We start from the raw sequence: 144,179 nt of genomic DNA, 5'->3' as shown, positions 1-144,179 counted from the left end.
CTTATGTTTGACCCGAGATTCAGACAAAATCACGGTTGTTTGAATAGCAAGTTACCTATTCTCCTGTTGAGAACATTTTCCCCTTTGAAAGCAATTTAGGACAAATGGATTTTACCTCTGGTTTTAAAGTGCGGGGTAAAATTTTCTGTGCAGATTGCTGTAACAGTCTTGAATGGCGCACTTTACTAATTTTCTTTTTCATGTGTCATTGCCCTAGTCCACTGTATAAAGCCATTGAGCCACATCTTAGGAACAAAGTCATTGGCATTGCGTACGGTTGTGATGTCTGACATTAGATGGAATGGGAATGTAGACTAAACTTGCTTTTATAGACCGAAAAGGATCTCCTTTTCAAAATGTATGTGGAATTGCTGCCATCTTCAAGGGTGTTAATTTTCTCGCTCTCTTAGTTTAATCAATGATCATGTTTTCCCTTTTCGCTCTTGATAATTTGTTTTTCTTGGTAAGATGAAATGTTCGCTTGATAATTGGTATTTAGGGGTTAGAACACTGTTTAGTATAAACATATGTTGTGAAGTTGTGAGATGAGACACGAATTACACAACAATGTAGTGAATTAGAGGGATAATGAAGACTATAGAAAAGTACAAAACTATCAAAACTCACCGATGCAAGAATATGCACAAAAAACTCCAATTTCATGACGAAGACAGTCACAATAACATAGGGCAGTATAGATGGCTGAAATACACACCAGCGATTGGTTTGAATAGTGAAATGATACCAAATGTTCTTTGCTATATATGCCATTATATTACCATGCCCTGCCTGTCGCATTTTGATTGGTCGAGCTAAACCACGTGACTGACCACAAATACAGAGTAATGGTCTGTTTATATATTTAAAAACTATCTACTGTGATTGACCAATCAGAGTGCTCAATTCAGGGTGTTTTATTTACTCATAAAGCCTTGGTCACCAAATTCCAGAAACGAATGACAGCGCCGTAGTAAAGTACTGTCCAATCAAAAGTGAACATGTCATATTCTGTAGACATCTGGTACGTTTTAATATTCAAATTTGGTAACACAGCCGAAACCAGCTGCAACAAAAATCTTCTGTGCCCAAGGGCATTTATACAATGTGCCCTAGGGCATTTATAGGATGTTCCATTACATTGGGAGGCTATTTCACAAATAAAAGTTTTAATTCATATCCTAAACATGTTACATTGACAAAGGGGACGGTTGACGTAAACACATTGAAAACGAAAATATATCAGTTAGGGGTGATAGTTTTAAGTCGGATAAAACCCTCGTACTCGGGCTCTTCTGGTATATAAAGTCCAACCCTACGATAAAATGTCTCGGCCTGCGGCCTCGACATTTTATTGTTGGGTTGGACTTTATATACCAGAAGAGCCCTCGTACTCGGGCTTATCCTATACATATATGCCGTGAATATGAATAATATGATTAACAACTCAAAGTATCGTAACTTTACAGCTCAAACGTAAATCATAATCGATTACAAAATAAAATGGAGCACTTGTGGGCCAAGTTGAGATACTTTTTTCTGAAAATATTTTCAGATTTGCCAATATTTTACAGCGCGCGTGACAGTGCGTCGCGTATTGCTCAGTTCTGGGGCCCAGTTGTCGTTCGCTCCGAAACTTTTCGCAAATTTGACGGTTTTCTCCGGTTCGTTGATAATATAATGGAAATAACAGACTCCGCGCTGACCATTAACATTTATTTATGGGCGCGGGCGAGGGGAAAGCCAAATTAATGGGCTCGGCACGCCTCGCCCGTTAATTTTGGCTTTCTATAATGGACAACTTGAATGTAGATTATATTTTAACCAGCACTGCAAAATATTAAAGTACATCAAAAGATAACTGAAACTATTCCTGGCCGCTCGTTTGATAAAGTTCACGTCAAATATAGAAAACAGACTGTGCATTATATCGTGATCAAAGGCGGCATTATGTATGGAATTAACATGCCTATATTCCAATGCATTTATCATGTCAAATATAATCTTTTCTATGCAAGCACTCGAAAAAACAAGTGATAACAATCTACTGTGAATCACTTTGCATTAACTGCATGCTTTTTGGATTTTCATTGCAATCAGCGAGTTTTTAATTTAGCAAAAAAGACATCTTGATCATAGTAAGCTTAAATATGGGGAAAAGTTTCAATTAGCGGCATCTTAAATTAGCGAATTTCAACAGGGATGGTTGAGGGATAGTTAAGTTGCCTGGCGACGAGTCTCCTGTTAAAATAACCAAGCGAAGTAGTGTGATAGATTGTGTCATATTTATCGACGGTACTGCCATATCTGACACCCGTGTGGTTCTATATTCGATGGCAAATGAATATATTGGCTTCATTTATATTTCCCCAGGGGATGACAGTCCAGAAATTTGTTCTCCGTCTTCCTTCCGACGATGTCAGTATCATGTTGTCGCGTTTCTTGGAGAACTTATCTCTACTTGACATTCAACAGTCACCGCAAATACTAGGGATATACATGAAATATCCTTTGAAATCCCCTCTAGGCGAGAAGAAAAGAGAATAATCCACAAAACTACTTTAACAATTGACCATACCAAAAAGAGACCTTTCCAGTGCCGACGAGTTGAAATTCGCATTGTCACAGAGCATTTTATGCTCGGACATTAGACATCTAAACAGGTTCAATAGACGGTATCATGCAAGGTAAGTAAATTTATTTTAAAAGCTAAAGGAACAAAGCTGCAAGCAGCATTCCCGGGGTCCAACCGGTTGATCAAATGGTATTAAAGTTCTTGTAAAGAAGAATTTTGAAAGTGATCTCATGGTTATTGCAGGTTTTTTGCGAAAAAACAATATGGCCGTCAAATCGTGTGACCGATCCAAGCGTGCTTTGAACATTGATAGTGCTGACACTAAGGATGATATGAATAAAATTGCAGTTCAAAGGGTGCGTTGGTTCCGGTTAAGAAGATTTTTAAAGATTAAAATGGTATTTTTTGGAAATCCAATATGGCCGCCATACCAAATGACCAAACCATATGCCTTTCGCAAACTTGAAAGTACCCACATTAAGGATGATACGAGGTGGGAAATTTCAGTTCAAACTGTGCTTTGGTTCTGGAGAAGAAAATTTTGAATATTATTCGCTGGAAATCGTAGGATTTTCGCAAAACCCAATTTGGCTGCCAAACGAAATTACGGATACAAATACTTTTCACAAACTTAAAAGTACTCACACTAAGGATGATACGAGTACAATTCCAAATTAAATGGTATGTTATTTCTGGAGAAGGAGATATTTACAGGTTAAATCGAAATGCCCTTGGCATTTTTGAAAGTGCTGACACAAAGGATGATACCAGTAAAAATTTCAGTACAATCGCTGTGTCGGTTCTGGAGCAGAAGATTTTGAAATAATAAATGGTATTTTCGGGGAAAACAATATGGCCACAAAATCATTTGACCAATCCATAAGTCATTTGCAAACTTGACTGCCATGAATACATGTGCAATACCTGGTAGCTGAAACCCAAGCAACATATGACATACTTTTGTATATGGAATTTTATCTTGTAAGTAAATACTGACCAACAAGACCTAATTACACATTAAAAGATATCAGGGTAGTTGAAATATTAGTCACACGTCAAAGAGAGTGACCTCTATACCACTGATCTAGAGGCACTCGGTGATACAACAGAGAAGAGCACAGCCACACGAAGTTTATAGCCGTTGAACTACATGCCTCGTTCTGAGCTTAATTACGAACACGCATAAACCGCGTACATTTATAATCTTTAATTGACAATCCTTCGTTTTTTATTGTTTTTGTGTTTCATTTCAAGAACGTTGGATGCCAAACAACGGACTCATGTTGTTCCGGATGGCTGTGAAAACAAACGTCGACAAAATTCTTTATCTCAGCCACGATGCACGTTTGTTCCTTTAATCTCTGGCATTTTCAAGAACTAATTGACAATCCAGTAAAGTTGTTGATCCTTCGTTAATTAATTCACAATTACTAAAGGTTCGATTAACTCACAATGCATGTCCGACCAAGTTTAGCTATTCACCTACAGTGAAATAATTTTCGATGACAAGATACATCAAACGATTAAATCTGTCTAGGTATATGTCACCAAATACCAGACACGAGGACGCATACATATTTCTGTCATCACTTTATCAACTCAGGGTTGTTTGTATCAGGTTACAGTACACTGCCTCTTACACTCTAGTTGTATATTGTTAAAGATTGATAAAACTTCTTTGCATGGCAAAGTGTTAATGTAGAACAGACCTAAATAGACTTATTTGCAATTCAATGCTGGTAGTCGAAAGATGTATTACCACAGAAGTGAGCGTTTCGTTGACGTGAGCTAGAACTATATTGCAACCCGTGTCCACTTCCAGTTCTTTACAGGGGAAAATATTGATGTAATTCTAAATGTACATTCTCATGTCACGAAAACGGTTCGTTGCTCTCAAGGTACTTTGATACTTTGGATTCCATTTATAATGAAAAAAAGAAAAAGCTAAGGGATACAAGAGGAAAGACAGAAAAATTGGTCGACATACTCTAAATCACAAATATACCTAAAAAAAAGTGCTCACACACTTCAAGACAGGTGAGTTTTTTTAGTTCAACAATGGTTAATATTCGATACTGACTTACACTTTTTAAATAAAATATTGCTGACTAGTTTTAGCTTCTCTGTCTCATTCAAGATAAGTCAAACATACAAAGCGGACAACAGGATCCGGTTTTATATCAGTTAACAATCGACTCAACATTTGGATTAAAAACTCATGGCTATTGAAGTGTATATATATATATATATATATATATATATATATATATATATATATATATATATATATATATATATATATATATATGTGTGTGTGTGTGTGTGTTGTGTATGTATATATATATATATATATATATATATATATATATATATATATATATATATATATATATATATATATATATAATATATATATATATATATATATATATATATATATATATATATATATACCCCACTTTGACCATTCCACTTCTGGGTTCGAAGGAAAGTGGGACAGTTTCCTGCTCGCCTTTTTATTGTTTTAACCTTGATAAAGTGGGATTACTCCCACGAGACGTCGGTGTAATAAATTTTATAAATGAAGAGCTTGGTGTCCTGAGTTGGTGCGTCTTGACCTGCTTTGTTTTACATTATATATATATATATATATATATATATATATATATATAATATATATATATATATATATATATATATATATATATATATATATATTATATATATTATATATACAGTTTAATTAGTTCAGTTCAGATTTCTCTAGAAGGTCATATTTACTTCAAGCAAAGATATTATTAGAACAGTAATTATTACATCAATAGAAATTATAGAATTCTCCATTAATGACGTTACTAAGTTCCTTTTGGTATAAATACGGGACGGTACAGAGTTACAGTTGGACTGTTATATTGGGACCTTCACTTTCACGCTGGACTTGCTCTGTGAATTCTGCATGGTTTGGATCAACTCAAGCCTGCAAGCTAAAGAAGGACTTCCTCACTCACCTGTGCCTGTCTACACTAAACTCTCTGGAGATTAGAAGTTTTGTGCCCTCCAAGCTGAGATAAGTAGCCTGTAAACATCGGCAAAAATGTTCGCCATTCACAAGCAGCAGTGATGTTCTACATTAATCAGTTTTTCTTATTATTAGAAAAATTACATGGTGAGATAACAGAGTACAGGCGCATGATGCAAATAATCCCTTTAACAACATACTCCATTGCTGAGCTTAATCACGAATACAAATAAACCATGTACATGTTAGTCTTCAACATATCATCGTTCAATTTATTTTATTTTAAAAAAATTTATTTTCATGAAGACTGCGGCAGCAAGCAGCGGACTCATACTGTTCGGGTGGTTGTGAAAAACAGATGTTGACAAAATGGCTTCGCCCTAAAAGCGTTTCTTTCCTAGTCTCCAGGATTTGCAAGAACTAGAGCTTAATTAATCAGCCTATTAAGAGCGTTGGCCCCTTGTTAATACCTGATACACAGACACGTACATCGTTCTCTGAGGGTGATCAGTCAGTCTTTAACATGTCGGTATAAAAGCCAAATTGTTTGTCATGAGTAGTACTGTTGCATCAAGGTACACCTGATATCAAATCAACCAACTCAACTGCATAAAGCTAGATAACATTTTGCCCACAAGTGATAGTCTTATCAACTTAGAGCTGTTTGTGTCAACGGTGTAAACAACTAGTCTACCTGGCATTCTGATGTCGCTCTGAGTGAGTAAAATACTTGACAAACACCTATGGTTTAATATCGAAATAATTCCTGCTCATGGTGACTGTTGAACATAGAACCAGTCAAACCAGACTGATCTGTAGCGTAGCAGAAAGGAAATGCTGGTCATCGCAAGTTGTAAGCCCTGCGAATTATAAATGAAGTTTATCGATGACATGTCGAATTTTAGTTCCTCTTCGACAAACCATCAAAATGACAACTTTCGGCTCTCGGGACACTATCCTATCTTAGCATACAAAAGACGCAGGGGAGGCAAGACAGGTGACAGGAAAGTCTTTTGACAAACACCAACCCCTACAGATCATTCAGAAATCGTCATGAAATTTAAGAGACGTGTATCATTTTTTTGCAAGCACAGTCGGACGTACGACACAGAAACATAAAACCATTTGATATGAGTTCATTACGCACACAAACTCGGGATTCGAAACTAAAAGATCTGACTATATAAGGCTGCGTTGACGATTCCATTTGTCACAGGTTTTACGATCTCAAAAATGTCTTTTTATTTCTCAACCATTTCCTATGTTTCTAACTTATTCGTTTCTTTTTTGTAGATGTTTACGATTTTGATGAGGCTAATTTTCACAGACATACATAATCTTTGCTCGTCATGGCTTTAAGGCCAGTCGCCCATAACTATCAAACATGGAACGCGTTCAGTGAAGGCCACAAATATAAATTGCAAAACAGTGTAGGTAGGTCGGTAGGATTTTTTTTCTAAAATATTGTTATTTTTAAATATGCATTTGTCAGGGGTTTAGTATGGAAATCCGGTCACGACATGCGACATGCGACCTGCGACTTCAAAACTGCGACCTGCGTCCTGCGTGTTTGTCAAACTGCAACCTGCGACTTCCGGGTGCTCTGGCCTAGCTGCCACCTGCGAGTTTGAAACTGCGACCTGCGAGATCACGACCTGATCCATGATTTTAGGTATTTGGTGTTTATTGAGAGTATGAAAAGCAGTCACAAGTAATATCAGTGATAGGTGGTGTCATTTAGGAAAGAGATGAGCTTCGATGACACAGCTGTGTTGGCCTACGTGTTGTTCGGTTGCTTTCAAAGTCCGGTTTAATATAAAGGAAAATGAGGGCAACTCCACACATCGGCTCTACCAAGATTGTTTAATATTACGATATGGTGAATAAAAGGATCATTGCATTTATTTTGTGTGGAATACATGGCGAGACACCGGTGAATCGATAGTGCTTTGACCCTAGTCATGTGATCTGGGTCCCCGGTAAACTGGTTTGTTGATTGAGTGATTCGTCTTAACGGTGTTTCGGAACCAAAAATGGGGTTCCTTCATCAGTCGCTCTCTTGTTTTGTATCCCCTCCGCTTGGTTGTGTGATGAAGTCATCTTCGTCCTCGAGGAGGAGAAGCCAGATTCGTTATTGAGAGAGTTAGCCACTATTGACTGACTCTATAGTGTGCGATCCGGTGTGTGGTGTCATATTATAATTAACATGACCCAGCATCGACCGGAGTTTCTGGACGCTTATAAGGATTTTTGTTTTAGGGCATATTTTGAGCGTTGCTAGTGCTCGTTATGTTAACAGTAAATGTTGTACTAATCTGACAACGATTAGTTTGTTTTAGGCATTTAAATCGATTATCCGAACTTTTCCTTTATATTGACAAACACGCAGGTCGCATGTCGCAGTTGTGAAGTCGCAGGTCGCAGTTTGACAAACACGCAGGACGCAGGTCGCTGTTGTGAAGTCGCAGGTTACACCTAGGTCTAAATGCCGAAGTCGCGGGTCGCACGTTTCAAACTCGCAGGACGCAGGTCGCAGTTTTGAAGTCGCAGGTCCGCATGTCACATGTCGTGACCGGATTTCCATAGTTCAGGGCGGTCAAACACTGGCCACAACATTTCCAGTAAAATGTATCATACATATAAAAGGAAAAACAAATAAAAGACATCTTCCTTCAAGCAAAATTCAAATGCCAAGTAACGAAAGCGTGATTTTACAGACTTTTTCTTTCTTTTTTTTACTTCCGTGTTTACGTAGTAGCTCTAAAAAGTTTAGGATCGGCAGGTAAAAATAGGTCGGGTTATCGGAACAGCGCATTTTTTTGTTTAGCCTAGTTGTCCATTGGATTTAATCTATCCTTGCTAAGTTAAATGAAATAAATGAATAAAAGAAAAGCAAACCTACAAGGAAAAAAAGGAAAAAAAACTGTGCCTCCAAACAAATCTGATGACAGTCTGCTGATAACTGCTACGTCAATTAAAGCGTTGTTTTTTCTTTATAATTTCTTCACTCATCGGTCACAAGGTGAAAGGTAACTAGTAAAGTGGGGGATGAAGACCTCATAGCGCATTAAATTATAACGAGGAGGGTAGTTGGCATACGGTCACATGTGAAAGTCAATAATCTCTGTTACACTGCTCTAGAAAATAACATTATGCGTCCACTAAAGACATATGGCTGCCTGACAGTAACTAATTTATAATCATGAGTACAGTCATAATGATATTCCCTCGTATCAATAACATTTACATTTTAACTTTCCCGAAACAAAACCTGGCCAGGGTGGATGACTTACACCATTCACTTATCCTTTTGTTTTACATGTTTTTCCCGTAAATCCATCTATTTCACAAGCCAAAAACCTTTCCCGAATGCTGAAATGGGATTTGGAAAAATTAGTTGTTATGATAATTTTGATTTTTCAACGATAAATATAAGGAGAGCGGAAGATTTCTGATGAAGAATTTGCTTTCACCGGCAGTTTCAAAAACTACAAGAATAAACAAGTTTCAACGGTATTGAAAGCACACAAAATGTGACTCTTATGGACTCTAATGGTGAACACGGGGTTAAGAATTCAGGAAAACTGCGTCTTTTTATGCACTTGCGCGGAAATAAAATTCAGGATAAGGTGTGAAGCTAGTTTGACTAGTTAATTTCTTCTCACTTGGTGGTAGGAAGGCAAAGTCTTGCATTCCAAACCTCATTGTTTCGCTTACACAATTTAATAATCCAGGTAAAGTGCGACAAAAGTACATGAAACTCCAGCTTTAGCACCATACACAGATCACTTGCCATGGTCAATGACATATATTGAAAGGCCAGGATGGTCCGAAAAAGTTTTAGTTCTCATCGTTGTTCTAAATATAGACTGAAAGATCTGTCGCTCGAGGACGCTCCCTACGCTCCCGTCCGCTTAGGGGGGGGGGCGTAGAAAGCGCCGTCGAGCGACGGATATTCCAATCTACTCTAAATATAGATGCCACGCCGGGCGATTAAGCATCGCATAATTGTTTGACGCGAATTCTAAATCCTGTATTTCGATATTTATCTCACCGCTCATTCAAAGCTCTAGCATATAAGATATGTTCTGAATAATTTTCGAAAAAACTGTTTAATGCATTGAGGTAGAGAGCCATCCTTGGTTCGTTCCCCCTCCCTCCCCACCTCTCTCTCTCTCTCTCTCTCTCTCTCTCTCTCTCTCTCTCTCTCTCTCTCTCTCTCTCTCTTCTCTCTCTCTCTCTCTGACTGAACTCAATTAGCGTAGGGGTCACAGTCAAAATTGTAATAACTCCGTCATTAAACTATTGAACTATCATTTCAGAGATTGGGATAGGAATAGCCGAGTGTTTCCGATCACTATCTTCTTTGCCAGGTGACTAGGCCGTTTCAGGGCCTCAGAAATACCCTTCACATACGGTAGAACAATCTGTCCTTTGCGAACGACTTTCAACTCCTACGGCATAATGGTCTGTTTCAAACCTACTCAAACACTACGCCAGTTACTGGTTGCACCCAAGGACAAAACTGCCAAGAAAGACATCACTGGTCCCGTTTATATGATTCCGTGTCAAGGTCAGACCGATAAGGGCCCCTGCACACAATTTTACATCGGTGATGAAACGGAGAGATCTCTAAAAACCAGATTTCTTGAACACCGGCGTCCCAGCTCTACAACATCGGAAGTTTCCCAACATATCCACATTGAATCACCAGACCATTTTGTGAACTTGGAAAATGTAGAAATTCTTGATAGGGATCCACGATACTTCGAAAGGGGTGTCAAGGAGGCGATATTTATCCGAGTTAGAGAGAAAAACGAGCAGAGTTAATGTGCGTGCAGGAGGAAGAAGATGGTCTTGTCCAAAAGAATAAAGAATTAAACGAACAAGTGACTCTCTCTTCAGAGGGAATGAGACAGTGGAAGGTATAAATTACCAAAAGTCTATGACCCGATTTTGATGTCACGTGTCCGAAAGGTCACGACACTGAGATCGGGTTATTCTGCTGACGAAGATTGTAGTGCTGCAACCGAAAATTTCAGTGACTAAAATCTAGCGTGTTGAGATCAAAAGTTCAATTGACTGTAAAACAATTATAATAGTATCATTGTACAGCACCCCAAATTAAAATGACATGGGTACAGAAAATTATCGGTTTTGTTAGACATAATGATGAGCACAATGGTATGTCGTCCCATTGAATGGGAAGAGTGAGCTATCTTCAGATGTGCATCCTGCTATGGTATGTAGATCTCGTCTACATATTGGTGTCTGTTTTTACGGAAATAACCTTCGAGATGTTTACGTAACTGACTGCCTATTTCCTCAAGGTTATTGTCCTTGGTGTCATCATAAAGGATTAGAGTCAAAACAAGCACTCGGTTCACAAATTCGTCACCTTCAAGAGGTGCCTTTTAAAGATTGGAGCTTGATGAAGCATACTGGCACTGCAGCTACTTTAATCACACGGCAATTAAATTAAGTTAAAGACGCATCGTTAATCGGATGGACTTTGTTGCGATCTTTGATGCATTTCTTGTTACTACAGACATCATGATTTCACTTTGTTTTGTGGAAAATGCCCTTAATCATCGTCATCATAAAAAATCTCCAAATTATCATAAAATGCAAAACGAAACTATGTTTTAAAAGTTTGGTCATTTTCAGCCATTTCCTAAAGCTCCAATTCGTACCCTAAATTGGTGAGTAAGAGTACCATATCATGTCAGGATTTTTTTCTCTAGATGGAAACCCGTCTGCGTTCGAACCACTTTATATCGCGAATATAACATCATCAAAAGAATTTGCACCGTAAATATTCCTTTATGATAATATAGTTTTTCACAAACAAAAGTAGCCTGAGTTACAAGTGATGTCATTAAGGTAAGGTAACGGCATAATAGTTTAGTAATAAACCACAGCCAACGACGGTATACTACGAGATTTTGACCAGTTCAAAACAAATATGCACGAGTGATAGCGAGTGCATATATAGAGTGAACTTGTCAAAACCGATCGGTATACTAAATGCCGAGGTGGTGTATAGCAGATCCCGTAGTATCATAACAGAACATTGAAATTCCGGCGTTGGATTTTTATCTAGCTGTAACGCGTTCCAACCATGTTATATTGCAAATGCAGCATACTTTTACGTCTTTACCTATCAGAATGCTGCATTTGCGCCATCAATATACTGGTATGGTATAATTTCAGTTTTGCATGGCAGTGCATCTGATGATGGTATACGCTCGCGCTGCGATGGAAGTAAATATATGTATTAATACTTATATTTTGAACGGTTAACTCAGAAGTTTTATCAAGCATACGTCGATGCGGCATAGCTGTGGGTCGATTACTTTGAAGGAGGTTTTCATGAGCGTTTTCATATGTTACGCTGCCATAACCACAGCCATTGACAAGCAACCGAATCTGCGTGCAAGCTGCTAATGCGCACAATTTTTCGACTAATTCAAACCAAATTTGCAATATGGCTACCATCATCGATAGCCTGGTTATTACTAGGAACTTACCATGACAAAAATACCGCCAACATTCACCTAAATACTACTTTTTGCTATCTTTTTCCAACAAGGCTTGCCGGAAATCACATAATGTACCGTTTAAGGTTCAAAGACAAGAAATTGACCTCTTTAATCTAACAATTCACTGGTGATTAATAAGCTCAGACCCCGTACATTATACAGTTTCTGAAAGCCTAGATATAGGGAAAGATTTTGGTAATCACATTTTGTCTCAATACTTCAAAATATCTGACTCAAACTTGCTGGAATGCAAGCTGTCACAACGCTCTTCTAATTACTGTCTCAGACTTTTAATATCTTGCTTAGTTTTTTATTTGGGCACAATTTTAAAGAAATAAACTAGGGTTAAATTCACCGACCTTGAAGTTTTCTGGCATAAAAATTATTTAAGAAGGTTTCAAAAAATTCTGAGCCACACTTTGGAAGATCCGTAAAACACCTTGCATTCACGCAAATTTCAGCCACATATCTAAAAGCATTGAAACAAAACATAGGGAAAACCGATTTTGAAGGGTTATGCGAATTACTTGTCATGTGATAGCTGTGTAAACAATGGTGGCACTATGGTAACCAAAATGGTCCCCTATATCTAGGATTTCTGAAAACGTATAATTTACGGGGGTTCTGAGCTTATTAATGGACGACCATGCAAAAATAATCAAGGTTGCTTTATAATTCCCGCAAAGTACCATATGCACTCCGCCAATATAGTGATCCATCGAATCCATGCTGCTAAAGAATTACTTGGGATAATTCCAAGCAAAGGTGCATTCTACCGTCGCCCACTACCCGAGAAGACAACTACCGATGCTATAAAGTTCTCTTCCCAGAAAATTGGGATTAACACAATGTGACAGTATACAAAGAAAATGTGTGAGATTGCTGGCATAGATGGATACCATACTGGGCATTCTGGCAAGGTAAATTTCTGTATTTAATTGCAAGTGTCTGCAGATTTTTCAACATAAATGTTTTATTCAACAATGCTCAACGTATGATAGCCATAAATTGATTTCTCTATTTATGGCTATCATTTTCATTTTCAAATATATAAGCTTATACACTGAGACATCCCTTTCATTATATTATTCAGGTTACAGCAGCAACTTCTCTATACAAGCAGGGGTTTGATGAACAACTGATAAAAGAAAGAACTGGTCATAATCAGACGACGGTCTCCGCGCCTACAAACGCACTTGCAGCTCCCTACAGAAGAATGTATCTGGTGGATTACAACCACCAAAGCCCCCTGACGCCGACGCGGATGACGAAGATGCTGCCACCACCACCACCAACGCCGCCGCTGCCGCCACAAAAGTGGCCGTAATATCTCACCAACCGAAAGATACAGCCCCAATAGAAGCTTAAGTATCGGGAGACTGTAACAAATGTGCATCCGATAGTATTTGTATATCAATACCGAATGGTTTAAAAACCAGTGACCATAACTATGTGATGCACTAGCCACTCCATATAGCACCTATGCTACGTTGCGGGGAAAGATAAGGGGTATAAATATTTGCTATATCTGGTTCCGACTGAAACAAAAAGGGGTTGCTTGCCAAGTTGTCTTCATGCTGGCCGAGTCTACATCTTCCAGCTCAGTCAGGGTTGCCGGCAGATATTCATACTGCTGTACTTCAGCTGGGATTAAGACGAACTATTTTCAGTCTGATTATATTATAATATGAAATCCTTGCTATTGTTCCCGCCAATCTTTGTGCCTAGATTAATTTTCACTTCTTGAATTTTTGCTCCAGTTGCAAAGCTGCTCCAAGTCCGAAATCGCTTCCCACCTTTATATATTCTTACGCGTGTGTTTACAGTTGATATTTCCGTTTTACGTCTCTGTCTGAATGCATGATGAATATTCAAATGTGAGGTCTCTTACGTAGTTTGTAAAATGCTGGTCAGGGTATATTATAACTCGGTCATTACCCTCTTCTACCACCCTTTCCTTGTTTCAAATCAGCATTCATATCATTTGGTCCATATCAAACACTGATTGTCATTTCGTCTTTGGCCCCTACAAATTCATATCTCGAACCCTCAAAAATCCGTCCAAAGTGAATATAAGCAGATACCCAGTGTATTGCTTAATTATGTCTGTGCCATCTATATCTCAATATTTTAGACACGCCCGACGTGAAAGTTACTGAGATGTAGTTTTTGTAGTGGCTAAACCTCGCTGGTTGTCGGTTTAGGTTGACATAATGATGAAGTTATCACGTGAATAGTTTGTCATAAATTATGAATTAGGGATAAGTGTTAATAATCTGTTATGCACGTATTTGTAAGAAGGAGCTTGACATCACATCGAAATACACACAAAAAAGTTGGGCCACACTCGACTGGGTAGTAGTCAAACATCTATATAGTAACAGTGTGTCAAAGCCAACAACAACAAAAAATTTAGGTTAATTCAGAGAACATCACCAAAGAATGTACTATGTACAAATGAATGACATTTATGACTTTGCTCAACTTCTTTTGTTCCACCTATAATATACAAAATTACGGTACATTGCTCACTAGTAGTACTTGGGTGCCAAGTGTATTATTTTGTGTGTACATTGGTACACATATAAGAGCCACATACAAAGCTCTCGGTGTCAAATTCCAAGTTAATTTTATTAACATTTTTTACCATGTGACTCTTTAGGGTCGATAAAGCTGAGCAGGCTATCACCTGACAAAGTAGAAATAACGTAACAATTTTTCAAATGGTCTAGTATTGTGTTGAATCCGCCGAATATAATGTGAAAGGCGAAGAGAAAGCAGGTACTATAAAATATGTAACTCAAAAACATTGCTATTGAAAAAGAAGTCAAATAATACAAATGCTTTCCTGGTTACTTTTGAAGAATTAATATCGATAAAACTGGGCAGGCTATACCACCTGACAAAGTGTTAATACCACGCCTGTGTCTCAAATGGTTTAGTATTCCATAAAGTCCATCTACTGAGTATAATGTGCAAGACGGAGAAATATGAGAGCAAAAAAAATCGATTGACATATCCTCATATAATTGATATAAATTCTGATTTGCTGACAAAAACCTATCACATCTAGTATTGATACTTATTAAACAGGCATAATAAAGCTATTAGGAATAGAAGCTACAGGAAAGAAGATGGTCGAAACGTATAAACCAATCACGTAGCAAAGGATGTCACAATTCGATGTTCCGTAATTACTGAGAAATTCGATCAATGATGAAAACCATGATGCCGACAATTACCAAATACGGTAATCCACTGTGTGGTTGGATGGTGGAGGCTACACCTGAAAGAATCGGATAACGAAAACAATAATGAGTTTCATTTAAAAAACTAAAAAATTAAAGTTTAACCATTATGATATTTCCATTAATGCGATCACTTCATTTTGATTTGGCCTTCTTGGTGGCTACGGTGAATTTTATGTCAGATATTTGTTCTGTTCATGATGATGTTTGACTGAAAGTAAAGCTAGATGATACCCGACGCTAAAATCAGACGCTCATGGTACCATAAGGGGTCTCAGTGTGATGCAAATGTGTGCGACTAATAGGTGAAACATAAATGAAAGAATTTCGAGATTTTTACACTTCTGGTCATCTATGTATAAATTTAGCCCATTTGATGCAGTAAACATTCTGTCCGTACAATAACAAAACTGATCCTATAATACTTAAAATTTAACCCTGCCAATGAATGATCGGGCATTAAACAAGGTATAGAGTGGACCTTTGAGAGCCTAAGATTTCAGAGCCCTCCGAGATCAGATATTAGAGGGCCTTGAGGCAGATACTCTCAGAGCTCAAAGCAGGCAGCCTCAAATTTCCATACAAGTACATGTGGCTGACACTAAAACTGTATCTTGAGTGAAGAAGGATATGAACTGTCCATGCTGGACTTGATTGTGACCTTTGAAATTTTCACTAGGTGTCGACCAACAATTGAAGGGTGAAATGCCGTGGACAGGAAGAGCAAGAGGTATCTATAAAGAAGAAAATTTTATTCTTAGAAATGGCTAATGTATTGTGGCCTTACATTCGGTTAATCTTAATCACAATCAGCCTTGCAATATGTGAGAAAAAGTCAGCATGTTCCTTGCTTGTGGAATTTTAAGACACAAGTATGCAAAATTTATACGGAACACGAGATGGGGCAATGCTGTGTCTTATTCATGCTCAGCCCCATTAACATAGCTCTGCTCATATCTCTAGTGGAGTTGAGGTAGTTCCCCTGCAACATAATTAAGCTCTAACGGCTGTGGTATCATGTACCTCAAGTTTGGACGTAGGATGGCAAACATAAACTGTTAGTTAATACTCTTCGCATGGTCAGTTTTCCCCCGTTCAAACATAATTTCTGACTGCATCAAATTGGCTAAATCAAAACATCAACTAATGTGAAAGTATAACAATTTACGACCGAATGTTACATATTGAGCTTAATGATCATATAATCTCTCACATACTCCCTCAAATTTTCTTGATGTCAATCAACCGAGAGGGCGATAGTACAGATCTTACATGGAAAAAAGATCGTACCTCCTACAGGGGCTTCCTTTGTCATCGTCGATGATTGCTGTGTTGGTTCTGCTGAAATTACATGGATAAAACAGATTCAATTATATATCACTTAAAAAATAAACATCAAGTACTCGCCTGTTTAGTTTTGAGCTAAAAATATCATACCTATGTCTATACGTATGCAGGTATGTGCGTCTGTCTGTGTCTGTCTTTTAGCGGGATATCTCAAGACCACCTCATCGAATTTCGATCAAATCTAGTACATATATTTTTTTTGGGAATGGCAAGAACCGCGTACTTTTTTGGTTGTTATGGCTTACATAATGTTTATTACTTTGCATAATTATTTGCTAGGAAATCAGACATTTTTTCAGAATTACACTATTATATTGTATGTATCTTGTTACAGATTTTCATCAAGGTATCATCTACTTAAGGTTCCAAGACAAGAAATTGACCTTTTCAAGCTAACAGGTTTAATTAAGCCCATTTGATGCAGTAAATATTCTCTTTGTGCAATGGCAATACTGGCTCTATAATAGTTGAAGGGACCCTGCTAATGACGGGTATTAAACTTGGTAGAGTGGACTTTTGAGAGCCTATGATTTCAGAGCCCTCTGAGTTCAAGATATTAGGGGCTTTGAGACAGATTCTCTCAGAGCTCAAAGTAGACAGCCTCAAAACAGCATATTTCAGCCCCACATAACCAGTATGGTTAAATATATATATAAAAGTAAATGAGACTGACACTAAAACTATATACTGAGTAAGAGAGAAATAAATTGTACATGCTGGCCTTCATTGTGATCTTTGAAATTTTCACTGGGTATCGACCAACAATTTAGGGGCGAAATGCCGAGGACAGGAAGAGCCAGCGGTACCTCTAAAGAAGATAACTTTATTCTTCGAAATGGCTAATTTATTGTGGTCTTACATTCGGTTAATCTTAATCACAATCAGCCTTGCAATATGTGAGAAAAAGTCAGCATGTTCCTTGCTTGTGGAATTTTAAAGAGGCACTCCCACTTTGTAACATTTTTAAAACACATTTTTTTAATGCCAGCGGTCGATATTTGACTTGGCGACTGCACGCGGATCGAGAGATATCGATAAAAACATGTCATTTCCCGAGCGTATTTTTCACATCCCGAAGTTTTACGATCGTTCTAATTTGACTCGAAATCCCCCGAAGGTTTGTTGTTGTGCTGACTGACGATATTCTAGGGAGTCTACAATAAGTTCGAACGACGCAATTAATTTACTTCCCACTGCAAAGACTTTATATACAGCATTATGCCTTTACCTCAGGTAAGTTATTAAAAACTTCTCCTTAGTTTTTGTTGTTTTCATTATTCTAAATCGGTTGTATTATATTTTTAACCAATACCACATAAACGTCTGTTTTTACATGTCAAATATTAGCCGCCTCCGATGACTACATTTTGTCGTCTGCCACACAGTACGCCGCGCACGTGGTATGCGCGCGTGCCATGCGTCTATGTATATCACGCGGCGGCCGCTATGTATCAATCGCACGTAACTGTGCTAGTTCTGGTGGAATCAGCCAAAATTGTTTTTCGTTTATATTATACGCCAAGTCAGTAGGACTCAGCTTTCTCCCACAGGCCATGACCGATCACCGACGCCAGTGGTACTGTGGCGTACAGCAGCGTCAGCGTAGACTCGTACTCCATAGTTTAGTTGACAATGGCCCCAGTGCCGAACGTTCGATGTTCGGAAGCTGAATTTAGTGGGCCACCGGAATTCAAACTTTTACTTATTTGAAGACATGTTTGTATCGATATCTCGCGATCCGCGCGCAGTTGAATCGTCAAATATCGACCGTTGGCATTAAAAACACGTGCTTTAAAAATGTTACCAAGTTTGAGTGCCACTTTAAGTACACAAATATGCAAATACTGAACACGAGATGGGGCAGTGCTATGTCTTATTCATGCTCAGCCACATTAACATAGCTCTGCTCATATCTCTAGTGGAGTTGAGGTAGTTCCCTGCAACATAATTAAGCTCTAACGGCTGTGGTATCATGTACCTCAAGTTTGGACGTAGGATGGCAAACATAAACTGTTAGTTAATACTCTTCGCATGGTCAGTTTCCCCCTGTTCAAACAGAATTTCTGACTGCATCAAATTGGCTAAATCAAAACACCAACTAATGTGAAAGTATAACAATTTATGAACGAATGTTACATATTTAGCTTAATGATCATATAATCTCTCACATACTCCCTCAAATTTTCTTGATGTCAATCAACCGAGAGGGGCGATAGTACAGATCTTACATGGAAAAAAGATCGTACCTTCTACAGGGGCTTCCGTTGTCATCGTCGATGATTGCTGTGTTGGTTCTGCTGAAATTACATGGATAAAACAGATTCAATTATATATCACTTAAAAATAAACATCAAGTACTCGTCTGTTTAGTTTGTATATCATACCTATGTCTATACGTATGCAGGTATGTGCGTCTGTCTGTGTCTGTCTTTTGGCGGGATATCTCAAGACCATCTCATCGAATTTCGATCAAATCTAGTACATACATTTGTTTGGGAATGGCAAGAACCGCGTACTTTTTTGGTTGTTATGGCTTACATAATGTTTATTACTTTGCATAATTATTTGCTAGGAAATCAGACATTTTTTCAGAATTACACTATTATATTGTATGTATCTTGTTAGAGATTTTCATCAAGGTATCATCTACTTAAGCTTATGGAAAGCGCAGAAATATGCTTTTGGCAGCTCACGCGTGGATGCAAGATGCCAGGTGTCTCTCGATACTTACCTACAGGGCAGTCTGTCGCACTGTTATCGCCCAGTTCAATCAACATGTTTGCCGCTGCCTTTGTTGTTCTCGCGAGAAAAAATCAGATTCTCGTCGGTGATCATGCTGTTGTTGTCACATGATTTGTGATAACAGTTTACCATGGGAATGCGAAATTTTGCTGGCAAAAGGTAACGAAGTAATTGTAAATTAATTTCATAATTAATTCAGTAAATTCTTGATAAGATTCGAACTCATAAAGGTATGGCTTCTAGTCTCTAGCGAAGATATCACAATCAAATAAACGTTTCTTCGACAAGTCGATGACAGGAGAAATTTGAAGGAATATCGAAGTACTCCTGTGACATAGATTATGTAAATCTAAATTAGAATAATGCCATTCATACTCAGCTATCACAATGACGAAGAGTGTAAATATCTGTCTTTAAGAGCTGTAGATTACGAATACATGATGACAAGGATCTCCAACTCTCATTTTAAAGACTTCTTGAATATCGAGACTTACCTGTGTCCGTAATGAAAAGAGCCCTCAGGTATGGTGATTCTTTCTGCCAAAAGCGAATGTGAGCACTTGCAGCAAAAAAATAATATTGACTCATTTGTTGCTCCGTCGGAACACCTACAATGAATAAATTTATCTCAGTAATCGATAGTGGTTCATTGAATGCGTTGAAAATTTTATATGTTTGTTATCCTTTAGTTGAGTATGACGTCCAAGCAAAGATAGTCATCTTTACCGCATATTGAAATCAATTCTGTGGAAACAAGTCATTCGGAAAATTAAAGCAAACGAATTGAAAACGTAAGATGCGTATTTGCGTGTAAAATGAGTTTGTCACTCAAAGAATCAATGAATGTACGAGTTGGCCAGCTTCAGATTAAAAAAAAGGAAACAGGCTGTCATCAGTGACTCAATACGTGACCAGTAAAATCTCTTGAGATCGGACAAAGTCGCTTAGCGAGAAACACGGTTACTCCGTTCAGTCAGCCATCGATCAATCAATCGGTCAGTCAACTAATCAGCACTTTTGCGATTTCTGATAGTAAGTAGTCGGTATTCTTTCTGATGAACCACGGAAACGAAGAGATAAACATTACCGTCAAGGGGCAGACGAAAGACTTCGGTGTGGGTGTCCGCTACCTTAACTTCCGAGAGATGGGAAGTAAACTTCGCTGAAAATTCGGCATCAGTATGTCTCCCGATTACTGTGACAAAATCACCTCGATGGTTTCGACTGATTAGGTGTCCCTTAACTTCTGGGAAATACTAACAAATAATAATAACAATACTAACAAATAATAATAACAATAAAAATCATCATCACCATAGTGGTGGTGGTAGGAATGATGTTGATGACGATGACGACGATAGTTGTAGCGATGATGCTTGTAATGATAATTCTGACGATACTGCAGCTACTGCTGTTGTTGCTTATTATTGTTATTGTTGTTGTTTTTGATGTTGTTGTTGTTGTTATTAGTAAGACTACTAGTACGGTATTATTGATATATCATCTTCATCTTCACCAAGTAATTATTGCTATTGTCATTGTTTCATAGAAATCTAAATTGCAGAACACGATATAATTTTTATCAGAGCTCATAGCAAATTTTAAAAAAAAATCATGCGATAAAAATAAGCAAAACTAGACACAATATTAAATTTCATGCATTTGAGAACAAGAAATATTGATACATCTCGAATTGCACGGAGAATGACATTAGGGTAAAGGAAATGTACAAATTTAGAGAAGTGCTATAGTTTAATGCGGTGAAAACTGCGTAAATGATTTTGAATTATGCCTGCGATTATTGAAATAATATTTGTACACGTCTTTCTTTTTAGTGACTCGGCGTTTGTAGTGCAGTTAATCGTTAAATATCAGTGGTAGGAAGTAACGACAATATGAAATCTAATTAAGCCACAAGTGGTCGAAAATTCATAAAACTTATCATTACTGTAGTCACAGGCAGTGGACCTCAGTGGAATTCAAAAACTAAACTGTTTTAATTTTCAAAAACAACATACACAAACAACACCATACCCAGACTCGCTACCAGTGCAATATGAATACAATATATGATTCAATTAAAGCTTGCCCAGGTTGGATTTTGACTTGCATCTAAAAGCTACACAGGTTGAGTATGACTTACTGTGAGAAGATCGTCGGGATAACTTTGGGTGTCGATTGCGTTGTTGTAATTCATAATTGTGTCCATTATCAAAGCTCCCTGAAAGTGACTTCGTGCATTACTGTCTGCGTTCAAAAAATCCTGGAGCCATTCGTCCACAAATGTTTGCTTCCCATAAAACCACTTTCTACATCTGTTTATAGATGTATTTAGTATAGGTAATTGTTCGGGTTCGAGTGGGTTTACAATTCTAAACCTTACGGCTTTAGCTGGCATGTTGTAAACCGCACGAGGCCGAAGGCCGAGTGCGGTTTACAACTTGCCAGCTGAAGCCGTGAGGTTTAGAATTGTAAACACAGGAGAACCTTTACAATTACCTACTTATACCATGAAAAAAGAGAAAATTTGAAAAATATAAAGGCCTAGTTGTACGGTGCTATCAGAATGATCGATTAGCATTGCGCCTTAAAACACCTGGTGTCATTAGGGATTGAAATTCTGACATTATAGCATATCATAATACAGCTTTCTCATTGGCTAACAAAATGACTGCACTGATCCAGGTGCACATCAATTTGCCACGTGGTATGCTGCATGTGCATGTCACTGTGTATCGGTCAGGCCACCAGTATGGACGCATACTCATATATCTCCGACACAATGTATTCAAGCGAAGTGGAAAGGTTTTGCTCGCAGGTTGACAAAGCGATACCACTGGATGACGGAGAGTATTTAACCTGACGGCAAAACAGGAACGTGACAGATTTCCTGCTCCCCGCGAACAGTGCACAATTGACTGAAATACAAGAATCTCGCGTACTTCAAAATACACGCAAGTCTACCTGGTCAGGCGTGTCAGTGTCGGATGTATGGGGACGTACCAGAAGCGAAAAACTTAAAACAACTGAAGTTAAAAGCAGCGAAGTATTCAGGAACCGACCACATTTGTGGATGTGTGGAATATCTGGATATCATACCGGCCATTAGGGCAGGTTAGTTTCATTTATTTTCTCATATTTTCCCGGCGTGACCGTTATCGTTATTGTTTCTTCCATCGTGTTTTTGAAAGGCCAGTTTAATATGACATGATAATATTTGAAACGTTCGATGCAATGGGTCTATCCCGCCCGCTGAGTGTTGTCCTTTGAACGGAGTTTCAAGTGTAGGATTCCATTACTTCCCTTTCAAATGTCATTCCTTTTCGACGGCAATATTTTCAATTATTGATTATTTTCATTAAATTCAGATTGCTGCAGCAACTTCTTTGAATAAGGGCTTCGATGAACAAGTATTTAAAGAATGCACTAGTCATCGTCTTGGTGAAGAATTTCGCACGTTCACTGCGTATCAGCAATTTCCTGCAGAAAACCGTGTCTAACGCTTTACAATCCCACAACCTGTGACAAAAGTTGATTTAAAAGTTGAAAAGTTCCATTCTCCGTGCTGCTCGTCAGATACTATTACGTTTAATAACCTGGTGCACAAGTTCATCAGACCATATTTTCATATATTCAATACAACACGGTGATAAGTTGTCATTGGAATGTAATTCGCTAGTTCATTAAAAGTTGCCATGTGTACAATCTGCCATATGTTTGATTTTCGTTTGTATGTAGATAAGTAAACCTTTACGCGTGCATTGATATGGAAAGTAGTAAACCTTACTACTGTATTCATATGATAATGAAGTCTATTCATTAAACTGTAAGGTTTACTAATTTCCATATCAATGGACCGTAATGGTTTACTTATTTGCATAAGAACAATTGGTGTTGCGATAATAACGTACGGTAAGAACAATGTGTCACATGACCATGAGTGATATAATATGCAAAATCGTTCGTCAATATACACACACGTTACTTTTTTCCATAGGATGTAGACTATGAAGTCCATAATAACCACCTTGATATCTTTTTGTTTATTTAACATGTCTAATGTACCAGTATTTTCTTTAAGATTTATGATAATTATTGTAGCAATTGCCATCATTCATAATATCAGAGGTAATCTGTAAAAGACACCGCGTAAACGTCGTTTACATATCAAATGGAAATGACTATTTAGGCTGCTCTAAAAGAACACTGTGATGATGAGAAAAAAAACGTTTCTCTCATTACGATCTTTAGAGACTAGCGCACTTGCCTCTTTCATCTTCCATCTCCTCAACGTCAAATGCAACAAACAATATGGTGTTCTTCGGTTTACAGGCCCCACTTGTCACCATACGAGCAGCTTCTAGGAGGGCGGAGACCCCTGATCCGTTGTCGTCGACGCCAGGAGTGTTTTTTGTTGTGTCATAGTGCGCCCCCATGAGAGTAATCTTGTCAATAGCGGTCCCGTTCCTTTCCCCGGCTAATATACCAATAATGTTTTCTCCTTTAAAACACTGGCAAAATATGGAAATTGTGTTATCGAGGATAATCTTTGAAACTCGATTTTTATCGAGAATCCGAAATTTTCCTCTTCAATGTGATTTGAAATTATATAAGGTTCAAGGCTGATATGGTTTACAAAAGTACTTTTCGTGCTGCAGTTGTTCTCATGCACGTATTCTTCGATTAACGTTTCTAAACGGGCGACAATTACATTTTCAGAACTGAGTTAGGCAGAACACAGGCGAAATGGACATGAATAGTCTAACATTATGATATTATCTTGGTACTTATAAAAATAATAAATCATAAATATGAAATATTGATATCACTAAAACACAGTACTATTTCATCCGGGTTGAAGTTCCTTTCTACGGAACAGCACTCGATAAAATCGCTGTACGTGAATGAGTTATGAGTGACATAGGCGGTGGGGCGTCTGGTATCTACTGGAACCAGTTTTCAGACTGTTTTATGTTCTATACACCGGCGTTTTACAGAAGAAATGCGTGTTTTGTTGATAAGACTGTCAATAAAAAAGAGACTTGAAATAAAGTAAACAAGTAAAGGTCGCAGAGACTATGTACATTATCTGCCGTGTTCTGTTATTTGTGAAACGAGTTTTTCATTGGTAGCCTCAATTGCAATGTTTTTATTTTTCATCAACTGAACATGTGCCTTATCTACAGAACATGTACATATCGAAAGTAAAATACGAGCATAACGTGATGTCAGACAGTGGTTATAGGTATTCTTTATCAACGCCACGCCATTAAATCTATGACACATGGCATCAACGCCGGACACGAGAGAGTTTCCTAACTGCATTTTAAAATCAGCAAAATTCACTAAGTGGACTATTTTTAGGATTTCTTGTCCTGTAATTCTGATAAACGTAATGATAAAACGTACTTGGGAAACAGAAACTGCCATCGTAGTGAGAACAAAGCCGTGTTTCTTTAACACGGCTATTGACGGAATCTTTGCTGTGCATCCACCGCAATTTTTGAATCGTAAAGTCCCTGTGTCATATATCTCGGCCGATCATTAGCGATAAAAGACTGTGAAAGCAAATAGTTCCTAAATTATGAAACTAAAAGACGTCGCATGTGTTATATAAGTTTCCCAAAAAAGAGTTCCTTACGTTCCCATTGTATCCAGAAAAAGAATCTGTTTTGACCTGCAGTTTGTAATTTTCAAACGCGTTGGTGATGTACCGTCTAACTTTGACCTTGTTGCTTTCGTTGTCTTGGTGTCTGTTTTCACAGAAAGCATCATCAAGATGTTGGCGTAGACCAGTGCTGATCTTCTGAAGTTCTTCAGTATTGGCATCAACAGACCAGATTTTAGTCAAGGCGATAACTGTTCGAAAAACACATTAAATGTGGAGATGCGTGTTGCAATTCATTAATGAATAGAAAATCAGGATAAAATGACATGCATTGATTACAGCATCATCTCATAGATGTGAACATGCGCACTTTTAGACAATATTTCTTTTTAAGACTGGCAAGAAAACATCGCTTCAAATGCCAAACTTGTATGAGTCAGATTGAACTATTTCAGGTTGTACGCGCTTTGAAACTGTAGGTTTTAATACCCTAACGAAACCGTTAAACTGTTCTCTTTCACAATCAAGAATAAAAAACAGGTGCAAAGTTTGGAATTAGAGTAACAAATTACCCGATGTTAACATATTTAAATTGAAAAACGGCCGCGTTATCTCTTATTTTCTTCATTTGGAAGTTCTGAATGTTCGAATTTCACGAGAAAAAAAGATTAAAGATTACACTGTGAAAACTCTACAGGCTTCAAAGTGATTCAAAATTAAATGAGCGGAAGATTGGAAAGGTACTGTAAACGTTTGAATGGATGAAAACCTGTCCCTATGTCGCATTTTATGTTGAAGTGAACTTTAAACGAAAATATTGCTTGTAGGAGACAGAGCGAAGTACAAATTACAAAAAAGTGTTTAATTTTTCTTTCTATTTTAAAAGTCAATATTCAGTTATCATAATTCGAGGGAGTCACAATATACAGTCTATTTACATAGACTCCTTCGTGTCGCATGTCCGTTTAAAAGACTAGTATCTTTTCCTAGATTAGCTCTAATACATATTCCAATTCCACAGCGAAATATTGGAAATGACGCGCGCAAGTTTTATGTTAAATTTTGCAAAACTCCCATCTCGTTCAAGCGGAAATGATGAACTTTCAAAGATATGAAAAGATTTTGAAAATCTCGTCATGGAATACGGTGTACTGTATAGATTTGCCACACAAGACAGGATTCGATCCCAAAGTACATGTATACAAATCCGACTGAATCGTGGGGTATTTCACACATACAGCTGCTTTAGTTTCGTGGCGGGTAATCTGAACCTTCAAATTCGGAACAAGTCAATACCTGTTCAATGTGACTCCAGACCAAATGGTAAAAGCCCACCAGTTTCAAACCCTTTACTTCGTCCCATTTGAATCACAGAGAACAAAGAGCAGCGAATATAAACTAAGTTTCCTGGAATCAAGTAATTATGTAATGTGAGTACCCCTTGGCGCTACGGGCCGAGAAAAATATTCCGGTGCACGTGAACTTTTCTTGAGTATTGGATTGTAACTTCCGTTGTCAGGTGTTCTCTTTCAGAACTTCAAATACTTCAGTCTTCAGAAAGAAATCTGTGGCTCGGGCAGCCTCTGCAAACTATCATTCAGCGACATTGTGAAATAACTACATTGTGTCACCAAAATTTCTGAGAAATTCAAATCGTCTCTTTTTTGTACTCGATTATGCCGTAAGTTAATTCGTTAGATTGATTTGCAAACAACTTTTAACACGATTGGAACTAATTTGGGATAATTAGACGGTGAAGTAATGTCGATATAATCTGTAAATGTAAGCTAATCTGCTTTTCTTTTTAAGTTACAAACTTGTTTTTATGAGTAATTTGTAATATTGCAACATTCAGCTATAAGGCACCTAACACTTTTGAGAAATTTGGAAAATATCAAGATCCGATTATTCCAAATTAGTTCCAATAGTGTTTTTTTACTTCCCCCTTTTTGCATTTCTGTTCTTTACATTTGCAGTTGTATTTTCTAGCGAACTCGACAAAAATAAAATTACGATTAGTGGGTAATCCTCATGAAATTTTGCATGATCTCGTATGGTACAGTGTATTTGAACTATCAAAAACTACATGGGGGTCAAAGTTTTTTCACTATTTTCATTTATAAGAAGAAAAAATAAGAACACCTGTACCTACCAATGCACAGACAAAAACATAAATCCCGCGTAGTCTTCATGGCGTTGGAAACGCTCAAAATGGAGAAACAGTTATTCACCGTACGGTTGAACAAAATTGTAAAAGTAAGCAGCTAACCTAAACTTCAGGCTTTTTATCAAAGGGAAGAAGATTCAGAGCCAGTGCTGACCGGTATTTGCAGTAACGCCTTGTAATTTAGTATTCTGTCGTCATTAAATTAAGCAACAACCCCCGACTCAGGCGGGTATACATGAGATTTTGTATAATGTGAGACATATAGTACCAGCCGATAGGCGAGTACATATATTGAGCGAATTATACCAAAATCGAGTTGAATGAGCTCTCGTCCAATCAGAATTTACTCTTCTGATATTCACGTAAATCATAAAGGTATATTTTTTTATGATTCTATGATTAATAGTTTGTCAAAATGATAAACGATACAAATCGAATACATAAGATATCACGTTCGAACTACGTGGACAAAAAAGTGAAACATAGCTAGAGCAATTCAAGATTTTGAATATTTTATCGGCCGAGACAGTTCCTTTCGTCGGTAGAAGTAAAAGTTGACGACAACGAAAGAGTGTGTGGCCTTTACTTGACTATTCCTTCAGAAAGGGAATGCAGTTAGGGAGCATTCGTTATTTACGGGAAGGGGGCGGTGGAAATCAGGGGGGTTGACTTTTACAAAACCGCTTTTTAGGGGGGGTCAATTTTACAATCAATGATTGAAGGGGGGGTCAAATTTTACAAAGGTCTTTATTGAGTTATGGAAAACAAAATGACTTTGGAATTTCACCGAAATGTTGCTTGTGTAATCGATGTTTCGAGACGGCAGAATAATAACTGACCGAAGCTCAGCCAAATTTATTTCTCTAGCAGGGCCAACAAGTCTGAGACTGGCGTTAACCTCTCTAGAGCAGCAACAGAGCATGTAGCCCTGAGTACAGGTCTGTGTGTTCCTGGCGTTATACGGCCTCCACCACAGCCCTGCAACGGTCTGTGGAGATAACTGGGGTCTCTGCAGCGAGATTCAAAATGGGGATCTCCATGGGTAAACAACTTGTTGAGTATGTTATGTTTCAGAAAATGAGCGGTTTTGGACGTTAGGAGAAGTCAATCGCATCTTTTCTGGGATTGGTTAGGAGGTAAAGGTAGGCAGGGAAAGGATTTTGCCCCAATAGAGCAGAATTTCGGCCAAAAAAAACGGTTTAGTCTTCATTGCGGTCCAGATCCAGGCCGCAGAGACCTCAAGTCTCTTCAAAGACCATTGCAGGGCTGTGGTAGAGGCCATATAATGCTGGGAACACACGTGCACACACCTGTACGCAGGGCTACACAGCATGGGGTATGAAATGAAGAACCAACACACAGTCATATAATGTAACAAACATCTGTATATTACTATATTGTGTCAAATTCGGGGTCTACATATAATGTTTGATTGTTTTGCTATACCGCACTTCCCGAAGTGTGTTGTTATGCAATAAAGTATTAGGCCTATTATTATTATAAAATAGTAAAACCGTACTTCAAAACTATAAATATTACTCCATGGTAACAATAACCGTACTGATCGACCTCCCGACGGCAGGAGTCGAACACACTTTCAGAACAAAAACTCTGTTCAAACCCTTTCTAAATGCTTAACAATTCTATGGAAAACTTAACATTACCGCAGGGGTACCTCAGACTTGACCACGCGGTGGGAAACACAAATAGTTCACACGCGACTTTAACTAATGTTCGATGATGAGCACAATTGTAAGTCCCGTGTAATGTCTGCACATGAAAGTCGGCGACAACACACGCAATTCACTGCTAAGGGACTGGTCAGTTTCTTCGACCTGGGGGGCCGGTGGATTATTTTTTGCCGACGTCAAAAAGTGGCTGACCCCCCCCTTCCAAATTTTGAAAACAGGGTGACCCCCCTATTCCAAATTTTTAAAACAGGGTGAACCCCCCCCCCCCGGCGCGCGACATAGGTAAACCAAAAGGTGGACATAAATTATATATATATATTATATATATATATATATATATATAATATATATATATATATATATATATATATATATATATATATAACATATATATATTACATTTTACATTTATATTTTAAATAGTCATTCTATGTTTTAATGAAATGGTTAACATGTCAGTTGTAAGATAGGAATTTCAAAGTGTCAATCTTAAAGTTTGAATACAGTACATTTTGAATGAGCTGTATTCTGAATGAGCTGTGAATGTATTTCACACTTTCTATGCTTAACCAGATGTCCTGAACTGTTGTACAGAAATGGATGTCAATCTTTAATATCAAAGAGGAAAAAGCAGTGAATCAAAAACTTTGATGGGTGTTAAAACTTGCCAACCATCCAATTAAATCTCCTGAGGAGCCATAGAGAGCTTTTTTAGCCAAATCTGATGTGTACAGTGTCTGAGAGGACCTTTTCTTGTAACATTGAAACCATAAAAGCACAGCTAGTAATGACAAAAACTGCCTTTTTTAACTGTTATTTTGGTCATAAAAAAGCATCTTTCTACAGAAAACCTGTGACTCAAAGGAAAATAATTGCATCAGTGAGAAGGAAAGATATTTTGTCATTTTTCTATCTCTAAAATAAGTCACTGTATCAAATATATGTTGTGAAATATTGTGCATGTTGCTTCTCATACTGAATTCTCATAGAGAGAACAGAAAAGTATCAGGAATTTGTCATCCTTTTCATATGAAATGCAGATTTCATAATGTACACTTTCACTTTGCAAACATCAAGATATCTCTGATTTATTAAAGTATGACGCCCGAAGGGCGCCGAAAAATATGAAACATCCTGATATCTCTGATATATATGCCTTGTATATTAAAATCATGCACCTGAAGGGCATGCTGAAAAATGTCTAATATATTAAAGTGATGAGCTTGAAGAGCACGCTGAAAAATATTGAACATACAGATATCTCGATGTATGTATGCTTGATATGTTAAAGTTTGGCGTGCTGAAAAATATGACTGATTATTAAAGTTACGCGCCCGAAGGGCGCGCCGAAAAATACAACTGAATGATGAAATTTGTGGCTGACACTAGCATTTTAGGCAATGATGAGCCTGTGTCAAAATTCAAAAACACACTGACCCCCCTATTGGGTATTTCAAAAACATGGTGACCCCCCCCCCTATCACCAAAGTCAAAAACAGGGTGACCCCCCCCCATGAATCCACCGCCCCCCCCCCCAGGCTGAAGAAACTGACCAGTCCCTAAGCATGAGTGTCCAGTTCAGCTACCACGGTATGGGGTGAGAACACCGCCAAAATTATCTTGAAAACTTTATTTAAACTTATCTCATTATTATTATTCCATTGTTTGGTTTTTAATGATAATTATATCAGTATTTGGCCATTATTTTGCAATTATTTGATCATTATATGGATATTATTTTGACATGATTATGAACTTATTTGGTAATTCGGTTGTTTTGACATTATTCAGCATTGATGTCTTGATTTGGAACTTATTTCATCATTATTATGCCATTATTTGGTGATTTGGTCATTTTTATGTCATTATTTGGTCTTTATTATGCGATTATTTGGTCATGATTATGACATTGTCTTGATATTATCTTGATATTGTCTTGACATTATTATGTTAATTCGGTTCTTTTGCCATTATTCGGCATTGATGTCTTGATTTAGAACTTATCTTATCATTATTTTTCCATTATTTGGTGATTTGGTCATTTTTATGTCATTATTTGCTCTTTCTTATGCAATTATTTGGTCATGATTACGACATTGTCTTGATATTCTCTTGATATTGTCTTGACATTATTATGTTAATTCGGTTCTTTTGCCATTATTCGGCATTGATGTCTTGATTTAGAACTTATCTTATCATTATTATTCCATTATTTGGTGATTTGGTCATTTTTATGTCATTATTTGGTCTTTCTTATGCGATTATTTGGTCATGATTACGACATTGTCTTGACATTCTCTTGATATTGTCTTGACATTATTATGTTAATTCGGTTCTTTTGCCATTATTCGGCATTGATGTCTTGATTTAGAACTTATCTTATCATTATTATTCCATTATTTGGTGATTTTGTCATTTTTATGTCATTATTTGGTCTTTCTTATGCAATTATTTGGTCATGATTACGACATTGTCTTGATATTATCTTGATATTGTCTTGACATTATTATGTTAATTCGGTTCTTTTGCCATTATTCGGCATTGATGTCTTGATTTAGAACTTATCTTATCATTATTATTCCATTATTTGGTGATTTGGTCATTTTTATGTCATTATTTGGTCTTTCTTATGCGATTATTTGGTCATGATTACGACATTGTCTTGACATTCTCTTGATATTGTCTTGACATTATTATGTTAATTCGGGCCTTTTGCCATTATTCGGCATTTATGTCTTGATTTAGAACTTATCTTATCATTATTATTCCATTATTTGGTGATTTGGTCATTTTTATGTCATTATTTGGTCTTTCTTATGCGATTATTTGGTCATGATTACGACATTGTCTTGACATTCTCTTGGCTTTCAATTATCTGACCTCCTTTATTATCTGAACTCATTATTTGACCTGCATTTGAACCCTACCCAGAAATCATTGCACATTCACAATGGCGCAGTTGATACGGTCTGTTCCCTCGCATAGGGATAGAAAAGCGGGCTTTGCGTAAGTTTTAAAGCGCAGCTCAGCACATCGCGTATCTAGAATAGTTGGGCGTGCTCGAAAACTGAGATCGACCACAATTTTGGATTAAAAATCGATTATTTTCGGCGGCGGAACTTGGCTGTGTTGGGTAGCCTTTGGTGGCCTGTAGTATTAGCTATTACACCTAGCCGAGCGTACAGGTCTGTGTACCGTGTGTTCTCGGCGTTATATGGTACAGGCCCACGGCACGTTTCGTAGATCGTCGTCGGATGGGAAGTGACTAAGACCGAGGTTCGGTCTTCGGCCTCACAGTGTCAGTCACTTCCCATCCGACGACGATCTACGAAACGTTCCGTGGGCCTGCTATGTTATATGGTGGAGGCCGTATAACACCGGAAACACACAAGACCTGTACGTACGCACGGCTAGGTTACACCCAGCCTGCCACACAGAGATCAGTAAAGGGAGCAGCCATCTTAAATCTTTAATTGTTACTTCCGGTCGGGACATGCCGAACTAATCTGAAGTCTTCCTCTGCTAACTCCACGCATCGACAAAAGTTCAGTGGAACAATCATAAATTATGTTCTCATGACAATCTCAGACATCTGACTGAACTCATAAACGGAATAAAGTTCGCAGTTAACACACAATTTGCTGCAGAAAGATCAGCTTCCACTTGTGGTGATATTATCATCTCAGCGTGCAGTGCGTATATTGCAAATATACGGAACGGCTTTCACTTGTCTTGTGTGAGCAATGTTCGTTCCATTGACTAAAGTAGAGGATGGCGTAGGGTTTAAATAAACAGTCCGATCCGCATAAAGTTCGATCTCTGCCACTCACCGGTTTCTTTAAATATCTGCTGACTTGAGTAAAACTCAAAATAGAGAAATATCTGACTTAAAAAGCACACGCTGACACTCAAACCTTCCAGTGCCAGTGTCACCATGCAACGTAAAAGACTCTCTGGAAAGTTCCCGTCTTGGACTCCCTAGGTATACAGTGATAACACACAAGAACTCCCAGGCAAAATAGAAAATACACAGATCCTCCATACATAATCTATGAGAAGCTATGAATAATTTCTTTTAAATACAAAACTAGCTAAATCTGTGTATTTATAGACTCTTGATTATTGATATTAATGTACTTGATCAAACTAGGGTAGTTACCAGTGCATGTGTGAGCAAGAAATTTGATTTTGGAATTTCACCGAATTGTTAATTCACTATCTTGTCAGAGGAAACTATGAATAATTTTTTTCCATTACAAAACTAGTTAAATCTGTGTATTTATGTACGCTTGATTATTGATATTAATGTACTTGATTAGACTAGGGTGGTTACAAGTGGATGTTTGTGCAAGAAATTTGATTTTGGAATGTCACCGAAATGTTGATTCACTATCTTGTCTATGAGGAAACTATGAATAATTTTTTTCCGATATAAAACTAGGTAAATCTGTGTATTTATGTACTCTTGATTATTGATATTAGTGTACTTGATTAGACTAGAGCGATTACAAGTTCATGTGTGTGCAAAAAATTTGATTTTGGCATTTCACCAAAAATGTTGATTCTCTAGTATGTGAGGAAACTTTTTCAGCCCGGGGCCACAGGGTGCGAAGGGTTAATGAATCAAATCTGATAATTTTATTATTTCATTGGGGGGTCACATTTTACAATTGATGAATTGAGGGGGGGGTCAAATTTTAGAAATTTGATTTGGAGGGGGGGTCGCTTTTTACGTTTCATTTGTCGCTCAAATTCCACCCCCCCCCCCCCCCCCACTCCCCGTAAATAACGAATGCTTCCTAACTATGCTAACCTGTACTGTAACCATGCTGGAATCCTAGCAAAGATGTCAGAGTTCTCATTACTTATCATGGATTACGTTATGTCTACTTTAGATATCGTCAAGGACAGTGCCAAATCAATTATGGCATCCAGTTCAACTTATCAGGTTTCTTGAAAAAGCATAACTATAAACACCTCTTAAAATTGGAGTGGACTCCCATCGAAACCAGTTTCGATGGTCTTGTTTTTGTGAAAAGGAAATATTTTACGGTTTCCTCCGGGAAACTATAAAAAGAGATTACAGCTTGCAGTTTACCGATGCGTATTACCTTCCTTAGCTTGCAAAATTGATGACAGCTACTGACCCTGGCTAACAAATAGTCTCCTTGAGGTCTTGAATAAATTCAGTAATTTGTGTATCAGATTCAAATTCACAACCTATAATAACCTATATAGTAAAGAAGTCAGGATCAAAACTTCTCGGATACTCGGATCGCAACCTCTCAGAGTGGTTCAATGATGGATCCTTTTGGAATTTTGACTGCAACCCTTCTTGAGATACTCTCTCTCTCTTCTCTCTCTCTCTCTCTCTCTCTCTCTCTCTCTCTCTCTCTCTCTCTCTCTCTCTCTCTCTCTCTCTCTCTCTCTCTCTCTCACAGAGACTCATATATACACAGGCCAGAGCGTATCGCACACAAACTAGACCAAAGCAATAGGTGCACTTCTACACTGGCTTTCAGATATAGCCACGTGCACATGAACAAAATTGCCCTACAGTCACCCACAGATCATATGAGAAACAGATGTGCCATATTTCGACTCCACATCTCAGTGTCTACCGTATAGAATGTCTACCGTATAGAATGATCCCTATCTAATTACCTTTTGTGCTCTTAAGCTGTGTTTCACTCGAAAGTCGACGTCCTGATATTAGCTTTAAGGTAATATGCACCTCGAAAGTGAAAGACTTAATCTTTTGCTCTAACTTTCCCCAAGGAATCTTTTTTTAATCATTCTTTTTCAAAATCAAGAATAAAAATAGGGGGTCACCGTACAAACTTTGGTACAAAAGAAACAAATTAGGCCTACCCAAGATTTACCGATATTAGAAATTCAAAATGGCCGCCATCCCTGTGTTAACTCTATGGAGAAAAATAAAAATTTTCGAATTTCGAAAAACTATGCTGGTGATAAGTTTTCTTTCACCAAGAGCTTTAAAATGAACCCCCACATGTGGTATATCAGAAGAGAATTGTAAAAGTTTGAGAGTCCGAATGTCTGTCCCCGAGGTGCGTTCTACCTTAAAGGAACATAGACAGTCTATGTTTCTCTGTGGCTCTACCACATCTCAGGAGTTATGAAATGTATACGTCATAAGATACAGTTAGTGGTATATCACTTTGACAAGGGTGAAATCGTCCCTTTTGTCACCCAGCTTAGCATAAACTGTATTTTGTGTATTTGAGAAGTATACCACAGTATGATACTGCGCTCATACTTTCAGCTGTTCTTTAATTTCCAAGTCATCTGGATGTGTGTTGTGGAGGTCATTGTACTCACTAGGATTGTCTAACTTATCTATGAGTGTTATTAAAAGAATGAAATCCAGATTTGTAGATTTAGTTTAATTTACTTTATTTTCACAATAAATAGTGAAAATATAACAACAACAACAACAACAATAACAACATCAACAACAAAACACTATACATACAGTGAAAACTACAATAAACAGCAAAGTATTTGGGTAAGAGTTTGGAAAATAGTTGTGATCCAACTAATCGAGTCCAACCTCGCCAGTAATAATTTTCATGAAATAGAAATATACAGCTGCTGACGAACTTTGGGTGTCAATGAATGGAATTCTTACAAAGCAGAAAAATTGAACACAATACACTGAAGGCAAAACAAAAAAAAGAAAATTCAATATTCGTATCGTGACAGAAGAAGATTTCCGTATGTTATTTTGAACCTGTGTCTAACATGTATATCTCTTATCTGCTTTGGGATATTATTCCAAATTTTTGAACGAACAAATTTAATGGAGGATTGATCAAATCTACTGCTGTACCTAGGGACATAAAGGTCACATTTACTTTTCAAATAGTTTTTGAAATTAGTGGGAAGCCTAGCTGCCATGAAATGCATTCCAAACAAAGATTCCAATTTGATACTCATACAGTTTGAAAATTTTAACTGATCGAGCTGAACAACGTGATGGTGACCGTTGGCTTTCGCGTGGGAAGTTTTTGTAAAATTTGACGGTTTTCTAGGATTCCTTGATAATAGAATAGAAACAAGTCATCGTCGATGACAAAGTCCCCACTTGTTAATGTGTACTTTGACCACAAGTCCTCAAAGAGGACAGAGTCCTGTTCATTAATTAGGATACAGATGGGGTTTAATGGCCGAAAATGAGTTTATAGTACAGTTATGGTTCAACTGTTGAATTGAACAAGTGATATCTGAAGACAGTATTGATGGCAAATAGCAAAAGTAATGGCAGTGACAGCCGTACAAAATGAAATACCTCGGCGGACTTTGGTTATTCAACGTGCCACATGCAATCGTGTATGAAAGTCGTTTTTAAAATTATGACCACAGTAAAAGCAGCGTTCGATAACTTGCTGTTAATTTACAAAGAAAATATTTTCACCTTTGGGGTCTAATAAAAGACTCTGCCCTGACCATTAACGTTTATTAATGGGCTCGGGCGAGAGAAAGTCAAATTAACGAGCTCGGCAAGCCTTGACCGTTAATTTTACGCTTTCCTCTCGCCCTTGCTCACAAATAAACGCAAGCCTTGCCCGTTAAATTTTGTAAATTACGGCGGAACCACTCTGCGTTGAGCTTGCAGATGAAGAGTAAATCAAGGGCAAGGGATATCATTGCTGTACGGGAAAGACAGTCCTGGGTGTGTCAAGACACTAAGGGAGTTAATTTTTTTGGACGTAAATATACAGAATAAATACTGAATTCGACAGTTATCAGAGCTTTTCATTACGAACAGTTTAGTGTCAACCTTACTTACTCAATTTTTCAGAGGACAAACTTGGCTGGGCATGAACTGACACTGTATATCGAAGAAACTTTGTATTCAGAACTGCCAAAAACTATATCGTAGTTTGCCTGCGAATCAAACCCGGAACTGTATAAAGATTTGCACGTTTTGGGGCCGTATATGTCAATCCCGGACACGTTCTGCCCTAGTTGACACATCTACGTCACCACCTCTGTGAAGACTGATCACGTTACCGAACTGATTTTGTTAAAGGCAAGTATCAGGGACAGCCTTAAGAGTTTGGTTGTTTTCCGTTTTTTTCCAAAGCTTACAATAAAATTAACAACATCACAGTGTCGTGATATTATTATATTGGTGGACAATGCATGGTGATAGATATGTGAACTCTCTCATTTTTTACAATAATTATTCTTTATCACTTGTGGACATTCTTTTAAAGCTACTGGAGTAAAAAAAAATCACTTAGTTTTTTTAAACTCAAATATTTTATTTTTCCTTATGGAGTTAACACAAATATGGCGTCCAAATGTTTGGTAATTTGATTCTTAAAGCAGTACGCTGCTCGAAAGTGAAAAACTTAAACTTTTGCTCCAGGTTTTCTCAATCAAACTTTCAACAATTCTCTTACTAAATCGAAACAAAATTAGGGGTCACTGTGCAAAGTTTGCTACTAGAGACACAAATTACCTAACATTTACCTATATTTGAAATTCAAAATCAGTGACCGCCATCGCCGTGTTTACACCATGTGTGATTTAGAAACTCAAAGACGGTGGTAAACTTCTACTCCAAGAACTTCAAAATGAGCCACACAAGAGGCAGATCAGCAAAGAATTGTAAAAGTTAGAATGAGTGGTGTATTGGTGAATGAGTGGTGTATTGGAAGAAACAAATCGACTTTATTACATGCATCGGTGTGAGTGTAAATCAATGCATTGATTTGAATGAGAACATCCGGGCAGTTAGCGGACCGTGTGCACGATGAACTGACCGGTTTCCACAGTTACCCGGTCCGTTGAAGCCTTTCGACGTTTTCGAGGTCAAAGTAGACGTAGATGTAAAATATCCGTGCGCGCACAGCTATTTTGACTTTCGTTAAAATCTGGTTGATGCTGGAAGATAATGGTAACATTGAATGCCCTGCATGTAACTAAATTATCATATAGCGTAAACTGTGAAGAGGCATGTAATAAAAATATTATTGCCGAATACATGGGTTTATGTGCCCTCGCAGCAGGAGACAATTTGCCCCCTAGTCTATAGTTACAATAATCAGATGCCTTTAAGGTTGGACGACGAAATCAGTCACTGCATGGGGTGTCCAGTCGGGGACAAACCTTGCTCTATTGAGCTTGGTGGCCGGCGTCCATCGGTATATTGGTACCTGTCATTTGATCCGCAGCAGAGGAACACAAGAAGATCACCAGCTCAGCCACCTGTAGGATATATTTGGTCGAGTTAAGTTGAGGAAAATAGGTTCAACGAACGATGAAGCATAAGTTTGCTGAGTTCGAGTGAAGGAACGATTGATCGCAAGAATAACAAGGCAGTATTGCTGAAGGCAATGAGTACTTGGGCCGAGATAGAGTAATTTGAGGACAATATATACTACTATTCAAATATGGTCTTGAATTTCCTCCTGTCAATTAGGCATTTGATTAACTGGTTATTAAACGAAGCAATCGCATGACAACGGCAAAATATGTCTAGCAACTTTTGTGGAGTTTGAGGCAGGGGTTCTTTATCTATAGTGAAATTGCTTAAACTCCTTAAATATTCAAATTACAGCAAATTTCTTTTGTTCTCGATGGTAGATGTCTAATATTTAGATGGGCATATTTAGATTTCTACCCTATAGTTATCCCTATATACCAAAAATCGGACATCTAGCTCTATTGGCTTGCTCAGAATTAGATATGCGAATAATTAATGAGGTACAATATGTGGTGTCATAAGGTGTCCCATCATACCAAATATGAAGGGTGTAGCACTTGTGGTTACTGAGTTGTGGACAAATATATATATTTGAGGTCAAAGGTCATTGAGGTCACGTCACATTTTGTCATAATAATTGTATTGCCTAAGTTATTCCTATATACCAAAAATCAGACCTCTAGCTCTATTGGCTCGCTCAAAATAAGATATGCGCATAATTAATGAGGTACAATATATGGTGTCATAAGGTGTCCTATCATACCAAATATGAAGGGTGTAGCACTTGTGGTTACTGAGTTGTGGACAAATATGTATATTTGAGGTCAAAGGTCATTGAGGTCACGTGACGTTTTGTCAAACAAATTATATTGTTAACTTATCCTATATACCAAAAATCAGACCTCTAGCTCTATTGGCTCGCTCAAAATAAGATATGCGCATAATAATGAGGTACAATATGTGGCGTCATAAGGTGTCCAATTATACCAAATATGAAAGGTTTAGCACTTGTGGTTACTGAGTTATGGACAATAATGTATATTGAGGTCAAAGGTCACCAAGGTCACATGATATTTTGTCAAAATGTCTGAGATATCTGCGTGAACCGATGGACTCACTGATGGACTCACGGACGGATATGACCCAATCTATAAGCCCCCTGGACTTTATCCGTGGGGACAAAAAACTGTGTCACTGCATCCTTTAGGCAATATGAATACGATGAGAAACTAAATTTTTATTTTTCTTGGCCTATACATGAAAGTCTATGGAGAACTGCCTTATACATGGGAGTCTATGGAGGTGTAAACTAAAAAGTCCTCTAACACGGCCTAAATTCGATCACATTGTGAAACAAATCGACGTGCATCTGTATGGGGTTGGGTACTATTCTTGTGCAAAGTTTGAAAGAAATTGACCAGGGCATGTCTGAGATATCTGCGTGAACGGACGGACGGACGGACGGACTGACATGACCAAACCTATAACTCCCCCAGGACTTCGTCCGTGGGCACTAAAAACAACGCAACAGTTATTACAGCTACACCGGCGGTAGGTTCATATCCAGAGCCCCGTACGGTCTGCCGCCGTCGCTTGAAAACAATCTCATAAACCTGGCCATATGGGCAACTGTGTATGAGCAGCTGGATGTTTGACTTCCCGGAGAAGGCGAGCTGTCACGTTCAAGCTCAGGATTATTTGTCGATCAAATTTCAGTAAATTTACCTTACCTAGATGAAATTTGTCTATATGCTGAAATTTCGCCGAAGTTTGACAAAATTGCATCGATTTTCAGGTTCATATCCGACATTTTTGAGTTTTGAGTGCAGACAGAAATAAGTTTTGAGGCAACATGGCTGCGACCCCATGTTGACCCTAGCCCTGCGTACGATGCTATGTGCTACAGCTAACACACGGCATCGTACGCAGGGCTAGCGAGAGAGTTGCCGACATCGACGGTATTTACGAGAAGTGAATAAAAGACTGTCATTTTTGGAAGCGATCGAGTAGCTGAGGTAGGCTGGGATACGACTTGGGCCCAAGAACGCTGAATTTCGGCAGTAATTTGGCTTTTTACGTCAAGTCCCAAAATGGATTTGAAGTCACCGACCCTATGTACGCGTACGGGTCTTTGCAGGGCTGTGGTGAGCGTGGCGATTAGCTGTAGCGGAACATACAGCATCGTACGTACGCAGAGCTAGTTGACCCCAAGTGAAAATGTGTTCGCGATCAAATCTTCCTATATTTTGTTCAGAATTTTCGACAAAATCATTGCTTCTTACATCTTTTGTAAAATATAAAATATTAAAATAAAAATGCGATGTGCCATGTCTCCAGATTTCTAAAATATCGTTCGTTGACCGTTCGACGGAATACTCATTCGCAAACTTGTGACGCAGTTGAAATTCAATACTGACCGCCAAATAATCTTAATGAGACGAGATCATTCTAGACATCCTCCAAATTATCCAACCATTCGCGTTAGAGTTCAGCTCACTTAGAGTATCGTAACATTCTTCGGCCTTCGTTTAGATCGACCCTAATCTCTCCCATTTAGGAAATAAATACACAAGCTACCTTGACAAAACTTCGTGCACCATCCAGGACCAAACACACTACAAATCTGTCTTGACGTCATCATCTCCTTACATGGTAATCGGCATACCGTATTTTTTAGCAAAGGAGACACAGAATACGTCGGAGTATTCAGTTTCAAAACGTATTACATTGTGTGATGTTGTCAAAAAAAGGTAATGTTACTGCAGTGGTATAAATTACAAAACACAAAAGTTCAAATCAGTTTATTTTGGACTGGCTTTACCCAACATTTCATATTGTTTCTTATGCCAGATTGACCACGTGCTTACTGGCGACCCCTTTACATGCAAATTTTGTGTCAAATGGTGTGTTCTCCTGGAAAAACAAACGTACGATTTCTATATGAAGGAGGCGAAATTTGCCCTCAAAACTCGAAACCACCCCTTCATATGGGGTGTACCTAGCTATTTTGAACGAGCTTCTCGAATCTGCAGCTCTATTTCGAAATGATGGTCTGGTTTTCTCAGCTCAAGGATAAGTGTTCTCCATCGCTGTGGGCATTACTATTCTCAACTGGGGGTACAGTTTCCAGTCGTAATGTTTTTCATTGTGTCCGGGATATAAAACCTTTCCTTTCACAATTTTACTTCGATTAACACTAGTCCACATCTTGTCAGCGATTAAACATGTTTCAAGTTTAAATGTTAAATTCTGGTCTCGAGCCCTCTTGTTCGACCAAACTGAAATTACCCCTCCCACTTTGGCTCGTCCAGTGGGTGTAGCAAGGGTCGTGCCATCGCCTAGGAAACGGAGGGTGCATTAATGTTGCATTTCGATGCACATTTTGATTATATTCAGAAGATTTTGTGGCAAAAACTCAGATAGAGAAGCATTAATATTCACATCTCACTTATTCAAGACTGGCTGAGAGCAGCACTTCCATTCAGTTAACATCATTACGCCATTTATTATGCCAAGAAAGATGAAGCCAAGACATTTTGCCCTCCCTGGTCTCAGCCAGGAATGGTTATACCTTACAGAGTTTTTTCCCACGGAATGAAAACAAATGTACTTGGGCTGAGGCCCAAGTACAACAAGATCGTTAACATGTTGAAACTTAGTTGTCATGATCATCCAGGCGGGATAGCCCACAATGAGCTTCACAGCATCGAGTCTCTCCTCCCACAGACCCTGATCACAAGATGAAGAGGGTCAAATGCCTAACATCAACCTTAAAAGGCGTCTCCTTTCTTTTCATTTAAATTTACCGAAATGCTAACGTTGTGACTTGAGCCTTATACATGCATATATGATGAACATAATGCACAATACCATGGTCATGGTAAATGCGTGTTAAGGTAGTATGCCCCTCGAAAGTGTAAGACTTAAACTTTTGCTCAAATTTTCCTGAATGAAATTTTCAACCATTCTCTCACCAAATCAAAAGTAAAATTCAGGGGTCACTGTGTAAAGTTTTAAGCTACAGGAACAAATAACACCACATTAACAGATATTTGAATTACAAAATGGTCGTAATCCCTGTGTTAACTCTTTTGAGGAGAAACAAAATTCTTGATTTTCGAAAAACTTGGACAGCGAAAGTTGTATTTATTCCAAGAGTTTTAAGGTAGTATGCACCTCGAAAGTGAAAGACTTAAACTTTTGCTCTAACTTTCCTCAAGGGATCTTTCAATCATTCTCTTTCAAAATCAAGAATGAAAATAGGGGGTCACCGTGCAAATTTTGGTACTAGAGAAACAAATTACCCAAGATTTACCGATATTAGAAATTCAAAATGGCCGCCATGCCTGTGCTAACTCTATGGAGAAAAATAAAAATTTTCGAATTTCGAAAAACTATGCTGGTAAAAAGTTTTCTTTTACCAAGAGCTTTAAAATGAACCCCCACATGTGGTATATCAGAAGAGAATTGTAAAAGTTTGAGAGTCCGAATGTCTGTCCCCGAGGTGCGTTCTACCTTAAATGATCCCCCACAAGTAGTAGACTAGTGAAGAGTTGTACAAATTTGAGAGTCCTGATAACTATCCCCGAGCAGCATTCCACCTTAATTAAAGCTATAGAGTTTGCCCGTACCTGTCCAGTTTCGACAAATCTGCCCGAAGGGTTTGCTTGCGGTACTGCAGTTTTCTGCAAGACACACAAAAAAGCAATCAATAAACTTGTCTAACTCACACTTGAGTTCAAAATAATACAACTGATAACTATAGGCCTACCTAAAAAGTTCTTAGAAGGTTTGATATTGTCCGCTGTGAAATAAATAAACGTGAAATATCATCGGAAAATCGATGACACTTTGTCATTTGCCGAGTCAAACTTATAGATATCCGTATGTGAGTGTTGGCTGCGATACAGAGATGAAAACTCGGACGTTCTTTTGGCACGACTGTGTACAGGACACGTGAAATGACAAGAAGAGAAGGTCTCCTTTACGAAATGTCAATTGGTGACACACTCTGTCACATGTAGGGCAGGATTATAGCATGTCAAAATCTTTCAGAGGCGACGTCAAAAGTCAAAAGTTCATTCCTTTAGTCTGGAGTGGAGAAGAGGAGGTTTGACCACAGAAGGTTTCTGTCCGATTATTATAATCGATTTCATAATTTCCGAAGAGCAGATTTTATTCGAAAATAAAAATGCGTATTTTCGACGAAAACGTTGCCGACGTCGGTTTGCTGAAAAGGTTTACCACCGTGACTGCCTAAACTCAATTTTCGCATCAAAACATTGATAGCTGTTATACCCGACAAATGGATTTTGATGCGATTTTCATGTCAGTGTCGATGTGCCAGGCAGTCTGAGGAGGTTTGTGGTCGGCACGTGTGTGTGAAGGGGAAACTTGATGACTTTAAGCAATTTTAATCAATATGATGCTTAGACGTAGACTTGTTCAAAGTCTATGGGCATGCAAGTATCAAAACATATAATAAATTGAAGTTCTAAACATCAACAGACCAACACGCTAAAGGTAGGCAGTTGCATAGATCAAGGTGAACGCCTTGGCCGCATGCTTCGCCAGCTAGTAACTCAGCCGCCAAGAAAAGCAAGGCGCTGGGGCCAGTCTAGCTTATACGTAAAATGATATCCTAGAATAACTTTTGAACAAATTCAAAATGTAAAAGTTTGAAGGAAGAGAAGAAGCTGTTCGCACCTGAGCCCCCACTATGATTTGAAAAAAGGGTGCACAAAGCCAAACTGGCAAAGTCACCGCTTGCCCTTTCCCCATTACAAGTTTCTCGGGAGTGGGCAAAATTATGGAATTAAGCTTTTCATCCCGTATGTAAGGCATGACTTCGCCCTCTACGACAACATACCTTATACTCGTTTAGCGTCATGCCCTCTTTTCCATAGGTTCCTTGAGCCAATTTCATGTTCACTGACAAAGAAATATAAATTATGAAATCATATATTATTTCTGTACATTAGTTTTCTGTCTATTGCGAACTCTTTCAAGCTCGGCATGCTTTTTTTCTTTGTCTAAATTTCGTCTGGTTACACTGTAACATCGGATATCTCGATTGGAACAATTAGGCCAAAGTAATTGAATTCTTTGTTTTGCGTCCCTACCCGGGTAGGTTTTTAAACACACACAATGTATTTGAATAGGAAATTTTAGGACATGACCGCTTAGCTTTTCTGAACTAAAATTTTGTTACAATTTTTTATTTGCTGCAATCAAATTACATTGTGTTAATTTTCTTGTGTGTGTTTTTCAGCCGCTTAGACGCGTACCTTTTCCCATTTAGAGTGGACGCAAAACAAAGAATTTAATTACTTTGGCCTTATTAAATTCGAACTGACGGAGAATCAGGACCAACTTAATGGAATTTCCACATAAAACATCAAAGGAGCCCCTATGGTTATCTAGGATTGTAAGAAAAGTTCGTCTGGACCCATTTTATTGCAGTCTTGCTCACACTCTTTCATAAATGGCGTCACTGTCTGATCACAACCTCTCTTGACGAATTTCAGATTTTTCATCTCGCTAGTACAAATCCCCCTTTCACACGATCAACACAATCCACAGAAATCATGCTTGTCGAAGAGTCCTCTCAACGCACTTGACAACACCGACAAACTCTGACGATTCGGTGGTATGTAATATCGGGGGACAAAGGTCAAATATTAACCGATCCTCGACACATATTGATGGTCTTGAATGTCAAAATCTTGCCTATGGTTCTTCCTTGGTGTACACTTAACTCTTGATGATAAGCACAGCCAACATGAACAGATCTGGTGAAGTTCCAATATCTTCAAATAATTTAATAAGTCGTTTTAGAAAAGCGATGCTAATTTTCACACAAATTAGCTTCTTACATTGATATCAAATATTCCTTTCTGATGGTGACTTACACTGGGAAAAGTGTACATGAAAATGCCAAAGGCTTGAAAGATAATCCTGGATTTGTGTATACAGCGGTAGAATTTTCCTATGAGACTTCACTTAAAGTGGAGCGTGACGATGTTGTCATGGAAAATTCAAGGCACGTATAACAGGATTTTGTTTCACTTACATTCTGTCAAAACCTCAGCGGGGCATATAGCATTGCAGGTGATTCCAGTACCAATTGTTTCCATGGCAACAGTCTACGAAAATAGGAATTTAGCATTGTTTGAATTAAGTACAATGATAGGCATTATAAAACAGTATAATTATTTTATTCATCTTTGGTGTTCCTTTATTCAAATTTCTAAAAATCAAAATTTTAATAGGTAAAGCAAAAATCCAAGTGTCATAGAAAAATTTTGCTATACTAAGCATCGACCCATCACTTCATCAGTATATGTTAGATATTTACATTTCTACTCCCTCAGAGTTTAATTTCCTGGGATCTAACATTCGTCTCTGACACTCTTTTAATCTGAGCTAGGGAGTGCGGATTCAGTTCTAAATCTCAGTGACCGAATACCGTGGTCATATTTAAAACAGCTTGCGTCTTGCCTCTTGTGTGACGTCTGGGATAGTATCAATAAGTACGGCCAGCTGTCACCAGAGTGCACCTGCTCACAATCGGAAACTGTCATGGGAACCATTCTTTTCTGTCGTCAATTTCGAAGGCTCCGTCTAAAACTTAAGGATCATATACGGACTGTTTCCATTATGAAAACTACAAAGCCAGCACTTTTTGCCGAAGGCTTTTCATGAAGAAAGGGAAAGGTAGCCTTTTTATCTTGAAATCTTACACCGTGGAACATATTGTTGAATATGTTTTCTGTTTCTCCTATTGTGTTGTTGTTTTTTCGACGTTTTAGACGTTTCAATAAAATCCTTATAAAACAATATTATTTATTGCATTATGCAAATCAATAGCATTAGACGACAGTGCTTGATAGTCTTTGCTTGATGCAATGTTAATATAGTTTTCGAAAAATTATTTACAACTAATCTCATGCGTTACCCTATGCACTGAGAAAATAACTGAGCATGAAAGAGAGATTTTGTGACCAATAAATATGTGATACTGAATCGCCAAGCACTGCAACCAATGTCAAGAGCAAGGAAAAACAGGTAATTTGAACAGGTAAAATCTTTATATCACCTAGCCTCCTTGTGGGGACCTAAATTTCAGAATGATATTATTACCTTTGTCAGGCCACACAGCGCATGCTTAGACGCGACATAGGCGCCTAAGTCTGCAAACCCGGAGAGCCCCGAAATTGAACTTATGTTGATAATGCGCCCCCAACCTGAAAAGGAAGTGACAAATTAGCAATCGGTCTTAAATATATACAACGTAAAACGTATAAAATTGTCAACGTGATTTAAGTGTTCAGCATCCTTCATATTAAAAAAGTTCCTGCTGGTTGATTTATCGGAAAAAAAAACAAAACAGATGTTGGATGCCACTAACAGAAACTATTACCGTTTAAACTTGAGATATTACTCACTTAAAGAGAGAGTTAGAGAGAGAGAAAGACAGACAGACAGTAAGACAGACAGACAGACAAAGGTGTTGATAAAGCTTAGTCATATAGGCAAAAGAGTGAAATGAAATGCTGAGGGGTAATCCCCTACACCCCCTCCCCTAATTTGGTACCAGTGATGTGTACCCTGAGCTGGAACTACGACACAAGCACGAATTGTACAGTCTTTCGTAAAAACAGGTCAGAGTGCTTTATCGAAGTCAAAATCAATTTCTTGGTCAAAACTCTACATGAGGTAAAAAGGTGCTTCAAAACAGTGGCACATATGTGTATAACCTTTCTATTGCAGTGTCCCCCGGAATACTATCCACACAAACGTGCCCGACTTAATCTTTAATCTTGGTTAGTATTTTTCCTCGGACCATATGTGTTGGCCATTTCATCCAAGCTGAGAAAATGACTTATTTCAGCGTGATCGCAGTAAATTATTCAATACAGTGAGACGTGATCCAAAGTAAGCCATGTCATACTCATAAATATGATACTGTTTGATCATTCGAGTTTCCTTTGATATTAACTGAAACGCCCAGAGAGCCAAGAAATGTTTGTCTCCTATCCTCGTATTTCACGAAGCGCAAGATTCATTGATGTGTATCGTTTTGGTTTGACTCATACATGAACCAAAGTTTTCAACAGCTCTGAATAAAAAGCATCTTTTAACTGCAGTGCCACTACAAGCGTAGGGCTGTCCCCTGACCAGCTGAGTATGTAATTTAGTATTTCAAGTACGTTATTCTCAATTTTTTTCAATTTTTTTCTTCCGTCAAATTTATTTTCTTGATGTACTACCTAAATTTTGTTGAAACATTCAGTGTTATGCTTGCAAACACAGTTTGAACATTGCGAGATGCATCGTTATTAACGTTGACACTTGAATTTATGCCCAGGTTTAGACTTGATACTCCCATAAAGAAAAACGCTGGGGTTTACAACAAAATTTTTCTTACCTTTGCTTCTCATCTTTGGTAAGGTCAGCTTTGTAAGGTTACACGGAGCGGTCACGTTGATACGTAGTGACTTCTCCCATTGATCCATGTCCATTGATTCGACAGACTTGCAATACATGTAACCTAATGAAAAATTCATAGTGTTCGCCTTGACTTGTGAATGCAAAATAGATGATAAGTACGTTAAGATATTCACAGTAAAAAGGCCGTTGTAAAAAGGTTGTTAAATGCAGCATTGGTGAACACCTAGGCTATATGCTTTATTACGGCCACCTTACGGAAAATTGTACGTGCGTGCACGGCTCTTAAACTTTAAAAAACAGATGTTTTTCGAATCAAATCATAAGGTTGATGAACATGAAAATGATGATGACGACGACGGCGATGATGATGATGATGATGATGATGATGATGATGATGAGCACGGTGATTAAAGTGGTGGTGTCACCATAACAATTGCCATGTCCATGATGACATCATCCTAAATGATTATCGCGTTCATGAAAACTGTATGTATAAGTACTATCACAATCACATTTGTTTCTAAGTTGTTGCATGATAGAAATTACACAAAACATGAGATCAGAGACAGAAGTCGACGAAGGCTCTGTAAAAAGATACACTATTTTCTTCTCGGCAGACATTAGTTTTCCATTCTCCTTTGATACAAAACAAGGATAGCATGAAATGAAGGACATGCCTGCATTATTCACCAGAATATCTACACCTTCCGGGTGGCATTTGATGACGTCATCATACAGTCGCTCGATTTCTTCCAACTTTTCAAAATTTGCAGCAAAGTAGAGAACTTGTACGTTGAACTGTCTGCGATAAAATCATGAACATGAACATTTTTACTAGTAAGGAAGAGAAGTGAAGAGAATTTGAGAATAACGGCCTTCTAAATTAAAAACTACGGACCGAATAAGTACAGGCAAAGAGTGTTCACAGACTCACGTTATAATAATATATGATCGCACCAAGCTTGCTGTGACCTTCAACATCTCCACTATCGCGGTGTTCACAAGTTTACTCGATAAACTGAGGACTCCTATCGGCTAAATTATTGACATGGGTCTCCATTTTTGAGGACCAATGTTCTCTCTCTCTCTCTCTCTCTCTCTCTCTCTCTCTCTCTCTCTCTCTCTCTCTCTCTCTAACCGTATAATCAATATCACATTATACCTCTCCAGTTTAGATCTCAGCGTCTCTGCCTTTTCCGGATTTCTACTGCCCGTCAGTACCACGGAACATCCTCTTCTGGCAAGACTGGTCGCTATGGCAATGCCGATTCCGTTCTCGTCGCTAGACCCGGTCACAAGAGCTACCTTGCCGTGCATTCCTGACTCTGAACATTGATGCATGATGTCCTAATGGTTCAAGGAATTCAATCTTTTTAAAACGTGTATAAAGAGTGATATCATATTACTGCGACTAAATATCAACTTCGAAATCAAAGCAGTTCTTTCAATGCACTTACCTGACCTCACGTTGTATTCATAAATGAACTGAACGACAAGCGGCACGCATTAAAATCGAGGTTACATATTCTCTCTGCAAAGGTCATATAGCGCAAAAGGTTCTACATCCGGGTTGTGTATTAATGCATGACAAATAATGTTTGTAGAAAACAAACGACGAGAGAGACCAGGTAAGTCTACGATGGAGGAAGTAAACAAAAAAGAGCATATCTTTGCATTGCTCGTTGAAGTTGGGTCAAAGTCTACCGCGATGCAATGTACCGTGGCCGAAAACGACACTATCCCCCTTCAGATCGTAGTTTCCTTCTTCAGATTTAACCTACCTTCTGACTCTGATAATAACGCTACCCAGCGTCTGCTTCGGTGTTATTCGAGATGCGGAATAAAAAATAAAGTACATTCTTGCACAGTAACATTGGTACGCAAGTAATCATAATAACTCAAAAAGACACATTTTTCAGTCGTGCGTGTAATTTGTGGTCCATGGTCAGAGGTCATGTTTGTCGGTGCATTGGTATTTCGTGCCTTAAGAATGCCCAAAGTGTGTAAAAATCGCCAGCACACAAGGGGATATAAGGGAGCCTTCATTATTTACGGTCTGGGGGTCGGTGGAATGTGAGGGGGTCACAAAAAATTGAAAACCAGAAGGGTTGCTCAAAATGCTGAGAGAAAGAAAGGGGGTTACTCAATTTTTGGTGCAAAATGAATTGAAACTCAAATTTTTCGATGCGAGAGGGGGGACACCCTCCTCTCGCGCTCTTCCCCTTCGGTTGTCCTAACAGTTTTACTTAGTAAAACAGCAAATTAAAACCACCTCTCAGATTGCATCAGACTGCACCATAGCATTATTTCTCAACAACTTTCACGCATGAGAGGGGCAAACCCCCTCTGACACTTTCCCCGTCAGCCTCCCGCGTGTTCTCTTCCCCCATACTTTCAAATTCTGTCCTTTATGATGTCATAGTGAGAACCCTGTCATGATACTCATCTAAAGTACTAGTAAACTATACTATGTGGTTGGCTACTGGTTATAGCATGAGCTTTTATGTCCACATTTTGTTGCGACTTTGAATTTCATTTTGTTGATTTCACCTTTTTGAACCGTCATAAGATAACAGATGATAATCTAGCAGGGTACAGCAGGATTTCAAGGGTCTTTGCTACTGCTGGGTTTTTTTTCATAAATTCTGAAAATACATTTATTGATATTTAACTTTTCTAAGTGCAGGGGTCAGTCAAAATTTCTTTGTTAGAGCCGAGGTACTCAAATTCGTCATGGTTGGCAGGGGTTTACTCGAAATTTCAGAGTTCCTGATGCAGCTCCTCCGAAACCCCCCCCCCCCGGGCAGTAAATAATAACAACTCCCTAAAAACGCTAATTATATAGAATTCATAAGAAACCATGTACTTGAATAAGCATAACCTAATATTTGAATTGTTGACGTTATTTGGATTTCAAGGAACAACAGATCATGCTGGGTTATTAGCTGGTTTGCCGTCCGCTAAGAACTGGAATTGGAATGCATCTTGTGTGTGTTCTGATGTCGAGAATGTTCTCTTTGTTGCATCGATGACCTGCATAGATAATTAGGTCTAAATATGTAATTTTCTTGAGAAGAGCTTTCGAACGAAAATTTCAAAGTAGAATGCATATTGTTGATGTTTGATGTAAATTAATTGAGCTCGTGTTGCATTCCAATGATCAAGCAGAACTACATCGTCTCTGAATCTCGGCCAGGGGGCGATATTTGTTCTGTGTGTTTCTAGTTTGGTCTCATTCCCGTCCCGTGAAATGTAATGAAACCTATTTCCGGTTATGCTGGAGATCCAATAATTCACGCACATATTTGTCGGTAAAATTAATTCTTAAATTCAGCTGTGTAGTTTTTGATGATTAACTTCTAACACGGCTAGTATGTATTTTGCCGGTGTTTTTTGTTTATTTTTGTTTGTTTTGTGGTCATTTAATCGTTTGATGATGTTTGCTGATTCAATGCTCTGCCCACAGATTCAATTGTCTTATTGTGCGGTGTACTACGTCTGGTGTTACCAATGTCACATTGGTCAGAATTTTGATTGTCTCATCTTCGATGCATGGTGGTTGTTTTTCACTAGTTGTTTGAAAAAATAGCTACTGAATCCTGATATATGAAAAGTTGGTCTGGAGCATCCACTATGACTGGATTCTACGAACTTAAGGGTGAACCATTAGATATCCTGGGGCTTGGAAGATTGATTGGGGAGCATTATATTTTTCTCCCTACTTCACTCAAAATTATTTTTTTCAACTGTGCGAATTCTGGCGACTTTATTCACTCCCGCTTTCAGAGGAATCTTTTTTCGCACTCGTACATTCGCTGGAAAGTCAATACAGAGATAAATATTCCCTCTTCTCTTTGTTAAGATGTTTTTCTTCACATGACATGACAAAATCAATCTCAATCGGAAAGCCTCGCTTTAAATCCTGTTTAGGGACCGGATTGACATTACAGGGGAGGGCCGATGATTTTAGGGGGCGCCATTTTTCGAGCAAGGATTTTTGAAGGGTCATGAAATTTTGCACATGCATTTTCGCAAGTTGTGGCCGATATGGCCCAAATGACGTATTCAGGTGATTTTAGAATTTCACCTAAAACATCAAGTCACAATATCTCTAGGAGTCGACTGGGCAAACTATTTACAATTTCCAAAAACTAGCTATATCTGTTAATTTGTATGTGTGTGTCCAAGAAATTTTAATTTATCATCTCACCGAAAATATTGATTCACTATACATTTCAGAGCGTACTAAAACTATTCTGAACATTCTTTAATAGAAATAGATGTAACTGATGTGTGCAAAGAAATTTGTAGGAACTTTACCGAAAACGTTGATTCACTATAGATGGCAGCCTATGAGGAAACAATGAACGATTTTTTTTCCAATAACAAGCTAGCTGTATCTGTATATTAATATATGTTTGGCAAATGATATAAATGTACTTGAATAGAATAAGGTGATTGTAAGTACAGATGTGAACATCAAAGAATCATCATAGAGGCCACCATCTGACTCTACTTACTACTTAAGCTTATAGGGGCTAATTTAAGCTTACGAAGCAAATGTAGGTTTCACCGGTTTATTTTCTAAAATCGAAAATTCAATTTTTTCCAATAGAGATGAGACAGGGAGGGCGGCCATTTGAATTTCAAGTGTCACCAGAAAGTGAGTAGTTTGTTTCTCCAGAAACAATTTTAGCACCATAACCCATAATATTTATTCTTGATTTCGAATTACGGAAAGTTTTAGCAAAATTAAGTCTTTCAATTTCGAGGCGCGCACTGCCTGGAACTCATGAAATTTTGTGCATGCATTTGTATCAGTTACGAAGCAGTTCATGTATTCATAAAATGGTATATGAAGGGGACACAGCTACTATCGTCCCGGTGTCGTCTTATAACAAGCGGGTAGTAAATTCTACTGCCATTTACATGTGAGTAATGCCGGCGTCTCGGCTACAGCACATTCGTCCATAATTCCAGAAAATCATGACAACTCTAATAGAGCGCCATCTGCCTTCACTTAGTAGACTGACTTACACAGACTACATTGAAGTCACTCCGTGTTGCAGTTGTCACGCTACAACTTACAGTCACAAATAACAGACAATCTGAGCCTTCTTTCCCTGTATTGTGTTTTTTTTTTATTTTTTTTCGAAAACATTTCAGGCAAACTAAATAACTGTGTCTCGTTCTACGAGGATAAGTGGTAGCTGGATTATTTTTGCCAACTGAACGAGTGACAGAAATCGGAGTTCCTAAAATTGGTGACCGAGACTACATTGTAATAAGAATCAATGAAATATAAAAAATTGCGAAACTCTTGCATTTTTAGCAAGTTTCTGAAATCCTAACATATATTTCTTCCGCTTTGCGTTGTGTAATGACTAGTATCCGTACAAAATATACATAACAACTAAAATGCGTTTCACTAGAAAAAAATGTCCGACGAAATCAAAGAAAAATAACACATTAAAGAAAGGCAGTCGTCGGAACTGCGCGTGTGCGACTTTCTTGATTACAATGTATTTCATGCATGATATCTACATGCATCACTTCAACATAGCTGCAACATATAAATGTTACGATATTCATTGTTAACAAACATGTTTCAACTTTAATCAATCGCCAACGTACCCTAGATACAGTATTTACATCGGTCGTAGGGTCCCTGGCAACCTTTAATCAGGGTTCCGATGACCACCTCCCTTTAATTCATACACCCTTGACAACGGATAACATATTCGTAACATGAAATATACACTAGCCAGTTTTCCCTGGCGCGCCTTCACCATGAAAGCTATGACAGTCAGAAATTCAATCTACATTTCATAGAATGAAAGGGATTGGACGATTTATTGAAGGTGTTTCCTTGGTAACTGGTGTCCATGGTGCTGAGATAACAAATATTGTAAACACATTTTTTTCTCATTGGTAAAGGTATCGAATCATCATGTCACAACATAAGTGACAGCAATACAGTTTAGTCTAAGACTTCTTTACAGACATCCAATCAAATATCAAAAAATTGAGTGCTCTTGACATAAAAAAGTAAAAAAAGGCTCAAGCTTTTGTTTGGTTTGTTAAAACAAAAGTTTCGCGGAGGTCATTGGGTTTTGATTTGCTCGCATTCCATCAGTGTCCCTGTTGCAGATCAACAGTGTTAATTCATGGCAGCGGATCCCAGGTGATGGCGCCCTCCTGTCGGTCGACAGGGAAACCGCTTTTACAACAAAGCAATGTTGACGATGATTGTTGCAACGACGCCGAGCACACCAATGGTGTGGATTGCAATTATTGCAGTAGCGACGGCCGATCCCTGTCGGAAGAATCGAGAAAAAAACAGATTATACACATGTTTCGAAAAGTGACTTTGACATATATTTCCAACCTTCATCTTCCAAAGTTCGTGTGATTCCATGACGTCAAGTTGGTTAAAGTAGGATATAGGTCCAATATGTTGCATTTTTAACAAAAACTTGAATATTTGCAGGACCCTGAATATCTGTATACTTTGAACATGCTTTTTATACCTGCTATAATATAATCATTTCAAGCCGGTAAAAATACAGATAGATTTTGGCTCATTGCCGCTTTCAAACTGACTTGGAAGATGGGAAAGTGATACTGTTTTTGCAGGATTGGGGTTAAATCACATAATAGTTTAGTCCTCATGCCATTGCGTTCCTGTATTTTTTTTTACTTCAAACTTAGACAATGTACCATGCGATCACACAAAGCTTCCCGGACTGTTGTATTTTTAAAATTGTCCATTTAAAATTGTCTTGGCGAATTACAAAAGATTTCTATCCAAACTACCACTGTTTGATGTTATGGCTTTATTGGAAGATCAAAGCAGGTATCAATGAGATTTTTTCGTATACTCGGTAGAGCACGTACGTCGTTAAATTACACATTATTTGGTTTGTCAACAAATTCTATGGAGGAACATCAAGCATCCTTGATAGGTGAAGTTACAAAGTCAATTACATTCACTGTTAGTGCACATAGTGGAGATATCTGGCTGTTCTTCACACAGTTACTTTGAATTGGAGCATACACTCAGATGTTTAACAAATGACTATTTTGTGAGAGAGGGAAGGAGACGTGCTGCGTTAGCGAAAGAAGTGATATCAGCACAAGGGTACTTAGTAGTCAAAGTGCATTGCATGCAAATTCCTGGCTCGCTATTGCACCGCCATACTCGATCTACTGATCACCTGTTTCCATCAAGGTCATACGATGCACCCAAGTTCATTGACATTCTCAAGAAGCATGGTGTACTTACAGGAGGAGTTGTCTTTCCGTCACTCGATGACATACGTAAATCGCCATTCTTTCCCATTTCGTACTGCTCCGTCTTCCTACGTTCAACTGGAAAGAAACGCCAAAAAATCTTCCATTTAACAAAATGCTTATAATTATTTGTTACATAGAGTCAAAGATTGGATATGTATTAAATGATGACGTGATTTATTCTAGTACTGTGCTGACTATCAAAAAACTGTAAGAGCTATAATAATCTCTCTCTCTCTCTCTCTCTCTCTCTCTCTCTCTCTCTCTCTCCCTCCCTCCCCTACCAACGTGTCCCGTCCCTTCCTGCGTTAGCCTTGGTCTCCAAACCATATCGTACTTGCTCCGTACCCCTCCTCTTTCTTATCTCGCTCACCTCCGTTTTTGGCGATTCCTATGACAAGTTTCAAGAGTATGTCGACGACAACGTGAAACAGGACATATCCAACCATGACCCAGAATACGTAGTCTGGAAGATCCAACATCTCCAGGTCGATTCCAATGAATACACAGGCAACTGGAAAAAAAGATGAAGTGTGCCAACATTGTCAAACACGAAGGAAAACCAAAGCGCGCAGCGTGAGCACTATACTGAAAGATCCGTCGCTCGAGAATGTAAGAGGGGAGCGTAGAGAGCGCCCTCGAGCGAGGGGTCTTTCAGTCTATGTGAGCACTACCTCGAATATCTGATCATGGCTAACGGGACTTCCTTTGCAGGGGGACCAGTTCCAATTGCAAAGTTTCAAATCGAGGACAGAGAGTCTGACATTGAATGTCTGTACACACACAGAACATAACATGTAACTATGGTAACACAAGACTTACACTAGATCGGTTCAGAATGATGCAAGGTTTTGTAGACCACACAATGGATAGTTTGACTGACCAGCACAAGGTATTGTGTTTAAATTAATTAAATTTTGGCTAAACTTGTGTGTAATCTTGACTTGTCGGTCGGTGTCAAGTCTATTTATACGTAATCTATTGCTTGCAAGTTCTTCCAAAGCTTGGTTGGTATTCATGATACATATTTAAAAATAAGTACTTACTTGCCAATATGTGTGCTGAAGTGCCAACTCCCCAGTGAGCCCAATTGAAATATGGACGCCTGTAAGCGAGAAAAACATAAACTGCATAAGTAAACGTTCATATTTTGACAAAAGCAAACATTGTACGCCATGAACAGCGTAAGGTCTTGAGAGAAATCTGTAGTTTCATTCCTTAGAGAAATTTTAAAATAAAACGGTCCAGGAGCCTTTGCGATTTGTGATGTGATTTCTGCTGTGGTCTGAGCAATTTGTGAGACCTTTAAAACTCTCACCTTTTGGTTCCCGGATGTGGTCTCAGAAGCGCCATGAAGGGGTTTATTACTCCGAGTGCAGTTGCCGAGATACCGCAAGCAGCGTGTATAAAGATTGGCTGTTACGGAAAAGGAAAGTAATGGATATTACGAAAGAGGTTTTATTACCAATATTTTAAGGTAGTGTGCTCCTCGACAATGAAAGACTTAAATTTTTGCTCAAACTTTTCTCAGTGAAACTTTCAACCACTCTCCTATCAAGTCTGAAATCAGAGGTCACCATGCAAACTTTGATACAACAGAAAAAAATTACCTAACGAAAAACTTACTGTGAAAATTTTTCTTACTCCAAGAACTTTAAAATGAACCCCACCAGTGGTAGATCAGAAAAGAATTGTAAGAATTTGAAAGTCCGAATATCTGTCCCTGAGGGGCATTCTAGCTTAATATTTTGGTGAAAGAAGGCAACAGGAGAGGATCAGCCCTGAAACCAAAACTTTGCATAAAGTACTAAATGCAATCGTCGGTTGATTATGTGCACCTAGTAAAGTCGTTCAAAACTATCAAAAGTAAGACGTAAGAAAGGTATAATTCATTTATTTCTTTCTATACTGTATAATGTGTGGCTGTGACGTCAAATCTAGCAATTAATTCGTAGATCTTCTCGGAAATGGCGCCACACCAGTACCACTGCACAATGTACCGAGCGCCATCTTGCGGCGAACTTTACACATAGATAATACTGAATGAAGTACTTTACCTGGTCCATGTACCTATACGGGACAAACCCTTTCACGTGGACGAAGATGACAACGAATCCACCGACGAAACAAAGGAAGTTGAATATCATGAGTGAACGATGCAACTGAAAGTGCAAGACAGAAACTTTCTTTAGTGTCTGTTCAATAATATCAGTTCCTTAAGTTTTATGCATTCTTTTGTCTATCAGAAAAGCTACGCACAATCAATGCTGATAAACCTACGCTGTTAAATAAACGCTCCGAATTATTTCAAAATGTCGGTCGCAAATAAAATAAAATTATATATCAAATTTCAACACCACCGAAAACCACAGTATAATGGCACGCAATATCCATATAAATGAGAGTGAAGATCTAAGGATAATTTAGTTCTGTCTGATGATTGCAGGATGCATGAAACTTAAGTAGCAGATATAATTACTTTGTACTTGAAGTTATTTGTGTTATTATTTATAACGCTCTGCTTTAGGCAACGAGCACTGTAATTTGATTATTCTATTTCAACAAGCTTTCTATGTTTGTTGAGAGGTGCGTTGAAGTACTGGTACTACGTCACCACAGCCGGTGTATGCCTTCACCACACAAGAAAAGACGCTTTGGCATGATCGGCACACTGATATAACACACATACACATACACAGATGGGATGGAAATAACTTGGCCTACTTCTAAAACAGCGTCTTTCTACTTTTATCCTCACTTTCTGAACGTGAACGTACACCCTTCTAGTGCTTCTGACATGAAAAAAAACCACACGAAATTTTGACACTTACACCAAACCAGACTTTCTCGCCGCAGAGGGAGGAGTTGGGCCAAATGATTTTGAAGTGTTTTGCAAGTATGATGCGATACTTGCACATCCAATCCAACCGAACACCATAAGAGCTCCTAACAAAGAGAAAATGGAATACATGGAAACATTATGTGAAAAGTGTGCGACAGGAAAATTGCAATGACGCCCGGAAACCAGAGTTACATTATCTTGTCTGGGTTTTGGACAGGATTGAGAACCCGAACACTTGTAATGAATCAATGAGCGAGAGAAAAGCGATTTGCTTGGGTAACATGGACAACAAAATTACACGAAACAAATATTTGCAATTCTAAATAAAGACTATCATCCGCTCTGAAATTCAGTCTGGGGAGCATATTTGTTTTTTCAAGTGATACGTTGGACTTTATTGCTATCTGCAATTGCATCATTCAAGCTGTTCAGTAAGTGTATTGTTGAATGAGTGTATGCGACAGCACATGCTAACGTGTACAAGGAATGAGACAACTTCGCTGACCAAGGGTACTTATTCAACCAGGGTCCTTCCCGCAAAACAAAGAGGGGACTACTCAGGCCGTGAGGAACTGGCGTTTGGAATGAGGCTGCCTCTCATCATGGTTTACGTGTTGAAAGAAATCTTACCGTGGCACTTGAGAAGAATGGGTCTTTGCGCGATTCCCGAGTCGACAGTCATGGCACTGAAGTCAATTCTGTTCTTGGTGATGATTGGTACTTCACGGTGTTTGCCCTTGAGTGTCCGCCCTGGAAAGATAAAACAGGTGCGAGAGCGAGTGCTTACACATCCAATGTCACATTTTATCAAATGTGATGTACACATCTTCACTTTCTACCGTCATATACATAGGCTTGTACTTCCCAGAAATCTAACGCGCCGCGGGGACAGATATTTGGACTCTCAAGTTTGTACAATTCTTTCTGATCTACCACTTTTGAGGGCTCATTTTAAAGCTCTTGGAGAAAGAAAAATTTTCACCGTCTTAGTTTTTGGAAATTCCAAACTTTAATTTTCCCCATAGGCACGGCAGCCATTTTGAATTTCAAATACAGCAAAATATTGGGTAATTCGTTTCTCTAGTTCTGAACTTTGCGCGGTGACCCCCAATTTTTATTGTTGATTTGGCAAGAGCATGATTGAAAGTTTCACTGAAGAAAGTTTGGGCAAAAGTTAAAGTCTTTCACTTTCGAGGCGTACACTACCTTAAGTGAATAATATCCCAATACAATCACTTTTTTCAAAGTGGATTTCAAAATGTCAAAGAGACGGTTTTCAAAGTTTTCAACTCACCGCCCATGCTCCAGACGCCAGCTCGGACGATGAAGAGATGGTAGTCCTCGGCTAGGTCGAAATTTTCTGGATCATGGCCCTCGGTCTGGATAATGATAGCCTTGGGACGTGTGAAGGTGCACTGGATGGCCGAATTCTCCACGATACCGGTGAAATCGGTCACCGTTCCCTGTACACGCATGTATTGGAAGGGTAAGTAGAGTGCAGAAGGAGTGAACTAGACTTCGCTATCTTTGTATATAGAGCTATTGTGGGATGGGTGTCAAAATTTATATGAAATTCATAGAAAACCGGTATACATTTTACATTGAAAAACATGTATGCGGGTTTTAATTCGAAGAGTCTCCCCACCTAGCCCTGGAATATTGTTCTTCCAGTCCAAATTCAAATTTGCTGTGAAAATTATCACCGTATAATGCAAGCGTGTATACGTACTTATACTATACAAAGTTTAAGTTCATCATTTGCTCTGAAAATAATTCCAATGTAGTAGCCAGTATACTCACGTCTGCTAACATCAAGGGAACATTGTGTTTATCGTGGTTTACCGAATGGTCCACAGTGACTTGACCGCCTGCAGATACACACGACCAAACATCGTCGCTTCCCTGTTTGCAGAAAGATAAAAATTAGATCAGTCAGTGAAAAATCTCTCCCGTGACAGGAATAATTTGACAAAAGTAAATAATGATGGCGCCTTCATAGCGTTTCATTTGGATTTATCAGCACTAATAACCAACCACAAAGATATAAGTCACTGGACGGCAAACGTCGTTTCGTATTTTTCACCAGTAGTCTGGGGAGTTGTCGGGTTCAGTGATACAGTACCTGAACAGTTTGAGACTCCCCAGTTTGAATATATATATATATATATATATATATATATATATATTATATATATATATATATATATATTATATAATTATATATATATAATATATATATATATAATATTATATATATAATTCTGGGGATATATAATATATATATATATATATATATATATATATATAATATATATATATATATATATATAGCGATATATAAAATTTTATAATTTACTTATTCTTCACCTACCATGTATTCATCTTTGAGAATCCAACGCCGACGTACATCTCTCCAGGTCGTAGTTTGCCAAGTATTTCGATGGTCATCAGTAGGTCTGAACCAGCCTTGGGTGCCCACGTCACCATGACGTCACAGTCTTCTACATCGGTGCAGCCTGCTGGCGACATGAAGCAACCTTTGGTTGAACTGCATCCTGTCGCCGTGACCAATTTTTGCTGAGGAAAAAATAATCAAATCTGTTGACGGCTGCGACTGTAGTTATGCCATCTGGCTGTTAATAGGACGACATCGTTAGGGGGCGCTGTGTCGTCGCTCGCACCAAAGAGGGAGGGCTGGAGAAACATTACTATAGACCCTATAAAATTACTTTAAAAATACATGAATTGCATTCATAAAGGACTTTTGCCAATTTTTTTGTATTTGGTAGTTGTTGTTCTGTTGACGTTGTTGTTTATATGTGATATGCTGTCAACTAGCGATTTTTAGAAACTATTTAAATTTCGCAGCTCCTTTGTTTTTAGGTTAGTCAGGTGGGAGAACTTGTTTAAGTTAACGAGAGTACATGTCAGCCATGAGGACAATTCATATTTACATCTTCTTGATCAAGGTTAGAATTTTTTATCATGTACATATACGTCCGTGGCCAATATATCCACATAATAATGGTACGTACGTTTTTATGATTACTGCGCTCACATGCAGAGCAACATTCGGAAATGGTAAGTGCGTTGTTTAACATGCGTAAGTTCTCAAAATGAATAATTTGAGCCAGCATGTTATGACAGTTCACACTATAAATAAAATCCGCATATTGATCAGATCAATACCTGGCGCTTAAATAACAACCCCTGTGAGGGGTTCGATTGCAAAACCTATTGACACAAATCAAATTCTCAGATTAATTCCACTCGAAAATGACACATTATACCTTTATAAGACCTCGAGAATATCGTGCAAATGCCTTCTCTTACTTTTTCCTCTTTTTATGCTGGCAGATCAACTTCGTTTGTTTGATTTGGTAGGGTCGATGTAAATTGATGAGTCATACATTGGCAAATTTGAGACAACAATAGCATCGCCTGAAAAGTCTGAAAACAGCCTGTAAACAGGACATGGCCAGCAAAACGTACACTTACCTGCGCATGCACAGAACCACGTAACAGAATTAACGATATCGCACCCACGAATACCGCCCACATCTTACAATTCCTGCAAAGACAAAACAAAGGAATGTTTAACCTCGACGGTTCAAAACCACTGTTTGGTTGATTTCCCTGCTTCATTACTATGTTAAATGCATGCGTGTAGGCATTTGCCGGTTGACAACACAGGGTTAGAGAGAGACAGTGATGACAAGAATAGCCCCACCTACAGCATGTGAAGCCCATTTTTTTATCGCTGTATCTGCTGGTGTTAGGTGTTTTTATTTGTGGTCATAAACTAAAACATGCCCCTTAGGCCAACGTGTGCTTGTAATAAGGCATAAAATAAAACCAATTTTTTTCTTCAGTTTTGCCAACACATGAACACTTTGGTGATTATAATATGGTGCTACATATTTATCATTTTCTCTTGAGCATGGTCAGCTCACTGCTATCAGTTGCATAAGTACAGCTCAAGCAGAGGAGACTTTCCTTGTATCGCGACAAAAGCAACTCTGAAAATGCATATTAAACGATAAAAATATGGATGATTATTTCAGTGGATACTGAGCGGGGCAGGTTTAAGTCGTTTATGACACGATGGAAATAAATTAGTGTGATATGTACACCATTATTCAGCTATTAACAACGTGAACGGTGCAACATGTTGTTGAGCTGTTCACTTCTGCGGTGGCGATGCAAATTACTCATGTTGTTGCGAAACTCATGCAGTAAGCTTTATGGTAGATTTATGCTGGTATCACCCAAGCAGCCTTCACTATCAGTGCCACTCCGAGGGATCTTGTGATAATAACAAGTAAGACAAGTTTTACCCTTTTAAAGTCAGACAGTATCACTGCCCTATTAGCCAAGTCAGTATTGAGATTGGGCTAAAATCGTCCTTATATTCACCCACTATGCTTGGTCTGTTACTGTAGTTTTTGTCGGTAACAATCATGGTTACTGTATATACGTTTTCAGGGGCCTTCAAATGTTGAATAGTTCAAGTGCAACATGTGGGGTTGGACATGTTGTGCTTCCCTAGTTCACGGTCCCTGGCGCCTAGTTTTGACCAATTTATCATGAGTGTGACATATGGACTTGGCTGGATAAGGGTTTTAAAGATCAATAATTGTCACCCAGGGCATGCGATACACTGCCTGCGTTGCAAATTCGTCTACAAGGTTTATTCTATAAGCCTTTGGTGACAAATGCAAAATCTCCCCTTTTTTGAAAACACAGTTCATTTGCTGGGCGGGGCTTTACCAAGTACACGGTGAACATGTTTATTGACAATTGATGGTCGGTGCCGTGTCTGCACACGCCCTACAACGAAATTCCAAAAACATCGAGATCACAAATATAAATTGGTTGCATTGCAGTTGTTGATGTGTAAGTTTACTTCATTACCTTTGTACAGCAATCTTTACGAATGTTAAGCATGTCTCATCGGTTAATATCACACGAATCTTTTCAAACAGTGATTTAGAATTTTTAACAGCAAGTGCTGTCAGATTTCAATCTGTAAAACTTTATTCCCACCCTTCACGACAAAATTACCGATGTCTGCACGGAAAAAAGCTCTAAATGCTTTATTGGTGCACCAAATATTGTGTTGTGTTTTGGGTTTATCATTTTTAAAATCCCGTAGTGCTTTTCACGCCCGACATGTGCAACTTAAGTTTTAGTACTTTCGATCCACATTAATCATACGTCACGTGCTACGATTTACAAGTTTTGGCGTTTACTCTTTACATTACAATTGATTTGTTCACTCCAATGTTTTGCACTGAATTTTCAAAATCGTTTATTTTTTTTCCAACAGCTGTCACAATCGTGATGACTGTCCGTTTATCTGTACATCGTATGATTATAATTATCTTTGGGTCAAGTTGAAGTTCAATGCATCCAAGGTGACCTTCTCTTCTTCATACGTTTACGATGCCATGATGTGATGAAAGGTTTGCAGCCATGCGTGCCTCGAAAGTGAACTTTCAATTTTTGTTCAAACTTACCAGAACGGAGACTTTTAACCATACTCTTACCAAATCAAGAATAAAAATCAGAGATCACCATGCTGAGTTCGGTACTACAGGAACATAGTACCTATAAGTTACATTTACCAATATTTTAAATCCAAAATGGCCGACATCCCTTTGTTAACTCTATGGGGAAAAATAAAATTTTCAACTTTCAAAAAACTAAGACACTGAAAATCTTTCCAACTTCAAGAGCGTTAAAATGAGCCCCAAAAAGTGGTAGATCAGAAAAGAATGGTAAAAAGTTGAGATTCAGAATACCTGTTCGCAGGTTTTTGTATACTTGCGGTCTTTTTCGTCCAGGCTTGCACGTCAGCGTGTCATATGGTGATTACGAGAGAGTGTTACGCTTTATTTATAGAAAGGCAGTGTCATAATCATTGGGCGAGGTCAGCATGGGTCATAATGCGTGGCCATAAGGCCATAATAATTAGATGCCAGCGATTTTACCTTGCAATATGAAGAGGAATCGATATTTAATGTGCACATTTTAAGAAGGTCATCAAAACAGCTTCGGATCACACGGCATTTGCAAATGCATGCGCTAATCGGGAGTTCATCGCATGTACAAAATCATCTAATAATTGAACACCTTTTCTTGAGTGACAAGGCTGTGTATCTTCTGGTGAATCATAATCGGCAGCAGCTAATGCCGCTGTAAATACATGACGGGACCTTGATCGGAGAAAGAAATATGTTCAACGATCACTCCTATCATTATCGCGTTCTCATCATCACTTGCTGTGTTTAGAGTTGAATTATGATATTTTTCTGATTTCATGCCATGATCAGCTGATGCAGAACTACGGTGCCGCCACGGAAACCTAACCGGTTGCTCCACGAGCAACCGCTTGAGCTTGCTCGGCAATCGCCTTCGCTGCAGCACTTGTTTGTTCAGTAAACAAGATGGTGGATATTTCGCAGTCTACTCATTGTTGTTACTCTGGCAACTTTGTTGTACTCTGAGCGGGTTTGAATGATTCTTGGATGGTGAAACTTCTATGGCAAATGCCTACTAACGATCGTTTGAAAGCAACGATTAGTAAGAGTTGGTAGAGAATATCAGACTCAATGCCTCAATTATCATAACAGTACTTTCGCGACGTTGAGACCATCTTTCCATCAGCCTCGGGCACGGAATAAAGGCCAACATGCAAGTACAAACATAAAGAGGTTGATGGATGGCGCACACATGTTTACTCGTTCATCTGATCACTCTTACGTTAACATAGTGTTTGCGGTTTCAGCTTTTCAAACATTAGTGTCGAAGGGGGTTTTAACCATTAAAACACTGGACGTCCCCCCTCTACTATCTATATTTAAACGAAAGCAAAACTAACTGGTTGACCGTTAGAATCAATACCGTTGGGATACCATCATAAAATCACAGCGATAAAAATAAGCAGCGAATAGCGCACAAGGTCTCTGAACACTCTTGTTTTTGCGATGATCTGTAAGATCACTTTCCCTTCGTGTAATGATCGTTTCAATAACGATTTGAATTTTACCCACCGATCGACTACTCTAAAACGGTATTAGCAAATTAGGGAACTGCTCCATACCTCTATCAAATTCAAGGCCACCTTCAACCGAATAACATTGCATATTTCGAAGCAAGTTAATAATGTTCCTCTGAAAAACACGTGGCAAGTACAAATTGGTAATTTCATTCTTGACAGCTACACTAGATGGTGGAAGAGAGGCAATGGAGTACTATCAGAGCCTATATGTCGTGAATGAATGATTTCAACGCTGAGAAGTTACTGCACGACGTATCGGTCACATTTTGCGGTCACATTTTGTGAGGCAGAGCATTGTTGGCTTCCTTTAGTGCATCCGCTGTGCCAGTACTCAGAAAACTCGCTTGTACCTTTCACGGTAAAGATGGCGTGAAAACATGGCACGATTCATTTGCGTGCACGGGACACACATAAACCAAGTATTTTAAATGACTGTATGGTACACGCTTTCGTCCGACATGAGATTCTGTTAGCTCCTTTGCTATGGTTATGTGTAAGCCCGGAAGCTAACTGCACGGAAACTTACTAAGTTGCTAGATGCTTGCAGTCTGGCAACCCGTCCGAACATGCAGTTGACAGGTACACTAAGCTTATGCATGGGGTTCTACCTCTATGATTGGAGCAAACATTAAAATAGAGCGCAGCGTGGCAAGAGCAAAACGCCGATGCCAGCTAATGCCACTAGTAAACTTACAGTTTCTATGCCCGTTGGAAGAGGGAGTCACCGTCCGTTCAAAACTGGCTTTACTTACCCTGCTGTTCAACAAACTCGAGATTTGAATCAACTTCCAGCTATTCCAAGGCCCAGACGCGTTCTGGTCTACGCCTGATAAACAAAGCGTTGTTTTGCTTCGCTCGATTCACACATTCGAAATGGTCTTCGGACATGAAGGACAGTGCGCGGCAGCTTGAATAATAATCGCGTTCGGTCTTTGTAGTTTCGAAGAATGCGATTGAAAACTGTTGCATAACCGGTGTGCATAATTTAGAGTGAAAGCGAAAGGTTCAAAGGTCGACGCCCCGACTTTGTCAAATCATGGAGATAAAGAGAGAGTTTTTACAAATGCTAAAATGTTATAGCGCCTAGATAAAGATTAATGCTAATTCTTTTCATTGTTTGTAGGGTTAATATTGACCAAGACAGTTTGGTGTTACATTGAAAAGCGGCAATATAAGTATTTACGACTGACTTGGGACGAATACTACCATCCCCTTAGAGATATGACTCGGTGGCCAAGCTTCATAACTTTTGGTACTTTGAGCTAAGGCGTGGCGCGAGACATCACCAATGTTAAAGGGACAGTTCTCAATCCCTGGTTCAGGCATTAGTCGATGTTAACATTGAGTATTCACATGGTGTTAGCCGATTGTTTTCCTTAGAATGTTTTTTGTCACATTGGCCAATTTGCCTTTACATAAAGCTAGTAAATGACCTACCCCTTTAAGGCACAATTGGCCTAAGGGTAGCCGACGTTCAAATTATAACAATACATAATCCCTTGTGTATGGACTTATCTCAAGGTCTATAGAGTATATAGTTTTGACCACTTTATGAACTCAAAATTTAATTTCTTATCCAAGTGTGGCACTGGGACCTTTAAAGTTTATGCACATTAAATCTCCAGTGCCACATTCTCACGGTGACCGCTAACTGTTGTTCTTATACTTGTGAAAGAGGTAGGTTTACGCATGGAGGTAGGCCATGGTTTACGTGAGACAGTTTAAAAACTGTAAGTTTGGAGGACCGCACTGTCTGAACGTTTCAACAAACAGTTTTTGCCGTCAACAGTGACATGTCTTGCACCTTCAGTGCATATACAGTATACATGTAACATGGAAAAATATATGCGTAGGTTGAAGTCACTTTGACGCATGACAATGGACGGCCTTCATGGGTGGATGTCAATGCTCTACTTAAACGTTCTTCCCCAAGGAAAAAAACGTTTATGAGAGCTACCGTTAGTGTGGCGATGAAATCATGGAGGCAGTCTGTGTACCTCCACAGTGAGAGCAATGCAATACCACGAAATCTAACCAACAAATAAAAAAAACATGGGCGTGATGTTTTCGCGGAACCCAAGAAGACCAGTCCGCCACATGACTCATGCAAGCTAACCCAAGTTTTCTTTCTAAACTTGTGGATTTTACAAATTGTTCATCTTCTTGGGTCAAAGTCGCACGGCAGAGCAAAGAAAATTCGCCAAATGTCAGTGAGTGTTCGTCGAGATACTTAGATTGTAAATGGAAATTTTTTCCAGGGTCTTAAAGACCGAAACCGACCACACCTAAACGTTTGACAACTGGCATGGCGTGCTCACAAAACGACGTTTTTGCTTGTGTGTGACTCGTTCTGTTGCAAGGACTATCGACATGTAGTTGATGGTGAACAGTCGTACACTCGTACATTGTTGCTTACCTTTGTCTTCACCAAGAAAACGTTTTCGACGGATCAACTATGTCTGGCAGTGTGGATGTACCTGGGCAGGACTACGTTACGCGGCACTGTGTACACCCGAACAAAACTCGACAGAAATGTAATCTGGACCCAATGAAAGCGAGAAACGCGCGTCAATACCTTTTGAATGGCTACATAAAAGACAGGCAAGAATTAACTATTGTCTTGTCACTCTCATTAAATCAACGAACGATTCCCACACTGCGATGCAATTAACTCAAGTTCCCTTCTTTCCTCGTACTTTTGCCAGCGAATGCAAAGTTATGTTGCAACAGACACTAACTGTGACAGACAACTACAAGTGCTGCTGTCCAATTTTGCAGATGGCCGTTCGTCAGTGTGTATGTATGTTTATTTTGCTTTGTCATTCGCCAAGAAATCGATTTCAACTGGTGATATAATTGATTGCAAGGCGGGTTGTGGACATCGTAACTTAAACCATGATTTCAAACATCGAAGTTATTTTTGGTTGCCTCGTTCACATTATCGGAGTGCTAAAACATGAATTCTTCAGAAAGAGAGGGGCTGATATAAGATTCACCATTGATATACCCCAGCTGACCTTCAAACACTCCCTTACACCCTGTAAAATGCCCGTCACCACAGTGAGGTTACCGGTGACGCATCGAGGAATGGCCCGTATACCACTGCGACGAACAGACTAACCAACCGTAGGCCTATATCGTATCGATCGCATTCCGGACAAAACCGTTAAAACGATTTGTTCAATCAAAGTCAACGAGCGTTTCAGTGCGCAACACAAAATATTGCTACAAGTGAAGCAGATAGGATGCAACATTGCTATATGCGCACTTTCACTTTTTTGACATTTTGGTTTTGGCGGGAAGATGAATATCTCGGTCGTTGCAGGGCAAGCGAAAGAAAAGCAAATCGTTAATCATGAATCACAGCTACTTATCGAAGCTTTAGACAATATCATGACGATGGAATCACCTTGTGTTAATGGATTGCTCATGCTTAGCACAAATTCCAAATCTTTCAAACTCCACCCAACTCTGTAAAAAAACTAGTGCAAATTTATGTTAATGATTTCAAATTTATGCCGATTCATGAAAATATATGCAAGGACATTGTCTTTTCAGTCACAGTCTGCCGGCCTGTCGTGGTCAGATAATCGAGCACCCGTTTGCTGTTTAGAGGTGTTCAGTGTTTTCTCTGCATGTTCACCGATGGAGATAATTTCTGCCCCTTTCTTTAAAATTAGGGGGCAGACTTGACACTTTATGGGGCAGAAACACTAGTTTACTATGCGCTTGGGTCACCATTATATATATATGGACGTATTTTCTTGCTGTGTATTGTGCGCGATTTTCGCGCTGTCAATAACTTTTAAAGGACAGAAAGTGACTCAAAATGCGCAATCTGCGCAATTGCACAGTCGAGAGAAAACCCTGGGTGTTTCGCATCTACCTACACAGAATTTTCAATGGGTTTGACGTTTCGCATCTACCCCAACAGAATTTTCAATGCGGTCTGACGTTTCTTGTTGAACAACCTTGCTGATTGTTGACAAACACTCACGTATTAGACGTCATACACAATCTCCAAAGTGTCACCCGGGATACTTTAATTGATTTAAGGTAGGCAGTATGCACTGTCCTTGTTTCGGAAATCATAAATGCCACTAGACCAGCATTTAATGAGGTTACGACTCTCTTCCGACTATATAGGCCTGCGAAAAAACAATGCCGAAATCTGACCTACTTTTAAGGAAATAAACGTACTCCTGCCCTCTTCAAAACTTTGACGCGCGAACTGCTAAAGCACCATGGGCCAAAGTGATAAAAAAAGATCAGCTCGGTCGGTATATGCCGACTCACAAAAGTTAATTGGCTTGGGAAGCTGCTTTCCAGTCTTCGCATACACTGAACATTGGTCTAGAAGACTGTTTGTTGAAATACTTGAAATCATTATTTAGTGTCAGTGACGTCAGTCCCTTTGTATGTTTACAATCCGAGGGGACAACAAAGCGAAAGTAACGTTTCTTTTTTACACAAACTGCGCAAATATAAATCGCTTTCTAATGTACACATATTTATCATAGCGCCAGGAATCTCTTTTCGTTATTTGTTGTATCCTGTGCGTCATAGATTTGAGTCTATATGACAATTGTTGACGATCCTTTTCATGGATCGAAATACTTCTTTTGTTGAAAATAAAATAGTTTTATATGTGACGACTCGTTTGTATAACGTGTTATCACTCGAATTTGACAGAGAAAGGAGGGGGGACTTTGTGAGTGCAGTAAACAAGGAGACAGGCGCAAGTTGGTTTTGGAGAACTTATTTATTTCATTTGTCTACCTATAGGACGTTACGATTTCAGCTATATGGTGGATAATCATTATGACATATCGTCAGTTTATTTTAGCAAATTCTACACTCTGTGAATTTATCAAGAAAATAAGTATTCCCACGAATGATTGTCTGTCAAATCCTGCATTATATTCATGAAAACCGGTCACACCTCTACAAGTTATCGAGACGAAAACTATTTTAGGGTAGTGTGATTACTTAAACAAAATGGAGGAAAGATGCAGTTGTAACCTTTAACCTCAGAAGGAAATGAATGAGGTATATATATCAGTGTACCGATCATGTCGACAGACGCAGGATGCCAGAGATTACACTACTTTTGCATTTCTCAATAGGAATATTGAAATTACTAAGACATGAGGTCGGATACGTATGGAAAACACAGACTGTTCTAATATCTGACCATCGGATAATATTGTTTGACTAAGAGTCTACTATTACCACAGGGGCCGATAGATGCCAGGCATGCTGTTTTATCGGATAATTTGGATAATGTCGATAATATTGTCTAGTAACTTCTGAGTTAGATTCTAATGTAGAAGGATTGGGAAGTTGAAGATGCCCGGCATGCTCTTCAATCAGACACTGGTAAACAACATGTCTGGCGTCCGCTACACTCTCACCCGTCTTACATGAGACTATGCCAGAAATTATCGTCTTTATGTGATATTTTCCTACAAACTATCTACTTCAACCTCTGTTATCTAACATTAGACTTTATCTTAGAAGTCAAAATTTGATATTAGAAGTGAGCTTTATCGGGTGATATCGGATCAAATCGAAAATATCGTCCAACTTTTTAGAGTCTAATATTTGAAGCGCGATGGGGTAATAGATATACGATTGTCAGATCTCATCGGATAAAAATCCATAATGTCGTCCAACTTCGAAATTACGGTTTAGCATTAAAAGGATGAGGACGGTCGTTTTCTCGACCTGCCTTCATGTTTACGATAGATTAGAAAAAAAAACAGACACTTTCATCTGGCGATGCTGCTGCCCTCAAGTGACGAACATCAACTGGGGCGCATTTATTTCAGAGTCGTATCTTCATTCTCTGCGGGGTTTTCCTGCATTTTGTATTGTAAAAACTTCACTTAAACTGAAATTACCGTGTCAATAAAATATTTCATTAGGAAGATTTTCTAAGACAAGTCTGATGAAAAGTCCAGATTTGTAAATTATAGGCCTACACGCGTTGTGTCGGTTTCTAGGGTTGTCCAATTATTGTTCTGACGATGATCATGTGTTCATATTTCCTCTAATTTCCAATTTAAAATGAAAATCCATTAATTTTTATTTTTTGTATATGTGATTGGAAACATAGACGCTACATGAGGTACGCATCCGATGACAGACTAGATTCCAGCTGTCCGAGTTTTAAAAGTTTGAAGGGAGCTTGCCCATTACATTGCGTCACACGACTTCAAATTGGTTCACATCGACGCAGTAATGCATGTCAGTGCCACTGTAATTCCCACCACACCAACAGAGTGTAGCCCTAGTAGAAATATTGCCATCCTCGAACTCTATCGATGAAATGTGAAGAAAGAGAACAGAGGAAGTATGTAAGATGGAGAAAAGTGACAAGGAATTGATAAACTCAATCAACTCTTCATGTCCAGTCAAAGTTCATTATCGGGTTATGCGGTCAGCCCTGGGAATTGAAATATAGATTATGCGCTAAAGACACTAAGATTATCGAGACATGGAATTGAGGGACTAGTGTAAAGCAATTTGTACATGACGTTTTGTGGGTCATTCTACAACTTCCCCAATTACTTTGGCATCCAATGCGACAATTGAATTTCCTTGCGACCACTACCCCACTTAAACGTTAGAACACTTACGGGAGGGGTAACTTTCTCATCTCCGACCAGTTGGTTTCTTGATCCAATTGGCCCGGTCCGATCCTGCAGTTCGTAGTGTTCTCCCTGTTTCCTGGCAACTGTGCAGAGAGTAAATTGTTGTTGAGTCAATGACGTCGGCTTCAAATTGAGTAAAAGTGTCTGTGCCGAGCTTTATCTGCTATGTAGAAATCGTCGTCATTATGTCTGTAATGGGCCACTATATGCCAGTTTCTTATTGCACATACACAAAATAATTCAATGTCAAAGTCATGCATAACAGCTCTCCATTGAAAAATGTCTCTTTGGCTCTGTTATATGCTTTGTTTGTTTGTCTGCACGCAACGTTTACGTTTTCATTCTGCATGCCCAAAACCGACACACAAAGGCTCTCTCTCTCTCTCTCCAGGTGCAGCCAACGAACAATGCACTTTTAAAGGGTTCCTTATTATGATAAAATATATTGTGCATGACAAGTAATGTGAACTGACTAATTTTAAGTCAAGAGGGTAATTAATTAGCTGTTCATAATTTGCCCTCCAACTGAAAATTTTTCGACTTACCCTCCCGCACTCAAACTTCATTTTTACCCACTCCCACACATTTTTGCCTGTTTCCCCTCCCCACTGAATTTTTGAAGCTCCCCTGCCCTGGGCGAAAAAAAACTTGCCGATTTCCCCTGCCCTGGAAAAAAGTATCCTCAAAATTTTGTCATTCCATTTCCCCTGCAGACATGAAAAGTTATAAGTACTTGCCCTGTGTCCCCATCCCCGGAAACACCATGGCTCAACTTCCCCTGTCCCCGTTTTAAAAGTAGCTTACCCTCTCCTCGTTTTTCGCAAAGCCCTGTCCCCAGGACAATCAACCGATATCTGCCCTGCCGACAATAAATCTAAAATTTGCTCCCCTGCCACTTTAAAACATGTCCCCTGCCCGAGCAAAATTAAAATTTCCCCTGCCCTCAAAAATTGCTCCTGGAACAGCTTTTTCGATGAATAGCTCCGTTGGCTGCACCTCTCTCTCTCTCTCTCTCTCTCTCTCCTCACACACACACACACACACCTACCTCCATTTTCAGCGACTCCTATGACGAGCTTTAGGAGGATGTAGGTAACTGCATTTAACAACACGTATCCAACCATGATCCAAAATGTGTACTCTGGCAGGTCCAGCATTTCCAGATCAATTCCAGTAAACACACATGCAACTGTAAAAAGTTGAAATTTCGTTACTCAGTTACTATTTAGGGAGCCTCAAAGTATGCAGGAGATGTTAGAACTTGCCGAAATACAGCAATATGGGTTTCGGATTGGGTTCAACTTTACTTGATGAGAATTCACACCCCATAGATCGACCACGGTTAAAATCGGGATCCAGTACAATTAACTAGGGAAGCTGAAGGCCCGACCGCTTGAGGGCCCCACTCGGCAAGGTGGATGCCTGTCGTTTATGTCTACGCGAACAACGTACTTTTGTAATTCTTAACGGATTTCGCGGACGATTAGACATAGCCATATACGTACTTGCCAAAATGAACGATGACATGCCAAGAAACCAATGTGCCCAGTTGAAGTATGGACGTCTGTAAACAGGTAGAGATTACAAGGTTATACAACTGTATATCAAGGTTGCAGATAACAATTAATTTGCACTTGAAGTAATGATATCCTCTTTTGTATTGAGCATTCTAATTTCCCGCGAAGACATCTTAACACTAAGATGTGATTGAAGATATTCATCGATAGATGTACACAAAGGTTGAAGAAAATGCAAAAACAGATTTATGTCCATCATGTGGATGTATGGATGGATGGACAGATTACAACTTCGTAGCTGATTGCGGTTACGGTTATTTTGAATAGGATATCGACATTTGTTATTTATAGAGAGAGCAAACGCCTGATTTCTTGCTGTGTTGTTAAAAATTCGCCAATGCTTTAAGGGATACAGTCGTCGGGACTGAGCTCAAAGGTCTTATGGGACCAATACACCCAATGAAATCACTATATCCAAAGTACGATGGTGATTGATGAAAGTTAAAACATGTCTGTCATAATCTACATCGTATAATTTAAATGTTACAGCCATGATGATTAGGTGCATCTAGATATTGTACACAAAATTTATCGTTTGTAAACAAGAAAATCGCACAGGCACAGTTCTGATGACTGTTTCCCTTTTATCATTGGATGGTGAAAGTCTTTGCCATGTAATAATTATATCATTGGCCTCACTTCTCGGTTCCCGTATGTGGTCGAAACAGCGCCATCACCGACGTGATCAAACTCAAGGCCGTCGCCGCTATACCACAACAAGTGTGCACAAAGATTGGCTAAATAAAGGCACAAGAAAAATATTTGGTGAGGCAAAAATCAAAATGGTGTGTATCGATTAATCAAATCAAAACAAACAAAAGGGATATTTTGGCATGGTAGTTTTGCTACAACAAACTACAGCAGACGCAGAGACACGACTAACCTGGTACATTTTCTTGTAGTGAACAAACCCACCGACATAGATGAAGACAGTGACGAAACCAGCTACTGTGCAAATGACGTTCGTCAGCATCAGAAAGCCGTGCATCTGTAGAAGCACAAGGAGCACTGAACGTTACAACGAGAAAATTAGAATTTAGGATCTTTCAGCTCCTCATTTTTGTCTGAACACAATATGCTTACACAAGATGTTTAAAATTTTGGTCACCATGGATTTTGAAGAAATAGATGGAGTACATCCTTTTGGATGAGAAACTGAGCTACTTATGTAACACGGGTTCCATTGATATTATTCAATCTATGAGTACACTTGTTGCGATATCCATGATACATCCCGTCTCTACCCTTCACGAATTGAGCTTCACGTTTATTACGCAACACTTGTAAATAGACGATCATGGTTACACGCGTCACAAACTGGACTTTCACTAGAGAGAGATGGGATAAAGCTGTCGGTAAATCGTCGCTTTTTATTTAGAATCGAAGATTAGCATTTAATTTACATAGCTTGTCTGTCGATGATATGTATCTGCACTACACTCACCGCAAACCAAACCTTGTGCCCACAGAGTGTAGAATTTGGCCAGCTTCCTTTGAAGTACTTTGCAAAGAAGATGGCTATGCTGGCACAGCAAACCCATCCGGCAAGCATCGTCACAGCTGGCAATAATACAAAAATATCATAATAGAACATTTATAATACCAATTAAACCTATACTGGGTATGTATAACTATCATGGTTGATAATTTATGCGTGTCTGGGCGCGCATTTGCGCGCGCATTGTTAATAGTCGCGCCAGCGGCTTACTGACTACGCATGCGCTTATTCATAATATACTATGCGAGTAACCGGAAGTGTACCCTTCTTTCTCATTGGGCGCCGCCATGGTTTTTTTTTTGAGTACTCGTAAATAAACAAATACGAAACAAATTATTATGATATAACATGCCTTTTATAAAATATACCTCTTTTATTAGCCAGTAAATGTTATTATACACCTTGTCGCTGATACAAAGTATCGTTGATACAGATAAACGGAGAAAACTGTCGTGCATATGAACGGGGCATACGCAAAGAATGCTGGGATTGAATTTTAGAAAAGCGCCTCCTGTGTCAATAATTAGATTCAGAAATTGCAAGTTTTTGGACGGAACGCTGTGGTTTTCAGCTTGCAAGTGGAAGTTGGGCAGTGTGGTTACCATTGTGATGATAATTATTGCATAATACGTCCCTTGTTTAACGCAATAGGCTGTCATCATGGTAAAAATTGCCAATTTTTGGCCAACATTTTTACACATTACAGAAAATCTATACCTGCGCTGCTGCAGGGTTTGACGTCGTGTACGTACGTTAACTGCTTTCATCAGAGGGAAACTGGGCATAGTTGTCATATAAACGTTTATGAAGTAACAATTACAGTTAATCATGAATCAATACAAATAACATTACCAATCTTAACCCCTGGCGCGACACCAAGGGCTGAGCCCTATATAATATTACAGTGAACAACATGGAAGCGTCTCTTCAATGGTGGTGTAAACGTTCTTACATATTTTTCGCGTCACTTTTTGAAAATATTCGCGTCGGTCAAATGCCTTGCTTACCGTGACATTTCAGAAGAAACGGTCGCTTGGCAACGCTGGTTTCGACAGCAACGGAGTTGAAGTCCATCTTGTTGGCGGAGATAATCGGCAGGACCCGATGTTTGGCTAAATAAATCGCGCCTACAAAGATTGAACAGAACAACATGCACCATTAACGTGTACGACTCTCGACTGGAGACCTTCTCACTTCAAATTTGATGTGGCCACAGTGAGCTAAGGAAACTGCAAAACGTAGGAAGTCTGTTTCTCAAGAGCCAAAATTTGCATGGTGACCTCCCCCCCCCACCCCGATGTTTATTCTTTCTTTTCCAAGAGAATGGTTGAAAGTTTTCCTGAGAAAAAGTTTCAGCAAAAGTTTGTCTTTTAAGTTTCGAGGGGCACACTGCTTTAATCGACACAAAAGATGAGAACTTGCAGACAAAAGTGGCAGCTTCACACGTGCCATTATCGTGTTCGCTAAGAGTAGACATAAAACTGACGTTTTGATACATCACAGATCGTCTATTGCTTTTTCCTACGTGATCAGTATCCTCGTTTCATCGGGGTCCTATGGTAAAAACCAATAGTATCTCTGCTAACCTGCTCGTTTCATGGCGAAGGCTCGAACGATGAAAATGTAGTAACCGTCGCCAAGGTTAAAGGTCATGTTTTTCAACGCACCCTCTTCTATAACAATCGATCTAATCAGGGTAAAGCGACACTGCATAACAGAGTCAACCACAGCACCGGTGAAGTTCGTTACTGTTCCCTGGGAGTGAAAGAAATGCAAATTGATTATTTTTTTCTCGATTCCACGTTTTCATTTTCAGTAACTGAAAATTCTCGTCTGCTCCTACTTCGTTGGAAGTCTGTGCAACCATAACCATCGGCGAATCGAAAGAAGGATTAGATAGAGGGCGCAATTTAGACTTTGCACCTTCTACAACTTGTTCTGAGGACGTATGGGAAGATGGCGGATTTCGAATCGTTACGTATTTTGTGTGCGTACTGAGTACCGAGGAAATTTCTGAAGGAAGATTATCGTCAGTGCTTGAAACCTTCATAAAATTTCGTAAGCACCGGAGTCCGATTCATCATAGAACATTTAAAGCTTCTATGTAGTAAAATTATGATGTTTTGTTTTTGTCCGGTCTCTAAAATACATTTCCTTGTTCTACTATCAAAGTCATGTCGAAGTGCCCTGTCTACATCACGTCAAGGGCAGCAATATTTGTGAAATATTGGATGTTTTTGTGTACAACTGAAGTTCGTCTGATCAGAATTCACGTGGACCACAGTCCCTCCTGTTGACCAATAGCCCTGTGATCTTGTGTACTGTACACAACGTCACACAACATAATTTAACATACTTTACCCAGAAGAACATGAGAATATCTTTGAATGTCCAGAACAAAAACTAATGACAGTGTTATACACATTTACAACTAAGCTTTCTGTCCCTGTAATGTTCCGTACTGCATATGTACTCACATGTTTTAATACCAGTGCATCGTTATGCAGTCCATTGTTAATTGAATGATCCAGCAAGACTTCATCCCTGTACTGTACACACGACCAAACATCATCGTCACCCTATAGAGAATTGAGTCAAGTCTGTCAGAAACTTTCGTTTTTATATTTTCGACTAGAGATGGTGGATTTCAGGATAAAATGTAGAGTATTTCTGAAATGATGTTGGTGAAAAAAGCGAAAAGTTATCTCAGTGTTCAACTAAGCATTTTTAATAATAACTATCCGTTTTATTGTCAGAATGTCTTAAACTTTGGTTCTACTTTGATAATTGTGCGTTAACTTTCGAAATGTCTTACTTATGAGAGAGTTCTTCTCCACAAGACTTGGCCAAACAGGGTATCTGCAGTGAAGTCTCCGATAAAAGTATACAGTATAAAGTATTCTGTATATGAAAGCTTTCTGGAAACGAGTACGAGCATCAATCAATCAATCAATCAATCAATCAATCAGCAAAGTTTTACATCGCCAAAACAGTGTATTGCTCTTTGACGCTAAATGTCTATCTTCGAAGACAACAACAAGCTGAGAGGAAGACGGGAAGACGGAAAGAGAGAGAGAGAGAGAGAGAGAGAGAGAGAGAGAGAGAGAGAGAGAGAGAGAGAGAGAGAGAGAGAGAGAGAGATCATGTTATGCTGCAGCTATACTTTAAATAGTAAAAATGAATATTGATACAATAATTACCATATATTTATCATGAGAAAACCCAATCCCAACGTAAGCTTGATCGGGATTCATCTTGCCGACGATCTCAAAAGTAATCAACGATTCAGAACCAGTAGCAGGTGCCCACGTGACTATTACGTCACATTCATCAACTCCACTGCATTTTGGTGGATTCTTGAAGCACCCTTTTGTTGTCCCACAGCCAACTGACGTCACCAAAGTTTCCTGTTATTTGAAAGATGCAAGCGAATCTTATGAAGACGTGCATTTATGAAAGAGCCGTGGCATGATCAGATGTAAGCATGCTAGTGCACGCCTAACTGTATGTATGTATGTATGTATGTACGTATGTATGTATGTATGTACGTATGTACGTATGTACGTATGTACGTATGTACGTATGTATGTATGTATGTATGTATGTATGTTGTATGTATGTGCGTGTGTCCGTTTGTCTGTATATGAGTGTATTATGTTGTTTTTTGTTTTTTACGTTTATATCAGTACACTGAATTTGTGTCTTTGGAAAACTAATCGAAAATGATAGTCTCGTGAGAGTCGAGTAAAACGTAAACATTAAGGCTTCCACCCTCTGCTACCAGTAAAATCAACCAAACTTAAACAGAATGCAATAGACGATTCAAAATATCTAACTTTACCTTTGCAAACACGAATCGGTGTAACAGCAGCAAAGCTATAACTCTGAGCATTGTGTCCCGTCTGGGCTTTCTGTGAAATACAGTGAGCATAAATTGGGAACAATGACAATATCAATCCAAATTGAATATTAAGACTTTGCATGTGGGTGAAGTATTAAGATTTCCTGCTTTTCCTCATTCAGATTAATGGCATTTTCAATGCCTACTGTAACAAAGGATGTTTTTAGACGACCTGACTCCAAAGTTTGGATACCATGGTGGGTCAGAGTAAACTAAAACTTGATCTAGTCGTATGATAACTTTCTGCTCACGCTTCCAATATTAACCTAAGAGTGCGCTGAATGTTGCTGTACAGATCTTGTTCTTACCTTAGTTGTCCATACGTAAAAGACTGGTGATGCTCGTGAAAGTCCGTCGTCAGGGTTTTGCGTGTGTCCAAAACGCAGAATGGTTGACCGAACTGAGGTTACCGAACACACAACCGTCGTTATGTTTTGACGTACACTGAAAAAAGCATTGCAAACAATAAGTTTACCCTGCAGAGAAGGAGAGTAGATCTTCCCTTCTGTGACAGATTGCTGGTTCGAGAGGAACCATTCATCGTCTGTATGACTCGGCCGCAGGGATGGTAAACGCAAAAATGTAAAGCTCTTTCATTCGCGTTGAAGCTGATCCCTGTTCAGTACACACAACTTTGCAGTGCCAACCTTTCCCCGGGGCAACACGTATAAAATACAAATCACTCAAGTTTCACATGTTGAATCGAATCTATTTTACCGTACCTGCACCATTGCGATTGTGTTTCCTGAATGTTAAAGGAAGACTGCGCCTCGGGTACGGATTTTCGGACATTCGCATTCTTGGTTCCCGCTGGTCTGTGATCTTGACAAGTTTCAACTCACTTTGAAGCTTGGTAGATGTTTTAGATTGAACTTGTTTTGTGAAATTCGAAAATACCAATTTTTTCCAAAGGGGTTAACATGAAGGAAGGCGGCCATTTTGAATGTAAAATATTTGTGAAAATTTGCAATACAACGTGAAAACTGTTTATTGCCTCAGAGGTCGTGCTTTTCGTACGCATCTTGTAACGCCATCCGAGAACACGGATCCAGGAACACGTCCAGCGAGAACGTGGACTTGTCATCGAAACAATGACTGAATAGGCCATGGGAGAAAGTATGTACACGTACGTGACACACATGCTTGTGAATAAGTTGAAGGACTATCAATAAAGACAGACAAGAAAACTTTTCGTCGTGCAATTTATTCGCACCAATATTACTTTACTCTGATCCTGTGACCTTGCCGTAGGCGGCGCTTTTTATCTCACTGTGGGATGTAATGTATGGGAACTGCCAAAGTGAGATATATTGAGGCTATTAAACACAAGTGAATCTAAACCAGGCTCCGGACTCGCTAAATCTAGAGGCTATTGTTGTAGCCTTTTTACTCATTGTCACAACTGAGCCGAATGGAATAATGCATTACCTTAATGCGCGACAAGCCTTCAAGGCAAAAACTAGCATTAAAGCTCATTTACACAGGCTAACAGCGAAGAACAATAACACCTTACAAAACTTCAGAGCTGTCTCGACGTAACTCGACGAGAACAATTTTAAAATTGTGATGTAAAATTGCTTTACATATAGCTGTCATTACTCCTTTGTGTGTGTGTCTCTATATTTCTGTCTCTGTCTGTCTTTATGTCTGCCCGTGGCAACTGCGGGAGTATGGACATTTCATCTATTTACACCTCTGTCTGTCTGTCTGTCTGTCTGTCTTCTGTCTGTCTGTCTCTCTCTCTCTCTCTCTCTCTCTCTCTCTCTCTCTCTCTCTCTCTCTCTCTCTCTCTCTCTCTCTCTCTCTCTCTCTCTCTCTCTCTCTCTCTCTCTCTCTCCTCTCTCTCTCTCTCTCTCTCTCTCTCTCTCTCTCTTATAGAAAAGGCCCACGCGACTGATGTTATCATGATGTTTCGGACGCTGTTTTGGTGCGGCAAGCTATAAAGGAGGTGTTCAAAATAATTTCGCAAAACTAGTAAAAAAAATCATCAAAAGTTACAGCTACTGGCCCTTTAAAGTGAGTATACCCTGATGACAAGAAACGTGGTCTTAATTCATCTTTGTCGTCACTGTTATGGCCAAGTTCTAACTTTTGCAAAAGAAAAAAGTGTATTGGAAATTCCAAACGGAGCTTCTATCTCGATAAGAGTAAGATAACACAGTTAAAGGGACAAAGTCGCCCATTTTGTCATGAATTTGTTTGATACGAGATACTACTTATATTGTTTGACATGATGAAAGATACTGAATGAATGGGTGATCATGCATATATTCGACCCGGTTTTAGACACGATACATGAAACCATCGCGAAAATGAATTAATGGTCATGACCATTATTCATTTTCGCCATGGTTTCATTTAATTTGTCTAAAACCGGGGTCGAATATATGCAGTCGAGAAGTCTGCGTTGGACTTGTAAGCCGGAGTGAAATTGAGCTCAGCTGAGGTTGAAAACGTGGCAAAACGTCACCTCTGGATTTTGAGATGACTGAAAACAAACGTGAAAAACAAATTAGACTTGCTTCACCTTGCTCTTTTAAAGACATTCGGAATCTTTGAATGTTAAACTAAAGGGTAGCTAGAGTGTCCACGTTTGCTTTATTTAATCTCATGATCAAAGAATAACAAATGAGTGCAATATTTCACTGGTTTGTTTATTCTTGTTCGTTTTCTGATGGCTATCGCATCCCACCTTAGCATCAAAGCTAGATTGTTCACTGGCTTACCTTTATTGTAACCGAACAGTCAGGTACTACGGCATAAAGTTTGTTCCCGGAATGCCCTTTCACGCGAAGAACACAATATATGGTAAACTAGAAAACCTAAATTGACTGAAGGCATCATAAGACATGTTCGAGGTACCATCGAACGTTTTGTTTTCCGTGTCTTCATCTTTCTCGCTACTTTGCAAGTATTTGTATTATTTCAGTAAAGACCACTTCTGCACGTAAGACGATGGAGCCCGGTTTGGCAATATCTGTGTTACTACGCGTGTAATTGTTTGTTTGTGCTCTTTGCTCACTTCAACCGTGTGATTACTCACTTGTGTCTCTGTTCATGCGTTCACATGATTGCTCATTGTATTTCACTGACGGTGACCATTGGAATCGAGCGAGCTGTCGAGTAAGTAATCTCTTCATTGCCGCGGAATATGCTTCTAGCCACGCCCGCCCCATTATCGACTTACGGAAGAACACTCAACAAGCCCTGAGGATTTGAGTGATCGTGGGAGCAGGGAGTTGATCAAGGTTATACGTGCACCTGAATGATCTCGTAATGAATAGTCTGTTTTAGTAGTCAATGGATGTTCAGTTTCTTAAAACATTTAAATGCAGTTCACCAATATTACAGTGACATTGGCTGTGAACGTTGTTCTTCACGAATAAGTTAATTTTCAATTGTTCTCTCAATCAGAACGGTGATTGAATACACATTATTGACCGTGCGCATGCCGTACTAAAAGTAAGACCTCAACGTTTGCACAGGGTGAAATGGCAGATTTAACACTTGAAAATGTCCACGTGGTTTTGGGAGTAGCACAAGAAACAAACGAGACGAAAATAAAGGGAGTCACATCAAAAGGTACAGACAATGGAGTTGAGATAATGTTGTTGTTGTAATTTAGTAGAAACTGATAGAAAAAATACGCTAACGATTCGAGGTGGTCCTTGTGGTTATTCTGTCACTTAGACATATTCCTGTCCTGATTATCAAGAAATACATATATACACACACTTACGGAGAATGTTTAATCAAAATTTAATGAAAAAAAATCCTAATACGTAATATCTTACATCGATATAAAATGTTTACAGTCACTGTAAGAGGTAAGACATTCAAACTTGCGGCGTCAACTCAATATACTACTACGTTGTTAAAATTCTTTCTGAGTAGGTTTGTTTTCACTGACACGTTAAATACCGAGTGGACCCCGGGCCGTGTCAATAGATGTGTGGCATCGTGCATTACCCGTGACTGTTTCATACTTCAACGGCGGACGATCAATAAGTTATTTTAAAATGTGAACCCTAACAAATTGTGATGTTGTAATATTTATACTTTTGAAGACAGCAGAAAAAAGGATCAGAATACAAAATATTTCGAAACCGTCAGAAATTCTATGTGTTCGATGTTAGATTTTAAAAATCTCATGGTAACGTTTATGGTTGTCCTTTACTTGTTTGTTAGTCTGATCTGAACCGAAACCCTAAATTAAAACCGTTCTTATGTAAATCTTAACAGATTTGCTGACAAGAAATGGTTAGTTAGTTCTTTGGACTCGTGGAGACGACCATCTTCATGGTATCGTGTAATAAAACAAAGATAATTGTTATAATTTCTATTGCTATGGTCAAAAATTGTAATGATTTTAAATCTTGACTGAGAATTCAATGTCATCCTTGATGACAGAAATGCTATGGTCAAAAATTGTAATGATTTTAAATCTTGAATGAGAAATTCAATTTCATCCTTGATGACAGAAATGCCGCAGGACTTGTTATGATCTTACCTACATTTGTTATGAACTTTGTTCGCCCTATCGAACAAGAATAAGTGAGTCCTAAAAGTCCGAGGTCAGGCAGTCGACTATATTTTCAATATGGCGGATTTCAACAGGTAAAACACATAAATACTATAGCAAAAGTAAAGTTTCAGTTATAGTATACAGGAATTTAATGGCAGAAATGCGTAAAATGATGAAAGCGGTTAGCTAGTCTCATGAACAAACAGAACTTTTTTGCCGTGACGGAGTGTTAAAGCGGAGTGTTAAAGTGTTAAATGTATTTATACGAAAACTTTCTCAAACTCTTGCTGTTGTGATAAGTCGACTTTTTACCAACAATGCATTCTAATATCATGTAGTTTGCCCCCCCCCCCTTTCCCAACACAAGAAGAAAACAGTATATAGGTACCAAGATTTACAGCCGTATTAATAATTCTTTTACAGAGAAGTTAAGACGTTCATCGTAGTTTCCCGTGGTCGCATCATGAATCTGGTTTGAAACTAGAACGATGACACAGTTCAGGTGGTGTAATCTTGATGACGTCAAACGGTTACACTTGTGACTCGGTTACATCAGAGCGATGATGATGACTAACGCCGACGCGACTCCCATAACACCAATTGCGTGGATGGACAGAATAAAAGTGGCGACACTCGACCCCTGTGGACAAAATCATGTAAAGAGAGAAAAATATGAATTGATGAACTACTCATTGGTAAGGATCTTTTGAGGGTTTTGCATCGAGTTGGCTGAATGTCTTTACTTAATTCCAGCAAGTATGTATCTTACGTCACTATCGTATTACGTTTAAGCGAAAAGGTAGATCTATATAAATTCAAATGTACGACGTATAAACTATGTGATCCTCTAAACAGCCTCGCTAAAGGTGCAGACTGAACCGGAGAAAACATGAAGCAGCCAAAACCTTTAAAAGATTCATAACCTTTGTAAATTTCAGCTAAAATGCTGTTAAAATGATATATTTTCTTGATAAAATGTAGTTCATCAATTAACAGCACGCCCATTCTCCGACCACTTACCGGCGGTGTCGGTTCCTCGTCGCTGATCAGCTGACGAACTGATTCCCGTTTGTTCTGCTGCATTTCGTACTGCTCTATACGTTTTTTACGAGCAACTGCCGAGAACAAGAGAAGAAAAGTCCTGCATTTTAGAAAAATATGCCCCTGACAAGCGCTACCATGGCACGCCTGAAAGTCAGCGTGTTCCGATAAGACTGTTGAATACCGGACCAATATTCCGCTGTGGTAAAATAAAATTTTGTCTCAGAGATGTATTGGTATTTATTCGCCATTAAAGTCATCCTCCGACGAGATTTATTTCTCTTGTGACGTTTGTTCAAAAATAAAAGTAACATGACTGCAATCTTTTGCTTGTTTGATATCTCATTTTGGCGCTATGGTTTAGCTGCCCAGTTACCCTTCTACCCGTGTCCAAGCATTTTCTTATTCAATAAATGTTTCTTCTTCCTTCTATGCTTCGGTCACTATGTAATATTTTAAAGTACGACTTTACCGTTTTTCGGTTATTTATTTCGATGTGTTTTGTTTGGTCTCTCTCTCTCTCTCTCTCTCTCTCTCCTCTCTCTCCTCTCTCTCTCTCTCTCTCTCTCTCCTCTCTCTCTCTCTCTCTCTCTCTCTCACACACACACACACATCTACCTCCGTTTTCAGCGACTCCTATGACGAGCTTCAGAAGGATGTAGGTAACTGCATTTAATAACACGTATCCAACCATGATCCAAAATGCATACTCTGGCAGGTCCATCAATGTCAGGTCGATTCCCAGAAATACGCAGGCAACTGACAAGGGCGAGAGCAAGGACGTGATTAACTATGATCTGATCAAATCATGGTGATTAACTTTTGAAAACATTCTCATAATTTTTGACATATGAGTGGAGATTATGATTTATTCGTCTCACTTACGTAGGGGTAAAAGTCCTAGCCGTGCCATCGCAACGCGTCGTATACAAACTGTACAAATGACAAATGAATGTTATTCCGGACTAATCGTCTGCTGTCATTTGTATATTATTAAAAATCACACATATCAGTCGGAACGTTGGCACTTTTTATTTAATTTTGGAAGTTGTACGAAAAAAGTCGACAAAAAGGGCACGGGGAGATGTGAAAAGTTACAGCTAACGAAACTTTGATGTTTTCGAGAGGAATGAAGGAGACCATTGGATCAATTTATCAAGTTTCTATACAGGGCATGTGACCTGAACATAAGACATCAATGCGCCATGAGCGGCCAAGCCGCGAGAAGCGCACAACGGCGACCATGTTGCTTTTGTGCAGTGGGTATAGTACCAATGCAAATGATGACCTTGTTATCGGCCTGTCGACATACATTGTGGATAATGGAAAGGCAGATTCGAGGTTTGTCTGCGAGATTATAATTTATCTTGATAAAACCAGAATAAAGTAACTTGAAATGCGACCGACCGTGGCATTCTCTCTATGTACTCGGTGCTACAGACCCTACACAGGCCATTCCTATGTATTCGATTCATGATCGGAAAGGATCTAGAACTTCGGCTACAATTAAAAACAGTTGGCCCTTACCAAGTTCAATTGGGCAACGAATGATCTATGTTGCTGAGAGGCGGTTTATACCAAAATAAACTGTTCAGCCTATATATCTCAGAAAACGCGATTTTTGTTGTAGATGTAGGCCTATGTGATTTTGAACATAAAAGTTCAAATAAATCTGAAAACACGAACAGGATGAGTATTTTATCACTTTCAACCCGTCAATCGAGAAACTTACCTGCTAAGATATACGCTGAAGTTCCAATAGCCCAGTGAGCCCAATTGAAGTATGGACGACTGTGAGAAATAATCAGAATACATACAGCACAGGTAAGCTCATATAGGCTGTACAACAGCCCTTACTCAGAAACAAAATTCATTTCCGATTACAGTATGGCTTTTACACTGAGGAAAAAAAACCGTTATGAACAATGATTCGTCAACTCGATACACAAGAGGCCAGTTGTGTTTGAAAGAACCGAAAAAGGCGAGACCGAACATTTTACACTCCCTACACAAACTCACCTAATCTTTTAAAAAAAAAGTATCAAGCATGTAATAAGTAAATGCAGAGAACGAACATTACTCATATATTTGCTCGCCAAGTAAAATTAACTTACACCCAATCATGGCCACTATTTCTGGCAATAAAGTCTATGTTTTGAAATTATGACATTAAATTCGGTACTTATCTGAGTTTTAAAAGACAATAATGAATGGACCAGGACAATTGGATGTTAACGATGTCGGGGCAGATATTTATCATAGCAACCCAGACAGACAGACAGACATGCAGACAGGCATGCACTCAATAAGAATTTTCTCAGTATATCTACAAATTATGGATTGATCTTGCATTACTTACAAACATATCGGAATCGATCAGTTAATTTACTTACTGACCAGTTTTACAAGACCGACAAAAATACTTTTACATTGATATATTATAATGATTCTTACTTCTTGGTTCCCGGATGCGGTCTGAAAACGGCCAATAGTGGATTAGTAATACCGAGGGCGGTTGCCGATATGCCACAGGCAGCGTGTATAAAGACCGGCTGCGAAAGAGAGATAGGAAGATGGTATAAGGAATGCATATTTGGAGTAATAGCTATATGTAAACGAGTTTCTGTATTCAGATTGTGCGCATAAACACGAAAAACTGTTGGATAAGATTTCCCTTTATGTAAGAACACGTTTCTTACTTGATGCCATGATACAGTGAAGAAACCGTCACACTGAACACTTAACAAGAGAGTCGTTGCACCCCCCCCCCCCCCCTACAACGAGTGAACTTGATGAACACATGCTACGTACCTGGGTCATTAATCGATAATGAACAAAACCGCCGACGAAGACAAATATTACCACAAAGCCAGCCACGAAACAAAGAACATTTATGATCATGAAGAAACGATGCATCTGTGAGAAAGCAAAATATAAATAAATAAATAAATAGATCGTTTATACTCCGTAGCCATCTTTTAAGTTCGCTTTTTCCTTCATACAACATTCATCATCTGTTTATTTTTACTTCGTTTCGGCATGTGACGCAATTAGAAGTAACAGAGGACAAACCTTTCCACTTTTTGTATAAACATAAATATCAATTTCTAATATTGCAAGTACATCTTACTGTGTAATGTTACAATGTAGTATCGCAAGTGTGATCATTGTATCAAGAAAACTATACAAAACAGTCTACAACCAACAGCAGTAACAATTTCCATTCTATGTATGAAACATGGCCAATTAGTACTAATTTGCATGCATAAAATTATCTACGCATTCTGCCAATCCACGCAAAAGTATTTGCAAAGTCTCCTTTGTCGTTTTGTTTGCTTTGTTTTTCTTTTTTTGTTAAAACTTACGGCAAACCACACTTTTTCTCCACAGAGTTTAGAATTCGGCCACATTATTTTGAAGTACTTCGCTAGGATAATGGCGATGCTGGCACAACCTATCCATCCGAATATCATCAGACTTGCTGCAAAGGAGAAATAAAAGTTATCATAATGATGATACGCAGGATTTGGTGAAACGATTTTTCTTTGGTACACAAATATCACGACGATAAGAAATTATGGGAACTTGACAGAAGCTTTGTGTCAGTGTGAAAAAATTTTCGGAGATTCGATTGAGTAAGGTGAAATGTGTTTTGATTTCAGTTGATAAAGCACACGGAAAATCACGATGGTTGGATTAATGCTCTTTCTTATATAGAGAGGGGAATTTTGTTTTAATCATACGAAATTGCCCGTAATGGGTCACATTTTTGGGCTTGGTACCCTTATAGTTCTATATTACTCGTGAACCCTTTGATCCAGTTGAGCAAAGAGTTCTCTCTATAAACAAAATTATTTCACTTGTAGGAAATGCATGGTGTTACTATGTATGAGCAGTTTAGAATAGAACTCGTTAAAGAACCATTTAATCTGTATCCAACAAATTATGATAAGTGTGTGGCATTTAGCATATAAAAAAACTACATTCAGTATAAATTATCACTTTCTGTGTATAGATCTTTAAGTTAATAAAAAGTTTATCTCTTTTTAGATCAGATTAATTTGATGTAGAAATGTACTGTTTTGTCTCTCGGTGGAAACTGAGCACGTAACACTTTGCGTAGCTGAAATAAAGCAAGAAATATCCATTGCCAAATGTTTTATATTTCAATTCAGGTAGTTCGATCCTCGACTCTGAAAGACTTAAACTTCTGCTCAAAAATCATGGTAAGGAACCATTCACTTTCGAAATCAAAAATGAAATTCAGGGGTCACCATATGAAAATTGGTACTGGAGGAACAAATTGCCAAATATTTAGCGACACTTGACATTCAAAAAATGGTCAAAATGGTCGCCATTCAAAATGGCCGCCATCAAAATGGTCGCCATCCCTGTGCTAAAACTACGTGAGTGAAAACTCTCTTTACTCCGTGAGCATAAAAATGAACCACAACAAGCGGCAGACCAAAAGAGTATTGTAAAAGTGAGGCACATTCTCGCTTAGGGCAGTTTGCGCCTCAAAAGTGAAGACTTAAACTTTTGCTTAAACTTTCCTTAATGAAACTTTTGACCATTCTCTTACCAAATAAAAAAAATCAGGGGTCACCATCGTGTAAAGATTGGAATTAGAGAAAAAAGTACCTAACATTTACCGATATTTGAAATTAAAAGTGACCGTCATCCCTGTTACATGTATTAACTCTATGGGGTAAAATAAAAAGTCGATTTTTTCGAAAACTAAGATGGTGAAAATTTGTCTTACTGCAAGAGCTTTAAAATGAGACCCCCGTAAGTGATAGATCATAAAATATTTAAAAATCGAGTCCATTATCTATCTCAGGGGCGCATTTTACTGACCTTAAGGTAGTTCGCGCCTCGAAAGTGAAAGACTTGAACTTTTGCTCAAACTTTCCTTGAGGAATCGAGGAATCTTTCCACCATTCTCTTTCAAAATCAGAATAAAAATCGGGGGTCACCCTGCAAATTTGGATATTAGGGAAACAAATAACCCAATATTTACCGATATTTAAAATTCAAAATGACCGCCATCACTGTGTTGACTCTATGGAGAAAAAATATTGTTTTCGAATTTCGAAAAACTAAGCGGATGAAAAGTTTTCTAACACCAAGCGCTTTAAAATGAACCCCTACAAGTGGTATATCAGAAAAGAATTGTAAAAGTTTCAGAGTCCAAATTGTGTCCCCGAGCTCATCTTTGTCAGTCTGAGTAAGAATGGGTCCTTGCCACACATTAAACAGCATTAGTTGCTTTTAACGCTTTTGCCAAGTTGTGTAACATTATAAAGACAATATATTTGCTTATTTGCTCAGTCAACTTCTTTATCGTAAGGCAGTCTAAATCTTAATCGATACTCACCGTGGCATTTCAGCAAAATTGGTCGCTTAGCAACACCAGTCACGATAGAAGCGACGTTGAAGTCAATCTTGTCAGGTGAGATGTACGGCAAATTCATGTGTTTAGTTACACGAACCACATCTTTAAAAAAATGTTACACATTTGTCATTTGTCTACCTATAGTTCATTCATTCATTCATTCATTTATCCAGCTATCTATCTGAATATCTGCAATTTGGATACAAAGATATCCTTGTTTGATATTGACAACAAGCTTTTGATCGGCATCAGAAAAAGGCATCTTCGCAAAGAGTGTGAGGCCACGAATACGTATGGAAATTACAACAATAGCGCTCGTGTGACTTTGAAGCAAGGAAGTGTTTACATGGGTCGGTCATCACTATCACAAAACGCCTTTAGGCTGAATCCCGCTGTCGTAGCATGACAGCTTGAGAGAGATGGTCAAAAACGAGGGTTTCAAGAAATCATGACCTGCTGCTTTGCAAAAGATTAATCAAGCGATTAAAAAGGAAAAAACGAATGGTCTTTTTCTGCCTGTACATGTAATGCATTCATCTAAATAAGATTCGAATCTCCGACGGGGAAAAGAACATTTTCAGTAGGTTTCTCCCCAAGAATTAAGGTCTATCTCGAAACTGCTACCGAAAAGTTGTAGTCAGCAACTCATAGTAAGAATGGTTGTGATAGGCCTACTCCAAAATGCATGTGTCTGCACGTTATTTCCTTTATATGTACAGACTCTAAACTCTAGGCGAGGTTAGAGAAGTATGGAGACAAAGTAAATACTACGAAGAGACTTACCGCCCATTTTTATAGCGCCGGTCAGGGGAATAAGTAGATAATAATCTTCGTCAAGATCAAACTCTTTCTGATCAGCGCCCTCTTCTCCTATTAAGATGGTTTTGGGCAGAGTAAAGCGGCATTGGACCACGGAGTTGTAGAAGGAAGTCACCTCGTCTGTTACGTCTGGTCCCTACGGGATAAAGATACATTCAGTGTTATTACTGTGTCCCGTTTCCTCTCTAACCATGCAAACGCGACAAAATTGTTGCACACTAATATGCGGTGCTAGTAAAACAAATTACCTGACATATACCGATCTTTGAAATTCAAAATGGCCGCCATCCCTGTGTTGACTCAATGAGGAAAATGCAATTTTCGAAAAACTAACAAGGTGGAAATTTTTTCTCACCCAAGAGCTTTAAAGGTATACAGTCACCTGTAATCTAAATATGCCCATTTGTGGTCAAAGGGGCGTTCCTTGGTATCCAAAATGCCCATGTGAGTCCGCTTAAAATCTGTGATTGGTTAGATTTTCTCTTTCCATGGTAACTGTGGCAAAATTGGAACAGGTGACAGTATACTTTTAAAGTGAGATGCCACAAGCGGTAGTTTGGAAAAGATTTTTTCAAAAAAGGATCCGAGTATCTATCTACATTTTGGAGGGAGTGGATTCAGTATTGCATGGGATCCAGTCGCCAGTTGAGTGAACTTTACATATCATGAATAACAGTTTCACAGAGAAAACATGTCGACCAGTCCCCAAATTACAACCAACGTGCCGAATGCAAAGATTTGTGTACTCACTGTCGGTGCCGCAACAGGATTGTTGTGTTTGCCTTCATTGTATGAATGGGCAACGTAAAGATCACCTCCAACGTACGAACATGACCACACGTCATCGTCTCCCTAAAGACAGGGAAGTGAACAAAAAATACAAAATATGGGTCATAATGTTGAAATTAGGCCAGAGTAAGTAAATTCTTTGTTTCGCGTCCACTCAAACTTGTTAAAGTTATGCGGGGTAAGGGTTTAAAACACATGACGAAATTTACAAAAAATCGATTCGCCATCATTACTACTTATCTCTGCTTATCCTACTTAGCCTGCTTATCTCTTTAACGGTGCACTGTTGGAGGATAAAATTTTGCTCGACCACAGGCTTAATGGTTGCAATTGAAATGTGACTGCTATAAGGAAGCATTTCATCACTGCGTTGTTTAGCGGCAGAAGATCATCAAGAATGGACAATTCTGCCAGAAAAAGTTTGTGTTTTGTTCGTTTTTTTCCCCTGTGAAACTCCGAAAACCTATGCGCGCGGACGCGAAACAATATAATTAATTGATCTGGCCTCGTGAACAAATATATATATATATATATATATATATATATATATATATATATATATATATATATATATATATATATATATATATACTTATACTTATATATATATATATATATATATATATATATATATATATATATATATATATATATATATATATATATATATATATATTGCATTTTGTTATTCCGGCAAACTTAAGGTTTCAAGTTTCAAGTGACTACTAGGGAAAGTAAAGTGTTCAGTGCAAAGGTCCATAATGTTATAAAGATGATTTACTTTTAAGTGTAAGTATGTCTGTAACTAAAGTATGACTCATCATAACTATCATTTGACGGTAGTAAACCACCCAGAGAGAGGGGACAGACAGACAGACAGACTGACAGGCAGACAGAGAGACAGACAAATGAAAAACGAAAAAGTGCATGTGAACTTGAACTTTCCGCCGGGAAACGATACTTAACTAATTCCCCGTTAAACTTACAAACTTACCAGCCCCGAACAAGTCTCTTTTCAAAAGACAGACGAGACGGCTCAAAATATAATATAGACAGATGTTCAACTTGTGCTCAAGAACGAATGACCCACATTACATGCACACTACGATAAAAATTTGAATTAGGCCATACCATGTACTCGTCTTTGGAAAATCCAATTGCAACGCTGGAAACTTTGGGTAGCGCCACTTTACCAAGTATTTCAAAGGTGAACGAGTTTGAACCACTGACAGGCTTCCACGTGACCATGATGTCACAGTCGTCTGCATCCTTGCAATTGGCTGGCATCTGGTAACAACCTTTAGAGGTCCCACATTCTGTTGACGTCACAAGTTTGTCCTGCAGTTGTCGATAAATAAAAAAGGGAAATTTGCTGCATAATTTAGCTTGTATGTCGGTCCGACATCGGCAAATGCGACAAGACTGTCGGGACAAAATCAAGAATTCAGAAAATTTAATATTATATACTGTAGAAAATAATTTTTATCCATTCTTGGAAAGCCTTGAAATTCAAAGAGTTACCGCGGCGATGTGATGACTTTTGGCGGGAAAGGACGATGGGTAGTGTAGAGACAGTGGAGGGTCATGAAATCTCCGTGTGTAGAGGCTATAAACATCACGTGACATTCCAGGACGTCAATACGTTTTAAGTTCCTGTCGCCCTCTAAATTTAGGCATTTTGCACCAACTCTACGGAATACTAATTTTTTCGGAGAGGAACTTTTGGATGTCATAACTTGCAACTCTGTTTATCGCTTCTTTGTCAGAGATGAATGATCCTGCAACGTAAAATTAACCGCCCTCTACAGTTAGCATCCGGCGAGGAGAGAGAGAAAGAGCTTGTCGCAACAGAACCTCAATGAAACTGCAACTAAATTTTCATCTATATGAAAAAGAACCTTATCTTTATATACTTTAAATACGTAAGACTTTATTTTAAAGGGTAAAAACTCGTTAACGATGACTCGACGATGTCGATAATTTTCACCGTGACAATTTCTCTATCGATATTGGATAAACAAACTGCAAAATAACTGAGAAACAAATATTTAATCTAATTCGAGATAATGTCTGACTATTGCGTGGTGATGGAAGGTGAAAGTAAGCTACTAGTTTACTTTTCCTTGATGAGAGTATGGAAATGAAAAATGTTCTGTACCACTACTATTGTTTATTTCTGTGCTACTATGAATGCAATATAATACATTTCAACTCATACAATTATCCCAAAATACATTTGTAGTTACAACCATGTCACATATTGCTGACAGCCGTTCATAACATGAGCTTTGAAACTTCACTCAATTTTAAAAGAAAGATGGAGTAATTTGTACTGACCTGTGCACACACCAATCCATGCAAAATCAGGAATGTTATGATCCTGATCATCGCGACTTGTAGGTTTTCTGTGAACGGTGAAAATGTGTTTGGTAAATATTAATGACTATTCAAGGGAACAAGAGATGCAGCGCACTATGTAAATGTTGTAATGTTAGAAACACTATCAACGTCGTTACTTTGATCGTATAATTGTTTGCAAAGTCTGGAAAATGACAGAATGTGTTGTCCATGCTTTATATCAACAGAATGTTTTCTTTACTTGGATATTGTCATTTAGGGTGCTCAAGTCGAATGGATGTGACTATCAATAAATAGGGTGCTCGTGTCGTATGGATGACACTATCAATAAATGAATTTATGTAACAGTGCTGATTGTAGACTTGGTTCAAGTCTGTGATTTGTAAATGTTTGAGTGGGATGAACGCGATGATTTGTGTTCTGTTTTCATGTGAAACGCGTGAGTGGGGTGAACGCAATGAGTGGCGTGAACACTATACAGGGGAGTTTCTCCCATGCAGAATCCGGCGGAAACTAACTCACGACTGCGCAGACTCAAATGTAACGCGTTCAATCGCTACGAAATACCTGGCCTGGGCTGCCAAATTCCAAAGAGGTTTGTATGAAAAAGGAGAGACACATAAGAAACTACTGCAAATGATTTATTTTAAAAATTCACCGACTTGAATCAAGTCTATGCTGATTGTAGAATGGTTAATCCAAAAATGTCGATCATTATGTCTTCATGTAATACAAGTACCGAATTTTTTGGTGTTTTTTTCCCAAAAATATCCTCCATTGAGTTTTGTCTATATTAAATTTTTTATGCCTTATTTTGCGAATTTCAAACTTCAAAATAACTTCTTTAGTATAAGTTATTAATTTGATCACACTGTGGTCCAGGCTCTTTCTTTACATTTACGAAACATACTATACACTTTCCGATGCAGGCAAGTCCTGTAGCAGATCACGTATTTCTTGCTGTGGTGTGGGGATTTTAATGTATACATATTTTGGAATCTCTGATAGTATGCATTCATGCAGCAGTCCCGGTCACAGATCGCATTAGTTGTGGATAAGTCCATACTGTGGCACTGAATTCGGGAGTAAAACCAAAATGGCATTCCTAGTCGCTGTCTTCGGTATGCACCGAATATAGTCCGATAAGCTGACGCCCTTATAATGATAGGGAGGATTTCAGTGTTGACAATCTCCTATCAGAGTAGCATTTTTTGTGTGGCCAACATTTGATCAATTTGAACTGTCAATTCACTGCAGATGTTGTTCCATGTTGTTTTACGTAGAAGCTTCTGAAAACAATAACAATGTTTAATGGTAAGCACTCAAAGATGAGTTTGTTATATTGATGTTGTGTCATTTTTTTCTATACGCATAGAAAACGTCTGAATATCTACGCCGCTGTACGGTGGCTACAGCAGCTTTTTTATCATGACCAAAACTATCATTTTTCCCCTCAAACCTCTCTAAAAGATTCTTGATACAGCCATAGATGGACATCTCTCATTTAATATAATATCATCACTGAATATGTTATTTAAAAAAATGACAATCGTAGGGGGTCACTACCCGCTCTAAGGAACATGGATAACATTCGTTGAAACAACTATGCGAGATATATATATATATATATATACACACACACACATATATATATATATATATATATATATATATATATATATATATATATATATATATATATATATATGACAGCATAGAGCGCGAAACTCTGAGTCACGACTCAGTTACTTTGTCACTCCAGTCAACCCTGAAGTACAAATCGCTCTGCGGAATGACCGCATCGAGCACTTTCTCAACCAGCGCGTACAACCTAACCTACCTACCTATATATATATATATATATATATATATATATATATATATATATATATATATATATATATATATATATATATATATATATATATATATATATATATATATATATATATATATATAGATATATAGATAGATAGATAGATAGATAGATAGATAGATAGATAGATAGATAGATAGATAGATAGATAGATAGATATATATATATATAGATATATATATAAGGAAAACCATCGAACAAACTTTTTGTCACACACACATATGTACATGGAATGACAACAGGCACACAGCCAAAAGGGCGACTACGACATTTGAAGCAACGTTTACAAAAGACATCAAATCACCTGATAGAAAAAATATGAAGGCCATCTGTCAATCATCATCAACTCAATGTTTTGGCAAACGTATTTATAGACATTTTAAATTAAGGAAGTCCTTTATGCCTGTCATGTATTTTGAAAACTTAAGAAATAATGAAATTCTGCGCTTGTATAAGCCATCAGTATTCGAGTTATTGTCCCATAAAAGTATATGGAATAGCACAAACACACAGCAGGAAAAACTAGATCAATAAAAGTAATGATAGTATGTATCTGGGACACACTGTGGTATTAAGGTTCATCTATTTTGTTTGTCTTCGTATATCTGAGAGAAATTAAAGCTGGCATTCGATCTGTCTTCAACAACACATGAAAGGAGGTTGTACCACGACTTTCCCACAACCGACTGAGTGAAGTGACGTGTGAAAAGGGAAAGAAAGTGAGTGGCAAAACGAGGTCAAGGTTCAATACAAAGAATGGGTCAACACAAAGGGCTGGCGCAGCTTGCAAAAAAAAATAAAAATAAAAAACAACATCTTCCTCGCCTATCTGGCGACACTGAATGCACGACCAGCCAAGGTAAAAGGGGCATGTGAAAAGGCACTGAGGTCAATAAAGTGAGTTCTGCTGCCATGGGATCTTAAGAAATGGTACAGATCAGACAGATGGGCGGAGACATCCCTGCTTGAGTAATCTTTTACACTCAAGGACAAATCGTTCGTACTGCCGGTGTTTGAAGGTATGCTCAGTGAGGCTGTGAACCTTGCCACAGCTCAACACACTATTTCAGTTGTCAAGAGACATTACATCGCCTGGAGTACATCGCACGTGTTATGAAAACACTATATGGTGTCAACCCCGTTAGAGAAAGGGTATAGCTAGACATTTTATGCATAATTCAGCGTCAACCAAGCAATTGTAACATGATTGCAATATAGTCATTCTTTGATGTGGGCGACACTGAGACTGTAACAAAGAAAAACATGCAAATTCGAGTGATGACGTCAGTATCTTTGATGAGAAAAATTTCGAGTTCATAAATCACCAAATCAAAGTTACCGATGGGTGTAAACACGTGTTCAAAGTGCAAGAAGTGGCTACCAGTAAATAAATTGTTATACATTGCGAACAAGTATACGTAAACAAATGAATCACCAGTCTTTAATCGTTGTGAAAGGTAATAACTGTACACGCGATGGTGACATACGTTGACTGTAAGAACAGCAGGTGCTGCCAACTAAACTGTTCGTGCAAAAAGGTGTTCGTGCGAAGTTTTTCAGCGGGCGGGCAAATTTCAAAACTAATCGGCGGGCGGGGATCGAGAAAAAATCGATATTTACTGTGGGCGGGGAAGAAATTTCACCATTTTCTGTGGGTAGGGAGAAAATTTTTGACAGTGGGCACCGGAAGATACGTAAAGGGAGGGGAAAGTGGCGTGGTTGATAGAACTTGAGGGAAGATTTAGCGCCTAAGGGATGGACCATTAGATCTTGGGAGGGGGGGTGGTCACAATGAAATTGTGAAAATTTTTTTTTTACTATTGTAAATTTCTGAAATTTTTTTTTTCCAATTGAGATTAGCTGTGCAAATTTTTTTTTTCAGAGTAAATTTTCAGATTTATAATTTTTTTTTTTAGTTCGTCGCTGTCTGAAGATAAAGAGGGCAAAGATGTGGTGCCAAGCACCACAAGCGGCCACGAAGCGGTCACGGGGGGGGGGGTCAGGAGAGGGGTGTCCCCCTGCTGCTGTTGGAGCTTTTGAAAAATAGAGATTAAAATGGTGTTATTTGGTGGCACTTGGGGAGTATTTTTGCGGGGGGAGGTCAGGAGAGGGTGTCCCCCTCCTGCCGTTGGACCTTTGAAAAATAGAGATTAAAATGGTGTTATTTGGTGGCACTTGGGGAGTATTTTTGCGGGGGGGTGGTCAGGAGGGGGTTTCCCCCTCCTGCTGTTGGAGCTTTTGAAAAAAAGAGATTAAAATGGTGTTATTTGGTGGCACTTGGGGAGTATTTTTGTGGGGGGAGGTCAGGAGGGGGGTGTCCCCCTCCTGCTGTTGGAGCTTTTGAAAAATAGAGATGAAAATGGTGTTATTTGGTGGCACTTTGGGAGCATTTTTTTCGGATAACTCATCTTCCTCTGAAACATGGTCTTCTTGCTCCTCAGTAGCTTCCTATAAGTTTTGAAAATTGACTATTTTGGTTTCCTGGCTTCCCTTTCTACTGCGTGGTGAAATGCCTACATTCACCCCACCAAACATCATGCATATCTCATGATTTACAATTGATTTTGACAAGCTGAGAAGCTAAAATAAGCTAAATAATATAGTTAAATTTGCATATTTGTGTTTTTAGAGCAATTGATGCACTTTTTTGATCAAAACTCTATTTCGCTGTAGCAGCATGTCCAAATTGATTGGATGTGTATAGATGTGTTGAAATTTCAATATTTGTCTTTTTAGGACAATTTATGCCATTCATGGTCAAAAAATCTGTATTCTCTGAAAGGGCTTGTCCAATTTCTTTGAAATTTGCTACACAAAAACGATTATTCATGCAGATTTATTCAGTATTTGCTATCGAGAAACTTTCAAAGTTCAACCTTTTTGTGTGTTTTTGTGTTGGGATTTGTTGGATAGATGGCATTCTACGTAGTGTATTGTTGAATGTTAAACCATGTGTTGCTGTTGTTTTTTGAGGCTGTTTTTTGAGAAAAAAGAATTGAAAATGCCTTTTTAAAAGCAAAATAATACATAATGACTTGATATGTTGTTTTATTACTATTGACGTGTTTCTACTTGTTCACCCATTCTTGCATTCATCATTGCAATAAAATGCTGTGAAAAAAATGAAACTGATGTGGCCTGCATCTGTTTACCTTGATCTTAAAAGGCAAATACAACTTTCAGTCTTGACAACCATACCATAGTTTCAATGTTTTACCTAGTGTACCTGCTTGGTTTGTACGCAGGAAACAAGTAGAAAACAGGCTCTATAATTTCATAATTTTCAAGTGATCAGAATACAAAAGTCCTGAAAAGCTAAGATAATCACAACTTCCAGTATAAGGGATACAGTCACTCTAAATGTATAAATTACAATTAAAATGTGCCTGGAGGATGTACTAAAAAATACAGAAAGTTGCTTTCTGTCGGTAAAATCTAAAAAAAATTCAAATTTTAAAGACTTTTGCAGATTTTTTTTTTACGCCTTTGTCTTCTGATTTATTTTTTTTTTATTTTGCAAACTAGTTTGAGATTTTTTTTTTCCTAACTTTTTGCTCTGAAAATTTTTTTTTCTGTTTTTGACCACCCCCCCCTCCCAAGATCTAATGGTCCGTCCCTAACTTAGAGGGGAGCAATGTTCCAAGCTATACTGCCAGCTGTTCCCATGGTTTGCGTTGATCTGGGTTGCCTAGTAGGCATCTAGTTGGAAATGGGAAATTTCAGCAGTGGGGAAAGGGCAGAGGGGAGCTTGAAATGTTGTGGGGCGTGGGGAGCGGGCAGACTCAGATACTGGAGGGCAGCGGGCATCAAAATTCAGTGGGAGGGCACATTTTCCGTGTATGCCAGTGAGAGGGCAGTTACGAACAGCTGTACTTTCCCCTCCAAATTTTAGGTCAAGGTCAAAAATAAGAAAATCGGCATATCAACCTTCAAAACATGTTTTGTGACGATTTTGCGAAATTCATGAAATTTACCAGTTGGCGGCACCTAGAACAGGTTCCATGTTAACATCGAACAATTAATTTGATACGTTTAGGCAAAAAAAAAAAAAAATATGTGAGTTTTCAGTAACCCGACCTACCCTTGAAAAACCCACCCTGAACATTTTTTTCGCATTTTTAAAATTTCGAGTAAATTTTCTGAATTTTATCGTATTTTTTTGGTCTCAGCCTATAAAAAGAAAGATAAAAAAATCTCCTACCCCACTTTGTTTTGAAGCATGTTACCGAATCGAAAAACGGGTACAGCAGAATATAAAGGAAAATGCTACGAGACAGATTTCGAAGATTATGAACCCTTAGACAAGTCAGTAACTTTGAATGCAAGGTAATAGACTTATCGGCGTGTAGTTGAACTTTCGCGGTCGAAATTTGGCGATCGCGTTGGCACCTACAGATGCCCAGCTTTCCGATACAACCAAAACATCACAAAAGGCTCTGACAGGACACGACCGACCGTATACTCGTATAGCTGTCATCCTAGTCTCAGCATTACGCATAAAAGTAACAGTAATGCGTACGATCTGCTGAAGTGAATATAATTTGCAAACTCACCGACTTAAACCAAGTCTCCTTTATTACAGCTTTCTCGAGATCGACAGCAAATGTACATGATAAACACAGTTGACAGTTGTCAAGTTGCCTATGTCACTCATATACTCTATAGAGAGGGGAGTTTGCATATATTTCACAAGCATCCTTTCCCACTGAACGAGAATATGGCAAATTAGTTAAATTGGTTTAACTGTTTCAATGGAGATTCGCATAGAAAGCATATTTAGACTGCAATGACAGAACGAAGGGGCTCTTTGTCATCCAAGCACATACAACATAAACACATTTCATTTTCAGAAATTATTTTCTATCAAATATTTAAGTATACCGTTTCATGAGATCTTAAAGCCCCCGTGGCTGTATCTTTCCGCATTGTGTGCACTAAAAAATACCATCAAACTTCGGAAAGATGTCTTTGAAATGTCACCATTTCAATCCTTGGCAATGGATTCCAACAATCAATCGTTCACAGTTTTTGTGTATGCCGCCCCCAGTGGCCATGACTTGCAAGTCGAAAATTATTCAGTTTTAAAATATAAGTTGCTCGTTAGTCGCAAATGTTTGAAAATTGTCCTGTGATCACACTTCAATAAGCATTTTCACATAAGTTGCTTTTGATTTCAAACTATCTTATCGAAAAAATAAAAAAAGGATACAGCTACTGGAGCTGCGGAAACCTGTCAACCTCGCGAGGAATGCGTGATTAATCCAATAATTCCAACCTATGAACTTACAAAATGGTTGGAATGCGAAAGGGTGCGACTGGTACCTTAAATCACTTGGGGCGTGGTGATTGTCGCTTGGTGGAGCGGGTTATTGATATTCGCCCGTCTCTGTGATTGCTGAACTTCACTTAAGTATATTGTATATTGTGGGAGAATGATTCAGCAAAAAATTATCGTCGTCAATAGGAGTTTCAAATGCATTGCTCCTACATAGGTACAAGAATATTCTTGACTTTTACATTCTCGTACAACTTTGATTGTGGGCGACTTATAATCGACGGGAAACCTACACTGCAGTCATGTGCAAACAAACTGGACAGATGAATGTGTTGGCCTGCTTACAACATGGTAAAGATACAACCATTGACATTTTACATATATGGTTGTATGTATTGGTGTTAACGAATCATCGTTGTGTATCAATGATATCGTTGATAAATTAGTGAAATAGCACATCTTTTAATCGGAGTATCTATACTGAAAAGTTAGATCAGTGGAAGGCCTCTCAATTAGCAAGCTGCCTTTTGGTGACTGACGCAGATACACAATGAACTTCATAGTTTCGTCCACAATGATGACCCCCCCCCCCCTTCAGTGGCAACCTTGACCGCGGACTGGTCCGAGGGCAAACTTATTTTATTCACATGATTAAAACGACAAAAGGACCAATTGAAGCTATTTACACAATATTTGCTGTTGCTACTTGTTCAGTGCATTGTCGTCGTGACTCATATAGCTTCCCATAGATATGATGCTTTACACGTTGTGACAGTAAACAACGCGTACACTCAGGACGTTTTGTACGTAAACCTCCTTGAATGGACTAACTTGCGCATGCTCAGTCTTGACTGGCTGGAGTTTCTATGACTTGCGTTATGTACACGCTATTAGTGTGTTGACAGGTCACCACAGTCGCTACCCTAGGTACACTACTTTCCTTTTACTTTCAACATACTCAACGCAGCAATGTGTTCAAGACGCAGCTTGTTTGCCAAAACTTCCCCTCCTGAAACCTGTGCTATAGACCTTCAAAGACCTCCGTATGGTTGAACCTTATCATTCACTACAATGTGATCAGATCTGTCACGTAAAAATGTGGTGAAATTGGTTGGATAAGGCTATGCCCGGATAGGTGACATCAGCGCATCATCTATGCTACTTTAAATCTTTCAAACGCCTTTAATAGAATTTACTCTCGCCTGTTGTAATGGGTAAGTCTCCAAGCACAGTGATCATGCTATTATGTTGAAGATATTTACGGTCACGAGTTGCTGTTCAGTTTAACTCTTTTAATGACGATTCGGCCTACTTGTGAGCGCACACTACACCAAACAACAACAAAGAATAGAAAACTCACATCAGGTCCCACGCTGTCAGTGAGTGACAGTATAACTGAGAGAAATAGTAAGGCGAAGCTATCCAAACTCGGAGGAATGCAGAGATGCAGTATCCAGAGATAGTTTCCGCTTTTTTTGTTTGTCTGTCGTGTATTCGAACGTTCACGCTAGCGCGGAAAATAGCAGTGATGCCTCAACGACGGACTGGTAGAAGTCACAGCCTAAACGGTCTAAAATTTATCAGTAAAACAAACTAAACTTGTTAGAATGAAATAAATAACAACAAAATACGGATCTGACACATCTGTTTAGGCGGAGTGCTAGATGGTGCGTGGTATTTAAGTAACTAAAGTCGTCCCGGTCTGACTATGATGTAGTGTTGGGGTCAGTTGGGTTCCTAACGTTGTAATTCATGTCTTTGTGTTTAACGAAGCAACAACCATAGTGCATGTCGCTTGCTAGACAACAAGGCCATAGCGTATTGGGTCATCACTAGATCCCCTCAAACTTTTTCAACGTTTTCAAACAGGCAAAAGCACAACTAACTCCGTGTATTACAGTGACTAACTCAACATCTAAACTCAAAAATGGAAATTGGCACGCACAAACACATATATTATGTACACAAGTACCTTTACTCGCCTGTTAGAGAAGTCGATGATTTCATTATATATATTATTGCAAAGCTTCAGTTAATCATGTTTCATATACCCAGTATTAATCTGTATTTTGTTGAAGACAACGGTAAAGCTGTGCCTTTCAAGAAGAAGTACAATGACGACAGAACAAAACGCTCCGCAAGCTACACAACTTGGCGCATTCTCAAGTATCAACGCACAGACAACTTCCATGCAAGGTAACCGAATCAGGCCGCGCAGTTCTCATTTTGAGCTCATTTTCGTAAGTTTATGACATGTTGCAGTAAAGCATTTCCAACAAACTAATGTTCTTACCTCTAGTCTTCAAGGGGATCAAAATGATGTGAAATTCGTGAAGGCTAATTCTGCCAGCGGGCGATACTTTCCAAGGTGTGTCCCAAGTACAACGTGGAACCGTTGAGTGTACGGCGGGCGTTGTCCACCGTTTTTTTGTTTTTTTATAACACAACCTGACCGGCTATGTATTTGATTCGCTTCTGTGTCGATAGACCCGCGCCCGCACCTATTGAAATACGAGACAATAGCCTCTCCGTTAAAGAAAAGTGTCACGTGAACAGTACTTGTATTTTCAAAAAGTTCAATATGAACCAATACACAAAACAAAGGCACTTTCGTTCGGCGTTGTAAGCGTGAGCTTACTTCTTATGGACATTTTCTTCTTCATTTGTCTAAAGTCACAAAGTATATTAAATATGTAAGTGTATAGATGATAAATAACAATTGTCTTTTTGAGAAAGTGGTGTTAAGCGGGCAGAACGGATTATATTATTTACAACATGTTCGCGGTAAGTCCGTTGGGTTGAAAAAACGCGTGCTATGAATCACCCATGACCTCTACAAAAGTGTAGAAGGCCCTGTTCACGAAGGATATGAGTCGGGGTCTGGAAGCGAGCAAACAAACTAACAATGAACAACTCTCACCTTATGCTGGGTCAAGCATTGTGTGCAGGTTGCGTATTTCAATTTCTCCCAAACTCAGTCTCGTCGAACAAATGTTGTCGTAAAACCACAAGCCTCTTTGCGGTACCTGTAACATGTACCCTGCGCGCCTTATAACAAATAGAATTGTTTGCGTAACTGAAGGGATAGAACCTGGAAGCCTGGCCTGGCACTTTATCGCAAACCTCTCCCGGAGAATGTTTATGTGTACTTACTCTAAAAGTGTGGACAGAATTGGGGCAGACAGGTCTGTATGATTTACAACGATCGTCGGTGACATCGTTATGCCACAGACGGCACCTTCGGAAAGTTTCAGCCAATTTTGATGATTCGTGATTTAAAATACTATTCACGAAAATTGTTTGATTTGGTTGTTTGAAAATGCGAGCTTTGTTTTTTGTTCAGGCTCAAAATTGCAGTACTTTCAATATGCGGGAAAGTGGAGTCCCTGTATTAGATGTGGCAAATTGTCGTTTGGCATGGCTATTGATTATTTCACCATTTCTATTCCCAACATTCACCAGCGTAATTAAAAGGTTATTTACCTGAACAGGCATGCAACCCGCTTTTCCTTCGACTAGCAATACAGTAATGTTAAGTAATGGTTCACTTAGATGCCCCTTGTCACAACACGACCTCATCGGAATTTTATCGCCACTTGTTTGTCGAAACCTGGGAGTTTTGTGGTCATTTTTGCTTTGTTCAAAAGCACAGTCCTTGATCACTGCTTCTCACATTAGGTGTTAGCGACATGGTGTTAGTTTTGTGTTTATCTTAAAGTTTGGAAGTTTCGTGAAATCGGCAAGTTTTTTGCCCACAAAGCGAATAAACCGTTTGCTCCTATGATGACCTCGTCTTGTTAACCTTTTTTTTCAAATACTCAAAAACTGGATATCGCTGAATATTTACATCGTACCATCTCTGCGATCCTACACACCAGTAGAGAGTTGCTGGTCCTTGTCCCCAAAACGTCACGCCAAACCGTAAATTACGAGGAGTTTGTTGGTTTATTATCTCCAGGTTTGCAGTTTCACCCTGCAGAGGAAATTCATTCAGAAAAATGGGCGTAAAAGGCACATCTGGGTCGTAAAGGATCAGTTGTAAGACTCGCGATCGTACCTACGTCAACGGGGAAAACAATACCATTTTAAGTCTGGTCGAATCCGTCATGGCGCTATATTTGACTCTATTGCGTTGGTGTTTTTTTACCCTGCAGTATATAATGTATCCTGCCAGAACGTTCGCATATCTTCCGTTGATACACTATTCTTGAAAGTAAAGTCATATGAAACAATGAAAAATATTATGGTATGCTGTGGGTGCGATGCCGATGGTGTCTGTGACAGTCTTACAGTGGAAAAGCTTAACGCTTTAGCGCCGACTGCTGCGGATGCTGCACTTACTTCAGTTATATATTGCCTTTACATGTAACTACCCAATGTCATTCGTTCAAGTTCTTAACACTTGTACATTTTTCTTCTTCACTGTGTTGCATAATTTAATCAACATTATTTTTGCATACTCCAAAATATTTAGCCTTGTATTAATCTTCTTTATGTCCTCGCTACTTTGTGGATGGGGCTCGCTCCCTCGTTTTTTTGTTTTTTGTTTTTTTTTCCTCCAAACAAATGATCGTTTCAGACCGTCTAAAAAGAAACACAAAATGAACACTTTGGATAAGCTTACGTCAACCAAGTGGAACTTTACGTCTTGAAACGTGCACAGTGCCTCCCTCCATGGAGGAACTGCCGCTGTTCACCAATTCGTCTAATTTCGAAAAATGATCGCAATTTATCGTGTGAATCTTAATTTTTTTGACAGAAATTGACCGCAATTTTCTTAGTGGTCGGACAAAAGACAATCGTTCGTTGTTTTATTCTGCCTTCTCTCCTGAGCAAGGTAAAGGTGAAGCAAAAACTACCTTCTCCTCATTAAATATAAATGCAACGCTGTTCAATGTGTGATATTTTATTATTGATATCCTCACCCAGTCATGTCATCTGAACATTGTTCCCCCTCTCAAAATCGTGATGAACTTACTTTTATTTAATTGCTTTGCCTTCCGCGTTTTATATACATTGGTCGACAGCTCCAGTAAGCTTAATATTCCTCATTGGTTGATTCAAGCTACCCGTGTAGGACCTTCATGGCCCCTCGCACTTCAAACAAACTGGTATCAGCTCGAGACATGAGAACAGCGCCCTCAAACGTCACTCTTCTGGTTTTCTCGAACACGTTTAATTTTTCCTTTTCATAACGTTCTGTATGACATTTGTCATACGTCCACGGTAACTTCTTCTGAACACCAGGAATAAACCCCGGGATAGATCTAGGTCAATGACTCAAAAAGGTTACGAGCCGCGAACGATAACTTTTTCTATATAATACTACTTTTATACCTCTTGAACAGACAAGTAAACACGTAAGTCGCTCATTAGGGCCTATGCCTAAATGCGAGTTTTCCTATGAAATACCCGATATCTACTTAAAGTTTATTCCTGGTACCCTGCATGACATGGTTTAATAGCCCATTTAGCCTGAATTTTACCACACTTGTCTCAAGTCTGTGGGTATATCAATATCAAAACAGCGTAAATTGAGAACAATTTGAAGCATTATACTCTGTCAGGCTGTTGCGTGGATCATGGGTGAACCTGAAGGCTAGGCCAGCCAGTAACTGCTGCCAAGAAAAGCCAAGCGACTGTGGATAGTCTACCTGAATTTCAGAAAAGCCGATGCGTGGCCGATCTGCTCATCCAACAAATGTCCGGGGTAGGTGTTTTCTCGATCTTTTTCGGATGTGTGCCGCCAAAGTTGAAAACATCGTCCCATGCATATTCAAAAAAATGACCCTTTGTCGGAATTTTCTTGACAGATTTGGGAAATTTCACGTGAAGCATGGGGACATTTCCCCATGTTAAAAACCAATGTCGCGTACATCGGGTGTAAAGTTTTCTCGAACCGAAAAAGTGACCTATTCTGGCGGCACACACCCATTCACCTATGTCATATGGAACTACCCATTCCGTTTACTACGAGGCGAGAAATTTATTCTTTCGACATTCACCCAAAATCTTGGGATTGATATGCCCAACCACAAGGAGGCCAGGGTTAAGAAATAAACAAACAAACAAACAAACAAACAAGAATTAAAGTAATTGTCTGTACAAACACATACAACACATTCGAGATGGGACGTGAGCAAATTGTGAGTAGTGATACTGACGTCGCATCTTGAATACGTTCCATGTATTGTTCAGTCAATTATTTCAATTCTTATTCAATTTATTATTTTCCTTATATTTAATTATTTATTTCTTATTTATCTATTTTGTTTGTTTGTTTGTTTGTTTGTTTATCGTGGATTCCCTGTGGTTCAAGAACACAAGTTCGCGTTGAAAATAAAAGGGGAAACTTGAGATCACGTTTTGTAAAACAACTGCCCCCCGGCCCCTCCCCGTGTTCAGACATTTGTGGCTATAACTAAGGGTGAATATGCGAATATCTATCAAACAGAGGATAGCGGAAGTTTTTGATAATTTTTCTAGCGCCTGCAACTCATAGATTGTACGTTCAAACTAGTACGAATTATAGAGGTAAAAAAAGAGATCTCTGTTGAGCTCCACCAATGCAACTAGAATCGTGTGCACAGTGTGCCGCTCAAGTGTATTGTCAATTTTCCTTGATATGAAAGGTGGATACATTTGTATGTTGGGTCACAGGAAAGCACACGAGTGGGCCTGAAAAAAGATCTCCTATTAGCAAAAGGAAACGCACATATACTAAACACAAATTTCAATATACAATTAATAACTTGGACGAAAAGAAAGCTGACCCGCGGCTCTCCTCATCTCAGTCTGTCCCACAGGCGCTCCTTAGCTGGGTAGTCTGCTAAATAGATCGATTTTCGGATCGATCTATTGATCCCGTAGTCGATATGCCCGCCACTGCAACCTATTTAGGTTGCAGTGGCGGGCATATCGACTACGGGATCAATAGATCGATCCGAAAATCGATCTACTTAGCAGACGACCCAGCTAAGGAGCGCCTGTGGTCCTCCTCATCGTGTCTTGCAGCCTGTTAGTGCGCCACCAACGACGGGAGATCGGAGGAGGTCGACCTCTAGGTCAGCTGTAGCTGTTATGTATGTTGTCTGATCAAGTCAACAACAGCGCAATGCATGACACAGCATAGTACGAAACGCTCTGAACTAGCGAGCGGTTTTGAAACAGAAAGTGTCTCGAATTCCCCGCCAAACATGGACCAATGGTGCTAGGATTTAATGCAAAGTTTATGTAAGTCGTATTTATTACTGCTTCTATCAATCTGCCCGCAGAATTTGTCCCCGGTCTTCGCTCCCTTTTGTCATATGACGTTTGTTGCACAATTCAGAACAGTGTCACCTTGGTAATGGCAGTTCGTACTCTTTTTTTTGAAACCAGTTGCACATTTTCGAGTAGTTTAGCTCTTCTCAGGTGTCAGCCTTGTTTGAATTGTAGATTAATTGATCACAGGTACATAATCGAAGCACCATAAATGTGTGGGCTACATGTAAACCGGCGTGGGGTGGACGGCCCCCGTCAGTTTGAGCATGGATGTCTCTGAGGCAACTGATGCACTGACGTTGTCCTCGACTCGAGTAACAACCGTCTTCGGCTGATTGATGATCCAGGCAGCGGATGTACACGTGTACACTGTCTGCACTGCACTATTCGACCGTAGGGCCTGGGTAGACCTCCAAGACCTCCATGGTTCGACTCAGTTTGCAAACTTTTATTACCTGACTCTAATTGGAAGATTGGGGGAAAACTCGAACGAATCATAGTCAGAGACACAAATATTTTTTGTTAATCATATTTACAGGGCTATGAGCAGTCTAGTGGATGCGACGTCATCTCTTGATATTCCTTCTCTGATCTTAGCCATATCGCCTAAAATACTCTCATTATCGGTGACACTAGAAAGTTATTGTGTTTGATGTTTTGATATGTGTAAAATTTATTTGAAATATTGTGCCAGTACTCCTTATACACGTACATTGTATAAATTTTACTATTTCCGATATACTTTCGTTATCTAACTCATGATCCCGGTATGGATAGTCACTGACTACATCCCATCACCAACTGTCGAATTTAATTAAACAAGTGGAATTGTCATAAATCTCTTGACATTCATAGACCTTTCAGGAAATTCATATTTTACTGCTATTAGTAAGTTATGAATTATTGGTTACCCAAAATCATAGTCAGCAGAAAACTGTGAGTGCCAAAATATAACTTTCTTTTATATTCCACCCAGAATGACTTGTCGACTTCTTTGAAGTGCAGAGGAAGTTGTGTAAAAGTACAAAGTATTTGTTAAGTAATAAACCCTAGGTTTTTCTCTATGGTCTACAAATGCACGCGGAAGTTCTTTTGGTAAAACTTGACAGGGGACCATAAAATGGCTTTGTTTGTATTTGCTACTGAGCGTAACCACAGACTTTACCCTACGGCCCGTCTATTGGGTTACAAAGCTTCCAACATTAGAGCCATGCATAAAGCAGTGAATTGTTCAGAGCATACAGGATATACTTAGTAGTGATAAAAATCACTGAACAAATTAATGTAGAGATACTGCAAACTGTGCGGGACCATTACATTCTAAGTCCCTCCCCCTCCCGTGAATACAAGTTTTGAATCGCAACTATGGGACTCTTGAACAACAAATATGTCAGAACAAAAGCTGAACATTCATTGAGTACCACACATGCACACAATTTCTACAGATTGTCTGTCACTGGCCACGGTCCCTCTACAACATGCACTGGCACATGTGCGCACTATAACCTTATACATCTCAACCTCCTCCCCTCCCCGTAAACGCAACGAGCTTTGTTAACCATGGGTTTGTTTTCCTCATCCACTGCCTCTAAAGGTCAACATCAAGATGAAGAAAGTGGCTTAAGGTCACACTTGTTGAATTTGGTGCATCCATGGGCTGTTGATAATATCTTTTTAAAATTAAACTGACATGATGAATGGCCATGTTTACGTCCAAGCCCTCTTCCTCCCTTCCAGTGAATTCCCAGTACAGAACTAAAATTCATCCTCTCTGGAGCATTTTAACAAAAGTTGTTGTTTTATCAGGCCGGCATGTGCAAGTCTCCATGGCCCATCAACATAATTAGGGACAGATACTAATATCATCAATTGCCACAAAACTAATCATAGATAGTAGCTTAATTTGAAGATGTGAATAATGATAATAGACACAAGGAAAATTATTTCAATTTAATGAAATTTTCCTAATTTATTTCCCTTTTAACAGATTTGCCATGGCAACACTGGATTGATATTTACAACAGAGATTCAAGACACCTGGGGTTGATTTAGAAATTGTAAATTCTCTACTTTTCATTTCAAGTTGAAGTTCATATATAATTGCTGGTTTTATTGCCCTTCAACATCAATATGGAGTTCTTCTCTCAACTGTACCTGCTGTCCTGGAAGAATTTCACCCTTCGTCGCAGACACAAGGTGAGAATGGAGTCAGAATATTTTTCTTCCCAAGGTCAAAGGTCCTCAAAGTCTAAGTATTGGTCCTTCGTCAATAAAATGACAAATGCTTTCCTGACACAGTAATAGGAAAAGTTGTGTCATTTTGGGTCATATATGAGCAAAAATGATATCATGTCATGGTGATTTAAGAGAGACGTCTTATAGTAGCATGCATTGTTTCCATGGTGAAATAACAAAAATGAATGTAGACAGGTGCAGCCAACGAACAATGCTCTTTTAAAGGGGTCTTTACTACGACAAGATATATTGTGCATGACAAGTAATGTGAATTGACTAATTTTAAGTCATTAGGGTAATTGATTAGCTGTTCATAATTTGCCCTCCCACTGAAATTTTTTTAACTTACTCTCCCCACTCAAACTTCATTTTTACCCACTCCCCACTTATTTTTGCCTGTTTCCCCTCCCCACTGTCAATTTGTGAAGCTCCCTGCCCAGAGGCAAAAAAATTGCCGATTTCCCCTGCCCTGCAAAAAAATTCCCCTCAAAATTTTGTCATTCCATTTCCCCAGCAGACATGAAGCTACCTTATCCTGAGATAAAAATATTGTCGATTTTCCCCTGCCCTGTGAAAAAATTTCCCCTGAAAACTAACATTCCCCTGAAGACATCATACAGTACTGCAATGGCCTTCTATTTGGTTTCCATCCCGAATGATAAGGTTGACTGGCTCCTGTACTTGCCCTGTGTCCCCAACCCTGGAAACACCATGGCCCAAATTCCCCTGTCCCCGTTTCAAAAGTGGCTTCCCCTCTCCTCGTTTTTCGCAAAGCCCTGTCCCCTGGAGAATCAACCAGGGCTCCCGCTACCCGATCGCCAATTAGCCAAATGCGAAAGAAAGTTTAAAATGGCTACAAAATTCCAGTTTGGCGAACATAGTGGCTAATGAATTTTTCCTGCCCAGGTGCCACCTCAACAAAAACTACAGCTAACAATAAAAAAGTCGTAAGATGTTGAAACAGTTTACCCTACTTCCTACAAAGTTGCAATGTATTGAAACAGTTTACTCTCCTTTCTACAAAGTTACAAATTCCCTGGTACGTGGAGCAGACATTGTTGCTGTTCCGTCTGCGGTACATAGAGGCTTTGTTTTGCCTCCTTGAGTCCCTTGAGTCCTAGTCTATCTAGAAGTTTTACCTACTTTGCTAGAATCAAAATTTGGCCTGCAACTACTCAGTTTGATAGTAAAAACCGTAATTTAAAAGGGAAATTTCACAAACGGAGCAATAATACGAAGGAAGAGGAGAAAAACTGAGGTTTTCTGAAAGGTCAAGTCTAGGTCATCTCATCATGTGATGTCACGCATGAAGACCCTTTAAGTGCACAATTATGGTTTAAAAGAGCCACCTAGGGTGGTCAATAGGTAAAAGGTAATTTTCAAATTGGTGTCTTCCAATTTAAATGGCATTCAGCTTGACTGTCAGTTTTAAATTAAATTTATTAAGAGTCATTGCAAAGGGATATTGTCGACAGTAATTGCAGTAAGCATATCCATTGTCAAATCATCACATTTGTGAATTGCAATTTTGCATGTAAACATTAAAGCAACAATTCATTAAAATTGTTAATTCGGTCTATTTCAAACTGTTATAACTTATACAAGAAATTATGTGATTCTGAATTATTTTAATATTTTTGTAGATACCACCAGTTTAATGATGTAGAAGTCAACATCACCAGACATTTCTTTATCATATCAAAATATCACATGAAAATATATCTGTGTTAAAATGTTATCATAATCATTAAAACAATGTATACTTTCAAACAGTGAGTAATTTAAATGAACATATATCATTGTGTTTTGTTTTACATGAGCAATGTTTTGCCAACCCTTTGGTCTCAAGAAAATACTCATACTCAAATGCTATTCAGCCTGCTTGATCACAACTATGACATACAAGTAACACCGGGGCAAAATTGTATCTACACTGCCAGTGTGCTACTAAATGCTTTCTCCTGCACCATTTTTTTTATTCTTGTGGCTAAAACATTTTGGTTATGGAAGACTGCATAAATTTGCCACATGAGAAGCTTGTAGCTTATGACAAGCTATCATACTGTGAACACTAAATGAATGCGGCAGAAATGTTCTGTACCTGTGGTAATATACGCTTCACTTTGCTACCAGATTTTTAGAATTCAATTGATACCTTATTTTATTTCTGGTGGTAAAAGTTTACCATCTGAAATGAAAAAGTATTTCTATCCTGGAAATGTCATAAAAACACAGATTATTCAATATAAACTGAATAAATATGTCTTTAATGAAAAAACTATCAGGAACATCATACAAAACATTCTCGATTTGTAAAATTAGGAACTCCTGAATGCGGAGAAAGCTGTAATTGCCACGCTTGAGATCATAAAGTGGCTAAAAGTTGCTCAAAGTGGCTACAAGAGTTTTGATTTGGCTAATCAGTTGGCTAATCATTTTGGTGACTTAGGGGGAGCCCTGATCAACTGATATCTGCCCTCCCCGACAAAACCTAAAATTTGCTCCCCTGCTACCTAAAAATATGTCCCCTCCCCAAGCAAAATTATAATTTCCCCTGCCCTCAAATATTGCTCCTGGAATAGCTTTTTCGATGAATAGCTCCGTTGGCTGCACCTGTGTAGACCATTTAAGCTTATACGCCTTTTAATTTGAAATGAAAGAGGACTTTGGCGCAGCGTGACAGAATTTCTTATCTAAATATTATGGCAATTTATATGAAATCTGATGACAGTAGCTGGGTCATTATTTGTTTTATTGATGCTGCTGCTTTTACGCATGCAGAATTTGGAAGTGAAACACTACAGGCAGAAGTTCTTGTCAACATTTCAACGTAGCATGACCAGCGTACAACCCACAAAATGATATATTGTAAATGGAAAACAATGAATGTTACTGTTCCCTGCTTGCGTTTATTCTCGTCTATTTTTTTACATCAGTCCTTTGTTACTTATTCATACCATGAGTTCTATTTTTTCTTTGAAAGGGTCACTTTTTGTTTTTAAATGTCAACTACAATGCCATGTTCGACTCCCCAAAGCATGTTGAAATACACAGTATTCAGCATGTCAATGTGTGTAGACTGCATTGTTATTGTTGACAAGTGAATTGTGATCTGGACTAGAATTGAAACATAAAAAGTAACATTGAACTGACAAGCTAAATAAGTAGGTGTTTCAACATGCTTTTGGGATTTGAAAAAAATTTTTTATTGACACATAAAACAACAGTAGAAATTTTTTTTTTATTGACACAAAACATAAAACAAAAAACAGTGGAAAAAAAATCACCGAAAGTTACAGATACTGGCCCTTTGAAACTATCCCATAATTCATTAGAAACACATTTTATACTTGCGTCATTTTAGAAGTATGCTTACATGTATATGCCCCATGATATATATCGAATCATGCAATATTTTATGTACAGCGTACGAGCATGACATGAATATAATTGAAGGACTACAAAGATATTTACTCAACAACTTAGGTGTGTACTCAGTTCCATTAACTTGATAGATGGCTAAAATACGGAGTCTAACAATCCATTCGAAGATTTATCACCTGTCATGTGGTTTGTGCATTGGTGAGTCCTTAGTTTGTCAACAGATGCTGATTGTATTCGGATAACAATTATCTGCACGTCATTTCCTGATACGCTGATACGTGATGAAAAGTGGACCCACCTTAACCTTTTCACCTTCGACCCCATTTTCTGTCAAACAGGTCTACAATCAATGGGTTTTGGCCAAACCATGGTAGTGAACTCTAAAGCTCAGAACCTTTCAAAGCATTTCTGTTACCCCATTGTTCAATGGCAGTGGTTCTTGAGGCCAAGGTCCTGGCAGTGCACAAAGACAACATGATTCTTGAATAATATATGGGCAGATTTCTCACGTCATTTTCAGAAGTTTTAATCAAATGTTTCAATTTCAAGAGTTATATTCCGCCATGAAAATGTCTGCACAGTTTTCAACCATCAAAATGTCTGTATTCCTTCATTTATATCTTGTGTGATTCTGGTCAAAAATTATACAAAAATTTTGATTTTTGACATTGAATATAGACATTTTCTTCTTCTTGTCCCTCAACTTTCCATCCTTATCCATCCCCCAAGCACTTTATCTAGGTCTATATTTTGTATAGAAAACTACAAGTACAAACTAACAGATTGTCACAGAAGGGATGATGCCATAAGGCAAAACAGTAATGAAGGCTGTTGCTTCCACACCCACCTGTTGCCCCACTTAGGGGCCATTAACCATTAAAAGCTGATGTACTAGAAACATACTTTCTTATCTCGGGAATGGGAGGGTGGGGAGGGAGCACCCTAATTCGTTTTGTATATATCACATTTGTAATAAGGATTCTACCGGAACAAAAAATACAGTAAGAGAAATTCCGACCATGAAACCATATTATGATTTCACAGTCTAAATGTAAAGTTTGTTTATCCATATTCATTTATGTAGATTTTGCACTACATGTGCCTTAAAAATGGTCTGGTATTCTCCATTCATAAAATCACAGTTTTGGTAAAACCAATTTTTCGTATGAAGGAGTTTCTTTTTGTTTTGAGGGGAACAGGAGATTGACACCAAATTAAAGAATTACATTTCTTGTGGGTCAGCTTTTACCATTGACAACCCCTTATTGATATGATGATTAAGCAATTCATGTCATCTTTACAGAATTAGATTTTGCGACAAAAAGACACACAGCTTCTTCCACTATTTCTTTTTCACAACTATTAAATTACGTTTTATGTTTCCATGAATATAACTAGACTGAAAGATTCCGTCGCGTGCGGGCGCTCCGGCGCACTGCGACCTACGACCCTTTAAGGGTCGTAGGTCGCAGTGCGCCGGAGCGCCCGCACGCGACGGAATCTTTCAGTCTAGAATATAACCTGTGTAACAGGAATTAGAGAAGGGATGAGGATATTTTTTGTTTTGAAGTTCATACTTTGGACAAACATTTTGGCTGAGTATTAAAAAGCAAGGTGTACTCACAGAACCTTTTTCTTGTAAAAAATTTGACAATGAAATAAGCTGTAACTCTCATGATTTTTTTTCACTATATTTGTATTTGATTTGTATGTCAGTTACCAGCTCTTGCTCTACCACACAAAGCATGTTGAAATACCAACTATTTAGCTTCACAACACAGCATCTATGCATGCAAAATGCACTGTTATTGTTTACATTTGAATTCTGGTCCAGACTAGAATTCATTTGTCAACAATAACAATGCAGTCTAAACATGTAAAAATTAAAATTAAAAAAAATGCAGGGGGAAATAATGTAACAAGGATAACATTGTGCGATTTGCTGTGAAGATGAAGAAGGGTTAATTTCAAGGTTCATTGAAATACAAGACGAAGGTCATTATGAGAGTTCATCAGGTTTCGAACATGAGAGACCTGTGAGAATTGGGTCAGATGTATTCAGTGTTTATACTTTGCCAGAGAGATATATAGCAAAAAAGCACATCGAAAGAAACTAGAAAGAAAAAATAATATATTGTAGAAATTGAGCAAAGAGATAAGTTTGGAGTCTACCAATGAAATGGCCTCATTTAAATGAAATTTTGTAAACATTCTATGGACCAGTTAAAAAAATTATGGCCATTGTAAACTTATGTTTAGACAAGCAGAATAATTGTGCATAACTAGTTCTTATCAAGAAATTGTCTCTGTTGATTTTATGTTTATATGAATTGTGTGTTAATGTCTGGCTTCTTCTCGTAGAATCTTTCAAATTATGAAAGTCTGTTGATTTTTCAGCTACCAATGCATCCCTATTATTGATATTTCTCTGTTACCAGATCCACTTTTTCAGTAACAGACAGTGTTCACCTCAGGGACAGAGCAAAGGCTTTAAATCTAGACTTACCATTCTCTCCAGAGCTAAGAGCTTAACCTTTTACCTGCCAGATAGTATCACTTCCCCATCAGCCAACTCAGTGAAAACCGGTATTGAGCCAAAACCATAAGTATTTCTGGTCTGTTCCAACAGCTTTAGTCCATAAAAATCATGTTTAAAGTATCTGTGATTTCAAGGGCCTTCAAATGTTCAATGTTTTTGTTACAATGCAACAAACGAGACATACATGTTGAATTCAGTTGTGCTTCATTAGTTTCAACAAACTTGACCATGGTGAAATATGAACTTTGCAGAAAAAAGGGTTAACTAGAATTGGCCTTGGGGAGCAACATTCAGATTCAAAGTTTTACAGTACTTCACTGATCTACCACTGTGTGGGCTCATTTTGAAGCTCTTGGAAAAGGCAACATTTAAACTGTTGTATTTTTCGAATTAAAAAGTTAATGTTTTCTCATCGAGTTAACACAGGAGTAGCAGCCATTTTGAGTTTTAAATATCAGTGAATTTAAGGTCATTTGTTTCTCTGTTATCAAAATTTGCACTGTGGCCCCTGATCTTATTCCTTATTTTGAAATAGAATTGTTGAAACCTTCCTTTAGGAAAATTTAGGTAAAAGTTTAATTCTTTCATTATACAAGTGCATACGTGTACCTGTAATGAAAATAAGCATCTGTAATGAAAATAAAGTGCCTGACTGGTTGGTCTGAATGAAACTTTAAAATTATTTTTTCCCTGAAGCATGTACATGTATATCGATAACTCAGTCAGACAGCCATTTTTAGTGTGGATAAATACCGACTATTTGTGAAGGAAATTTGCTTCTCTCCACCAGAACTTTGTGAATTGTACCTGTGAGAGATAATTTCCCTTAGTTGGGTGTTACGGACAGTATTTTGAAGTTTCCCTGAGCAAAATGTAGGTGATTGTCGAAAACTTCAATTTTTGATGTCTGTGTACGATATAACAAAGGAGTCGATCACAATGGGTAGACAAAAGAGTCTGAAAGGTCAAAGGTGATACCGATAGGTGCACAGTTTTTCACATTCCATAAGCTCCAACAATGTCCAACAAATCACTCAGCTGGAACAATTATTACATCGTGTTTCCTGTAAATTTGATGTATTGCCAGTAAAACAAATATACGTATTGCACAATAAGCCTTTGTCTTAATGGTATTTTTGTCCTGGTAATAGTTAATAGTTGACCACAAGGATTTTTTCATTTTTGTGATTTTTGACCAAACAGACTTCATACCATTTTAGCAGTTAATTTGATTAATTGTTGCAAGCGTGTAAATATGTATCTGAGTTGTGTCAAAGTTACTAAAAGCTGCGTTAAAAAGTGAAATTAATTTTCATTTTAGCAAGAGATTTATATTACATAAGAAGTTAATAATCAACATAATCAAGGTTCTTTTCAATTTTATGTAGTGTTGATTTTGCTTCAAAAGAGTACATATTATTCATAGCAATCATTATGTATCATGTCATTTTTTTGTTGTTTTCAGCTTCGACAGTGTGTAGAACTGTTTTGGCCCTTGATTATTTTTCTAATTTTGGTTTGGGTCAGAGGTCGGAAGCCTCCAGAACACATGCATGAATGTAAGTACATGGCATCCTGTGTTTTCAATAATCACTGGGATTCATAAGAACATACTTGACAGTAAAGAACATACTTATTATTTCAAACTGTAGTGCATGACTTTCAAATAGCAGATTCCATTTGCTCCTGGTACTAACAGTACCAATAGCTTTATCATATTTACCATGTTGACGTGTAGGATATGAGCACAGGATGCAGATATGAAGTTGAAACTGACAGACAAACCAGCAAACAGACAGACAGTAACAGACGGAGAATGACAGCAATTTCCTGTACTTTCATTCTTTACACAATTTTCTAGGAAGGCAGGTACAATGGAAGTACCAGTGGGTCTTCTTGCTGCTGAGTGCCTGTATTTATTTTTATTTATTTATTTGATTATTCAGAAATCCTACTGGATCAAGTTCCTTGTACAGGTTCCTCGTAAGAATATAGTTGTATAGGAATTGTTGCACATGTCGTGCTCTGTAGTCTCAAATACTTTTTGGTGTAATTTTACTGATATGATGTTAATGGTTAATGGTTCATAAAGTTTGATTTACAGTACTGTCTTTGACAGTCCAGGAGTAAGAAATGTTCCTACAATATATCTTACAAGTTACATACCATGGCTGTGAAGATGATGTATTTCTTATGACAATAAATATCATTGCGTACATTTGAAATCAGTTGTTGGAACCTTACCGAATACTTGGATAGCAAAAGCATTATAGAAGTTTATGCAGTGTAGTGGACATATCTACATGATGATGCCTGTGTGAGGTATTGATGTACTAAAAAGACGTCAAGCTGCCATTGAGGAGAATCTGTAATGCTTACACAAATGTGTGCGTGATCTAAACCAAGTTTTTAAAATGCCACTACTGACATCAAAAGTCGCTGATAAATTTAGGCTAAAAGAATCTTCCACAAATTCTTAATTCTCTTTTTGTGTATATATAAAGGAAAGTTTTGTCGTTGTTGTTTCTCTGCATGACAGGTCATTTCAATGGAAAAGCCATGCCCTCTGCCGGCTTGCTTCCTTTTTTCCAGTCATTGCTGTGTTATAGCCAGAATCAGTGTCACCGATATCCGGTTACCAGTGAAACATCCGGTGTGGTCGACTCATTCAACAGCTCTGGGTAAGTTGTAACATAATCTATTCTGCGTTCAACCCCAGTATTTGAGGACACAAGGTTGAAAAATCCAAGAAACGTTGATCTGCTTGCAAGCAGTGTACTCAATGAGGCATGAAAAAGCACCTTGGAGAGCCTTGTTTATTGCCTCTCAGCTCGGTTCTTTATTTTCTTCTGTTGATCATGATTGCATAATTGCACTGAGACTCATTTTCAAAACTGGTGAAGGTCAACAACACACACAGTACTTCAGCCTGCCGTGTCACTGACAAATGACACCTTGGTGAAGTATCTGGTGCAGCAGTTCTCTCAATACATGCACATGGGTTACATTCAGTAAATTCTTGTTTCAAGAATCAGTCCAACCCTCAGTGCTCTCATTACCCCGTCAACAACAGTTGCCAATATACAGCGTCCATATGCATAAAAGTCTGTGTGCTTTTTAGGATAATTTCTTTCAATAATTCATTTACTCACTCACTCACTTACTCCTGCTTTTCTATTCGTAGTCTTTTGAAAAAAATGAAACCGTGCAGCTTTCTATGTCAAAATTGAAGTCAAAGTAGATGTAGTAACTTAAAAATGTGAAACTAAAGACAAAGCAGCTTATAAATTATGATAAACAAACATTGTCTCTTTGAGTGATACTCTGAGTGTTTTCAAATGAACTATGACACTCTATTGCGTCACGGACATCGATCAGTGTTGTTACACGATAGCTAGTCCTTACAAGGAGACAGATTAGTTTCCAAGGAGATGCTTGTGTGAACTGACTGCAGAGACTGACATACTGATCAGATTTCAACAAGTAGAAATTTGACCCGTCTTGAAAATCTTGGCGCCACAACACCAAAGCCTCTCAATATCTTTCAAAGGACAACGGTAGATAGATATCATTCCAGAGATTGAAATAATTGGATGAAGAGGGTTTGAAGTTGTAATTTTAGTGCAGGAGTCTGTCAGTACAGACCATCTGAAAAATATTTTGGTGATCCAAATGAAAAAGTTAGGGGGCCATTATAAAACAATTTCAAGGTCATAATCTGCCCATAGACCTTCCGTTTACAACTTCTGGTGAACTTTAAATTGTTATTGATTTATTCAAAGAGGCTAACTTGCAACTTTCAAAAAATTTAATTTTGCTCGATGTAAGACAAAATTGAACATCTGCTGTTAACTTGAAGCAGCAATCCTCAATCCCTGATTCTGGCATTAGTGATTGTGTTGCATGAACTGTTTATGTGATAAGTCTCTTGTTTTCCTTTGAAAGATGTGCACATTAGACAATTTGCTCTTATATACATCTGATAAAAAACCCGCCCCTTTAAGGTTTTTTGCCAAAATGGCAGTTCCAAGGTGTCAAAACTGCTATCTAACCTCATACAGACAGTTTCCTAAGCTCAATCACACTGATGCAAGGAAGTTTGCCCAAACTTATTTCAAAGAGAAGCCAATATTTCTATGAGTCTTTCCAAGTCCTCCATTGTAAAGTGACTGACCAAAAGGGCCTGGAACATAACTTTTATAGTGATCCAGAGAGTGAAAAGTTGTGGTTTTGGACTCAACAATTATTTGAATTATGAACCTTGGAGAATGAAGCCATATTATTCTCCCCCCTTTCCTATCTTTCCCCACCCCTGTTTTGCTGTATCACCCTCCTCCATATTTGTGCTGCTCTTTATATGCAAAGAAAGAGTAAAACACATCAAGATATTTCTCAACCAGTAGAACATCTGCAACTGCCAAAAAAAAATTTCTAAAATTGTATTGCTTTACTGATATATTTTTGTCATGTTTGATATTATGAAGAGTGAATTTTCGGATGTACCTGTTGATTCCCCCGGGTTGATTCACATGGTATTTTTTAAAAATTTGTTTTGGTTAACTTCATTTTTAGGTTAGCAGAGTTCTATGAAGCTCTACAGGGTGTTGTGTCAAACCAGACTCTGATGTGGGACCTGATATCATTGTGGAATATGACGCGACCTTTGCCAGGTGTAGTATCATGTTTAATACAAATTTCTCAAGTTTTGATTTGATGTAGAATATGCTGTGTAGTGTCTCTCAGTGATCAGGCTATTTTATTTTCGAAATAATTACCCTTTATTGAGTCTACATTTGAAAATGCATATTCCTTATTGTCCAACCTCATTTCCCTGTATAGAGTTCAAATGTTACCATGGAAACCATTCGGACTTTGTAAAACCATTGAGGTGAAAGTGATAAGAAAGTGATTCTCGATTGTCAGTTGCATGATGTCCAGAGACTTTGTTGACCTCGCACATCTTCCATAGAGATCAACCATCAACGCCTGCCTGTAAAATTGGGCAAGCTAAGATGAGTGGATGTATACCTTATTAAAATGGTTTATCATGGGGTTCCCCTAGCAATGTACTCTTGCACTAATCCAAACCCTCATGACCCCTTAGATTCATGGTGATTGTTGTGAAATTCTGTCTACATTCAGTAATCTTTGCTCTTGCCACCTTACAATGTTTGTGGATTTGTGTGTACCTACTCTATCCCAGAACAATGATATAGATTTCAGTTTTACTTGAAATTTTTACAAAAAGTGTTTTCCTTTTAAAACAATCATTTACCATTATTTCTCCTCAGCTTATTGTGAATAAACATTTTTATGTCTGGTCTACTACTGCATATTTGTAAATTTGAACACAAAATTGTGACTGGTTTTGTTTATTTCTGTCAGAAAATGGGCAAATTATGCTAAGTGCTTCTCGCTGTCAGATCAAATGTCAACCTTAATCTGAATATTTTCAGAGAGTTGCTCTTCAGTAAATGAAAACTAGCTATCGGTGTGTTTGCGTTCTTTTTTACAGATAATTTCCCGCTGGGCAGTATTCTCTCTGATCCGGATAAACTGAGACAGGTTCAGTTAAGTCCAGATGTAATGGATGCTATCGGAAATGCTGACCTGACGCCAGAGAAGGTAAATAAAACTAGAACACCCAAGCCTACGTTTCAGTATGCAATATGCATATTATACCTAATCAATATTAGGTAAAGCGGGAAAACATATTTATACATGCATGCATCAAACAAGGATTAGAAAGGATCAAAAATCAAACATTAACCTTAAATTTTTTTTAATTTTTAACATCCATATATTTATGACATTCAATTATACTCTTGCCTTATCATATTTTTACCAATTTATTAGCTTTTTTCATCATGAAAACCTTTAAGGTATTCTATGGTTTCCAATGAGAATACAATTAAAAAAATATAAACTGCTCATAAAATGTTGACAAGCCAGGGCTGGGTGTATGTCATTTCTTGTCTGCAGGGAAAGAACAGTGATATTTATATCAGGGGGAATGTTTTCAAGGAGTTCCCTTGAGAAACCTCTTCTCCATGATCAAATAAAACTGTGTCAACTGATGATAGCCTGGCAATATTGTTTTTGTTAAATGTCAGATGCAATTTGCATATTGAAAAGGTCAGTAGGTAGTTCAGAACCATATTCACTCATTAGCGTTTTGAACTAAAAAGGTAACAAATGTTGGCACTTCAAATATGCAAGTTTATTGTTAACCCTTTGAGTATTGTAATTTTTCCCGCCAAAAATTATGGTGCAACATTATACCAATTTTATTAATTTTTATGTCATTTTTTCATAATTTTTGACCAAATAGTCATCACATTTCATGGGCTACAGATTTTTATCAAAATTTTAGCAAAAATTAAGAAAATATTGACTGGTGTTCACACGATAAGGCGACAAAATTTGACCTTGGCACTCAAAGGGTTTAGGTACAGTGTACCTCAACAGATATTCATACTCTCAAACATTTTACTCTACCACTTGTGGAGGCTCATTTTGAGATCATGGAGTAACTGAGTCTTATTTTGGTTAATATCAAAAAGTTCGTTTATACCCATAGAGTTAACACAGGGATGGCGGCCATTTTGAATTTCATATGTCAGTAAATTACTAAATATCAGGAATTTTTTTCTCTAGTAACAAATTTTGCACAGCGACCCCATATTTTTATTTTTGATTTGAAAGGAAATGGCTTAAAAGTTTCATTGAGCAAAGTTTAGGTTTCAGTCTACAAAATTAAATAAAAGGATGTCTAATCATATTAATTATTGACGATAAGCCAAATGTTACGTAGAGGCTAAACCAGGACAAGAAAAGTGTATCTGAGATGTAGAAAAAGGCAGTGTCAGTTTTTCATTTTTAGTGTCTCTGATTTGTAACAGCTGTCAGAGAATGAAAGCTTGGATAAGATAAGTACAGACTGGCTAGACAGTATGGCTATGCATACTTCCAGGGCAATGTTGATGTGTGTTTATTTGTACTTTCCCTTCCAACAATAGACTAAGTCAATCAATCTGTGACTGCCGAGAACTACTGAATAAGGAATGCACCTCAAGAAAACTGGTTCCAAACATTGTTATTTTTGGAGGGGTATCCCATGTTCAGGAAATGTTCCTCTCCCCCCCCCCCCCCCCCCCCCCCCCTCCACCAATTATGTTCATATGCAAAATTATTCAGTGTTCATTCAGTTTTGGCAGGATGGCGGATATTATCACACAGTGGCCATAGACCCTATTCATAAATGTGACTATTAATTTCAACATGTACTTATCTTAGTAGACACCAAACTCAGAAATTACATAAACGCGCTTTGAATGATATTCACTTTGTCTTAAAGGTCTGGTTAAATGCCCATGTTGCAAAATCACAGAAATACAGTTGATGGTCTATAAAACAGTTACATTCATTTCTTTTTTCGTTTAGCGCGCGTGATTATGAAATATGGCAAAAGAAAAATGCAATGTGGGCGTGTCCCCCGAGCCTCTCCAGTCGACTTTTTTCGGCTTTCCGAAGTTTGCCCGACGCCGTATCTCATAACGGGAAGTAAGGTATTTCACACCTCCGTAAGCTCCCTACGGGGGGTAACTTCTAGGGTTTCCGCTTACATGATCAGGACAGTGTCCTCCTTCACTATGGGAGAACGTTGTTCTTTTGGTGGCTGTGACAGCGGCAAGAACATGACGGCTAAACTGTAAACTTTTTCAAGTTCCCGTCAAGTGTTGAGTGTTTGAACCCCCGGGTTTGAACCATAATGTGCTTGTCTCTGCTGGTTCGTACGATCGGCCACGGTCCCTCGGCTGAGCCTGCCTCGCTACTCGCTACACAGAAGGTTGGGACCTCAATGCAAATCAACAGCATGAACACCAACACTGAACGTTGTGACTGCCATTAAAATGCACTTAAAACGTAAATGGGAACGTGATTAAAATGCACTACAACCACAACACGGAAGGTTGGTTGGGACCACGATGCAAATCAGCTGCATGTAGAGATCGCGATACAAATCATGGAGGTAGAGTCCTCCTTGATACAAATCGACAACAACACGGAACGCGTCGTTGGGACGGCAATTAAATTGAAGAACAACGGCGAATACCGGACCACGAGGACCGCGATGCAAATCGACCGCAACATGGAATGTTGAAGACCGTGATTAAAATGCACAACACAGAACATCTAGACCGCAATGTAAATCAACTGCAACACCGAACCTTGTTGCCTCGATTAAAATGCGTATGTCTGCTATGTATAGCAAAAGTTTCAATTCTCGCGAGCGAGCGTTCCTATGCCCGCTGCACACTAGACAAAATGACCTCAAATTTATCGCGAGGGCTCGATTGCGTGTGTCGAAGTTTCAATTCTCGCGAGAGCGATTTATGCATGCTGTACACTAGACTACATGACGTCAAATCTCTCGCGAGACTTGGCTCAATTGCAAATACGTACGCCTGAAAGAACGCAATAATACGGAAGTAGACATAGTTTTTGCGAATCACCGAGAGAGAAGCGCAGATTAAACAAAAGACTAAAAAACCCACGTTTTTTCTTTATTTTACCATATTTTTTAAACAAAAATCAGTTTCGCCGCTGTGGCAAATTAGGATCGATTTTTTTTCGCCACTTCGGATTTTGATTCGCATTGGCGAACGTGGCAAATGGGCAGCCCGAACAGTGTTTGTTAGCGGATACCTGGCAGAGATAAGGCGGCGTTGGACCGCTATTCGATGTAAATGAACACACCTGTGACGTCACAGACGGCCAACCATTATCCCCGCTATGGGCGTGACCTGAGTGTCGCAAAATGACCCCATGAAAGTTGCGTATAGAAATATCAAAAAATTAACACTTGCGCGTACTTTTAGGTTGCAATTCTATTGCGAGTGTAATAGTATTGACCCCCTGGAAGATATTCAGTCACACGAACGGGACCATTTCACCAGACCTTTAAGCATATACATCTGAGACTATACTTTGAGAGATCCTTGAGCTGAGCTTGATTTTCAGAAAGGAACCATGTGATATTTTCAAATACATACTCACAAATTCCTGACTGTTTCTCAAAAATCTTGTATAGACTTAAAACCCAGATGTTTACTAGGACTATATATTCCCTCAACAATTCCACAATGGTATCCTATTGACGCCGCCTACATTGTAATGAAACAGTATTTGAACATTTACATTGTAAATTAGGTCAGGTTATCATCTGATGAGAAAGTTAATTTATTGACTGTAAAAACAAAATCACTCTTCATTTGTGATGCAAGTTTCAAACTGCGCAGTCTGTCGATTTTATGTGGTCAGCTGAAGTAGTGTGACCGTGTGGCCAAACAGGTTGCCACTCCTGGAATTCTAACTAAACATTGACAGAATCAAATACTTGAATAACATAGGAAGGAAAGATGTAAGTATTTGTTTCAAAGAAGCAAACAGAAAGTCTGAAATTGAAATGTGTTTGTGAGTTACGTTGAATTTCAATAGGGATCAATCAAAATTCAAAGTCATACTGACATACACCAATTAGAGGGGTGGTTACTTTTTAAGTGTCTCATGTTTTTCTCTGAGTCTGTGTCGTAAAACTTTTGAGTAGAAGCTTATTAGTGTTCTGTAGAACTCTGAGTTGTTGAAGTATGATAAACATCAGACTTTACTTTGTTTTGCATTCCGTTCCAAAGCCAAGCAGACTAGGAATAATGTCGATAGCTCCTTTTGTCAAGACTGCAGAAGGGCAGACTGCAGCCTTGGTTACTTATAAGTCCTTTATGGAAGACTGAAAGCTGAACACAATAGACCTGCCTTTGGCTAAACATCCGCTGTGCGTAACCTTTAGTGTGTGTGTTGGGGAGGGGGGAGGGGAGAAACGTACCCATGCTCAATCGGACAGAAATGATTTCTATTTCAAAAAGATTCAGATAAGGGAGAAAGTGTGAAATGTTCGTGAAAAAAATGGAGCCAGTTTCAGCCACGCGACTTTAATCAAAGTTTTCCATGCATGAACAGTTGCCATAATGTGTATTTCCACAACCATTCGTAAGATCTTTCAAGAAATGCATTCTTGTGAGAGAGCCATGTTCATATTTGCAAAAATAGCAGAGGATTACAATTCTATTTAAGTTTTTGTCTCAAAGTTTTCCCCATTTAGTTCCTTGAACTCTGAGTATATGCATCTGTAGTTCAGTTGTCAGCAAATTGTTTGTTACAAGGGCAATGGGTCACCATAAATCTTGTCAAGACTCTGAGAGTTGTACCGACCAGTTCTAATATTTGCTTTTTCAGTAATGAGTTCCCAACTCATTTTACACCCAATTTTTAGTGAACATTTCTCTTTTAGTTTCTCTGAAGGAAAATACATCATTTCATGTTTTTGAAAATGTACCTAGGTTTTGTTGAATAGGTTTTGTTGATATGCAAACTTTGAAAAGAGGGGACAAGGCCAAGGAAAAGAACTTGTATTATATCTGGCAACCTAACCAAGTTTTGTATCACAGCCCTAATCTTCTTTTTTCACATTTTCAAAAAAACCCCCAACACATGAGTAAGCTAAAGACAAAAGTATATCGAAGAAGTTTGCAGCTAGCCTGCCCTTCATTTTTGAGCCATGTTACTTGAAACGCAATCCCATATAAACAAGTATATATAATTATCATGCAGTGCACAATGCATGTCATGAAACGGTACATTCTATTAGCTACCTAACATTTTTGCCGATACAAATTATTGCACACTCAAGATTATTAGTCATCCCAAATTCTCATGGCCAGTGACGTTGTTCTGGCTTTGTATGAAGAGGTTAAAGGTTACATACTCTTGTTAAACCATGCAGAACCTAGGTGTGTTGAAATACCTGTACTTTTGGTATGCTAATCACGTGCATGTGTCACTGTCCCTGCACTGTGCCAGTCAGTGACCTTGTGACCTGTGAGATGGCTATTTGTACTCAGGCCACAACAGCTTTACGTGATGGTCATATCTGACAAGTAGAAAAGCCATGTGCTTTATACAATAATTGTAAATCCATCCTATGTAAGTGCAGGCCTCGTATTAAAAGTGGGATGCTTCTACTAAAAATTGGAAGATCAAGTTCATTTGCCAATTGATACGGCAAAAACAAAGTCAAGGCAATGAATTTGTTCAGGGTGGAAAAACCTGTGCCACTGCCACCATAGTTTATCAATATTCCAGCTCGTCATACTAACCATTCCAATGTTTTGATAGAGCATAAAGTTACACTCTCTTTCATCTTATACAGAATGGCGTACGGTGGAGTGCTGACTTAATCATAGACCCAGGAGCGAGGTCTATGACTTAATTTTGTTAAAAAATGCATGTATACATGACTTGGAGTGGAACGCCACCAGTGTTTGCGTTTTGCCATGTCTTTTGTTTTTAATGGCCAACAACTCATTTTCACTTCAGACTTTTGTAAATTGATAACTTAAGCAGCGAACCTCTTTAGGGAAGTACACATGTGAAAACAAAAGTACTCGTGTGGGAAGCATGCTGATAATCAGGACAGCTGTGTATAATATATTTATAATGACTCGGCCATTTCCTGATATCCAATTTCTCACAAAATAAATCCAAAAATAGGAAGTTGACCATTTAATTATCACCAGTTATTCAGAAGTGTCCCTGTCAGCAGCCCCAGTTGACCTTTGAACTACTCATGTATCTGTACAACATAGCATTGCAAAAGGAATGATGCAAAGTCACGTCCCATCAGTGAAACTATTTTTTTCTGCAATTTCAGATTTGACGAGAGTATCAGGTTTTTCCTTTCTGGCATTTTTATGAATACTAACACTTGATTTCCGGTACTGCTACACGGTGTCTAATATGCTTCAGTTCCAGGAAATCCTTGGAGATCAAGACTGGCGTACAGCTCTGTGCAGTGACACGGCCACCCTCAGAGATCTGTTACAGATTGACAACGATGCCTTACTCAGAGAAGTACAGCATGAACTGTGTGACTTGAACATGTTTGATATGTTGATAGTGCTGATGAGGCTTCAGGGACTCAACAATCAAGAAACCTATCAAAGAATAGTGAGTGAAAACATTAAACTGTGTCTGATCTGAATAGATCAAAATGAAATGCACATCATGGGTAGATTTAGAAAAAAATATTGAAATGTACATTATCGACACTTAAAAAAATATAAACTCATATAAGACTAATAAAAAATATTGAAATATACAATAACCCATCATTTTGGACATACAACAAGTTCATTTGGCATCAGTTTTAATTCTAGTCAAAGAAAAATTCGGCGTACAGAAAATTTAAATTCTAATGAAGTGTGATGCATGATTAAAATGTAAACCATTATACTTCAAGTATTACTGGCGATTTTTTCAGAGAAATGAGCATTGTCTGAGTGTATCAATGAAATCTCATTGACGCATATCAACAAAGAATACCCATAAACCCGAACTCTTGAACTCTGTATCTTAAATTGGCAATTCACACTTTATTTCTTTTCTCTCCAGTTATCTGCAATCAACGGTGAAGCAGACTGGGGTGATACCATCTCAACACTAACAGGTCAGTCATTGATATTCAAAACACTCTTTGTGTGCAAATGTTAAAAATAAAAAGCCTTGAAACCCACTGTTGAGGATTATTGATAACAAGTAACAAATGGAGTAATGGCTTTCAGGATAAATTTTAAAAAGTCAACTGGAAATCAGAATTGGTATAATGTAAGCAACTGTTTGATTCTCAGAGTATATATTTTAGTTGTTATATCATCATCATCATCATTGTCATCATCATCATCAGAAATTATTCCTGTCTTCAAAACTTCCTCTGCAGTTTCCGTGGTGTAGTTCTAACTCAAACAATGTGAATTTTGTGTTGCAGATGGTCTCCCTCTGTCTGATCTTCTGTCAGACACGGATGCAGTTCGGGAATTCCTGGAGCAGAATATCAGCCTCTCTGAAAATGTCACAGATTTGTTGTTAAACAGTCCTCTGACCCCATCACAGGTAACTGAGAAATACATAAGGAATGTACAACCATTTCCATAATGACTGATAGATGAAAAGAAATGCACATTTATTTTCTGTGACTATGACTCACTCTCTCTCTCTCTCTCTCTCTCTCTCTCTCTCTCTCTCTCTCTCTCTCTCTCTCATTACCAAGGAACTTTCATGAATAATTATTTTTTTCCATTTAATACACATTAAGTGCTGCAGTTTTCATTCGTCAAATTCTGAAGAATGTATTTTACATGTATTCTTAAACAAGTTAGTTAATTTTCCACAGCTTATTATTTCCTCATTTCTGTCTTCATTCTTTACAGCTAAGGTCTTTAGTTGATCAAGACAATCTGAGAGAGATTGTGTGTAATACCACATCACTGGGTCAATACGTGGACATGAGTGACCCAGACACTTTGAAAGAACTGAGTGATCAGCTGTGCCAGCTGTCTGACAAACAGCTTGAGGAACTTGCTGATGAACTGGCCGGACATATCAGAAACCAGGTAATATACATACTCAGTACCTGTGTACGTCTTTGGTTCATTTTCTCCAGATGTTTGTAGCTATCTGAATGGACGATTGTAATCTATGTAGTAGCTAAACCCCTTCACCAGTGTGGTTTGAACCAATCCCATTGTTTTCTGCAGAAAAGTTGGACCTCTAGACAGGGAAATAGGGGTGAAAGGGTTAAATATTAATTTGTGTACATTCCGGGCCACCCCTACTCAGACACGGTTAATAAAAGTTGATTGCTTGATATGTTGGGGACCACTCAGTACATTTGCTGTCAGGTGTAAAATGATTTGAAATTTCATAAAACAGATACTTCAAAGGAAAATTGCATATTCTCTCACCTACGTCAGAAACAAAGACGTTCAAATTGAGTAAATTGCTTTGTCTTTGCATCTTTATCAATTGGTTTATTTGATTATTATTAACTCCATTCCTTTCTTCCATCCAGGTCCCATTCTGCAATCCCCTCATGCTCTCATTCTGCTGTCCCATGCTCTTTGTATGAAAAATCAATGTATGAGAAGAGTAGACACAATGTTTTTCATATTGGCCAATGTAGACATGCTGTTTTCTTTTATGTTTCAGTTGAACAACACAGATTATGAAAAATTATTTAATGAACTGCGGACAAGACTAGAATTGATAGACTCAGAGGTAAAGTGAAATTTATTTTAAAAAAGCTGAATTCTGCTCTTGTACATATCAGCCATGTCTGTTTGTTTCAAGGAAAGAACTTGACCTTTAAGTTTTTGTACCATGTGTATTTGTGATGTTCTTGACCTTTAAAAAAAACTATTTGTTTGTTTGTTGTCGTGATGATAAATGCAGGAGAAGCTGCATTGAAATAACTGCCAATTAGATTAAAGAAATGTTAGAAAAGAGACAGTTATGAGAACTTGGTGTATAAACTTGACATTGGATAACAACAGACTCAGAGACAAGCTCACCATTAACATCTTTGCTGTGTTTCCTGTGATAATCTGAGTGTACAGGATTGTCATTGTCTGTTCAAGATCTGGATCATTTATGTGAACAAGCAAACTAAGTGGACTCTAGAATAAGTGTGTTTACAGAATAATTAGTATTTCAGAAACTCAAAACATAAATACTCATTCCTCTAAAGATTTTTCAGGTTGTGATTCACAGAAGATTTTGCCTCATGCGAAGGAAATTCATGGCATGCACCCATGATAACAAATTCTATCCTGCCAGAAGTATTTGTCAGATGTTTTTAGGAACCATGATATATTTTCCAATCCTTGTTCTGGTGTTTTTGGCAATTCTCTTTTCAACATTCATTATACCTGTCCAGTAATGCTGTATGACCAAATACTCTCTCTCTCTCAATCTCTTTCCAGTTTCAACTTCTTGAGAAGCTATCGGACGGTCTTCAGGGCTTCTCTGCCAACCAGACCATGGAGTCAATCTTCCTTGGCCTCTGCGGGAATCAATCCGACGCCATGGAAGGAACCATGATGTATGGATTACTGGGTGGATTAAGGGGATTGGATATCATGAACATCACCAGGGATTATGACAACTCCAAAAATAATGAGATGCCCGATGAATATGATAAATATATGAAACGGGAAGAAGATGAGAAGAATGAACATGAATATGAATATGACAATGAAACTAGTAAGGCTCAATTTTCATTTTATGAATCTCTTCAGTCCTAGAATTTTTAAGAGGTCACCAGCTAGCATATCTATATGTAACTAGAATAGTCTTGTCATCAATAAAGCCACTTTTTTATGTGTTTTCGTGTAGCAGTTGAAACATGCACTTTAGTACTTTGAAGTTCCTGTGTAATTTAAGTAAACAGCATGGGATGTTGCCAAGTTTCTTGTAATATGTTAGAGGTATTGCTCCATAAGCACAATGCCAAAATAAAAAACGAGTAATTCCTAGTGTCTGCATGTGACATGCAGGATTCTACATCCTGCTGGAGTATGACAATATTCCCAGCAGCTTCCCATTTTTGGAATCTTGGTGTATCATATGGCCTAGTATGGTGCTGACTGAAAGATATGGATAGATTTAATGTAAAAAGAAAGGGAGGAACTATGTATCCAAATTCCTCAGAGAGAATCGTGCTGGTGACCTTGGTATACCGTGATCTTTTTCATGACATATTGACCTCCACTGTATACCATATGATGTGCTTCATGACAGCTTGATGACTTGCCTGAGGTGTAAAGACAGTTCACGTTTTTATTTTCAGCTCCATTCTGTAACTCCATGTTCCGGTCCATTGAATCTAACCAATTCACACGCATACTGTGGACCAGACTCAAACCCTTGATGGTTGGCTACGTGCCTTATTCACCCAACTCTAAAGCTGCTAAGAGAATCATTGAAAAGGTGAGTTTTCAATATCATGGATGAATAACAATATCCCTCTTACTTCTACAATATTGGTATATCCCATCATATTCTATGATGTGTATGGAATCATACACTAGGAATTGGGGGGATCTGTGGTCAACTATTGTAATCTTAATCTAACATGAAATTTCAATCTCTATGATTTATTTTCTTATCTTTTCTTCAGGCAAGCTGGCCTTTCAAGACCTTGCAGAACATAGTTGATCTGTCCCGTGACTGGCTGGAATACTCACCAGAACTCGTTGAATTTCTGAACAGGACTGAGTTGCCCCAACTACCAAAGTCTTTTACGGTGAGATATCTCACATTTTCATCAGTGTGCCTCACTCATGACATTGTTCAGTAGGTCAAATCACGGGATTAGGTTTTGATATGTATTTGACTTTACACACATAGTGGCTTTTATATATTTTTCTTGTGGTTATGTACTTCAACTGTTGTGGTCAATTTTATCGTATTTGTGTATGTTTGACATTTCGTGTGGCCTTCTCACTTTGTTTTTGTTCTTTTTGTGCAGCCTATGTAGTAGTCAGCAACAAATTTTAAAGCTAATCGTAGTAAATTTGTTTCCGAAAGCGTTTTGAAATGATAATACTTAGAAATGGTAGAGTATTGCCACATTCTTCTGTTGTTGATGTTTTTAGAGACCTGCTCATTATTACTTGTTGGTTTCAAACTGTATTCTGTCTTTCTCCAGGATTCTCTGAAAAATTACAGCTGGTATGAAGACTTTGTGGATGTTTACAATGAGACTCTCAGAGACAAAGACACATGGCTGGAAGCTATCAATGTCCTAGATCAGCTGGCTCACACAGCCATTGATTTCCTTCAGGTAATTTCAAGTAACTATTCTAACCAGTCAACCATTTCTTATATTGACCTGGGGTAGATTTGAGAGAAACTATGTTCACAAAATACTCACTCTCATATTTGTGTAAACTATACATTAATGATGGTGAGACTTACGCGATCAATCGTATCTTAGTGGCAAGGTGTAGCCCTCCTTAGACAGCATTCCCTATGTTATTGATGAAAAGTCAGAAGATCCCCTAGCTTTGTGATGGAAAGGTTCAGAATCTTTAGATCAGTGGAAAACCTAGGGATCCTTAGTTTGTCACAAAATGTCTGTTGTGCCGGCAGATGTGTATCTTAGGTTCCATAAACTGCATTGTAGCATTAGATTCTCTTTGCTTCGAAAATGAAAGTGTCGCTGGGTACAGAAAGCATACCACCTTGTAGTTCAGTACACTTTTACAGTCTTCAAATAAAGAAGCAGTTGTCACTAAAATCATTCCTGAAGAATTATCTGGTCAGCATATAGTCAACTGTAATATACATACTCTTGAGTTCAAACAACAAACTTATTTCACTTCTAATATTTTATAAAAGAGGGTATTAATGTTTTCAAAATGTATAGCAAAACCTTGTACTTGTCCAAAAAGACCAACTTTTAGTAGCCAGGTTGCAAATTACTGTTTTGTCTCTAAAAATCGTTCAAAAGTTAATTATCAATATTTTTTATACTTCATGTTTCATAATCTTATGGGTTGACATGTGAAATCAGTTAATTTACAGTGAGTCATGTTATTTTACTCAGTGATTCCCACAAGTTAACTATTTCTGTCTTTTCCTTGCAGTGCATGAATCTGGACAGATTTGTTGGATATGACACAGAGGAAGAAGTGGCCACACAGGGATTGAAACTCATGCAACAAAATAAATTATGGGCTGGTCAGTATTTATACATAAATTTAAACTTGTCTGTTGATTGACTTAAAAAAGATTTTGAGTTCATCACTTTCTTGTCAGTGATAAACAAACTATTGGAATTAGCATAATGTCATATTCTTGATGAATGTTTAATCATACTTATTTCAAGTATTTGTCACAAAATGACGTAGAAAGAAGTCTAATACAAAATACTTATATTAACAAATTTAAAATCAGACAAAATGTGCAAAAGGTCATGGAATTATAAAAGTACCATTGTTACATGGTTGTTGACTGATGTGTTTCCTTTCAGGGATTGTGTTTTCTAACTTTGACCAGAATCCAAAATCAAACGTCATCCCCAAGCATGTTCACTTCAAAATACGTATGGACACCGATGTTATCGAAAGCACTTTCAAGCTTGAAGACAGGTAAGTGACAGATGCAAGTTACACATTCTAACAAGCTGGCTAGAGTAATTTAGCAACATTGATATCTTTGAAGCCAGATTTTTCTGGCATGGCATCACAACAAAAGTTCATAGCATTGATATTTACAGAAGTTGATCACAGCAACATGTCAATGTGTTTCTTCTTTATGGAAGAATATTTTAAGTTTTTGATATATATATGTATATTTTAAGATGTTTTTCACTTGAATGTCAATATTACAGCCCAACATATCGCCTGTCATCACTTCCACTTCAAAATCTTTCAGTTCAACCGTTTCCTTTTGTGATCTCATTCATGATCTTATTTCTGCGATAAGGATAAACCAACGCAAAGGCATATGTTCTAAAAGCTCCATTGGGTAGAATGCTATGAACTGAATAGGAAAAGTGCATGTATACTTTTTAAAACATTAAAAATTGAAGATCAATGGCTGTAATAGTTTCATAGAGATTACATGGTTGGAATTAAATTACTCAAACTGTTTACAAATTAGAAAAACAGCAGTTTAACATGCACGCCAATGACGCCACACATTTCTATATTTTCAGATACTGGACTCCAGGTCCAAGATCCAATCCTGCCTTTGACTTGAAGTACATCCAGTCGGGCTTTGTCTTCCTCCAAGATATGGTTGAACACGGCATCATTGAAGCTACAGCAAACTTGGATAAGCTGAACACTGGTGTCTACGTACAACAGTTTCCATACCCGTGTTACATAGATGATATGTAAGTAGGGTGCAGAAATGTGAACCTATTTACCTCTCTGTTTCCTAACAACATTGTTTCATTGTCATCGTATCTGAACTCAGACATAGAAACCATATCATGTGAGTTTTTTTCAACTTGTGCAAAAAAAATCAAGAGGTGATCCCTGGAGCAAATTTCAGATGTTGTGAAAATAAATGCAGAGAATGCCATAAGTTATGGAGACATTATAGTATCACTCGTAATGTTGCAGTGTTTTTGTAGGCTTGTTGTACAGTTGAATATCTTCTTTGTACTGTGACTTTGTACATGATATTTATATCTATACTGTAGAGTGAAGGGCAAAGAACAAAAGAAAGTATTATTATAGAGATGCACGAAGAGAAAAATCTTCCCTGTGGTAGTCATATGCTTGCTTAAGGGTGCCTCATGACACCCTAGAATGGTTTTGAATTGCAGTATGGCTGTTTTCATGGTGCTTTCCATTTTAGCCAAATGCATGTTTTACTTCATGTTGGTCATCTCAATGCAATGCTATAGTTTTATTGATGTAACAAATACAAAACACATTTTGATTCAAACAATGTGATGTTGTTTTCGTCGTTCCAGGTTTATCTTTTTTCTGTCGTTTGTGTTACCCATGTTCATGGTCATCTCATGGGTCTACTCCGTGGCGATGACAATCAAGAGCATTGTCTACGAGAAAGAACGGCGTCTTAAGGAGGTGATGAAGGTGATGGGGCTTGGTAACGGAGTACACTGGGTGGCTTGGTTCATCAACAGTTTCATCATGATGTTCATCAGTTCAGTCTTGCTGATTCTGTTGATTCAGGTGAGTCTGTGTCAAATCACAAATAGATGAAGTATGAACCCAGTGAACACAGATATCATGAAAAATTTAGATCTCAATATTTTGCGTATTTCATTCATTTCAGTAACAAAGTGTATCTGTAGATTGTGGAAACTTTTCATCCAATTTCAAAGGAAGTCAACTTTTACTGTCCATTTGTAATCTCAAAGAGTGTCTGAATTTTTAGCAATTTGGTCCCAAAACAAAAACCCTTACTCAACACCCTTCAGTTCTTGCTGTGACAAAACATGCAAACTTATACTTTCTTTTATCTTTCCTGCAGTATGGTGGCTTGCTTGTGTACAGTGATCTGTCACTGGTGCTGTTTTTCATGGTCACGTTCTGTATTTCCACCTTGATGCTCTGCTTTCTGATCAGCACGTTCTTCTCCCGTGCTAACCTGGCGGCGGCATGTGGCGGCATCATCTTCCTGGCCACCTATGTCCCCTACGTCTTGGTCAGCGCCTGGGAAGATGTGATGAGTCCAGCCCAGAAGATCCTGGCGGTGAGTCTCTCAGGCCCTCAGGTTTACAGGATGTAGCAGCAGTCTCATTGGTGACTTTCAACCCTGGGTCTAAATATCTATTCAAGTTCAAAACAATGTGAAATGAAGATGTTTGATTTATACACTTCTATAGCCCTCTTGTTAATCACAACTACATCTCTCGATTCTGCAATAACAAAGTCATTCAAAGCACTGAATGTGTAAATCACAACCGTCAAATTCAATGAGAATTCTTTCAAATGTCACATTAAAAAATCGAAGAGAAGCCAAGGTTTTTGGAACTATCAGGAATCCGATTCTCAGTACCTGAAATCTGCTCGTGGATTTTGCAGTGTTAGATATCTCTGCTGTGTAGTGTCCCGGTGGAGAAATGCAATTACTTGTACCACTCACTGATAATTCAACACCAATGATTTGTTTCCAACTTCACACACAGGCCCTGGTCAACACGGTTGCCTTTGGATTTGGATGTACCTACTTTGCCATCTATGAGATCCAGGGATATGGGTTACAGTGGGATAACATAGCGACCAGCCCTACCGGTAGCAATTTCACATTCCAGATGTCGCTGATCATGATGTGGGTCGATGCCGGTATCTATGCTCTGATCACATGGTACATTGAAGCAGTATTTCCAGGTACGGCTCTTCATTGCTCAGCAAATCACTGCTGCATGGATAGTTTTTGTGATCAAAATTACAAGAGTTCGTCAAGCTTTTCCATGTCAGCATTAAAGGTATACTGTCACCTGTTTAAATTTTGCCACAGTTACCATGGAAAGAGAAAATCTAACCAATCACAGATTTTAAGCGGGTGGCTGCTTCTAAAAACAGCACCCTCACAAGGGCATTTTTAATACCAAGAAATGCCCCTTTGACCATATATGGGCATATTTAGATTACAGGTGACTGTACATCTTTAAGGCAATATATTTTTGTTCCTCTTGAGCTTACCAAGTTCATGTTTCAGATTTGCCTCAGTAAAACTGCCTCTATTTGCATTAAATGGTGCAATATGATATGATACACAAAACGATCTTTATCAGCAACGTATGTGACACAATTACCAACACAGATTCATTTCTGACGCGCAAGTGTTAAATTTTGGGAGGCACTATGGGGCAGTGGCTGGGGTACCAGTCTCACTATCCCAGGCTTGTAAGTTGGAGACCCTGTAAGTCCAGAGTGATGGACTCACTGTTGGAGTATGGTGAGGTCAATACTCCAACACGGTGTTGTGCCCTTGAACAAGGCATTTTACTCCTCATTGCACCATTAGGCAGTGGGTGATGGGTTCCTCATCCTGTAATTGGGCAATGCCTGTTGGATGATGGACTGAATAAAAAAAATTCCCTGAAGAAAGCCATGTGATTGGTCTATGAAGGTAGTTGCTTCCTATTACTGTTCACCACAGAGAGATATACACTAGAGCTGGATCAGATTAGTACACAATCAGGATATGTGACAAAAGTTTTGATTTCATTTTTGTGTCATATTTAGGTCAGTATGGCATGCCAAGACCATGGTATTTCCCAGTGACCAAATCATACTGGTGTGAGAATGCCAGAACCAACACGGACATGACAGTTGACAATCCTACCTATGAGATGGGACATAGGGCAACAAATGATGAACCGCAGCAAGGTGAGGGAAATTGTACATTAACGGTATAGTTGCCTAGAGTGTGAGCAGACATGGCCAACCTTAGATTGAAATTTTCTTGATAATAATTTTCTGTTATAAGCGTCTCACATGAAGACTTTTTTATGAAGTACATAAGTTCAGAAATTAACGTATGTACAAAATGGAAGTGCCAGTCTATGTGATTTTTTTTAATTCATCGTAACAAACAAAATGTTTTCGCTATGTGCACAAAATGAAATGAACTACTAGTAACCCCGTACCATCTGAAAAGCATGCAGTTTCATTAATTTTTGTACAGACTGTATCCGTATACAATGAGCCACGGTATTATTACATAAATGTTGCACAAGTGTTCAGAGGGTCACTTCCTGTAGTATTATACACTCATACATTGATTCAAAAACTGATGTGCCATGCCGTTTTCCTCGTGGAATATTGTTCATTCTGATAAAAATAGATCTTAGATAGAGATTACTGTTACTGTATCACTTAAGAAATTGTTCAGCTTGACCTGCTATTTTATTTCCAAATCTCTTGTATGTGTCCTAGACAATGACAAGACTAGCTTTGAGGCAGAGCCCAGTCATCTACCCCTCGGTGTCAGCATTCGCAAACTTGTGAAAATCTACAAAAACGGTAAAAAACTGGCAGTGGATGGACTCTCTCTTAATTTCTACGAGGACCAGATCACCTCATTCCTTGGCCATAATGGAGCTGGCAAAACCACAACCATGTGAGTATCAAATTATGGTTAGAGAACTTTTCTTTATCCTGTTCTATGCACAGTATTCGGCTGTAGAGGGTATTTGTTCACGTGAAATTTAATATCAAAACCTGTGCGGTATAAATATACATTTTTTAGTCCATGAATGAAAAAAGTGATCAGTTAAGTAACACCAGATTGAACAAAGTCTTCTGCTTCAGTCTTAACCCTTTTACCACAATGGTTTGGCCCAAACCCATTGTTGTCAACAGTGACGTGGACTTGACTACAGGGAATGGGGATGAACAGGTGAAACTTTGTCCACAAGCAAATTCATAACAATGTTCGATGGTTATACTGTGACACAGAAATTATTTTATGGCCATTGTAAGATTAGAATACCCATTCATCACAGATTTGCATATATAGGTACATAGATGTAATATGGTAAAATAAGTGTTTCAGGAACACCATGCAGTATTGCACTACACGTTTTTGCATGGCCCCAAGTGAAAATCGATGCTAGGCTACTAAAATTAAGGTTGCTGAACACCATTTATTGATTATTGCCACCTTCCGTCAGTATCAAAGTGCTGGTATGAAGATTGTATCTAACTGTCAAATACGGAATATTCCCAACCCTCAGTGTACCCACCTCACACCTTGTGTTTCCACAGGTCCATCCTGACAGGATTGTTCCCACCAACTTCCGGCACAGCCTACATATACGGAAAGGACATCCAGACTGACATCAACTCCATCAGGAAGAGTATGGGAATGTGTCCTCAACACAATGTACTGTTTGATCAGTAAGTTTATGCATGGACATCTCATTCCTGCCAACAGTATGGAAACATAGGGACTTCCGACAGATATTCATTGTTACACAAATAACCCCTCATACCAATTTGCAACCTCAAATATTTGATTTTCGCAAACTTGTCAAAATTTGACATATACCATATGTATATATTTTAGAGCTTAAAGATACATGGAGCTTCATCCAGTTTTGATTTCCATTGCCAACCCTTTCACCACCAAATTTTGGTTCAACCCTATTGTTTACTGTAGCAAAGCTGGATCTCAATATTTGAAAATAGGGGTGGAAAGATGAACTTTAAAAATGTATGTCTCATCCACTGTATGATACTTGAGATGATTTGCAAAATATCACTTTTATAAAAATTCACTGTCATTGCAGCTTGACTGTGGAGGAACACATGTGGTTCTATGCCAGACTGAAGGGAATGTCAAACAAGGAAGTAAAGGTGGAGATGGAACAGATGATCAAAGATGTCGGACTGCCAAATAAGAGACACGAAAAAACAAAACATCTGTCAGGTATGTGTGCGCTTTTCTCAACTTCTACAACTCTTTGCAACAATTCAAATTAAGAAAAAGTGAAAATGAAGTCACCAGAATTAGAAATACAGAATTATATTTGGACTTTGTCATTGGTCTGAGAAGTAATGTTTTCCTTTGTCCAGTGTCAGTTTGCGTCAGCTATGTTCTGCATGAACCAAACATTATGTAGGAGATATGTGAAAAATACCGCAAGCAATGAATAGGATGTTTCGCACATGAGTAAATACATCATGATCTTACCTGAAGGATAGGAATTTTCTTTACATGTGGCAAATGATAGTCACAAACTACTGGCAAGTTTGCGCAATCAAAGTAGTGACAAATTTGATCAAATTCTTGTACAGAGAAAAAAATTACTAAATCTGTTCCTGTTTGCATTTTTCTCAATGCTAGGTGGTATGAAAAGGAAGCTGTCAGTTGCCATAGCGTTTGCTGGTGGCAGTCGTGTTGTCATTCTGGATGAGCCGACTGCTGGTGTCGATCCGTATGCAAGAAGAAGCATATGGGATTTGCTGAGCAAGTACAGGAAAGGTGAGACAACAAACAAACAAGCAAGCAAGCAAGCAAACAAACAAACATTCATTACTCCTGTGCTTTCTTTGTGTGTCTTTGGTTTACAAGTTCTAAAAGATAATGACCAATGACAGGATGCGTAATAGAGTTATTTGCAAGCTAATATGCAACCCATGAACTATGTCAGGTGCTCTTAATGTCAGAAACTTAACCCTTCAAACCCAAGACTTGAGTATTTTCTAATTGCCTTCAATAGGATGGATAGATCTATATTCAAGGAAACAGGGGTAAACTGGTTGCCAGTTCATTAGACTTTTAACTTCTAATTTTTAGTTGTTTTCATTGATTGAGTCAAAGTTATTCACTTGAACAGGTCGTACTATCCTCTTGACAACACATCACATGGATGAAGCTGATATCCTTGGCGACCGCATCGCCATCATCTCCCAGGGCAAACTGAAATGCTGCGGATCCTCGCTGTTTCTGAAGAGCCAGTTTGGCAATGGCTACTACCTGGTGCTGGTGAAGAAATCAGACAGGCTTAGCTGGAAAGGAAGTGATAGTATGATTGAAGTTAATGAAAACCCTGCAAATCAAAAAGAGGTATTGTATTTTGTCAGGCAGTTTTAGACTTCTCGGGTTTTGAACCTGCTCTTTCAAGTTTCTGAACATTTGCATCAACACTGCACTGTTACACCATATGTTAGGGTGATTAACATGTAAGGATCTATACTCCACATGACAAATTGGTGATAAATATGGAAATATATCAATAGCATGCATATCATTGGGCTCATGTGCAGCATCTTAGAAGCTGCCAGCCAATCAGTCAGTCGAAACTCATTGTTTGTATTGAATTATTTCCAAATAACCAAATAGCTACTTAATAGCCCTAGTCTGAGAACCCTTAAAGGCACTGCTCGCAATCCCTGGGATTGCCTTTGTTCTAGTCTGTTAGAGGATTATGGAGGTGTAATAGCCTTTTGTTTTCCACTGAAATTGTAATCTTGTGGGTAAATTTTCTGATGAGACAATCTGGTGCCAACGCATGCCTTTAAGTTGTTTTCAATAATGACAGTTGACCAATCGGGTACAAGCTGCCAATATGCTGCACAGTACCACATGACTCATTAGGCCCTTTCAAATCACAATGAGTGTATGAATTTCCACTTGGTGAACACCACGTACCAACATTCTTACTTTAGCACTTCTAATTGTTGCATGAGCAAGTCTGAATATAGAAGAACATGCCATGGCAATCACTACATCACTTCTAAGCCATCTCAGACAACATTAGTTGTTGCTTTCCATAACCCAATAGAAAAAAAATATTCAAAGAACCCCACAAGTGCATATTTGGTGAAATTTTAATTTTTCAATGAAAGTCATGTCACTTATTTTAAGTGCTTTCTAATGGTAGATCAGTCCGTGTTCTGTGTGATCATTACGTGTTCATAGAAATGAATATTTTGGTTCATTTCAGGACTTGACAGCTGGTGAGGATGACGACGAAGGCATCGGATCAGAACTGAGCAGTCAATGCAACACTAACTCAACAAGGATGTCATCATCATCATTATCATTATTATCCAGATCATTAAATTCCAATTCCACAGGTTAGTGTCACGCACAGCAGGTGTATTTCTAACTTATTAGTTCCAGAGGGCCTGAAAGGGACCCCTTGAACTATTGTTTTTTGCTGGAGTTCTTTGGACATTTCTTTGTATCACCTTTTTACTACATGCACAAAGGTAGTTATGCAGATTTTCAATGTGATGTGATAAATACGCCAAAGTGTCCACGGTTTGTCCAGAATCATTGCAGTTTACATATTTTAATCAAGTAGTAGGTAGAAGTTGCAAAAGGAAGAATCTGTTACATGTTTTTTTGTAATTACTCATCAGAGCTGACGTAAATCAAGTCTGATGGTATGATAGTATGCACAAAACTAGAGAATTTTTCCTTTGTTTGCGTATTTTTATATATATTATTGTATATAATTTGTTTTATACATGTTATATGGTTTACGTTGAATCGTTGGCAAGACGGGAACTGGACGTACTGTCTAAATTGACAAGTTGCCAACACGGGTCTAATTATCATCTAGGGGTAATACCAGTCGATCACAAAGAAATCAACTATTTGAAAGTTGAAACATTGTCTGGAAGTAGGTTAGGCGTAGTCAAAACAACATCACCAGATCTGTGCAAAGGACGCTTGCTCATGATGTGTTCTGGACAGTTAGCAAGATGTGTGTTGATGTGTGGTGTTGTTTTGACTATTCCGTGACATCCTTCCAAACAATGTTTCAACTTTGGCAGAGTTGATTTCTTTGTTAATGGCTGTTATCACCGCCTAGACAATAATTATGCCTGACGGTGTTGGCAACTCAACTTTAGACAGTATGTCTAGTTCCCATATTGCCAACAGCTCAACACAAGCCACTGTAATTTACAGAAAAGCTGAATTATACCGATTACTTTGTCTCACTGATGTATGAATATATCAGGTTAGGCATAGAAAAGCAGTGATTATCTCTCAGCTGTAACTTCAGTGGTAAGGAAATAGTAAAATAAATAATGCTCAGCAATAGTAAACACTCAACAGATTTTTGCAGAGGTCTGTATGTATTTTTCTGTCATTTCAGTGAGTTATTTTGATGAAGGACTGGTCACAACATTCATCCAAAGCCACGTACCCGGTGCAATGCTAGCTGAGAGTACGGGAACAGAACTAACGTACTTGCTGCCGGAAGGGGCCTCCAAGAGCGGAGCTTTTGCCAGACTCTTTACTGAGCTGGATGAGAACATGAATAAACTGAGCATTTCAAGTTATGGTATCTCAGATACCACCTTGGAAGAGGTAAGCCATCTTGTGTCCAGTGGCTGCTGGGATGAAATCCGTTGCCAGCAGCTTCTGTAAACAAATGCTATGTGTAAGTCTAGTGATAGCTCAGTGTGTTTCTGTGTATCTGCAAAAGCATGCTGTTTTGACAAGATGGAATGCTGATATACTGCGACATGATTCAAGTGTAGTTGATACAGATACAGTCAATACGGAAATAAAATGTCTTCAGTTTCTAAGGTATTGAGTAGTGATGTATCAGTATTTGCATATGCACTCCTGTCAAGATCAGTTCAGTCGTCTCAAAAATTGATATTCATGAGCAATATCATTGAGTCGACATAAGTGTCCTGCTGATTGGCTGCAGAGAATATTGTTACTTTTTTAAACAAATCACAGAAGGGCTTATAAAATCATGTGTACATATTGCCCGTCAGATCTATCTAATAGATGATTTCTGTATTTGTAGATATTTTTAAAGGTAGCGGATGAGAGCAATGAGCCAGATGACAAGGGGAAAGACTCAGTGAATGATGCTGGACAGTATCCCAGACCTTTCATGGGACTCAGAAGTCTTCGAAGGAAGTGGATTGAAAAGAAACACAGAAAACAAACTGACAGGACACAGCTGTTGAGGGATACAGATGGTGAGTTTGATCAAGGGGACTTTGATGTCAGGGATGCGATCAGTTGAAATCAAAAATATGTATTTCTATGCATTTCAGCAGAAGGGAAGAATAAATCTGGGTGGAGTTAACATTTGGGAAAAGTACAGGTATGATCATAAATGAAGTATAGAAAAATATATTTGTAGAGGAAAATCTGTCTTTACATCATCTGATGTACAAGCACTCTAGGATGGAGAGTGGCTGGAAGCAATTTGTATCAATGTTTTATTGTTGCTATTTCATTTCTGTCCTGTCATGTCATGGCAAATTTCTCATCAGTTTTACAGTTTTATTGCCAGAAAATGGACATGTGCCATCAAATAGCCTACAAACGCTAATACTGAGCAATGTCATAAT

General features: G+C 38.4%; 7 protein-coding genes and 2 long non-coding RNA genes across 11 annotated transcripts; 2 read left to right on the top strand and 7 right to left on the bottom strand.

Moving 5' to 3' along the window:
• The first annotated feature begins 10,055 nt into the window (after positions 1-10,055).
• On the top strand, positions 10,056-10,421 carry LOC139139505 (uncharacterized). The gene has a single exon (XM_070708417.1). It carries the CDS (start codon positions 10,056-10,058, stop codon positions 10,419-10,421), a length of 366 nt encoding a protein of 121 aa, XP_070564518.1.
• A 4,454-nt stretch (positions 10,422-14,875) lies between these two features.
• LOC139137890 (uncharacterized) lies at positions 14,876-19,027 on the bottom strand. The gene is made up of 3 exons (XR_011553480.1): positions 18,975-19,027; positions 16,672-16,719; positions 14,876-15,419 (listed from the first exon to the last, which is right to left on the bottom strand). It is a non-coding gene; the product is annotated as an uncharacterized lncRNA (long non-coding RNA).
• An 18,567-nt stretch (positions 19,028-37,594) lies between these two features.
• LOC139138452 (D-beta-hydroxybutyrate dehydrogenase-like) lies at positions 37,595-49,260 on the bottom strand. Its single transcript, XM_070706839.1, has 9 exons — positions 49,085-49,260; positions 48,790-48,974; positions 48,305-48,429; positions 47,605-47,727; positions 46,317-46,420; positions 45,247-45,319; positions 44,044-44,105; positions 42,806-42,859; positions 37,595-38,176 (listed from the first exon to the last, which is right to left on the bottom strand). Exons 2-9 carry the CDS (start codon positions 48,966-48,968, stop codon positions 38,084-38,086), a joined length of 813 nt encoding a protein of 270 aa, XP_070562940.1. The 5' UTR covers positions 48,969-48,974; positions 49,085-49,260; the 3' UTR covers positions 37,595-38,083.
• A 3,495-nt stretch (positions 49,261-52,755) lies between these two features.
• Positions 52,756-65,775, bottom strand: LOC139138449 (putative ferric-chelate reductase 1). 3 transcript variants are annotated; one of them, XM_070706835.1, is made up of 13 exons: positions 65,578-65,775; positions 61,261-61,333; positions 60,134-60,339; positions 59,563-59,664; positions 59,057-59,225; positions 58,393-58,512; positions 57,752-57,866; positions 56,978-57,082; positions 56,239-56,336; positions 55,967-56,025; positions 55,294-55,434; positions 54,913-54,998; positions 52,756-53,943 (listed from the first exon to the last, which is right to left on the bottom strand). In XM_070706835.1, the coding sequence occupies exons 7-13, from the start codon at positions 57,836-57,838 to the stop codon at positions 53,851-53,853; spliced, it is 669 nt and encodes a 222-aa protein (XP_070562936.1). In that variant the 5' UTR covers positions 57,839-57,866; positions 58,393-58,512; positions 59,057-59,225; positions 59,563-59,664; positions 60,134-60,339; positions 61,261-61,333; positions 65,578-65,775; the 3' UTR covers positions 52,756-53,850. The 3 variants fall into 3 exon arrangements, with proteins under 3 accessions (XP_070562936.1, XP_070562938.1, XP_070562937.1); XM_070706837.1 differs by having other exon boundaries at positions 65,520-65,731; XM_070706836.1 differs by lacking the exon at positions 65,578-65,775 and adding an exon at positions 63,567-63,670.
• Positions 65,776-70,861: 5,086 nt separating this feature from the next.
• On the bottom strand, positions 70,862-73,054 carry LOC139138451 (uncharacterized). Its single transcript, XM_070706838.1, has 4 exons — positions 72,987-73,054; positions 72,530-72,670; positions 71,467-71,564; positions 70,862-71,145 (listed from the first exon to the last, which is right to left on the bottom strand). Exons 1-4 carry the CDS (start codon positions 73,006-73,008, stop codon positions 71,053-71,055), a joined length of 354 nt encoding a protein of 117 aa, XP_070562939.1. The 5' UTR covers positions 73,009-73,054; the 3' UTR covers positions 70,862-71,052.
• Positions 73,055-73,693: 639 nt separating this feature from the next.
• LOC139139433 (putative ferric-chelate reductase 1) lies at positions 73,694-76,349 on the bottom strand. The gene is made up of 5 exons (XM_070708346.1): positions 76,143-76,349; positions 75,564-75,683; positions 74,503-74,618; positions 73,942-74,046; positions 73,694-73,795 (listed from the first exon to the last, which is right to left on the bottom strand). The coding sequence occupies exons 1-5, from the start codon at positions 76,267-76,269 to the stop codon at positions 73,694-73,696; spliced, it is 570 nt and encodes a 189-aa protein (XP_070564447.1). The 5' UTR covers positions 76,270-76,349.
• Positions 76,350-77,051: 702 nt separating this feature from the next.
• On the bottom strand, positions 77,052-78,888 carry LOC139137889 (uncharacterized). Its single transcript, XR_011553479.1, has 4 exons — positions 78,766-78,888; positions 78,398-78,467; positions 77,757-77,963; positions 77,052-77,135 (listed from the first exon to the last, which is right to left on the bottom strand). It is a non-coding gene; the product is annotated as an uncharacterized lncRNA (long non-coding RNA).
• Positions 78,889-82,192: 3,304 nt separating this feature from the next.
• LOC139138448 (putative ferric-chelate reductase 1) lies at positions 82,193-102,950 on the bottom strand. The gene is made up of 13 exons (XM_070706834.1): positions 102,829-102,950; positions 93,364-93,431; positions 92,158-92,364; positions 90,988-91,089; positions 90,202-90,373; positions 89,401-89,520; positions 87,389-87,504; positions 86,835-86,939; positions 86,478-86,575; positions 85,756-85,814; positions 84,642-84,782; positions 84,003-84,097; positions 82,193-83,622 (listed from the first exon to the last, which is right to left on the bottom strand). The coding sequence occupies exons 2-13, from the start codon at positions 93,412-93,414 to the stop codon at positions 83,530-83,532; spliced, it is 1,359 nt and encodes a 452-aa protein (XP_070562935.1). The 5' UTR covers positions 93,415-93,431; positions 102,829-102,950; the 3' UTR covers positions 82,193-83,529.
• Positions 102,951-107,597: 4,647 nt separating this feature from the next.
• On the top strand, positions 107,598-140,753 carry LOC139138447 (phospholipid-transporting ATPase ABCA3-like; the record flags this gene model as incomplete). The annotated part of the gene is given in 27 exon segments (XM_070706833.1): positions 107,598-107,768; positions 109,786-109,994; positions 117,422-117,515; positions 118,496-118,637; positions 120,529-120,626; positions 121,472-121,581; positions 127,822-128,022; positions 128,467-128,521; positions 128,840-128,964; positions 129,282-129,464; positions 130,060-130,128; positions 130,833-131,112; positions 131,699-131,838; positions 132,029-132,154; positions 132,560-132,694; positions 133,500-133,593; positions 133,886-134,003; positions 134,573-134,752; positions 135,341-135,563; positions 135,865-136,086; positions 136,523-136,724; positions 137,586-137,729; positions 138,279-138,462; positions 139,110-139,241; positions 139,634-139,773; positions 140,191-140,328; positions 140,684-140,753. Coding segments are annotated over 26 exon segments (3,671 nt in total), but the record flags the coding sequence as incomplete, so codon positions are not given.
• Positions 140,754-144,179: the final 3,426 nt, after the last annotated feature.

This window comes from Ptychodera flava, chromosome 8 (genome assembly GCF_041260155.1).
Source record: "Ptychodera flava strain L36383 chromosome 8, AS_Pfla_20210202, whole genome shotgun sequence".
Lineage (NCBI taxonomy): Eukaryota > Metazoa > Hemichordata > Enteropneusta > Ptychoderidae > Ptychodera > Ptychodera flava.
The sequence above is the reverse complement of the archived record's forward strand: the minus strand, read 5'-3'. Positions and strand labels throughout refer to the sequence as shown.

Coding starts and splice junctions, on each gene's coding strand:
- LOC139138449 (XM_070706835.1), bottom strand. CDS start 57,838: ATGTGCAAGTATCGCATCATACTTGCAAAACACTTCAAAATCATTTGG. Junction 55,435..55,966: donor TTCAGCACACATATTGGCAA/GTAAGTACTTAT, acceptor CTTTTTTTCCAG/TTGCCTGTGTATTCATTGGA. Junction 53,944..54,912: donor ACGGAAAGACAACTCCTCCT/GTAAGTACACCA, acceptor TTCTTCCGACAG/GGATCGGCCGTCGCTACTGC.
- LOC139138448 (XM_070706834.1), bottom strand. CDS start 93,414: ATGATCAGGATCATAACATTCCTGATTTTGCATGGATTGGTGTGTGCA. Junction 87,505..89,400: donor AATTTTGCTGAAATGCCACG/GTGAGTATCGAT, acceptor TCTCCTTTGCAG/CAAGTCTGATGATATTCGGA. Junction 86,940..87,388: donor GAGAAAAAGTGTGGTTTGCC/GTAAGTTTTAAC, acceptor GCTTTCTCACAG/ATGCATCGTTTCTTCATGAT.
- LOC139138451 (XM_070706838.1), bottom strand. CDS start 73,008: ATGTCATCGTTCATTTTGGCAA. Junction 71,565..72,529: donor AGGAGTCGCTGAAAATGGAG/GTAGGTGTGTGT, acceptor CTCTCTGCACAG/TTGCCAGGAAACAGGGAGAA. Junction 71,146..71,466: donor ATGAGAAAGTTACCCCTCCC/GTAAGTGTTCTA, acceptor TTTCATCGATAG/AGTTCGAGGATGGCAATATT.
- LOC139139433 (XM_070708346.1), bottom strand. CDS start 76,269: ATGCAGTGTCGCTTTACCCTGATTAGATCGATTGTTATAGAAGAGGGT. Junction 74,619..75,563: donor GTTTCTTCTGAAATGTCACG/GTAAGCAAGGCA, acceptor TATTATTGCCAG/CTGTGACGATGCTTGCCGGA. Junction 74,047..74,502: donor GGCACAAGGTTTGGTTTGCG/GTGAGTGTAGTG, acceptor GTGCTTCTACAG/ATGCACGGCTTTCTGATGCT.
- LOC139139505 (XM_070708417.1), top strand. CDS start 10,056: ATGGTCTGTTTCAAACCTACTCAAACACTACGCCAGTTACTGGTTGCA.
- LOC139138452 (XM_070706839.1), bottom strand. CDS start 48,968: ATGCATCAATGTTCAGAGTCAGGAATGCACGGCAAGGTAGCTCTTGTG. Junction 46,421..47,604: donor ACCAAAGATGAGAAGCAAAG/GTAAGAAAAATT, acceptor CTTCCTTTTCAG/GTTGGGGGCGCATTATCAAC. Junction 42,860..44,043: donor TGACGCTAAACGAGTATAAG/GTATGTTGTCGT, acceptor TGTGTCTTGCAG/AAAACTGCAGTACCGCAAGC.